Here is a 144179-nt window from a genome sequence, read left to right on the forward strand (position 1 = left end):
ATATACGGGAAATTTTCATTTTATTATTGAATTTCAAGGAAATAATATTTCATTTAACATGGATGACCGAACACGCGTGTAGAAAAACCCCCAAATCGTTCTCGGGATATTCGATAAGAATTTATAGAAAAGAGCGATAATAAATTGAGCCTTTGTGCCTTTTATATGCACGAGGATATAAACTGTATGTCTGTCCAGTAGAAAAAAAAGTTTGGAAATTTTTGGAAATAAAATGTATTGTTTGGAGAAAGTACTTTTCGTCTCTCTCAATCTGATGAATTTACAACACGAATTTCTTAAACTTCTCACCAATTTGGGGATATTTTCGTGAACTTTTTTCCCTAAATGCGGCCGAAATTTTATCAGAACCCGCTTCCGCGTCGAATTTGGCAGCTATACAACTCCTAACCACTAAATAAATTGGCAGCGATGCAAAAAAAAGATGAGCAAGAACCGGGGAGAGGAAGGGGAGGAGGAGGAATAATTAGAGAAAAACGATTGTCGCTTTAACAAGTATTATCAGATGACACAATACCAGGGTCTATCAGCATAATAAACAAAGTTGGAATTCTCCGTTACGTTCTTTAAAATAAATATTTTTTGAAGTAAGCCAAGCTTTCAATCTCTTTCTTGATAGCTGAAGAGTTTTTCCGAGTCTAAGTTGATTTAAACGGATCAAGGAACAGAAATCTGTTCCAACACAGTTCAGCAAGTCAGTGGGAAAACAGGTATTGACAGTCTGTCCAAACATCTCTACATCAGGTCAAAAGATCGATTGTCGTCGTTAACAAACAAACTAACGACAAATGCCCCTTCTACAGGCGGTGTTACCTCGCAATTTCGAACACCCCCTCCCAATTTTTGAGAGGAGGAGTTTAGAGGAATTACGGTCTGAAAACGTATCTTTAGATAAAGTTTGCCAGGAAGAAACTTGAAGGAAATTAATTGAAAAAGTAAGCAATAGTGAATAATGTCAACACAATTTAATTGCCTCTAGGGCCTCTTGACAATAATTAAACTATGATATATAAAAATTCATTTAAGCTTTTAAGCTGTTTCTTGCATACGGCGATATTCGTGGACGCTTCCTTTTTCTACAAAATGGCGAATTGTGGTCAACTTTCGTGTACAGCGATCGACATTTTCTCCCGGTTTACCGTAGCCCCCTCCACCAGGAGTTTCTAAATGGAATATGTCCTGAAACGATGCCAAATAAACAGTAAAAATACACATATATAGTATATTAAAAAATTATTATTTTTTTCTTAAATAAAATTATCCAAAAATAGAAATGTTTATCAAGTGAATAATTTTAATAATATTTTCGATATTTTAATTATTTTAAATTTAAAAAAAATTAATAATTTATCGATTTATAAGTTGATATTTTAGAGCATCAGATGGCGCCACGTACCGCGAAATGATACTTAAGAAAGCTGATAATAAATGATACTTACACCGGCTTTAACGACTACAGACGTCTTGCTTCCAAGGTTGATAACTCGGCCATTTTTTGTTATCAAAAGATTCAAACCTCTTTTGCCATTCTCTCCACCTGATAAAAATTTCATCAATTAAATTATCTTCAATTGTAATTTACTGAATTGCCCGCATTATTCCACCAAAGTTACGTTGTAAGGAAGCGTCACGGACGATCTCGCTTAATAAACCAGAAAAAAAAGAAAGAAAATAATAAAAGAATGGAACGTCGTTAAAGGCTAGCAAAGCAGGAAAAAAAAAAAGAGTAAAGAGAGAGAGAATAACATTAAAACAAACTGTTCGGCTCACACACACACAGCCAGCATAATAATGACTGAAGGAATAAACGGTAGACCATAACAGATCCTACAATTTTCTAGAGAATTGAAGTGAACGGGGGGATAGAAAAAGAGTAAACCGGATAATATTTGTCACGGGGCAATGACGTAGCTGAAATATGTCCGGTTATTAGTGTCATCCAACAGACTACTACACCAGTCGGTAATTAGTGGAGAATGAGTGATGCGGCTGAGAGGGATGGCATATTCAAATTCCTGTAATATTCCATCGTGTCATTCTCTTCTAATAGATGAGATCGGAGGAAAATAACTTTGTTGGATATTCGCCGTTTCCAATGAAGATATTCGATTTTGTGTGCTTGTTAATGTTAGCAACTCACGTTACCTTTTACTTTACAAACTGGAAGGCAAATGCCATTTGCAACTGAAAAGAGGCGGGCCAACAAAAATATAAAACATGATTTTGTTGACCATAAAGGATGTTTTCTTTTTTATTTTATTTCTTCTGCATTAAAGAAATTATTATGTAAGATATTAACAGCAAATGTATTGATGGAAGATAAAGGGATGCATTGATTCCCATCAATGTTATATATATCTTGTGCTACGGAATCAGGCTAATTCCGTGTTATATAAGCCGTCAAAAATCGATTTTCGTGTATAAATGTTAAATAACGTTTTAATCCGAGATGCGAAACTCGTAAATTATGTCACAACAAGTCGATCTGGTTGTAATTTATTGGCCAGTTGTATCTTCACCGTCGTCTTCGTTTATCAAAAGTTGCTGCTATGAGGGCAACTGTGTTTAGAAATTCGAATAAATTTATTCAAATTATTATTTATTTTTAAATGGATAAAATTTCATAAATTATTCATCATCCAGATGCGAGATGGATTAAAATTATAGAAAAATAAAAGACTGCATCTTGATTAATAATGTCTTTCAACATTAAAAGTTCTACTTTAATATTTTTCTTCTTTCAATTCACTCTTTTAGTGAAGTTATCATCAAAAAACTAATCTCTTTCCACTTAAACTATATTATCCCCATTTATCTTCATACATCCAAATAAATCATGATCAAAAAAAGTAATTATTATTTCAAAATAATTAGTTTTAAAATTTTATAATAATATAAGAAACAAAAACATTTATTTAAAAATACCGGTATAATCTTTATGTGTGTTACTGAAAACATTATAAATTAAAATTGAAAACTTGAATACAATTTAAATTAAGATTAAATTATAATTTTAAACATGGCATAAATTGTTTTAGTATTCAATTTAGCTTAAATCTTATGTCATTGGTTTATCTATACATTAATGGAGTTCTCGACATATGAATTTGAGTTTATCCAAGTGTTTTTTAGTATGAAACCTATAATTAGTTAAGACAAGCAATTGAAGATATATTTACAACAAATTTCTGTGTGTATCCTTGTCTATTAGAACCTTGTTTATTAATAGTACTTAATATCCTGGTGTAGTTTCTGATTAGCAAATAGAGAAGATCTTAGTCAAAAGTCAAAACAAAGTATCTTTATTTTCACCCAAAATCATTTTGTTTTGAATTTTGACAAGCTCTTCTCTATTTGCTAATCAGAAACTACACCAGGATATTAAGTACTGTTAATAAACAAGGTCCAAGTAGACAAGGATATACAGAAATTTTAAAAAGTAAGGACATAGAGGTAAAAAGAATAATATATAACATCTCTGGAGAACACTTCTATATTCACTTACTGAAATGATATATATCCCAAAGATTTATTCTATATGCATAAATTGTGATATATTACAATAAAATATATAACAAGCGAACCACATAATTAAAATTTTCGAGTCATATTTTGTATCAATAATATTTACCATATGATTAAAATAAATCATTCATTCATCTAAAAAATTGTTTTATGAATTTAAATATTACAATCGATTTTTATCCCGAGGAAACCGTGTTTTATGTTTTCTTTCTTGCGAAGACACAATGCAGTGACTCTAAAGGTAAAACATTCCAACCGAATAAAGGATGAAAATTTGCCCAGTGTTTTAAATCTACTGTCACTGCATTGTGTCTTCGCAAGAAAGGATTACAATAGATATTACCTTCCATTCCATAAGGTGCAAAAACTCTTCTTTCTGTTAATACCGAAAGAACCAACTCCTTTCGAAATAATAATTCTCGCACGATGCCATCGCCACCACAAAATTCTCCTTTACCTCCAGTGTCTGGATTTAAATGAAAGCAACGAACTATCACAGGATATCTAGAAAAATATCATTTATATTAATTTTATTTTATCAGCAACAATAAATATTAATGTATTTTTAGAATTACAGCACTTCTTATGTTTGAAATTAAATATGTGTTTAATGGAAGATATTATCATCAGCTCTAATAATAAAATTAATAATTACTTGATTCCAAAGTTTATAATAGATTTTTTCCTTGCTTAAATCTGATAATGTAATTTCATACAAAGTCAAATAATAAAGCACGTTCTTTTGATTTATAAATTATTTAAATATGCTCTTATCTTGTTTAATTAAATTATTTAATCATTAAAACTAGAACAATTTAAAATAATAAAACAGATATTGCTTTAAATAAAACTAAAATATCAATGTAACTTTAATCAAATACTTTCATTGTGTATAAAATTGCTTTTCAGAAAAACATTACTATTTTCTTACAAGCAAAATCAATATTCAAATTTGTGGAACGTCCAATATTAAAAGTTTTCTCAGACAGTAATTGCTTCTTGAGGTCAAGCTAAAAATTACAAAAGGTATATAAAACTATCGAATGTTGGACCCTTTTTTTTGAGTACGTTACTATAATAATGGAATAAATGGTAAAATTTTAATCTAAAATATGGACCGAATACAAGTTTAAATTGCCAATGATGGGATAATTCCCAATATAAACTATTTCTTGGCTCCTTGAAGAAAGTTTTGATGTTCTGAAATTCAGTACCGAACCATTATTTCTTACTGCTGAAGATATAAAAATTGATTAAAGTCAAAAAATCATTTTTCTTTTTTAAATTTTAACTATCATTACTAATTAATTAATCAATGTTTTGAATAAAAATTCATCTTAAATATTTACTTTCAAGATTAAAAACACACAAAAAGAAGTAAATAGGGTTAAAGTAGTATAAATGATTTTTCAAGTTATATAAATTGTTGGTGATAATGTATCAAGTTTAAAAATAGTAAGACAAAATAAATTTCTAAATTTTTATATATTTTCTGGGATAAATTAAATATTACTTTTGAAATAAATGACATTTTTATTTATTGTGAATCTTCTTGATCATTTTTATCTAGAAGTAAATAATATATAATCAAAAACATTTTTAAAAATGTAACAGTAAAGATTGGATACGTAAACAATTTAATTTTTTATTAATTCTTAAAATTTCCAATTAGTTTAATATTTTGCCGTAAAATGAGTAATAAATTAAAGGTATATTAACTTTTCGAATTATTATTATTCGTGTAATTAATGGATAAACATATTAATATTATCTAAAATGAAATATTTATAATTTAAAATATTGTATAATTGAAAAATTCAAAAAACTTCATAGAAATATCTCTTTCGACCTTAGAAGAGCTTGAAAGAGAGGAAAAAATAATGACAGATATAGAATCATTAGACTTTCTTACACGAGAAAAAAGTATTTACATGTACAAAAACATTCACCAAAAAGAGAAATATATTTTATTTAAAACTGTAAAAATTTTCAACAAAAGTATCTGGACAGAAGAAATAAGTAATGATAAAGCAAAATATTTTATACTTTTAAGAACAAGTTGGGCCTCCTTTTGTCCTGATAATGACTAGGCATTGATTCATCCAAATTTTTATAACTGCTTTGTCTATTAAATACAAAACTCTGACAATGTTTTTATGATCAGTTTTGTTTGTTATTGAGTCTGTTCTGATTGTTCATTCAATGTGATCTTATAAATGCTCAATTGGATTGAGAGCGGGCAAATGTGGAAGCCAAGGAAGTACTTTTATACAGTGCATATCAAGAAACTGACTGATTTTCGAAGTGTGCTTTGGATCATTGTCGTACTTGGAAAACAAACCTTTGATATCTTAATCTTATCCCAACTTTAATTTTCTTACTGATTTCCGAACATTGTTATTTAAAATCTATTTATATACATATTGATTCATTATTCCATCAAGAAATTACTGAATTCCAGCACTATTTGCAGACATACAATTCAAAATAGCACTAAACCATCTCCACATTTCACTGTAGGGATCAGATTTTTCATTTTTAAAGATTCTACAGCTTTTCTCCATACTTTCAGGCAATCATTCAAACCAAACACAATGAATCTGGATCGTCTGACTTCAAAACTGATTTCCAAAATGTTACTGAACTTGTATAAAAGTCTTTTGCAAACTTTAAACTTTACTATTGGTTTTTCCATAGCCATAAAATCTTTATAGCTACTTGTTTTTAAAATTTTTCTGGATGTTTCTGCAGATGTATGTACTCCGCACTCTACAGAAAGCAAGCTTAGGAGCAATTATTCATGAATTTTTCTTCACTTTACTGACAATGACACATTTCTGTCTCAAAGTAAATGTTTCAGGACATCCAGTTTGAGCCTTATTAACTATACTATTTGTCGTAAGGAATTTCATAATGGTATCTTGAATTGTGGATTCCAGAGTGTAAAACTGTTCTGCAAGGTTTCCCTTTTGCTATTCCTTAATAATGAGTCCTTTAATAACAACGGTTAATTTGTTTGTTTTCATTGTTCACAATGACAAAATAAAACAACTCAAGTACAAAACAAATAATTTAACTCATTTGTTGAGGCAAATTGTTGTAATCATGTTTTTAAACAAATGATCTGATACTTTCTATTGTTTATTTCCTCTGTCTGAATACTTTTGTGAGGTAGTGAATATACTGGAGTGTATTGATAGTTTAGTGTTTTAGTTTTTTTATTCTAACATATAAATTTAAACAAAAATTGATTTTTATACTTTCATTAATTTAAAAAAATTAATTAAGATAATAAATTTTTTAAAATTGATTTTTAAAAAGTATAAAATAATCTGTTGTTCATTATATTTATTAAAAAAAATAATTCTATAAAATTCAGATCTATGTAAATCTAAAATTCAATTCAACATACTTGAAATTGTAGTGCTCTGCCACTATATTTTTTTTATTTTTTTTATTTTTATACTTTTTTTTTTGTAAAATATATTGTCGCGTCATTTTTGTAAAAAAAAAAGTTTCCGTTGTCGCGTACCCCCATTTGTGGCAACATCATGTGACGGACGAAAAAGCCCCGGATGGCGAAGGAGTATAAAAGGGTGGGTATAACGTGTAGCAGGACCTTTTGTTTGCTTCCTGGGACATAGAAGGTAAGCGGGGAAGGACGGACAGTGGCTAGACTGAAGTAGAAAGATAATCCGTGTGCATCCACAAGGCGAACCAGCTGATGACGTAACCAAGGGGACTGTAAGAACGACAATAAGGAGGACAATCTATTAGTGTGTATATTAAGCCGATCTGTTGTAAGGTTTTTCGTTCAATACAAGTGATATTCAACGTATTTAAGCCAGTCCAGCATGTACTCACCAGTGTTACAGATTGTATATATCCGGTTAGAATAAGCGTTTTTTTTTTGTTATTTGTAATTAATATACTAGCGTTTTTGAATTTTGTAAATTTCTTTTGTATATATACTTGTAAACTTTAGTAAATTCCTTCCTAGTACTCACGTGTCAATTCTTGTACGGCCCTTAAAATTCCTCACCCATTGTGAGACCGTTCCTCACCGGTAACTTACTCACTACAAAATTAAACATTACAATATTTTTAATAAAATATTACCGATTCTTCAGAATAATGTATTTAAAATATCCATCATTTCAACAAGCATATTTCAGTAAGTATTATTCCATATAGAAAATAATTTTTATACAAACTATGTTGAATTTCTACAGTTTTATTTAAATTATACACAAAGATGTAATTTTACTGTTTCTATTTTTAAAAATAACATATTTATAATCTTGCCTCTTTTCAATAATCTCAGGATCTGTCATTCTTGTATTAGTCATATGAGTATGTACACCACTACGACCATGCCAGCTTGGACCCTAAAATAAATAATGGTACAATCTTTCTAATAAAATTTAACATTCAAATTATATTTTAAAAACACACAAAAACCATAATTATGATTATTTAAACTTTATTACATACAGCTCCAGCACCACCAGCAACAGTTTCATAGTAACCAACATCTTTGTCTCCAAAAGTTATATTATTCATACAACCCTGAAACAAAAATTTTCAGATTCAAAATTAAATTAATACACTAAAATAATAGTTTTAAATATACATACAAGATTAAAGTAAATATAATAATAAATATGTACGAGGGTTATTTTTTTCAACCTCCACTAATGTATGAAAAAAATTGGAAGCATGTGAGACAGGGACAGAGTGCACACCTACAAGGGCGTCGCCAGGGGGAGGGGCAGAGGGGCAGTTGCCCTCCCCTAGATATTCGAAAAAGTTATTTAAATGCTAAGTTTTAATTAAAATAATCTTCTTAGGCTTCTTGTAAGTTAAAGAAAATGTTTTATTTGAGATATTTCTTTTCCGGTACATAGTGAATGATTAAAACTTTATGAATCGTTTCTATTTTACCTACATACAATTTATATCCTCTATCAATTTACATCATCTTGCCCCCCCCTTACCCATTGGCTGGCATCGTCCTTGCACACCTAGTGAGTAGTACAGTCAAACCTGTTTTTATGCGGGGGATAGGGACCGCATTAAAAAAAACGCATAAAAAAAAAATCTCACGAAACTTCACAAATGGCTGTAAATAATAGTTTTTGCGACACAATTAAAAAATATTTTTTTTTATGCGGTCAACAGGGACCGCATAAAAAAAGTCTCACATAGAAAATAACTCAAAACCGTACGAAATAGAATTTATTGACAACAGATGTCAGCACTTGACTGCATTGTCTGGTCTATCGTCTGTTTTACATATTTTTGTCCAGGTGGTGTTTTGTTGACTTAAAAAGTAAATTATTTCATTTTTCGCATATTCATGCAATAATATTACTATAATAAGTGCATTTATGCTATAATAAGTTTATTTAGCTATAATAAGTCAACGTAAGACATGACGAATCGCACGAGACTAGTCGCCAACTATACCGCACAAATTAAAAATTCGCATTAAAAAAATCGCACAAATAAAAATCGCACATAAAAACAGGTTTGACTGTATATTCCCTCACTACTTAGCATTGTGCTAAGCTATTTTAGACATTTGCTACTCTGCAGTAAACACGTAAACACAATGCCTGCAATCCAGTCTCCCGCCAACTGTGAAGTATGAGCAGTAATTTGATTTCTGCAGGCCAAAGGGCTGAATGGAGGTGAAATTCATTGAAGTAATGTGTATGGTGCAAACCTCATGAGCTACGGATGCATGTGTGAATGGTGCAGGAAATTCAAACAAGGACGTGACAACATTCATGATGAGAGCAGTCAAGGGAGGAAGCGTGTGATGACCGACAATTTGGTGGACAAAGTGGATCAATTGGTGCAAGAAAGGCACCAGTTCATGATTTCTGAGCTCAGTGAGGAGTTTCCTCAAATTTCAAGGTTCACACTGTATACCGCTGACTGACAGTGTTAAAGATTGGCTGAATGGCCTAGCGGCAACGTTCTTCGACATGGGTATACAAAAGCTGGTGTCACAGTATGATGTCTGCCTGAATCGAGAAGGCAATTATGTGGAAAAATAAATGAAGACTGTAACTACATTCTACAAATAATGTGGTTTTGTTCTTCATTCTTGTTTTTTTATTCTGGGTTGGCAGAGGTTGAAAAAAATAACCCTCATACTTAAAAAACTATTTTCTCTTCTTACAAAGAAAGTGATTCTATAATTTCTAGAATAAACAAGTAACAACAAACTTGATTTTATTTGTTTATAAAAGCAAAAACACAAAATAGAGAGTTATTTTCTCTATTTTAAAATGTAACAATAGTTTAATCTTAATGAATTTTTCTACATTTAATCTATTTCTGATGTTTATATACTCCAAATACAATAATTTCACCATTCCACTTCAATATAAGTTTAAAATCTAATCATGTTTTTTATATTTGTTGATATGTTTTATAATAATTTAAATACTCAATTTTATTAAGATAATAATTTGTAATTAATTTTCTAAATTTTATATATATTACAATATTTATAGAAGTATTACAGTCTATTTTTCTATGATTTAAAAGTTTCTTATCTTATTCTAAAAATATCTGTAACAACAAACTATAGTTTTAAAGTATTATAACCAAATATGCTTGTTTTGAATGCTTAGCATTTGTTCTATCATAATTTTAATAATATTAATAACTTCTCTTTATTTTTCTAAATCCAAATATTCAAGCTGATAAAAATTTGAGTTTAAAGTAAACGCAGATGAAAAATCTTTGTAAAAATTTAAACATCCAGTAACTTTATTCCCTGAACATTGTGTTTATTTTGTTATTCAAATTGATAAAATCTATCATAATAAATAATGCTTAACCATTATTTCTTTTTACATATAATAATAAAATATCAGAAGTGAAGGCTTATAGCATAATTGTTTCTACATCCCAGAGACTTTGCCAGATATTACAATTAGGGGAAAATATAGATTTGAACATAAAATATTTTTAATAGATAAATCTAAACTTTTATATTTCTTAGGTTAAAAGAAGACACACCTCCCTCTACTCCTCTAGGAATACGACTATGCTAGACTATACTCATCTTTATATTAATAATTAATAAAATGGTTTTATACAATTTTTCTTTGCAACTTATTTGATCATGCAATTAATATATTTTATTTATCTACTAGCTGACCCGGCCACGTGTTGTTGTGGCTCAAAATGTATCTATTATAAATGTGTAACACTTCCCCCGTAGGGGGAATTTCAAAAAATTCCTTTTTAGTGTATATTCTGTTGACGTCACCTATTAAAACGCAATTAAAAACGCAAAAAACCGCATGTAAAATAGTATAAATAGAAGCCGAGTTCTTCACAGTAAGCCTTAATCCTGTCCCTTTCCCCGCTAAGGAATATCAAAAAATCCCTTTTTAGTGTATATTCTGTTGACGTCACTTATTAAAACGCAATTAAAAACGCAAAAAACCGCATGTAAAATAGTATAAATAGAAGCCGAGTTCTTCACAGTAAGCCTTAATCATGTCCCTTTCCCCGCTGGGGAATATCGAAAAATCCCTTTTTAGTGTATATTCTGTTAACGTCACTTATTAAAACGCAATTAAAAACGCAATTAAAAACGCAAAAAACCGCATGTAAAATACAGTAGAGCGTCGGTAAGTGGAACGTCGGTAAGTGGAATAACCGGAAAGTGGAACGATTTTCAGTCGGACTGTGTCGTGCTGAATCGAATGTTTTTGATACTAAATTTACTTCTAAAGTATAATTTTCATGTTTTTTATATTCTTTAATATATTTATTTTGTTTGTACAAAATGCAGAAATAATTTTTAACGATACGATAGCCTCGATTATTATTATAAAAATTTTCGTTAGGCTTAAAATCGACGAAAATTCAACACGAAGCGACACGCAACGGAGAAAAATTCAACAGGAAGCGATACGCAACGGAGAAAAATTCAACAGGAAGCGATACGCAACGGAGAAAAATTTGAACATCGGACAGGTTAATGTATTTTTTCGTACAAAGTCGGAAACTGGAACAAATCATTAACTGGAAGGACCCCAGTCCCCAATTGGTTCCACTTATCGACGCTCTACTGTAGTATAAATAGAAGCCGAGTTCTTCACGGTAAGCTTTAATCCCGTCCATGTCACCCCCGTAGGGAGAATTTCGACATGTATATTATATAAAAACACGTGCATATTCGAATGCAACGTTGTGTCAAAATTTCAAAGGAATCGGTAGGAACAAACAAACGTTATATTTTATTTATATAGATAGATAGAAAATGATCTTCTTTAGTCCATTCTCACAGAAAAGCAAACTTAAGTCGTTAGAAGTTAGCGCCATCTGTTGGACATGAAAGCCTTAATCCATATATAAATATATTTTTGAAAGGGGGAAATGGTGATCTTCACATATGCCACAAACCTTCGCGGGAATGTATTAAACAACTTCCCAAAGTTTCATGGCAATCGGATAAATGGTGTGGTAATGCATGAAGGACAAACACACACACACACACACACACACACACACACACACACAGACATACATTCGTTTTTATATATATAGATTGTATCACAATATCGTTGTGGTATAAAGGATAAATTTTTAATTATTAATTTAAAAAAATTAACTTTTAAAAATAAAATATACATATATAATAATTTTTAAAAATTTAGCTAAATATTACAATGTAAATACCTGAGATGCTGCACAAGACTTAAAAGCTTTCAAAACCACATCAACTATTCTTTGTGATGTTAATACATTTCCTCCTACAATGGCTGCATCTTGTGATGGTGACAATATTGATCCTTTTGGAATGATGACTTTTACAGGTGCAAGACAACCCTATACATTTATTTGTTATTATTTTAAGAACAAAACGATTTTTTCATTAAAAGTATTTTTTAATTACCTGATTTAGAGGAACATCATAGCCAACCATACAGCGTAAACAGTATATTATTGCAGAGAGTGTGACAGCTTTCGGAGCATTACAGTTTCCATATACTTCATAACCAGTATCATTAAAATCAAATATAGCAGTTCCCTAAGAATATTTAACCTTAGATATAATAAAAAAGAGGATAACAACAAAATGTAAGCATCATATGTGGAAAATTTACTTGATTTTTATCTATTTGAATCTGAAGTTTAATCGTTGTTCCATCATCCATGTAATCTTCAGCACATAAATTTACATAGTTATCTGAGAATGAAACTTTATTACCAATTTCTTTCAGCATATTTCTAACAGCAATTTCTGCATTGTTCTGTGAATATAAAGCCATTAAAACATATAAATCTGCAAAAATTATATTTTAAAATATTATAAAAACTACATTTAAAAATCATAATCAGGTTCATTTACATAATTTAAAAATTTTTATATTACAAAATATCTTGAAGTCTATAATAATCCTTTATCATCATCATATTATTGAAAACTGAAATTAAAATTATTTTGATGTTAAAACTTATTATAATTTTTAAATAAAATTTCTATCATGTTTATTGTGTTATTTAAAAAAAATTATTTTGTACATTCTATTTTATGATAAAAAATTTGTCAATAATTATTATAATTAAAGGAAATTATTAATGCAATATAAAATTGTAATCAAAATATATAATTTATAAAGTCCAAAATAAAAAATGATGATAACATTAGGAGAAGCCTTAATGGCAACTGGATGAATGAAGGTACTGACAGGGTTCCCATAGCCTTGTAGCAATAATTCATACTAGTTCTGCTCATTTTCAATGCTGCTTAATAAAAAGCTTTTATTAAACACAATACAGTGGGACCTCGCTTAACGAGCACCTCACACAATGAGTATTTCGCATAACGAGCAAAACAAATTGTAAAAATTTGTCTCGCTTAACGAGTGATGAGGAGAGGGGAAGTCCTGAATTGTGTGCATGTGGCATGCTCATCAGTCTGTGTTTAGCACTCGTTCCGCTAGCATCTTAGTGTCGCTTGCGATCACATATTTTTCCAAACTTGTGTTACACATATTACTTATAAACATCAACAACCATAGCCCATTATATAATAAATACGTCAAATGATATTCCAAATTCTTGGGTCATTAAATTTAATCACTGATTCCAAATTAAATTTTAGAAATGTCTGAATTAAAAATTAACTATTTATAATTATTAAATTTAATACGAGATGGAAACATAACTGCCTACCTCTAGTCAAATTAATTAATTTCTAATATTTAATTATAGCCTTTACATAACCCAAGAATTTGGCATATCGTTTGGAGTGTTTATCAAACATATTAGCTCCGATTTTATTTTATTTTATTTTTTTTTGTTTCTGTAAATCGAATTCTCATTCCAGGATGGTTCATTCCGTGCTAGAAGAAAAGATGATGATGATGATTCACGCTCCATAACAGTGTATATTGTACAATTTTTTTTTGAATAAACATTATACATAAAACATTTGAGTATTTTTTTGGTGTGGAATGCATTATCGTATTTTACATTAATTTCTATGGGAAAAATTGTTTCACTTAACAAGTATTTCGCATTATGAGTAAGACTCTGGAACGGATTATGCTCGTTAAGTGAGGTTCCACTGTACTTTATTAATGTAAAACACACTGAATATGCTAATTATAATTTTATTATGTCTGGATTAATCAAAAAGCATGTTATCCGAAAAGAATATTTTCAGATAATACTTGAGGTTCAGTTCACAAACTCATAGCAAACTCCACTGTTTACCAAAAGTTGCTTTTCACCAATACTAATTCACATTTCTATCAAAAAAAGCAATAAGAACAGTCAAATGGACCCATGACAATCTACCATTTTAAAAATGCACACTCTCATATTTTTTAAATTTTGCTATATTAGAAGGATGTAAGTAGCAATTATGAGTAAGCAGAGACAGGCTGATATGCCCTAGCCAAGTTACAATCAAAAAAGCATTAAAAAAGAGCAATTTATAATGTAAATATAAAAATATTTTTCAATCTGTTTCACTTCTTATCATCTTATTGACATTTTTAATTAAATTTATATTCATTTGTTTATTTCTAAAAATGTATCTAGAGCAATATTAAATAATTCTTACCTGTATATGATTCATATAGGCTTGTATCACATCCAAACCATATATATCAATCAGTTCAGTAACTAACATAATTCCCTAATATATACAAATATTTTAATATAGAAGTATAATAAAAATAATAAATAAACAAATGTTTACAAAAAAAACATGATATATATACTGTACATATATCTATTAATTTATGAATGTTTCAAATTTTCTTAAAATAATTCAAAAAGTATGATGATTTGGCATATCATTCTCTATTACTAAACCTTCTGCTTATTAATTTCTTACTTTTTGATTTGCAGCAACTTGTGCTCTTAAATCAGAAATATTATCTTTAAGATTTCTTGTTCCACTGCTACCAGGAATTTTTCCAGGTTCCATTAACATTTCTGTTACAGCTGAAAAATTATAACTTCTTTAAAATTTTTACTTATTAATTTTATAAAATCATATATATTATGATTCTGTAACATTATTTACACACATTCTAATAAACTCTCTTAATAAATATGATTTAAACGAATTTGAATAAAAATTTATTATAACAATATTATTGATATTATAGTACGTAAAGGTAATAGTGTACAAAGAAAACCCGATAACTTGACACATCACGGGAAAAGCTATACATATCAAATTTTGTGGGTTGTTGAGTTAGTGAGGTTTTGGGAAATTTTAAATTTTAATTGTTGGCAGTGTCATTAAATACAGTACTGTATATACAATTTGTCACACTTTTTGTGTTGTCTTTCTTACTTCAATATACAAAATAATAATGAAATTGTTCAGCTAATGAAAATTTTCAAATCTGTAACCATTTTTATACATGTTTAAATTTTTGTACTGTATTAGAGTAGAGTAATTTATACATAGGAGAAAAATTTGTATCATTTTCAAAAATTTTATTGACAAAAACAACTTATCAAAAAGGTATCATTTACAATATTCTGTTACTAAAGTTTGTTTCTGTTTTAACAAACCACATAAGAATAATTTTTTTTTTAATAAGACCAAAGTCAGACATCAGCATGTGTTTTCTAGTAGGTTCTGTTAATTCAAAAACCTTTAAAATTTTCTCCTTATTCCTCACGAATGTCTTACCATCATATGTGGGAAGCTATGTTCTAGGACCTTTTATCAATTTATAGTATTTATCAACTTATTACATTACTTTTAGTAATGTAATAAAACTGAAAAGTTGTATAATATATCCAATTATAAGAATTTTTTTCTGACATTTTGCATTAAACATTACAGTAAAAATTTTATTGTAATGTTTGGCATAAAATGTATTGTTAAACATAGAATAAAAATGTATAAAATTTTATTTATGAAATAAATCCTTTTAATATATATCTATAAAATAAAATTAATAATAATAATAATAATAATAAAGTAAGACAGAAATCATAATTACACAAATAATATTCCCTAGAATAAATAAAAATAATCAACTTTTTCAAAACACATTATGAATACTGATCATATTTGTACAATAATTGTATACAGTAGACCCCCTATAACACGGTAGATACATTCTGTGTTATATGAATCCATGTTGTACGAGTCACTTAAACACATGAGCCAATCACAGCCCAGCACTTCTGCAGTTTAGGGGTTATGGCTGTTTGAAAGGTTTTCTTCCATAAAATTAATCGATTCTAGACTAATTTCACTCAACATTTCCAAATCACGTATAAATTTTTGGGAATAATCCATATAAACTATGCTATAAACAAAAAATTGTAGGATTACTTACCAAGTGTGCACTGTTCGATGATGCCATTGCTTAAGCTTATTTTCGTCGCAGAGTGGCTCATCGAACGGCAGATGCATGTTTCTTGATCAGCGAATTTTTCGCAGAAAAATAACTTAACTTTGGAGACATGATTAATAAAAATATAATTTTTATGGCCGTTGAATAATAAATGTTTTTCAGTAGGTCCAGTGCTCGTTTAAACTCAACGGTTTGTACAATATCCGCTATTGGTCCAGATTCGACCAATCCTGTCGCACCACGAGTCGGTGATGACATTTTACCGTGTTATACGAGTCTTTTTTAGCGTATTATATGAACCTGATCGCAATTTTTTTGCCATGTTATACGAATCCCTGTTATAGGGGAGTCTACTGTATAATGATTTTTTTTATTTCGGAATAATTTATTATTAAATAAAAATCCAAAGAAGAAAAAACAGTATACATTATCATTAAATTATTAAGAAAACTAAATTTTCAATAATTTTTATTTATAACTTCACAAAATTACCTTTTTCTTGAAAAATTCCATCTTTTATCAACTTAAAAGAAATAAATGTAGCACCTTCTTGTGAGAGACTAGTAGAATGTGGTGGCATAGAACCAGGCGATATACCACCTATATCTGCATGATGGCCTCTGCTTGCAACAAAAAATATTGGCTTAGGTTGATCACCATAAAATACCTTAAAAATTAATGTAAATATTAAAGCAAATTTTAAAAAAATTTAAATATTTTATTTTAAACAATATTCTATTTTTAATAATTTTAATTATTACAATTTATAATATAATATTTTAAAATTTTAACATTTCTTTTTTAATTGTATAAATATGATAATTGTGTAATTAAAAATTAAAATGTAATTTTATAAAACATTTACAATTATGTTTCTTACAAGCTTTCTTATTCTTCGCTAATTTTTAAAAAAAATTAAATCAATAAAAGTCAGCTTTTACTGGAACTATAGAGGAATCAGTCAATTCTTAGATCGGAAATAATAATTTCTCTTGGAAAGGGAAAATTGTTATTTGTAGTAATAGGTTTTTATTAAGATTTTCATTGGATTGTTATTTCTTTAAAAAGAAATAAGCTTTTATTTAAAATGGTAGTAATTTTTCAAACATAATTTACATAATTAAAAGCATTGTACATTTTCTTGTTAAAGATTCAAACTATGAGAAAATTTAAGATCTCCCATAAGCTAACAAATTCCCCAAATTGCCTTCAGTAGGCTACAGATAACCTCAACCTAACCCATAAGCTGATAATTAGTAGTGTATAAGTCAATTCAATTTTTACTTTTTTTAATTTAATACTGTTTCAATAAATAATTTGTATTCAGTAAAGATTAATAATATCAGAAAGAAACTTTACACTATTTGATAAAAAATACTGAAATAATGGATCCTTCATAATAATATTAAGCAAAACCATTTTTGCATACAACATAAAGAACATTATCAGCTTTACTGAAACCCAGATTAAAAAGACAAGACAACAAAGATTGTAAACAGCCCCAAAAAAGTTAACACTTTATGGCTTATTATTAAAAAAACATTGGACTTTGAGATGTTTATAGATGTATTTTTCTTTATGACTTGATTTGACTCAATAAAATTATTACAGAAGATATGTTCAGTTACATAATTCATTATTAGAATTACTAAAAAATGCCTAGCACTAATAAACAGTAAGATATAATTTTTATCAAGATAATATATGTCTACATATTTCTATAAAATCAATGAATAATTAAAGTTCAACTATGAAGTTTTGAAATGTCCACAATAATATAATCTTCTTGTTCTTTCAAAATTTTTTAATTATAAGCTTTTTGAATGTTATCACATAATAATTTCCAATTAAGAGAATATGAGAATAACTTATATGATTTATATGAGAATAACTGATGAGAGAGGATTACAAGAGACTTGCATAAAGATTTATTAGAAATGAACTATTAAATAAAGCAAATTGCTTAAACAAACCAACTTTCTAGATAATCAAATATTTATGGTAATATGAATTAAATTACTGTATTTTATGGCATGTAAGATGCAACTTTTGTTCAAAGAAAAAAAAATTGTCCTATGTCTTATATCTGAAGTTATGATCTCCCATAGGCTAACAAATTTGCCAAATGGCCTTCAGTAGGCTACAGATAACCTTAACCTAACCCAACTCTTAAAAAAAAACGTTATTGTTTAATTAAATATATTATACTTAATATTTGTTTTTTGTTATAACTAAGCTGCTTTTGCGTGAATTCAGGTAGAATATTTTAATGGTAAATGACTTTTAAATGCCTGTTTTTTCCTGCTGTGCATTCTAATTTTACTTTTTTTTAAACCAGAATACAGTAAAAAAAAAATTGTGCCACATGCCAAAGTTTCATGATGATTTAAATACATTAAATACTTTTCCTAAATATTTTGTACTGAAATAAAGCTGCATCTTAAATGTTCATGTGTCTTATAAGCAGTGGTGATATTTGAAATATTTAACAAGGGGTTCGCTAGCAGAAAATTTTTCCCTAACGTAACAAGCCATGGGTGAAGGCCAAGTAACAATAGTGTTTTAGAGCTGTCGACCTTTTTTTTTTTTAGACAGGGGAATTCTTTACCGCGAAATGGTGCTTCTCAAAATAGAAATAGACACGTGTCATCATCTCTCGAGATACATTATACATTTTCTACCACTGTCCATAGCCTGACACGTGTTCCACAGCCATCTTGTATTATCTCGCGCGCGTGGCATTCTGGGATCTCTCTTATGACCGGATCTACTTTCAAGAATTCTCTTGAATCGATCGCGATTAAACCTCGTTTCGGTCGAGATTGAAACGGTCGAGAGGGATCGCACCAAGACATACTCCCTGACCTTGCTCACAATCTAGATTGAAATGCTCGGTACAAACGGGGTATAAGGCCCTAGTTTAGTAGTATTACAGAGTATAATATGCATATTTTAATATATTTTTTTAAAAAAAACAAACCCACTGAAAAATGTTCCGTGTGTTTAACAAGGTTCGGGAAACTGAAAATTTTAACAACGGGTTCGCCCGAACCTGTTCGGAAAACTGAAAATTTTAACAACGGGTTCGGCCGAACCTGTGCGAACTCGCCGAATATCACCACTGCTTATAAGTCATAAAATATAGTTCTAAAAAACTAGTTCTTAATATTATACTTACAGGTGTAATAACTGTTAAATCAGGTAAATGACTTCCTCCAGCACAGGGATGATTTGTTAAAATTACATCTCCTTGATTAATTTTGCCATCGAGATAACCAATCTTTTAAAAAATAAAAATTATTTAAATTAAAAGTTTATCTGTAAAATTATTATGGAAAAATTCATTTTATTATTAAATAATTTAAAACATTACTTTATTTTATATTATTTTCCCCTCAAATATGAAAATATATGTTCTATTTTTAATATAAAATGTAAAATATAATCTATTTAAAAATAAATTAATACAGAGTACTTAAAAAATTTTGGGATTTTTAAAAAGTCAGAATAAATTTTGGGAGTTAAGAAACAAAGTGCAATCATTTTTTTCCAATTAAAGATGTGTCAACTCTGTCATTGCTGTTTCATTGATTTAACAAGCAATGCACGATCAGACAAAGTGAGCACCTTGACTGTTCATCTGTTGAAGAATTGTGAAGGACATTTTATACCCAAAATTTATTAGAAAACATATGTAATATGCACATTAAGGAAAGAACAGGGACAAATTTTATCCTTGTGGCTGAATTTTGAGATAAAACTTTTCCCAAAATTGAAACTTTATACTCCAGACACTAAATTTGGTTGCGATTTGTTTAATATTTCTACAGCAAGCTCTAAACTCTTTAATTATGTTAACCTTAATAATTTAAGCTAATAATTATTTTATTATCTTGAAATAATTGGTGATTTCTTTAAATAAAATTAAAAATTTCTTACTTGAAATTGCACAGCTTCTTGCATTGCTCCAAGATGAACTGGAATATGTGGTGCATTAGAAACAAGACCGCCATCAGGTCCAAATAAAGCACACGAAAAATCCAAACGTTCCTAAAATTAAATGCTTTTCAGTTTTAAAAATTCAATAAATACATTATGATAATTTTTCATTTTTTTATAAAAAAATTAAAATATCTTTTATATATTATATAGCTTTATTTCTAATTTAAATGAACAGAATTGTCCATATTATAAAAATATTATTGTTTAGTCATATTTTTTAACATTCCTTTCTGTAAATAGTTGTTTATATAAATATCCACTTTAAAGCAAAAAATACTCATGAATAATAATACAGTGCTCACAAAAATTCGAGAATATTTGAAAATGAATATGAAGCAATAAAAAAAAAAGCATTTGATTTTTATTAAACAAGAACATTAGAAAAGCAAACGACAAGTCAAAGAAAGTTGTTCGATTATGCAAACTCAATTACTGTAATTGAGTAGCAAGTGACATATTGGTGGGGTGAATAAAAGCATTCAAACTGGATGAGAGTGCCACACATTGACCATTCAGTATAGCGTTTGGTCACTCAAGACTGCCAAAATACACTCAGAGTGATGAGGCATGGACAGAATCATATTTTCCAGTAGTTCTTGTGGAATCCTCCGCCACTCTTGCTCCAGGGCAACTAACAGCTCAAGAAGTGTTGTGGGAGGCATTGAACAGTTTGCCAGATGGCTTCCCAGTGGATCCTAAGCATGTTCAATGGGATTCAGTTCTGGAGAACATGAAAGCCAGTCCATGCATTCGATTCCTTCTCCCCTGAAACACGTTGATGAGATGTGCATAGAAAGATCTTGCATTATTGTACATGAAAAGAAAGTTGTTTTAACTGCTCCAGCATAAGGTGGTGAGGTCCTGCACCACTATAGGGTGCAGGACCTCACCTCAATATCTGACAGCAGTCAGCAATCCATTTCTGATGACATGGAGGTCAGTATGATCACCAATGTTGATGCCAGCCCATATGATTCCACCACCAACGAAGGAGTCCCTTTCCTGCTTGAAACATGGATTCTTCCACATTCCTTGTTCATGCAAGATCAAGACACGATGATTGTAAGGCTGCAGACTGAACTGTTGAATTATCAGAGAAGAGGACAGTTGACCACTCACCAAGGGTCCAACAACAATGCTCATCAGCCTATCTTCTACAGGTTCTATGGTGTTCAGCACATAATGAAATGCATACCATCGGTCACTGGGCATGCAGTCCAACAAAATGGAGCCAATTTCATATGGTCTGGGTGCATATCCTTCATCTAGTGGCAGAAAAACTGTCCGTACAGTCTGTTGCATTGCTGCACCTGTTCCTTCTTGCCAATAAGGTCGAGTAGCGGTCATCACTTGCTGTTGTAGCAGATGAGCAACCCTGCCTTCATCTTCTTTGTACTGTGTCATCTGTTGAAAGCGATTCCATAGTCTGCTAATCACACTTTGGAATGTTCCAAGTGCTGTTGCCGATGTTGTCTGCATTTGACCAGCTTCAAGACGTCCTATGGCATATTCAGGCAAATTGTGTTCAGGGGAATTGCAAGGGCCGGGAAATCATAGGATGTGTACTTTCAGCCTTTTGTATAGTGCATTTTCACCAATGAAATAAAAGTTGGTTTTGCATCTCATTTGCATAATTGAACAACTTTCTTTCACTTGTCTCATTTGCTTTTCTGATACTTTCGTTTAATAAAAAATATCAAATGTTTCTTTTTTTTTCCACTTCATATTCATATTCAAATATCCCCTAATTTTTGTGAGCAGTGTATACACACAAGTCTGTTTCTATAATAAAATATAAAATAAATATAAAAATCTCAATGACTTGATAAAACTAGTAAAGGATAAGATGAGCAATTTGTACAATGATAATGCAATTTGTATGTGAAAAAGAAAAACAAGAGTACAGTGAAACCTCACTTAACGAGCACCTTGCACGAGTATTTCGCATAATGAGCGAAACAAATTGTAAAAATTTTGTGTTTAGCACTCATTCCGCTAGCATCTTAGTGTCGCTTGTGATCACATATTTTTCCAAACACTTGTGTTCACACATATTACTTATAAACATCAACAACCATAGTCCGTTATATAATAAACATGCCAAATGATATGCCAAATTCTTGGGTCATTAAATTTAATGACCAATTCCAAATTAAATTTTAGAAATGTCTGAATAAAAAATTAACTATTTATAATTATTAAATTTAATACAAGATGGAAACATAACTGCCTACCTCTAGTCAAATTAATTAATTTGTAATATTGATTCTGGTGAAACTGTGTTATAGTTTATGTTGTTCTATACCAACACAATGAAGTGACTTCTTTCAAACACTTGGCAGGTTTTTCATCTTTTTATTCAGTTAGTTTTTTTTTTTTTTTGACCACTCACCAAGGGGTTTATTTTTTTAAAACTAACTGAATAAAAAGATGAAAAACCTGCCAAGTGTTTGAAAGAAGTCACTTCATTGTGTCAATAATTTGTAATATTTAATTATAGCCTTTACATAACCCAAGAATTTGGCATATCGTTTGGAGTGTTTATCAAACATATTAGCTGTGATTTTTTTTTTGTTTCTGCAAATTGAATTCTCATTCCAGGATGGTTCATTTCGCACTAGAAGAAACGATGATGATGATTCATGCTCTTTAACAGTGTATATTGTACAATTTTTGTATTGTAAGTGTATTTTTTTAATAAACGTTATACAAAACATTTGAGTATTTTTTTGGCGTGGAACGCATTATCATATTTTACATTAATTTCTACGGGAAAAATTGTTTTGCTTAACGAGTATTTCGCATTACAAGTAAAACTCTGGAACAAATTATGCTCGTTAAGCGAGGTTCTACTGTATCATCATAAGTATCTTACTGCCTAAAATTGTAATGTCTAATAAAAAATTATATACACAGTTCCTCAATATACTATTCTTCATTGTGGATAATCTACCGTTGAATCTTATGTTAGTCAATTGCAATTGTGCAAACATTTTCAGATGAATTAATACAATATGCAAGTCACTATGTAAATTGCCATAGTATATCCTCATTTACATACCTCCAAAACAGACTAGAAAATTGTGTAATAAGATCAAAAAGTCAATAAATATATAGATATAGCAATGAATATTGAATCAATTATGATAAATGTTGAAAATACCAATTAGGACTATCATTTATTGTGCAATCTAATATTTTTTTGCCTATTACAATTCCATTTACTTTATTGTTCTTGATATTATTGTATACGAGTTTCATCATTCTTTCATTAAATTTGTGAGGTTTACAATTATTCTACATTTAATCAAAGAACAGCCAACAAAAATAATCCCATCATCAAAATATATGATTGGAAAACTACTATTAATATATATTTTATTTTTTGATGATAAAAGACTAATGGCAATGCTAAAAAGACTACAAAATTTACCTAAAATTGTAAAATTATTTAATTAAGTTTCTGAAACATAAAAAGTGGCTATATTTATTAATATTGTTTAATTTATTTTATTGGAAAAAAATGTTTGATTTGAAATTTTAAAAACTTTAATGAAAAGCACTAGGTTTTAGAAATAAAACTATCTTTTTTTAAATAAAATGAATATATCTTTAGTGAATTAATCATTTTTAAAAACCATCTAAATTTTATTACCTTAATATTTGTTGATATTGAAGTCCTTTGAAGAATTCTAAAATTATATATATATATTATATTAATTTCTTCATAAAAATAATCTCTAAATTATAATTAGCAATGCATTAACATATTGCTATTAAGAAAAAATTTATGGTATAATATCATTTATATTAAGAAGTAAAGTTACATTGCATAAATTATTAGAATGCAAGAAACTAAAATTAAAATTATTCAATGTATATATTTGTGAAAAAATATGTTCTTAGTACTTTAATTAAATGCTATTTTATAAATCATTATATTTGTGTTTATTACTTTACTTGATATTAAATAAATATATTTTTTTACATTTTGATAATTATTGAATTATTTATGGAATTGTTTTTAAAACTACAGTAGAATCTTGTTTTAACGGATTGCTCAGGCACTGAAAATCATCTGCTGTTCCAAAAATCTGTTATATCACAAACAATGGATCTCTCTCATTCCCAGAGAAAATATCTGTTATTTGAAAAATTTTTTGTTTTTTAAATCCCTATGTAAAAATCACCTACTCAAAATTATTCAGTCTCTTCAGATTTCTTTTCTTTATTTTATATAAACAAGTATATTACAAAATTGTGCCATAGCAAAGCTGACAGAAACTGTATACATTAGAGCCAAAAAGTGACAAAGTATGTATGATCATTAGCACTTCATGATATGTTAAAAAATTTGTCTATCTTCATTTGCTTTGATGACGCTGTGATGATGTGACGTTTCTGGGCTTCTTTTGGTGGCATTGTCAGTTGAAATGTTACTGTTACGCAAGCATGATTTCAAGGTGTGATATTCTTGAACACGTGTCTGCAACAAAGCTGTGGCACACCTTTGTTGCACATATGTGCATATCTGGAAGTGTTAAGCCAGAAGTAGTTTCTCTCCACAAATAAATGTGCTAAAGGAGGGCACTAATGAGCAATTGCAATGTTATCAGTGAGAAGCATGACAATTATGCACCTAGTTTTCACAATGTACTTTTAAATTCAGTATCCAGAAACATCCAATCATTAATTAAAGGATGAAAAATTACAATATTTACCGATAATGGAGCTAGAAAAAAATCCATTAGTCAGAATTACGAATCTGCTAAAATGCGGTAAAATTACATTGATTTGGCAGCTGAAGAAAAAATCCATTATTTCAAAAAAATCTGTTGTCCTGTGATCCGTTAAAATGAGATTCTACTGTATATTACATTTCTCTCATCAACATATACTCAGGAAAATAAGATAAATATTTTAAAACACAAACACTTTACTACCATATTCTTCACCTTATAAGGTGCATCAGTATGTAAGAACTGATGTGTCTGTAATTTAGCAAAAATTATTTAAGAGAAAAAAAGATGTTTTTAGGAACCGAGACATGAAATTCTAATGCAGGAATCCAGAAGAAACAACTATCACTGAAATGGGCATTTTAACCATTGACATTATATCAGAAAATCTAATAAATTATTAACAAACCTGATTATGATGCTATTCTTTGAGTTCATACCACAAAACAACAATAGTCACCTCATATTATTATTGTCATGTCTATTCCAACAAATTTTAAGATAAATTCGTCTAAAATTATTAACTAAATTATTCACAACAACAAATAAAAAATTAACCATTTTATATTAGGAAATAGCCTAAACAAGATGAATACATTGAATGGTTTGCTTCAGTCTAATGACCATTGACTGATTTTGCACATATAAATTATTTCCATTCATTTTCTTTTTGTAGTCATTTCATGTTATGTATACTTCAGTCTAATTAGACTAAGTACCAATATTTCAAAACTCCAGCGTTTGGGTTTTTTCATATGCCAGTACAGTGGAACCTCTATATTCGTCATTAATCTGTTCCTAAGGACCCACTGAATACAGAATATGATGAATATAGAAACAATTTTTCTCATAATAAATAACTGAGAAATTCATAAGATCTTATATTTTCTATTGCATTTAACCTTCACAATTAGCATGGAGCAGCCTGAGAGATCATTAAGGAATTTAATTTGTCTATAATTTTCTCTTCTATCAGCAGTGTGTCCTTCCCTATATCTTTAAATGAACTTACCAGTTTAAAAGCAATGCACATGATAATCTGTAGCAGTTTTTGTTTTATTCTAGTTTGTTTAACATTACTAATTTTTTACACATGTATGCCTTAGCTGTGCCAAAAAAATGTGCAAAGACTGTATAAACATGTTTAAAGCATAAAAATAATTTATTTTGTATAATTATACATATTCCTAAATAAAGTCATGCCAGTCATTTATCTAGTAATTAGCCATATCTAGCCCGATAGATTTTTGGCATTTGGTTGGTATTCCTAAATAAAGCAAAAGAAGAATTAATAATTCTGACATTATTAAAACAAATTCAGTTTAATGTTGTATAATCAATAATAAAAGAAAGAAAGCTAATTCTTAGTTTAGTAATGTATATTCTTATCATTCAAATTGAATAAGCCCTTTTAATTACAAATGTTGCAATCATAAACACAAATTAAACTAAGCAATTTGTAAGACCACATCAAGTTACTTAAATAAAAAAAACAGTTTGTTCTTCCTTAAGGGTTAAGGAAAAACAAACTGTTCAGAATATTGATGCACTAATGTTTACTTAATAATTTTCTTACATAATGAAGAAACATGTCTCTCTTCATTATGTAAGAAAATTGTTAAGTAAACATTAGTGCACTTGACATTGAGTAATAAATATTTTGTCATTAGGACAGAGCTATTTATAATGCTATATTATTACTAGATATAAAAATGATTACATCAGAATCATAAATTATTTTCAAATATTAGAAATATATATAAAAAAATGTGAAAATAATATAAAAATTTTAGGGGATATTTAAACATTTTCAGCTTGCAAGAGCATATAATAAAAGGTCAACATAGTGAAGTTTTAATTGTGTCTTCAAAAAGAATGTAAGTCTACCACCCAAGGCAAACGACACTATCTCCAAAAAAATTGAAAATCAAATTGCACACTTTAATTAGTATCCTTTATTGATACCATTCAAATGTTCTGTAAGAATTATAGAACATTTTTTCATGCTAGATATAGAGATAGAGCATTTTGCCTTGGGACAGTAGAAGTATAATTTATAAACAAGCAATTATTTATTGTGACATCATCACAATACCAGACTGCAATTTTTCATTACATTTAAGTTTAGTAGTGTCTTACCCCTATACATCAGGAAAAGTATCTAACAGGAAAAGTATCTGTTAACAACGAAGTCATGCCAGTCATCTATCTAACACCATTCAAGAGAAAAATTTTGATTTGATATAGGGTAGATGTACCAGTTTTGGCCAGTGTAGTATCAGTTCTGGCCAGAAAACAAATTTAACTTAAAAATATAATCACAAATGAAACAAACTTTTATTGTTAACTGTCTGAACAGTTAACAATAAAAGTTTGTTTCATTGGACAGATTTGAATATGTGGTGATTATATTTTTTAAGTTAAATTTGTTTTCTGGCCAGAACTGGTACACTGGCCAAAACTGGTACATCTACCCTAACGTGACTTTTGGCCCAAAGCAGAAGTTTGTGTACAGTTAAACGAGGTCTCCTGCCTCTATATCTGGTCTTGACTTTCATCTATCTAACACTGTTCTTGAGATTAAGGAAGGACAGACAAACAACAGTGGGAATTTATAGGTCTACAATTTTTTCAAATTGTAGCCCAACAAAATATTCTTTTTCATTCTACCAAATACAGTTTATTTAAAATTTGAATAATTAAAATGAATTTGAAAATATATTAATATATGAAATTATATAATTCAGTTATCTGTAATATCATTTATTTCTCAAAGAATCATGAAAAATATTTATATAATTAAATAATAAAAACCAACTCCAAGATCTTTAAAATATAATAAAAAACCTGCTTTATTGGAGTTCACTCTAATAACTTTCTCAAGCATTTTCATACAACCAATTCCATGAGCTCCAATTGTTTTTGTTATATTTATCAAATTAATTTTACATCATAAATTTCAAAAACATTTTTATTATAAAATTGTTAAAAATTTAAATTCCGAATTTAAAAATATTTTCATGTAAAATTAATGTAATTTTAATTGTAAATCAATAATACAATCAATATTACCTTCCCATTTGTTCTGCAATGCTCATAAATCGATGAGAAAAGATAGAGAGTTGAATTGTGTCAAGTTCAGTTCCAATTTTTCTTCTTACACTAGACATAATCTTAAAAAAACAAAAAAAATTATGTAATTAAATTATTTCTATATAATATATTACGTAAGATAAAAATTATTAAATAATAATCATTCATAATAAAAATTAGCCCACATTTCTTTATTGAAAACACATAATTTTGATTCAGTTTCTTATTATTTAGTCAGTTACACAGCACATTAAGTATTATAAACACATTTTTTGTTTGCTTAATATCTACAGAAACCTGTTTACAATATTTTAAATTCTAATTATTAATGCATTCATCCATTAATATCTGAACAATTAATACTATTTAAATGTGCCTGTTTAAATACTAAAAAATATTAATGTGTTATTGTAATCTTATTGAAATCACATAAAACAACTTAATTAATGTCTTGATATGATACAATATATAAATTATCAATATTTTATCTTGTCAGATATTTATTAAATTCTATATTTAAACAGATATTTAAGTAGTTGTGTTTGTACTTTTTCTTACTTTCTAATGTTTTCTTGTGTTAAATGTTATTTACTTCTTAAATTTAGAAACTTTTTAACAAAAATAAAATAAAATACACTTGATCTACACCAGGGATGGGCAACCTTTTTCTATGTAAGGGCTGCGTTTCAAAACTTTTGAACTGATGCATGCTGCACACAAGAGAAAAGAGGGGAAAAATGTCGGTAAATCACAATTCTTTATTCATATATAATTATAAATTAGCATAGATATACTTAATATAGCTTCTGGCACTGATCTAAACGTAATATATCAAAAATATTTAGTTAAATATTAGTCACTGCTAGTTTTAAATTAGTTTTGATGTGTCTGTTAGCTGGTTTCTTCTTTTAATTTTTACTAAATTTATTGCAAAAAACTATTCACAAACATAAGTTGTAGAAAATAACGTTTGAATTTTTATTGAATACGTCCTTAAGCTGGGAAATTGATATATTTATTCATATTTTATGCCACGTGGCTGCATGCAGCCCAAAGGCCGCAGGTTGCCCATCCCTGATCTAGACAATGCATTAAAGGACCTATAACAACTATTAAAAAAATATTTTGATCTCTCTTCAAAGATATTAATAAATTATTTTAAAAATTCAAAGATAATATATAAATAGAAGACCAGAAAAGTGTTATTAGAAGTCAAGAAAATGAGCACTAGAGCAGTAATTTTGACACAAAAAACTTTCAAGACAGAGGAAACTGTAACTGTGAATGGCAACACTGTTGATAAGCAAGAACGTGAGACAACATACTAATGAAATGGTAGCACCTGTTCAGTAGTGCATGAAGCAAGAGCAATGTAGTTTTTCCAATTTTTGACAAAAACCAAGTCAACACTTGTTAACATGTGCATGGACAGCAAGGAGACAACTACACGAGTTGCACACAGATGTACTTGTACTGTTTTTAGAACATTAGAACTCTGTTGCAACTCGTGCAACAGAGTTCTAAAGTTCTAAAAACAGTCATAATTCTGTGGAAGATTCTCCATGGCATTCACTGCAGTCCCAGCCTTAGAGAATCTTCTACAGAACTATGGCTATTTTTTGGAATGTTAGAACTCTACTTGGACACCTATGTGCAACTCATATAGTCATCTCCTTACTGTATCTGCATGTACCGACAGATGTTGATTGGTTTTTATCAAAAATTAGACATTACACTGCTCTTAACTGCATGCACTACTGGAGAATCACCACAGTTTTATTGTGTCCATTGCCTTATTTTCTGATGCAGTAATAGTGTTGTCAGTCATTGTTGCTTCTGACTTGAAAGTTTTGTGTGTCAAAATTACTATACTATTGCTCATCCTCCCAACTTTTAATAGTAGTTTTCTGATTTTATATTGAATGTGTTTTGTATATAATATACCTATGTCATTTTCATAATTTATATTTTATTTGCTTAATTTCTAATTAAAATATTGTATTCTTTTTGCAAGAACTTTCAGGAAAAGTTATTAGTTACTAAACTACAAGGTAAAAATTTTTTACTATAGCTGATTGGTTTAGGAAGTAAAAATATCAGAATGTCATGCAAAATAATACAGATTTACATCTCAAAAGAATTTTTTTTAATCCCTATTTTTATTTAGTCCTAGAAATCTCATTCTCTTTCCAATGAGTATGTGAAGGTAATTATTGTATGGTACTAATCATATCATTCCTTCTCTCTTGCAGAAGGCTGAAATTCAGTGAGATCTATATATGTTTGATTCCAAACACACTCATAAGAAACAAAAGAGAATATAAGGATATTTTTATTTCATATTTTTTCAAATATTTTATTAAATAGAATATTTAATCATTGAATAGTAATTTCTGGAAATTATAGAAAACATGCAAAAAATATAAATTATAATATACTCAATACAAATGGTGCACAATAAATACTAACCTTAATTTTTACATCTCCCTTTTCAGTAATATATGCTTCACAGTCTGGTTCTACTAAAATAGTGCTAATATAAACAAAAGAAAAACAGGGACATGCATAGGGTTAAATACTACTACAAACTTTACTAGTCAATTAAAAAACATCTACAGAAATAAACAATAAAAATAAATAATTTTTACTATTCATGCTGTTTTTATAATTAATGATACTTATATTTACCAATTTGCTTCTATGATAATACATGGACCTTTAAGGCAATGACCATAAAAAAGATTCTGGAGGAGATAAACTGGAGTATCATGATATCCATCTTCAAAATAGCATTTTGTTATCTGCATTTTAAATATATAAAAATATCTAGTAAGTATAACATTAAACAAATATTAAATTTTTAATTTTTAATCATCATTTACCATTTCTATCTTAGCTTGTTCTGTACTCTGTGAGATACTTTTAGCTATATCAATGTGTGTTTGACCTATGCCACGAACTCTTATATCATCGACAATAATTGGACGATCAGGAATAATAAAACCAAATTCTCTCTTGTAACTATAGGAAAAAATATAGAAATATGAAAAGTTATTATTTCAATCAAATTTTTAATAACTATACTCATTGACAAAAAGTTACACTTCCAAACAGAAAATTGTCTAATACTACAAAACTCAGCAGACAGGTATGTAAATAATTACAATTGTGATCTAATTGCATGCCAGGTAATGCCATCAGAGTGCTTTAAAATCAGTACCCAAGTATCCTGTAAAAAGGCTGTGTTCAGAAATTTCAGTGTATTTGTTGTTTAGCAGTCTTCAAACACCAAGCCCCCTGTAAGACATAGTCAAATGTATTTCACACAGCTGACAGAATTTGAGAAAGGTATATAATCTAGCCGGGGAAAAGTCAACCATTTCCCAAATTGCCAACCATGTAGATTGTTGTGGCCTGACTGTGAGAATGCATTAGGAGCAGTGGATATGTCAGGACACATGTATACATCAAGCAGTTTTTGAACACCCCAGACAAACCACTAGAAAAGATGATTGTCTATAATATAGAGACAAGTGGTAGACTCACTACAGAACCCTGTCTTTTCCTATACCTAAGGCATGTCTTTGAAATGTATAAAAGGGAACTATGCAACAGCATTAGCAGAGAAAACTCTTGATAAAAACATACATGTTAACTGGAACCAATTGATTATTATTATTTAGGCTGTTTTTTTTTCAAGCTCCAATGGTCCATAAACAAAGACAAGTATAAATAACAAAATGAATTTATTACCAAAAGTTAGGTACAAACATGGTTACTTTTCAACATAATCACCATGAAGATTGAGGCATTTATCTATCTGTGGAGATCTTTGAAATTCCCTCTTCATAGAATGTTGCTGCCAGTAACTTGAGATGAGCCTTGACATTGTTCTGAAGATTGTCATTAGTGTCAAACCTCTGCCCTCCTAGCCATGTTTTCAGTTCAGGAAAGAAGTGGAAATCACTCAGTGCAAAATTGGGGCTATATACTGAGTGTTTAAAGGTGGTGAAGACTTCTACCCTTCAGACTTCCACCCAGCTTGGAACTTTTTAATGTGTGAAGACTTCCACCTCTTTCCTGAACAGAAAATGTGGCTAGCAGGGCAGAGTTTTGATACTAATGACAATCTTCAAAACAACGTTGTTAAGGCCATCTCAATTCACTGGCGGCAACATTCTATGACAAGAAGATGGGAAAGCTTGTGCAGATATGACAAATGCCTCAATCTTCATGGTGATTATGTTGAAAAGTAAGCATGTTTTTACCTAACTTTTGATAATAAATTCATTTTGTTATTTACACTTGTCTTTGTTTTATAGATCATCAGAGCTTGAAAAAAAAAACCGTCCTTGTATATCACACTAAGATAACTTCCTGATAAGAACAACAGAACAGCTAACTTCATCATATAAGAACCTTATAATTAAACAAAAGAAAAATGTAAGCCTAGATCCTTGGATTTGGATACTATCACAAACAAAGAGAATTAAAAGTAAGGATAAAAAACCCTTTGCTTATAACAGGGAAACAACCATACAAGCACAAAAAATGAAATTTAAAAAAGCTCTTTGTTCTACATTAAATCCAAAATTTTTGTTTTATGTTAGATCTGAAGTATATAGTAAATATCTGAAAATGATTGTAATACTACTTAAACTTATCTCTATAAAAAGACAATTTAACATAGTTTCTTAAGTTTTTTGATATTTCAGTTTAATTACCTCAAGATTTTCAACTGAAACTGAATGGTTTGACTAGATAGTTAATTTGTTATTAAAGAGAAAATTAATTATAGAAATTAAAGTTAATTTATTTGTTAAAAACTTTTATCATATAAACTGGTATTAGATAACTCATATTCTCTTTGATAATAAATTATATTCATGTCAAAATAAAAGTGAAATTAAATATTTTAACTATTTGTTGCAATTATTTGTATATTAAACTTTAAACTTTCAAGAAATCAAAATACATAAATGAAAATATAACACATCTTAACATAAAGAACTGGTTTAGAAAAATATTCTTATTCATTTACATATATAGTAGACCCCCCTATAACATAGGTTCATATAACATGGAGAAAAAATTGCAATCGTGTTCATATAACACGCTAAAAGAGACTCGTATAACACGGTAAAACGTCGCCGACTCGTGTTGCGACAGGATTGGTCGAATCTGGACCAATAGCGGATATTGTACAAACCGTTGAGTTTAAACGAGCACTGGACCTACTGAAAAACATTTATTATTCAACGGCCATAAAAACTATATTTTTATTAATCATGTCTCCAAAGTTAAGTTATTTTTCTGCGAAAAATTCGCTGATCAGGAAACATGCACCCGATGCTCGATGAACTGCTCTGCGACGAAAATAAGCTTAAGCAATGGCGTCGTCAAACGGTGCGCACTCGGTAAGTAATCCTACAATTTTTTGTTATAGCATAGTTTATATGGATTATTCCCAAAAAATTATATGTGATTTGGAAATGTTGAGTCAAATTAGTCTAGAATCAATTAATTTTATGGGAGAAAACCTTTCAAACAGCCGTACCCCCTAAACTGCAGAAGTGCTGGGCTGTGATTGGTTCATGTATTTAAGTGACTCGTACAACATGGATTCATATAACACAGAACGTATCTACCGTGTTATAGGGGAGGTCTACTGTATTCAAATATTATTTAAACAACAATAATGGTATTTAAAATTATTAAAAACAAAGATTAAAAAATTTAATTACTTTTTTATTCTATATTAGAAAATGTTATGTTAAAATTATAAGTAATGGCATACTTTCCAATAAAAGCAGCTTTAAAATCTCCATATTTATATATATCACGATCACTTTGATAATCAATAGATGTACACATCAAAGCACAGTCTGTTCTTTCATATCTCATATGTAAAAATGGTTCTGTTATTATGGATGATCTAAAAATAAACAAAAGATTTTTAGTTTAATTATACAACATATCAGCAATATTTTTCAGATTGCATCTCAAAGAAGTGATCTGAAATTCTACACTATATTTTATTTACATAACTTACATGTATTGCATATACTTTTATATTATTAAATTATATTACTTTTATAATATATGCTTATATGTTTATATAATACTTTATATTGAGTTATTTTTATTATATAAAAATTAAAATTAGTTGCTATCTATACTACAATAAAAATAAATGAAATAATTTTTATATATATTTGTGTAGTTTTAAATATTTCTAAATAATCAATATAATGTCATATTTATGGATGATATTACCGATGATATCCAAGTATTATCAGTGTAATGTTCTATCAAAACAGTTAATAAAGTTAATGAGTCTATATACATTAAATGATCTCTTATATATAACAATAAATATACATAAAAAAGAATCTCTCTTATACATAATGCAAATTATAAAGTCTCATTTCATACATCTAAAATATATTTTATAAGTAATAATTCAAATTTCTTTAGTTCCAGAACTTTTATATATGCATTTTTATGTTATTAATGCTTATCAAGGTTCTTTTTTATATTTTTTGATTTTCCAATGAAAATTTGTATGATGAACTGAATTTTGTATTCAGTTATACTAGTTTTATTATTAATATTTACAAGAATAAAAATGACATAAAATTTATAATTATATTAAACATCATCACTAAACCCGATATACTAAAGCTAAACACCAACCAAATGCCGAAATTCTATAGGGCTAGTATAAGGCTAATTACTAAATAAATTAGCCTTATACTAGCCCGATAGAATTTCGGCATTTGGTTGGTATTTATAATTATAAATAAAATTCTTACTCATCGAATCCTTGTTTTTTCAATTCATTTTTACATTGATTAACCAGACTGTCAATTCTTTGGCAAATAATTTGGTATGAATCTAAAAAATATAAATTTATAATTACAATACATAGAATAAATAAAGTAATCTAAAATATTATTTATTTAAAACCAACCAGAATTATAAACGAGGGCACAAGGTTCTTGAGCTTCATGAACAACATCTGCTAAAGCCATACCATAAGCTGAAAGTATTCCTGCATATCTAATAAAAAAAAAAATACTTATAATTACTATAAATAATTAACAAACAGATTTACAGAATTATGATTTAATAATAAATGTGTTATGAATAAGAGAGAGTATAAAATAGGATGAAACAATGAAAGTAATAGTAGGTGATATACAGTAAATATGAATAGGATGCTTAGAGGTATAAGGAAATTTGAAGAGGAAATGGTTTTAATAAATAAAAACTGCAAATCTGGGGAAAAAAATCAAAATCTTTGCACATTATTTTGTGAACTCATGCCTTAACAGTGACAAGAAACCCTTTTCCCCTGCACAAAAGTTTTTATCAAACTTTAATATCAATTATCAGAATAACCGTTTTCCATTATTTTATTTTTGATTTTCATTCATTTTTACTATTTAATACTGTTGTATTTTAATATTTATAAGATTTATATTTTCAAATTTTATTATTTTGAAAGTGTGTTTAATTGTTAACTAATTTCTATTTTACCAAACTCATCATATAATATTGTTTTGTTCTAATTCTGTAAACCTGAAAATGACCCCTTAAGTGGGATGAAAATATTTACAAATAAATATTTATTTCACTGCAAATAGTGTTTTTACCCCATCCTTTTTTTTAAACTATAATGATTTGTTGTGTTACAAAAAATGTTAATAATAATAAAGAAATACCTCCCACTTTTAATAACTTTCAAGAGTATTTTTTTAATAAATGTCCTTATGAATTATCAATATATTTTAATATTAACATTAAGATAAAATCAAAGTTTATAGATTGCAATTTTAAAGTTTTATATGTTAATATAAAGTGTAAAGAGTTTGTTATTTAAGGCTACTCTGATTCATTTATAAAAAGCACTACTATGATCAAGCACTATTATTCTAGCTTATTGGTAGATTAGATTAGATGCATTACTATAATCTTCACATAAAAAATGTATAAATCTAAGACGTTGAAAAAAAGAGAAATGTAAAATTGTATTTAATTTACCTGTGAATAAATACTGTTGACATACCCAAAGAGCGAGCAATTGCACAGGCATGTTGACCTCCTGCACCTCCAAAACATGCTAAAATATGTTGGGAAGTATCATAACCTTTTCCCTGAGTAAGAGCTCTTATTGGGCGACACATAGCTTCATTTGCAACATTAATAAATCCCATGGCTACTTCTTCTACACTCATACTTTTTGCTTTAGATTCATCAGATTGGTTTTTCAGAAATAAATTTATCTGAAAAATATCACATTCTTGAATGCATAATATATTCAAGATTGTAATGTATTAAATTTTTATTAATAAAATCCATTTCATTAATTTTTAGTGTAATGTATAATTTTAATAAATAATTTTCCTTTAAATAAAGATATTTCTTTATAATTAAAAACCTAAACTATAACTTTTTAAATAAAAAAACTGAAAAAATCTTATAATTGGTAAAAAATTATTCACAATTTATATAATAAATATAATTTGTTGAAACAACTATTATGTTTATTTAAAGACCTGTTTTAAATATTTGAACATAAAAAATGTAAAAATTAAAATGTTATAAAAATATGAGAGTTTCCACAGAATTGGCAAACATTATTCTTTTAAAAATAATTGTAAGAGGAGAAGAAATGCAACTAAAACCTAAAAAACTAAAACCCTTTATTGCTATAAAACTTGAATATCTGAACTTTTATTTATCTTTATTAGACCTTTTTTCTGGGTTTTAACCAATCAATGCAAACTTTATTATGCTGATTGACAAATATTCATTTCAGATCTCTGCCCTGAATATTCAAATAACTAAAATCAAACAAATGAAGAGACAGACATCCAGAGTAAGAGAGTTTTTGTCAGTTTTTAGTGCTGAGCATTGTCAGTTGCCCTTAATTTGCTTCATCTTTAGTCTTCACTAGTATTCTTTGTCTCTCTGTCTTCAGATATGTAAAATTTATTGACTGTGAAACTAAATTATTATATGTGCTCTTTCTCCTTATGTTATAAAAATGTTGCTATCTCCATCATCTTACCCATGTAAACTTCATAGTTCCACATATGTGGCCATAGATTATTGTTGGAAATACAACCAACTGGTATCAAATTCTGACAAATTTTTGTATTGTAAATAATTGCTCAGCTGTATAAACACCAATATATATTGATGGTTACACAGCTGAGTAATTGAGTAATTGCTCCATAGCAGGTCTCTCAGACCAAAGTTCTGCATTCAAAAATCAGCCAGAAAAGTAATGGGTTTTACATTCTGGGACAAAGCTAGTGTTAATTTGATAAAGGTTTTGCTGTAAGGCTGAAAGACAAAGAGATCAACACAAAGAAAGATAAAAAACGAGGTACACTTTCTGCAAAACAATGCCTGTCCTGCAACACAGCTCAGCAATTATAAAGAAAATCAAGGATTTGTGGTTCAAATTGTTGGACCATCCAGTCGATTTACTGGACCTTAAACCTTGGATTATTGCTTCTTCCCAACATTGAAAAAATAAAAAAGGAATACCAAATTGAACAATGTGATAAAAAAAACCAAAAATCCCTTTTCAATCTATCATTTAATTTTAAAAAACAAATGTTTTCAGTTAATTTAAATAGCCATCTTCACATTTGAACTACAGTTACACCACAACAAGTGTAGTTTAATTAACTACACTTGTCACGGTGTTAAGTAATTTAACTAGCAAACCTGGAGATTGCTAGTTAAAAAACAAATGTTTTCAGCTAATTTAAAATTAAATATATCTTCCATTCAAAACCTAATAACCGGTGCAAAACAATTATATTTCTGGCTAACGTTTTCGGTCACTCCACTGAGACCTTCCTCAAGCCTATATTTCTTCTTAACCGATCTTTTTCAAAACGATTTTCGAACAATCGAACTTTTAAATTTCCGTTATGCACGTGCCTCCCGATTAAATCGAAAAAATTGAACATTTCTGCTTCCAAGCGTTGAAAAACTTCCGTAAAACTTCCAAATCCTAACGCTTTAATCTAATAACTAATCCTATGCTAATTACGACCGCTCCATCATTCCTCTAAAATGATCTTGCCAACCCCTTTTATTACGATGCCATATACATTCTTTTTCAAAATTTATTCAATTTCACCAAACTGCCCCTCCGATACTTCGTTAAACTTCCCATTCATTCATTTATTCCGTCTCGTCTTTTTGCAGTAGGACCTGCCAAGCCATCGATAACCTCGTTTCATCCTTTGCGTTTATTGGCAGTGACGACTGGAACGCTTTACAAATTTCTATCTGTTCTAACCATCTAATATGCTCCGTATGAGTGGTGGTGGCCAGCAATTTTGCCGCTTTAAAGTCCGGGATGATTTCCGGATCCGATGCATAAACCGTCAAGGAGGTGGTATTTCTCCCATTCTCAATGTCCTTCTGGTGTTCCCTCATTCGAACTTCCATAGCCCTTTTGGTGGATCCGATGTACACCAATTCTCTATCACATCGATTATCGGCTAATGGAATAGCGTATACGCCCGGAAGTTTTGTCCTTATCCGGTCTATCTTTATCATTCCTTAACAGTTGCATCATGGACGGGCATCTCCTGTAAGCTATGCCTACCCCTTGCTTTTTCGCAATCCTTCTATATTACTGTGCCAAGTACGGGTTGTACGTAATCGGTACGATATTCTTTTCCTTATTCCTACTCTCCGGTGGATTCTGATTGCTGGCATTTACGTATTCCTTTTCTAGTTGTGGTACCAACCTGCCGTAGCCGTGCCATTTTGCCACTTCACTCAAATATTCGATTTCTTTCCGTACAGCTTCCTGGGTGGTGCTATGGGTGTGCGCCCTTTTAACCATGGACCTGAATGCCGCTCTTTTATACATAAACGGGTCACATGAATCCGCCGTTATATAATTCGCACTGCCTGTGGCCTTCCTGTATACTATCGTGTGCAACCCGTTACTCGTTATCTGAATGTCTATGTCCAGAAAATGCACTGCTTTATTGCTGTGTTGTTCCAACTCTATAGTCAGGCCGTACCTATTGTCATTCATCTGTTGCAGGAATGAACTGACGTCCGCATCTTTCCTCCATAATATTATGACGTCATCCACATATCTTCTATAAATCAGGATGCTTTTGCTGAACCTTGGAATCACTGTCTCTTCCAACTTTCTCACGACCAATTCACAAATGTCACCCGATACGGCCCTGCCCATGGGTACTCCCTTCCCTTGTGCGTACGTGGTTCCTCCGAATTGAAACAGCGATCCATAGCAGATTAAATGCGCTAGCTCTAACACTTGATCGTGCAATTCTCCATCATTCACGTGCTGGAGTAAAAAGTCCCTAATAGCACAAAAACACGGTGGTAATTCGATGGAAGGGTAAAGCGCACGGAAATCCAATACTGAGATGTATTCTGGACTGTTTACTCCCTTGATTTCCTCCACTAATTCTGCCGCGCTTGTTACTGCATACTGGTATCCTTTTAAATGGGGTGTAAGAAGGTTATGCATAGCCGTCTCTATCTTAAATCGCATTACAAAGACAAGATGGATTGGATTTTAAGACACCAGACACCAGAGAATCAGGTTTTGCATAAGTGCAAATACACAGTCTGGGATGATTTGGTCCTCCTGGTATATGTTCAAAAGGTACTGAGTTATGGGCCGAAGTATGCACCCATACCACGTAGGGAAGATACGCTAAGGGAATGCATTCCCTTAGCGTATCTTCCCTACAACACATTTCGTGTCTTTAATGTACTCCCCAAGCGCCTTATCATAAGTTTCTCTCTTCATCACCACAAATTCCTTACTCTTGTCCGCTCTAAGCATTGTAATGTCGTTCACCCTTAACCATTTCACAGCCTTTTTCAGATCTTCCCTTAACCCGTACAGTTGCTTGGAATCCTTGCTATTCCTAATCCTGCATGCGGCCATCCATCTATAATATTCCTTTTGTACTTCTGTCATTCCTACTAAAAGCCTCTCTAAGTCAGGAATGCATTCCCTTAGCGTATCTTCCCTACGTGGTATGGGTGCATACTTCGGCCCATAACTCAGTACCTTTTGAACATATACCAGGAGGACCAAATCATCCCAGACTGTGTATTTGCACTTATGCAAAACCTGATTCTCTGGTGTCTGGTGTCTTAAAATCCAATCCATCTTGTCTTTGTAATGCGATTTAAGATAGAGACGGCTATGCATAACCTTCTTACACCCCATTTAAAAGGATACCAGTATGCAGTAACAAGCGCGGCAGAATTAGTGGAGGAAATCAAGGGAGTAAACAGTCCAGAATACATCTCAGTATTGGATTTCCGTGCGCTTTACCCTTCCATCGAATTACCACCGTGTTTTTGTGCTATTAGGGACTTTTTACTCCAGCACGTGAATGATGGAGAATTGCACGATCAAGTGTTAGAGCTAGCGCATTTAATCTGCTATGGATCGCTGTTTCAATTCGGAGGAACCACGTACGCACAAGGGAAGGGAGTACCCATGGGCAGGGCCGTATCGGGTGACATTTGTGAATTGGTCGTGAGAAAGTTGGAAGAGACAGTGATTCCAAGGTTCAGCAAAAGCATCCTGATTTATAGAAGATATGTGGATGACGTCATAATATTATGGAGGAAAGATGCGGACGTCAGTTCATTCCTGCAACAGATGAATGACAATAGGTACGGCCTGACTATAGAGTTGGAACAACACAGCAATAAAGCAGTGCATTTTCTGGACATAGACATTCAGATAACGAGTAACGGGTTGCACACGATAGTATACAGGAAGGCCACAGGCAGTGCGAATTATATAACGGCGGATTCATGTGACCCGTTTATGTATAAAAGAGCGGCATTCAGGTCCATGGTTAAAAGGGCGCACACCCATAGCACCACCCAGGAAGCTGTACGGAAAGAAATCGAATATTTGAGTGAAGTGGCAAAATGGCACGGCTACGGCAGGTTGGTACCACAACTAGAAAAGGAATACGTAAATGCCAGCAATCAGAATCCACCGGAGAGTAGGAATAAGGAAAAGAATATCGTACCGATTACGTACAACCCGTACTTGGCACAGTAATATAGAAGGATTGCGAAAAAGCAAGGGGTAGGCATAGCTTACAGGAGATGCCCGTCCATGATGCAACTGTTAAGGAATGATAAAGATAGACCGGATAAGGACAAAACTTCCGGGCGTATACGCTATTCCATTAGCCGATAATCGATGTGATAGAGAATTGGTGTACATCGGATCCACCAAAAGGGCTATGGAAGTTCGAATGAGGGAACACCAGAAGGACATTGAGAATGGGAGAAATACCACCTCCTTGACGGTTTATGCATCGGATCCGGAAATCATCCCGGACTTTAAAGCGGCAAAATTGCTGGCCACCACCACTCATACGGAGCATATTAGATGGTTAGAACAGATAGAAATTTGTAAAGCGTTCCAGTCGTCACTGCCAATAAACGCAAAGGATGAAACGAGGTTATCGATGGCTTGGCAGGTCCTACTGCAAAAAGACGAGACGGAATAAATGAATGAATGGGAAGTTTAACAAAGTATCGGAGGGGCAGTTTGGTGAAATTGAATAAATTTTGAAAAAGAATGTATATGGCATCGTAATAAAAGGGGTTGGCAAGATCATTTTAGAGGAATGATGGAGCGGTCGTAATTAGCATAGGATTAGTTATTAGATTAAAGCGTTAGGATTTGGAAGTTTTACGGAAGTTTTTCAACGCTTGGAAGCAGAAATGTTCAATTTTTTCGATTTAATCGGGAGGCACGTGCATAACGGAAATTTAAAAGTTCGATTGTTCGAAAATCGTTTTGAAAAAGATCGGTTAAGAAGAAATATAGGCTTGAGGAAGGTCTCAGTGGAGTGACCGAAAACGTTAGCCAGAAATATAATTGTTTTGCACCGGTTATTAGGTTTTGAATGGAAGATATGCTTATAGTCCGGTGTTTTTAGAGGAGTTGTATTAAAATTAAATGCTGACTGGAAAGGTTTTTTCTTGGTTTTTTTCTGATTGAAGCAATACCTGAAGGGAACAAGATTTATATCTAATCAGCAATTCATTGGTACCTCAAAGGTATAGTTTGAGGACCAGGCTAAGCTCTTTTTGAAAAAAAAATTGAAAGAATGTCATAACAAGTGTGAGTTGAGGGTTATCAAAGCGAGAGTTGAGAACTAATTATATAAATAAAATTGATTCACTTTACCAAATTTGTCTCTTATCCTAGGAAAAGTCACAAATTTTTCAGCTTCTTTTCATGTATTCACTGTTTCAAATTATTGATATAGTACATTTATACAATAGATTTTCAAATTACATATGGGCTGCATTCTAAATTACATGTATTTAAAATTTTGCCATTTGAACTAATAGTAAATGCCATTGTTACATTCTACACTTTTAAATTTGATCCTACAAACATTATAAATGCAAATCATAGTATATGCCATAAATGGTTTCAATACATAATGTAATATGGATAGAATAAAACAATTTATACATATAAATTAATTATGTGTATAAAAATCCATAAAATATTAGTAAGCACCATTTATGTTTACTATAAATGGAAATAAAAAAGATTTTATATTATTGTGTTGGAATAAATTTTATTAATATTTTTACATTTTTGAAAGAGACTTATACAAGTTATGCAATTTGGTGAGTGGTGGCCTAGGATGGCTAAGTGGGGAGAAATTAGCAATTAAAAGAAAGAAGAGTAGGAGAATTGTCCACATCCAAATCATTTTGCAGACAAGATGATTTAGAGCAGTGTTTCTCAATGAGGGCAATATTGCCCCATGTGGGCGTTTTTCCATGTTGGGGGGCAATTAGTAACAATTTATATTTTGGGAGCAAAAAACCAATTTTCTGGGCAATATAGTAAAACATTATATTAGGAATAATTAGATATTTTATTCATTATATCGTACAATAATTAAACAAATAACATTGTACTAGTCACTAGTATATTCAATGTAGTACAAATTTGGAATTAGCCTTGGCCCTCAGCATCGGAATTTTGAAGTGAAGGGGGCAATACTACGTAACGATTTTATCAAAGGGGTGATACTACGTAATGGTTTTATTGAAGGAGAAAGACTGATTTAGAGAAAAGTTTTAAATCATCAATAGTTTCATGGATTTTTCTCTGAAGTACATTAAGACAATGAAAAATTTAGCTGTTCTTTAAGATTTAAAGTCGCAATGTATTTTCAAACTGTCAGTATTATCCAAACAACATGATATGTTTAAACATTGTCATTAATGGTGTGGCTATACACCATATTTTTGTAAATATAAATTTAAGTTTAGTTTAGTTCTACTCTTTGTCTTATTGTTCTACTCCTTCTAGAACTTTCTTATCTAATCCCTGTCCCTTGGGGGTGGGATGACCAGTTCCAAGAAATGTGTGAAACAAGGAAGTGGACAGGACCCTGAGGACAAAGAAGATAACGGACGGGTCATTCTCTTGCCGGACTGCGAAGTTATGAACGTGGTGAGAACACTCCGAGTCGCGTTAGCAACGACTGGAGATCTCGGAAGTATGACAGTAAAAGGAAAAATCCTAAGTATAAAAGAAGAAGACGACGACGACTCAATTTTTTGAGAATATTGTGTGGTATCCCACCTTACAGTACATACAGTGCAAATACGCCGAACAAAATCCTGGGTATCCCTATTTCTATCGTATATATTATTTCTTAGTCCTCTTGTTTCTATTCTTTCCTTTCATTATTATTAAGTTAGTGTATAAGATTAGTTTTAAGGTCGGGCTTCATATTGTCGTGAGCGGGATCGATACCGCATATTTGGATATAACAAACTATTGTCCTAGCAGTAACCTCGCATACTATTGTAACATACCGTGACATTGGAATCCCCAATTAAGAGTCTGTATAAATACGCAAAATTGTTTACTTGTGAAAATATATAAAATTATTATTTTTACCGTATCCTATCTGCCTTTGTGGTAAATTTTAATTTCGCACTAACTTTCACAATGGTAAACAAGAGTAAGTATGTCATATATGTACTTTTAAATCACAAACACATTTTGAACAATGTAAAATGATTTTTGTATCATGTTATTCTAATAAACTTTTTATAATAATATAAAATTTATAATAAACAATACGAGTAGTCATTTGAATTTACAAAATTCATAAGTAAAAATTCAAAATATTCAATTTTATTACGATTTCATAAAAACACATTTATTTGAGATGATTGATTTCAACACTGACTGCATTATATAATTTGAGATTCAGTTTTAATCCTATTTATTTCAAACAGGATTAAAACATTTTTATTTGTTGATAGGAAAATTAATTATATGATTATTGGGCTGCAATTTAAAAAAATTGTATATTTTAATATTTCTTTTTTAGATATTATACTTTTGTTTTATGAACCATTTCATATTTTATTGCCATTCTAATGTTAAAAGAATAATAATAATTATATCAATGAAATTCTTGTTTCTAATTAAAAAATATGCAAACTTTGACATGCTGCTATTTCTTTTGTAAGAAATTTGTGAAGTTTAATGCTATATCACATTAGTTAAAATTCAGAAATACGTTGAAATTACCCATATACTGGTATAATCATTCAAAAATAACAAACATATCTGATCAGTTTGATCAAAGTATGAAAAACATGACTTAACATTAAAAATTAATGCATAATTATATCATTATTCTTAAAAGATACAAAAAGGATCGTTTACTACCAATCATAAATTATGATTAGTAGCAAACAATCTGTATGTTTTTACTCACAGATTACAAACCATGAGGGTAAAAAAAAACATGTTGTTTATTAATTTCCAATCATCCATAACAATTTTATAAATGCATAAAATTCATTACTTAATATATTTTGTAATATCATCAAAATATTTCATGAAGCCAATTACAAACAAAAACAAAATTTAATGTTGTATATCAAAACATATATATTCATATACCTCATCAGTCAATTCCTTAAAAGCTTTTATGGTTCTTTCTTTGTCTAATGGTTGATCTTCTGTTTTACCAAAAATTTTGGGAAAATATTCTGGTAATAGTCTTCCCAGACATAAATTTCCATCAGTTACAGTAAGAGGACCACCTATTAAAACCATTAAATAGCATTTAAAAGTTAAGACATAAAATAAAAAAGTTTTTAAAGCAGAGCATAAAGAAATACCTTTTCTATAACATACAGGTCCAGGATGAGCACCTGCAGATTCTGGTCCGACAACAAACATTCCTGATCTAAAAAACAACATTGAACCACCTCCTGCTGCAACTGTATTTATATCCAACTGTTAAATTATTCAAATATTTTTTAGATATTTATATATCATTTTTCAAAATTAAAAAGAATTCTATTGAGTTATACATTAACTATATCAATAGTTCAAACTGTATCTATTGTAAAAAATATTATAGAAAATTCATATAAAAAAAAGAAAGGGTTGTGTTCTAAGTCAATCTTTTCTTCCAGAAATTTTGTTAAATTAAATGCTTTATTAATTTTAATGATTGAATATTTTATTAATATAAATAAAGAATATTTTAATATTACTTTCTGATAAAATAAATTGCAATATCAATTAACAACTTTATATATTTATTTATAATTATTTCAAATATAAATTTATTTAATATATTTAATAATGCAAATAAATAATAATTTATGTTAGATTAGATTAAATTATTGTCTAATTAATTTCAATCTGGTGAGTTTAATAAATATACAAACTTAATGAATTTAGGATTCAGAAAATTCTGACATTCAAACATAACTTCAATTTAACATGTGGTATATTAAAGACAGACAATTGCTGGACTATATCAGGCTATATATGTAATATAACCCAATATAATCCAGCAATTGTTTGGCTTTAATACAAAACTATCAGGTTTAAGATGTTTATATTATCATGTGGTATTATACAAATAGATAATGGCTTACTTGTGGTGCTTGTATAGTCACACCAGCAATAGTGGATTCAAATACATGTTCATAATGTCCATCATATCGACTGACATCTGTTGAAGTTCCTGTAATCAAATAAACTTATTAATTTATAAAGTCACTCAACATATATAAAACTTAATAATCTGCAAAATTTTAAATGATAGAAACTAATGAATCGTAAACATAAAAATTTATTGAAGAAAATGCTTGTTCAATTGCTAACTTCTGAATCTACAAAGGCTTAGAAGAAGAAGAAATTTCTTTAATATAAAAATTTTATTATTATATACATTTTTATTTCTAAAGAATTACATTAACATTAAATAATATTTTAGAATTTGAAGTTTGATATGAATTTAAATTATAAAATGCAGACAAAACTTGGAATTTGTAGCTGTTTAAGAAGATATTATATAAATTACTTATTTGAAGCTGACAATAGACTACAGCCAAATGATTGCCAAATTACATCAAGCTCCATTAATGCTACTAATTACTAATTAAATGTCAAATAATTTGGCATAGAGGTAAACATTAATTACTATCTCTTAATAAATGTAATAATTATAATTAAATTAATATTTAATAATTAATTTAGAATGTTCCAAAAGAAAAGAATCAGTCCAAAATTGAACTCAAGCTTGCAACTCCTGCTTGTTGTGTGAATGCATCACCAGTTATACTACCAGACCTCCATCCATCCAACTTTCTCTTCCAAAATTATTACAATAGCCACTTGAGAACCATTGTGTAACTCCAATATATCGTGTTCTTAGTAACTGACTAACGTTTTTGATCTTTCCCTTTTCTAATCTTTTTCAGGTCTAGTTTTTCTTGGAAGATTATGAATCCAAAATGAACATATTAACAAGTTTTAAACGTATATTATTTTTATGGACTATTTAAGAAATTTAACAAATAAATAATGTTCAGTTCAATAATTTTGAATTTAAAAATTTGTTAAATATTTCATAAAAAAGATATTAAAAAAAATATTTCATTTGGAACTTGTTAATATGTTTGTTTTGGATTCATAATCTTCCAAGAAAAACTAGACCTGAAAAAGATCAGAAAAGGGAAGGATAAAAAATTTTAGTCGGTTTCTATGCAGATGATATATTGGAGTCACACATGGGTTCTCAAGTAAATATTGTACAGCAACTCCAATCTATCAGAGTTCAGAATTATTGATTTAGATATAACCATACTGGTTACTCATGGCACTAACTGAGGACAATTCAGCACTCACAGTCTGTAACTCCCACTATGGCACTTAGCTGGCTATAGCTTTACCCAAGCATGGTGTAAAGCAATTTCCAGATTACAATGGGATATATTAACTATGCCAGGATAAAGTGACAGCCAGCTGAGTACCACAGTGCCATGAGTAAGCAGTATGGTTATATCTAAATCAATAGTTCTGAAGGCAAAGATTGCACTGAGGTCCAGATAGTGTGACTGGCAATGCATCCACAAAGCAAACTGGAGTTGCAGGATCAAGTTCCATTTCAAGCCAATTCTTTTCTTCTTTTCTTCAACCCTCTAAATTAATTAGTAAATAATATTAATTTAGTAAAAATTACTAAATTTATCAAGAGATAATGCCTAATGCCTACTTCTAGGTCAAATTACTTGACATTTAATTATAATTAGTAGCATTAATATAACACAATGTAATCTGGCAATCATTTGGCTTTAATATAAAAATCAGATTTATAAAGATGTTTGTATTTAGCAATAGACTGACTATCTGTAACTATAAAATGTTCAAAATCTTAAATGATTATCAATAAAGCAAATAATTTTAAAAGTAATCTTATTTAAATAAATCTAAATTTATAAATAATACATATAAATTAATTCAAGAGAATATTGTATATTGAAATATCTCCCATACCTCCCATATCAAAACCAATCACTGGTTTTTTTTCTTCATCATAAGTCGTCCTTGCATAGCCTACAACTCCACCTGCCGGGCCTGATAAAATGGCTCGAGATCCACAAAATCTTATTAAATAATAATCAATTTTAATCAGTTGTAATTTTTTATGCAAATACCATGGATAATAAATCTACTGCTTACTTATTCATTGGTGTAAGGCCACCATCAGATTGCATAAATAAAACATTAACACCCTTCAAAAATATAATAAAAGTATTTATATTAAACAATAATGCATATTTAATTTTATATTAAAATTACTTACATTTAAATTATTTTTAAATCCACTAGAGAAGCTTTCTACATATTTCTTAATACAAGGTGTAAGATAAGCATCTGCACAAGCTAAAAAAAGTTACATATAATTTAATAAACCAGCCTGTTTTTGTAGTATTGAATATAAAGAATCAAGTATTTATTGGTCTGAGAAAATTATAGGCTCTATAGCAAATGAAAGTTTTATCTAGAACATGTATATATGAGCCATACTGGAGTTGGAGAATGATACTGCAACCCAAAATCCTCATACAGTCTCTAATATTATCAGGATTTTTGTCTTAAATGGTTTTAAGTCTAATAATGGTTTATTATTACATGCTTGTAAACTAAAGAGAGAATAAAAAGACTAAATCAAGACAATGGAGCATTGCTCTCGACAACTTTTGAAAGATGATGATTCTTAATTTTTTCAATTGCATTAAATAAACGTTATATTAACAGGTAGCACATGATCAAAAGAATATGTTAAATACAGTAGATGAATGTCTCTAGTTATAGATTTCAACCCATATCTTTTTTCCTTAGTTTTTTTAGTTAAAAATCTTAATTTTCTCTAGACAACTTTAATTAGTCAGAAGACAAAGATTTTAATAATATCCTTTCATTGGTCAAATTGATACATTCTTGAGTTTATTGGTTATAATCATGGGGAAAAGTATATAAATGTTATTTAGCTGGAGTTTAGATTTTTAATGCATAATTATAATTAACTATATAAACAGTATATTTGTTTTAATAGAGTATAAACTAATAAAATCAGAAAAGTTTAGAAGTTTTAAGCTTTCTTGAAAAATCCAAAACCTTTTTCATTTAAAGGAAAATAGGTTTTGAATTTCTACTTTTACTTTTTTTTACTTTCATAGAATGATTTAAAGGATAATTTAAAAAATAAAAACTCTTTAAAATTATCCTTTTTTAAAAGAATTAAAGATATATATAGCAAAATTTATATAAAAAGTAAATTTTGTTCTAAATTTTTAAATACTATCTATCTTTTGTATTTTTTTAAAATAATAAAATAAAAAATAGAAATACAGTTAACAAACATAATCTGTTCCAAGACCATGTTTGGCCCACCAGTGGCCAAGTGGTCTTTGTACCCTGAACACAGAGGTTGGTTGTGGATTCGTGCGTCAATTGAACAAGCTGGTCATGTGGCGTTTTCTGGGTTTTCTCCATGTCTGTAACACCCAAATAGGGGCCAGTTTCCCTTAAAAGACCTTCTAAAAGGAATTTTCACTAGGCAGATCGCCAAAGTGTTGTGTTGTCATAATTTAACTAACAAACAAACAAACCAAGACCATGTTTGCTATCTGAATTGTTCATTAACTGACTATAGATTTACTATAGATTTTGTGGGAATTTGATTAATTCATTCTGGAGAACCCAAAAAATAAATAAAAAATTATATACTTTCTTACTAGGCTATGCTAGGCTATAATAAACTAAAAGCAATTTCTCCACATTTTCATGGATAGTACGGTACATCTTTGTTTCTCAGATGCAATTTTCATTACTCCTTTATTTGCTTGAGTCTTTTTGATTATATCTTTCTTAGCTAAGATTGTATCTACCATAGACCTGTTGAAGTCATCTGCCTACAGTATCAGGCATCTGTCCACTCCTTGGCTATTATTTCTTGCTTAGTTTCTATAGTGAACACAGTTCTTGACACTTCACTCTTTTTAGGCCCATAATATTATCAGTTTTTTAAATAAAAAGTTCAGAAAAGCACTTATAAAAATTCAGAGAACAGAAATTAACTAGTGCAAAAAGGATTATGTATACAACTGTGAAAGTCTCATTCTATAAACCATTCATAGATGCCATTAAAGTATAGTTTTACAAATCTTAAATGCAGCATCGCTTATTCTTGTGTTTGTTCGGTCAGGTGTTTGCTATCTGAACATGTGTTTGTTCGAACATAAAAATCTTTTGTGAAAGTGTTTGTTGTCTGATTTGTTCACAGTCCAAACTGTTCGTTAACTGATCACCCACTGTACAAAAGTCATACTTTTAAAAATTATTTTTTTGTGTGTGACAAATAAAACTTCTAATTAGATATTATCGATATATTTGCATAAAATAAAATTAAAGTAAAATCTATTTGTAATCTCTTTGGGATTTGCATCTAGTGATGATGATAACTAAATGATAACATTAAGGAAATAAAACTACAATTAATTGGAAATTCTGGTTTTATTGACTCCAACATTAAAAGAACATGCTAAAACAACAAAAATATACATAATTTGAAGATTTATTAAATATGAGTATAAAAAATAATATGCATTATTAATTAATAGTAATTCATCCATTGTTTTTTAACACTGTCTTTAATAGCTAGTTTATAACTGAAGTAACAAATGTCAACAATTAATATACAGCAAGAACATAATAATTAAACATTAATAATTTCAAATTGCAATGATTAAGACATAATAATAACTAATAATAATTATGCATTATCAGCCGTTGAGATTGATAATATAAAAAGACAACTTAAAAATGCTTACTAACTTGAATATAATAATACAGTAGAGCGTTGTTTATCCGAAAGCCGGTTAACTGAAACGTCGGTTAACCGAAAGCTTTCCAGTAAGACTGTGTCATGCTGAATTAAATGTTTTTGATACTAGATTAACTTCTAAAGTATAATTTTTTTGTTTTTATATTTTTCAATATATTTATTTTGTTTGTACAAAATAAAGAAATAATTTTTAACGATACAATAGCCTTGATTATTATTATAAAAATTTTCATTAGGCTTAAAATCGACGAAAATTCAACATGAAGCGACACACAATGAAGAAAAATTTCAATATTGGATAGGTTAATATATTTTTTGTACATAATCAGTTATCCGAACAACCCCAGTCCCCAATTGATTCGAATAAATGGCACTCTACTGTAGTTATAACTCTGATTATGATACACAAAGTTTTATAGTGTATTTTAACTAATAATTAAAATTCTTATTCAATATCTTTTCAGATATGCTAATTCTGATAACATTAAGCAACTGATAACAATCTTCATAATTACAATAAGCAGATATTGCTGTATATAAGATATATTTTTCAACATTTCCGAACTAAAACTTTTTATAAATTAATTAAAATATATTTCTTACCTGTATATCCACGAGGAATCATTCTAACCATAGGCATAACTTGACATGAAAGAGATACGTGTTCAAATCCTATAGCTTTAGCCAACTCACCAACAGCAATTTCATGCCCTTGATAACTAGAAATAAAACAAAATTTTTTAATGAAATCACTATAAATTTATATTATATAATAATTAAAGCAAAATTATAACTCTTACATGTAGGAATGTGCAAGAACAACTGCTAAACTTTTAATACCACGATTAAGAACTTGTTGTAAATCATGTTTTAATTTTTCAATATCTGAATTAACAGGAGACCAAATTTCAATCTAAAAAAGAAATTTTCAATGTTTGATGATGATAAAATATAATAATTATTAATAAAATTATAGAAAAAATAGTATGATTAATATTGCATGGCAATATTAATCATACTATTTTTTTTTATAAAATGATTAATCACAATGCAATATGGATTTCTTTTTGTTAAAAAAAAAGGGATATTCCTTATAGATAAAACACAAAAGTACTTTTATCAAATCTTTTTCTTATAGTTATAATTTCACACTTTCATAAAGGACCAAAAATTATCAACACAGTTTTATCGGAAATGTAATTTTCAGCAAAACTGTGTAGGGAAAGCAGTTGTTACTTTTATCTTTCATTTGCAAGAAATCAATACATACACTATATTTCCATACAGATAAGAGCATGCATTTTATAAGTTAAAATAGCTTGTTTTCAAGTTTGAAACACACATCCTGCTTAGCTTATAAGAGCTTACCTCACATATAAGAGCATACTCTTATGTGCGCCAGCTTGTTTTGGCTTATAAGAGCACTGTACTGCTGTGTCAATCAATGTAAATTAAATCTACATGTACTGTACTGATGTAGTAACTATTCATTGACATCTCTGTGATAATCATTATTAAAAATAAAAAAGCTTCCGATATTATAAAAGTTTTTTAGAAACAGTGAAATTTTTTAGGTACTTTGCAGAATATTCTGCCAATTTTGCCATCTTTAAGAGCATGCTTTTTTTCACTCATATGTAAGATCATGCTGTTATAATCACAAAATTATAACAAATATGGCATTGTTATTAAAGATTATTATCGTTATTTTAAAGCTCATAATTAACTGTTAATGCTTATAATATTTATCATAAATTAAATTAGTAGATTTTTGACATTAAATAAAATTTTTTATTTTTGAATTATTATATTTACACCATATTTTAATTGAAAGTCTTAATATATCGTATCATGCATTTCGTCATTTAAGCATGTAAAGATAAATTTAAACTTGTGGCTATGAAGATTCTGTTTAAATATCTAATATTTTCTGAATATTCTATAGTTTGTTACCATTATATATTACATTTTTTTGAAGAGTTAATTAAAATTTAGATGATTTATTGTTTTAAGGTAATCCATAAATGCATTACACCTTCCAATTCAAATTTTCAATGATACTATATTGATGATTTGTTTTATTATATTTCCATTATATGCTATGCATGTAATAAAACTATTGTGCTTATTGAATATAATTATATATCTATTAACTATTGCATACATTTGGTTTAATTTATTATGTATGAAAAGATATTGACATTACTTCTTCACCAGTTACTCCTACAGTTGTGGGAGATTTAGTATTAAGTTCACATTTTTCTTGTTTAAAGACAACTCTTTCTTCCACTTCAACAACTTCTTCATATAACACTTCAGGACAAATGATTTCCTAATAAAATAATAAATTGTACATTATTAGAAAAATTTATTACAGAAAAAATAATAAACTTTTAATAATTCATTTAATAATATATTTTAAATATAAGTACAGCCTTAATTATCAAAAAATGAATAAATAACACTTATGATAATGCTTTTATCAATTTGATATTATTCTTTATTATAACATTAACCTTTTAACTATTTAAGTTCATTTAATATAAACAACTGGTGATCACTTTCACAAACTACAACAGAAAACATTAAAATGCCAACATCTATAATTGTTTGTTAATTTAAAGACAAACAAGTAATTATTTGATATTTCTATAAATCTTTAGTTGCCATCACAATGTCCAAACTGGATAATCTGAGTATACACATTTCTTTGTATTTATGAAAAACACTGAAGTCACAGTAATAAAAGTGAGAAATAAAGTGACTCTATTTCCAGTATGCTTTTATTAGTTTCAGTAATATCATATCTGTGTTCTACTACAGCTTGGCAGTTTAGTGTTTTTAATCACAAAATTTGGTTTAATCTTACAAGTTTATTGTGTCACTACTTAACTTATTTGCATTATTTTATACAGTAATATTTTAATATAAAATGTATACAGATCATTACAATATCTTCATTGTTGTCTACTGCATATTAAAGAAAATACAGCTCTAATCCAATTTGTAATAGAGATATTACACAAAGTTACTCATTGCATTACTACTCACAAACATGTCCTTTAACAACCTCATTATTTGTTAGTAAGATAACTAAAATTTGCAATATCATGTTAAAATGTGGATTGATAGATAAGTAGATTTTCAGTGTTTTACTATCATTTAGTGAAATTGATTAGGGTTATTCAAATTCATCTGAAATTAATTAAAACTTTTTACATATGAAATAATGGAAAATACTTTCTAATGTTTCAATTGTTTTCAGGAACACATTAGATTCAAATAATGGGGTATGACTGCGTATTTATAAATTATTTGAATATATTTGTCTTTGAATTTCTGTTAATTTAAGTAAAATTCTGAAAATTTTGTTTTGATTTAACATTTATATAACATAGCTTTAGTTCTAATCTTAGTTCTTAGAAATAATTTTGTACTTATTCAAATTCATCTCTTACTATCTTAACTGTAGGACAACCAAGTAAAAGTAAAACTACATGTATAATATTGTACATTGATCGCAAAAAAATAAGAGATTTGTCATCTAGTCAAGGTTTGTAAAGTGCTCCAAAGAATAGTATGTGAATTAATTAATTAAACAAAGACAAAAAAAGAGACAAGCTTTTCTCTGTCTATTTATAACTTCTCAAATTAAAATTACATAAAGATGTTATTTTTAATTTGAGAATATATTATACAGATATTAATTCATAAAGTTAAACAGTTCTGCCTTAGAAGAATTAGTATTTAGCTCTACTCTTCTTTTGTGTCTAGGGTTGATTAAAAATTGATTTCCAGTTTCTCATTTCTACATAAAGATAAGTGTCTTCAAACTTGTATATTTGTATAAGCATAAATTACACTTTAAACAGAAGTTTTAAGTTCCCCGAAGTAGCTTAGTAGAAAGATTCAAACAAGACCAAACTGTTTGTTGTCGAACTTATATTAAAACAATATAAGTACATTCCATTTGAGCTTGGCAGATCTTTCCTTCACAATATTCATTTTCATATGAGTTAAATTCAGTTGATCAGCTTGATAAAATATATGCTTTTTTTTCTTTTTAAAAGAATTAGTAATGTTTAAAATATCATGAGCTGACTGTCCCTTTAACTCTTAGTCAGGACCAAAGTAAAAAAGTAAAATGTAATAAAACAATGCAAAACAATATAATTAATTTAGAAAATGTATTTAGCATATGTTAAAAATTGAAGTTTATTACAAATTGTTATTGTACTATTAAAATCTTTTACATATAAATACATCTGCTGAAGATGTATGCAATGTAATTGTCATCATCTAATGCAACTTGTTAATTTGATAATGAAACTTGTATATTATAACCTACATTTGACTATTACATTAAATATGGCCAAAAATGTTAAAAGATTAAAATGTTTAATGCAATTTTTAAGGTTTCTTTAAATTGTTTGATTATTAAATTTAATTTCACTTCAATACATATTCAGACTGTAACATTTCTCTGGAACATTTGCAATTGTTTTATGTTTGAACAAATATTTGATAACAAATTCAAATTCAAACAAGTTTGAATATTTTGTCAAATACCAAATATACAAAAATATATAAAATATAACCAACAATAAATACAAGAATCTGAATGAATTAACATAAATAGAATAAAATGAAATAAATACAAATATATTAACACAATATATAGCATTATATTGACAGCATGTTATAGATTAGATTTCAATGAGCTATTTTTGGTTAATGTGAGCCTACGTATACAAAATGGCGTGGCATCCTTGTAATTTAAACATCTGCCAGTTTCATGTGGTTAGATTTATATATCTCAAATTTCTCTAAACTCAATGCTAGAGTTGGTGAGCACACTGGTTTAACAATCTTGGCTTCATTCTATTATACATCAAACGAAACCCGATAACATAAGCAAATACACAAACAACTGCCGTAAATGATCGGGCTAAATTTAGCCCGATCATTTATGGCAGTTGTTGGTATATTTGTTCATTCTATTCAACTACTGAACCATCTGATTGTGCTACTCTGGACAGTGCTGTAGAATAGTGCACTTTGTTCACATCATAAATATGCTCCTTACGTCTTTTGCTGAGGTTTCTAGTGGTGACACTTATGTACCCCTTGTTCAGATGCAATTGATTTGTTCTTATAATGGTATCTTTTACAGTCCAAATTGTTCCTCCTTCTTGATCCTATCTTTATGATTCCTAAGCAAGTTATAAACTGTGGGAGCCCTTTTGTACAGTAACCTTGTGTGTCTGTAATTCGCAATTTCTTTCATAATAGTGGACATGCCTCTGTTGTAAGTGAACTTAGTAACATTGTTGTTCACAGTTATCTTCATTGTCTTTTTGCTAGAATCTGAGTAAGAACTTATTAATCTCTCAATGACTTTGGCTCCAAATCCCAATGTCCTCACAATCACTATAATCCTATCCAACTCTTGTAACCTGTTGTAAATGTTAGAGCAATAATGAGCCCTTCTAATCAGAAATCTAAACACTGAAAGCTTGTAAGTAAGCAGATCATTGGAGGAGGAAGGAATGTATATTGGATTGTGACTGGGCTTGATGCTTAAGGATGAAATGTCAATGTCTAAAAAAATGCACACTTGTTGTATCAAGTTGTTCCAATTACGTTTTAAAACCTTTATTGGAATGTATCTCATTCAAAACACCTCGTATTCTTCTATCATTCCTCCATAAAATGACTACATCATCCACACATTGTTTGTATATCCCTAAAATTCCTAATAGTACTCTGTTCTAATCTGCACAAAACTAACTTGCACAGTAAGCCAAACATAGGGCTGCTCATCGAAAAGATATGATTAAGAATAGCTCATTGAAATCTAATCTATAACATGCTGTCAATATAATGCTATTATATTGTGTTAATATATTTGTACTAGCAGATAGGCCCGGCGTTGCTCGGGCAAAAGTAACGATAGCGAAGATTAAGATTATTACATTATAGTCAATCTTACCCGTTTTCACAGAATGCAAGAATTAGGTCCCCCTGTTTCCAGACTAATTAGAGAATTTTTAGATGGGTCTAAAAATATGTTCGATTTCCCGCAAAAACGAAAAAACTGCATCTGTCTTGCAAGTTGCTTTCTCTTAACACTTCCATTGTTGACTTAACCCATTGTTACTTAACACTTCCATTGTTGATGGAAGTGTTAAGCCTTAATCCTGTCCCTCTCCCCCGTGGGGTGGAATTTCAAAAATCCCTTCTTAGTGTGCGTTCTCGTGACGTAACCTAACTGTGTACCAAATTTCAACTTTCAACTCCTAACCGTTTGGACTCTGCGCTGATTATTATTATTATGTTGGGTTAAGTGAGATATACTCGGTTAACACCGGTGGCTGTGTACTATGCCGGACCAAAGTCAAGGCATAGTAACCAAAACAGAAATTAAAGAAGTGTATCAGTGTGTGTGTCTGTATTCAGGAATTTTCTCACAATATGACATGTATTCAATATAGTGGCCTTCTGTAGTGTGATGTATGTGTTTCTATTCAATTGTAATGTGCCCAGGCTTTTGTGTAGTGTGTGTGGTATGACACCTGTAGAAGAGAGAACAACAGGTACAATAAGCACCCTATCCATCCTCCACAGATGCCTTATTTCCTGGCGAGTTCTGTGTACTTGCTAATTTTTTCAGTGCATGCGTTTTGTATATTGTGAGTGTTTGGAATGGATATGTCTATAATGTATGTGATTTTATTGTGTTTGTCGATGAGTGTGATGTCTGGTCTGTTGTGGTAAACTGTTTTATCTGTGATTATGGCTCTGTCGTAGTACATTTTGTGCGTGTTGTTTTCCAATACTGTCTGTGGAATGTATTTGTAATATGGTTCGTGGATGTCTACTAATTTGTGTTTCTTTGCAAGCTCTTGGTGTATTATATTTGCTACTTGATTATGTCTGTATAAATAATCTGTCTGTGCCAAGAGCTTGCAACCAGAGGTGATGTGTTGTATAGTTTCTGGCATGATGTGACATTTTCTGCATGTGTCATTTGTGAGTGTTGCATCTTTGAGTATGTGTTTTCTGTAGTTTTTAGTATTTATGACCTGATCCTGTATGGCAATCATGAATCCTTCCGTCTCCCCAAAGAGGCATCCCCGAGCTAACACTGTTTGACGCAGTTTTGTCAACAAATCTTGCCAGATCGTAGGATGCCTGCCATGGAGTGCCTTTCGAGCCCGATTGCTTAATGGTGTCTATGCTTTTATATGTTGTTGTGTCCATATGATGTGAGTGTAAGTTTAATGGTGTGTTATTCGAGTCTGCTAGAGTTACTGCTTTATGTAATTGTGATGTTTCTTGTTTTTTGTAGAAAAACTCTCGCAGTGACTGTATTTGTTTGTAGTGAAGGTTAACTATGTCAATCAGGCCACGTCCGCCATCTTTACGTGGAAGGGTTAATCTTTCTGTGGCGGATTTAGGATGATGTTGTTTATGCTTAGTAAGTGTTGTTCTTGTTTTCCTTTGGAGTTGCTCAAGATCTGTGTGAGTCCAATGTATAACTCCAAAAGAATATGTGAGTACTGGGATGACATATGTGTTTATTGCTTTAACTGTGTGTTTTGCATTTAACTGTGTTCTGAGAATAGCATTTAACCTACTTTGGTATTCTTTAATTAATCTTTGCTTTATTTGTGTATGTTCTGTTAGTTTGGCCTGTTGGAATCCTAAATACTTGTAGAACTCGCCCTCTTCCATGGATTCAATAATGTCTCCATTTCCAAGTGCAAAATCTTCTTTCTTCAGGATTCCTTTTTCTATGTGAAGTGTTTTGCATTTATCTAGGCCAAATTCCATTTGTATGTCCTTGGTGTATGAATGTGTGATTTGTAGGAGTTGATGAAGTTGTTTTTGTGTGGATGCATAAAGTTTTATGTCATCCATGTACATGAGATGTGACAGTGTATACTGTGTTGTTTTTTCATGTCTGATATTGTAACCATATTGCGTGTTGTTTAACATGTTGGATAATGGGTTCAGGGCTAAGCAGAACCAGAGAGGACTCAAGGAATCTCCTTGAAAAATTCCTCGCCTAATAAAAATTTGGTTTGTTTGTATGGAAGTGTTACTAACCCTGAGATGTAGTGTTGTTCTCCAGTGCTGCATAGTGTTTTGAAAGAATGCAATGAGTGATGGATGTATTTTGTACATGTGTAGAATATGTAGCAGCCAACTGTGTGGAACACTGTCGAATGCTTTTCTGTAGTCTATATATGCCATGTGTATGTTTCTGTGTTGTTTGTGTGCTTGCCGTAGAATGACTGAATCTATGAGTAACTGTTCTTTGCATCCCCTGTGATTTCTACGACAACCTTTTTGTTGTTCTGTAAGAATGTCGTGTTCTTCAACATGTTTGTATATTTTGTTTGCGATACAGGATGTCAATAATTTGTAGAGTGTTGGAAGACATGTAATTGGTCTGTATTGTGTGGGGTCTGTGGTATTGTTGTTTTTAGGTTTCATGTAGGTGATGCCCTGAGTAAGAAAATTTGGCATGTCTTGTGGATTGATGATGATGTGTGTTAGGTGTTTAGCTAGTTCCTGGTGCAGTGATGTAAACTTTTTGTACCAGAAATTGTGAATGTTGTCTACACCAGGTGTCTTCCAGTTGTGTGTTCTGTTAACAGTGTATTGGAAATCATGTATGTTTATTTCAGCACAGGGCATAGTTGGTATGTTGTGCAAGTTTCTGTTCTCCTCCTCGATCCAGCCTGCATCAGCATTGATGCGTGACAGCACTGGACCAAAGAGAAGACCAATATGTTGTGAGTTCTTCTTCTGTTGGTGTGCCACTGTGCTGTGTATCAGTGTTTGCTTTGTTATTAATTTGTCTGTAAAAGAGTTTTTCATTGTTTGTAAATAATTTATTTTGTTGTTTTCGTAGTGTACATGTTTTGTATCGTTTGAGTCTACGTGCTTTGGCAGCAAGTTTTTGTTTTAGTGTATCAATGTATTCTGTAATGCGTGTGTTGTGATGTTCATGTTTTGTGTGTGTTTTTATTTTCTTGAAAATGTTTTTGAGCTGTTTCCTTAATTTGGGTGTTATGTTGTTTTTAGTGTATTGTGTCAGCCTGCCTAATTGCTGTCTAATGTCATTTATTTGTGTTTCTATTCTTCTCTGCCAGGCAGGCTTGTGATAGAATTGTGTTTTCTGTGTATTTGTCTGTGATTGTACTTTCAGTCCATGGTGTGTCACTACTGTGACTGCCCCAGCATAAACTAATGTATGAATGTCTGCGAGTGTAGAAATTGAATGAATGTAGTGTGGTAGTAAGTGAGTGTTTACATAATTTAGTGTTTTTCCTACTTCTTTGACGTGTTGATTTTTGGTATTCGTGGTCGTTGTGTGGGATCTGTGCCTGTATATTTAGTGAGTGTTTCCTGAAATATAAGTGAGAGCGTATTAACTAAATCCATGTCTATGTTATCAGTGATGGATGAGGAAGTGTCTGTAGTATCATTAGTGGTAATTGTTGTATGTGTGTTATTATCAATGCTTGTTGCTGGATTATCCTGACAGGTTACATGATCTTCATTAATGTTAGATGTTTCTGTCTGTTGATGTATTTATCAGCAACCTGTTGTTTGATAAGTTCAAGTGTTGTTTGTGGAATAAGGTTGTTGTGTATAATTGTTCTTTTTTGATCAACAACCCTTTGTTCGGTGACAGTGAGATGAGGATACTGTTGTGTGAATCTATGGTGTAGTTGTTGTCTGTATGCTGTCATGTTTGTTTCGAGTTTTGTGATGGTGTAGTAAGTACGGATGATAAACTCGTTCATTTCTACTGTCCATTTCATCTGTTGGCGTGGTTTTCCAGCCTTTGTGGTCTGTGGATGCATTGCCACAGAAACACCAAGGCTGGGTTTGTTCCTCACATCTGTTGAGGGCATTGCAGTAGCCATGCTTGGGCCGGTGCTGCTTTCACCACCGGTAACCAAGGGAGACTGTGACCTATTTTTCGAACGTGAGCCTCTGCCTAACCCACGAACGCGGACCTTGTTAACCCGGGCGACGTCCGAGCCGGTATCACACTTTGATCTAGTTATTACCATAATAAATATCTCCACAGAATGTGGGTGTGGTCACTCTTAGCTTCATTTCTCCCCATAGACCTTACTGGCATGGGTGTCCCTACCAGGAGCTTATGCTCCAGCCTGCATTACCCTATGGATCAGTAAAATTACTGGGCTCTCCCACCACAACCAGGTGGTGACCACGGGAGAGTTATTATTATTATTATTATTATTAACTCGTCTCGATTATATATATAGACTAGCATGTAGGCCCAGCGTTGCTTGGGCAAAAGTAATGATAGTGAACATTAAGATTATTACATTATAGTCAAGCTTACCCGTTTTCATAGAATGCAAGAATTGGGTCCCCCTGTTTCCAGACTAATTAGAAAATGTTTAGATGGGTCTAAATATATGTTCGATTTTTCGCAAAAAGAAAAAAACTGCATCTGCGTCTTGTAAGTCGCTTTCTCTTAACAATTCCATTGCTACGTAACACTTCCATTGTTGACACTTCCATTGTTACTTAACACTTCCATTGTTGATGGAAGTGTTAAGTCTTAATTCTGTTCCCCTCCCCCGTGGGGAGGAATTTCGAAAAATCCCTTCTTAGTGTGTGTTCTCATGACCTACCCTAACTGTGTACCAAATTTCAACTTTCAACTCCTAACCATTTGGGCTCTGCGCTGATTATTATATTATTATTATCAACTTGTCTCGATTATATATATAAATTTATTTTATTTTATTTTATTCTATTTATGTTAATTCATTCAGTTTCATGTGGTTATATTTTATTAATTTTTGTAAAATATTCAAATCTCTTTGAATTTGTTATCAAATATTCATTTGAGCATAGAACAATTGCAAATGTTCCAGAGAGTTTAAAACCTGACAATGGCCTGTTGATCAGGTTGAAAATGTTTGTTTAAAGCAATAAAGTTGTTCTCAGAATATAAGGTGTATTAATAATTATTAACTTTAATGTTCAACTTAAATTCTTAGAATTATGGATTATTATTATTATATATGAATTTCTAAACTTGACCACGTAAACTTCACAAAAAACTTATAAAATCTAAATGAGGAATAAGGAATTTCATGTTCAAATTTTAATAAATGCATTAAAACAAGAAAAATTGAATAATATGACATAAAAGTTATATTTGTTTTGAACAAAATAAGATAATTTTGCCAATGATTTGAAACAACATATAACAAAATATGTATCTGGAATAAAGCAATTGAATTCTGATTAAGTTTTCTGTAATAATATCTGGATTACTTTGTTTTTATTAATTAATTATTATTTTCTTAATTTTTATTAATTACTAATTAAATCAATTATTTTAATGCAATTTTATTTCAGAATAAATAATAAATATAGAGTAAATTATACTTGTTAAACAGAACATTTATATAATATGAATGTAGTATTAATTAATAACATTCATAATCAAATCAGACCAACCATAGAAAAAATGAGCTTACTAAAGAAATAAATAATAATATATTTTTCATACCAAGTCAAATATTTTAGGTCTAGCTTGATTTCCAATAAAAAGTAAATCTCTAAATCCTGCTGTTATAGCTAATGCCATTCTTTCTCCCTTTCTTTCTAATAACGCATTTGTTGCAACTGTTGTTCCCATTCGAATCCATTCTAGTTTAGATATATCAATATCAAGAGAAGAAGATATTTTTTCATTTGTTTCCTAAAAATAAAACGATAATCATTGAATTATCAAATTGAAGGATTACATTATTTCTCTATCAAAGAAAAAAAATTAATTTACTTTAAAAATAATTCAAATATTACATATTTAATAAAAACTAAAGTATGTTTATTACATTTTAATGAGAATTGTTGTTTGAGGCCACTATAAAGCAAGTAAAATTTAGTTTTACAGGAAATTCCACTTTAACTAACTAGATATTTGTTTTAAATTTATGACATAACAATTATATGCAAATGTTTTCCACATATTAATATCATGTAATTTTCATAAATACATTTTTTAGGCTCCGTCATAGTTACATAATTTGATAGACCTAACAATAAGTATTTTGAAACATCATCGAAAATATTTCACAGACTATAAGACGCACTTTTTTCTTCGAAAACTTGCCTCCAAAATTCGGGTGCGTCTTATAGTCCGTAGCATCTTATAGGTATTTTTTTAAAAAATTGCTTAAAAATTAAGGTGCGTCTTATAGTCCATAAAATACAGTATATAAATGTTTCTTATAATAAATCTCCATTATTATTGATAATATTTTAAAATTTGCTTATTAAAAACTAATAAAAATTTATTATTTATTTAAAATAAAATAATGAGTGTAAATAAATGGATTATAATTAAATGATGTTAAGCACATACAGTATAATCTGCATAACATCTATATTGCAGATTAAAATCAAGTGAAAGACATAACAAAATCACTTTATATTTCAAGACTACACTATTGTTTTTATCTTATTGTGAAATCATTTTGAAATATTGAAATTATACGACATATTTCTATTTATCATAATGTTGAAAACCAAAGTAAAGGCATAAAATAGCTTCTAACTTTCAAAAATACATGGTAGGATAAAAATAAATAAAATTTTTAATATAAACTTTTTTTGTTAAAATTACAAATATTCGAATAAGACTTCATTCAAAGTAAGCATCTTCAGCAAGTTCAATACCATTTGTTAAAAAGTACTAATAGCTATTTTTTGTGATATATTTAAGGGTTCCAGTAGATAATATAGCACTTCAATCTTGACTTGTGTTGATTGTTCTTGGTCACTTAATATCTGACCAAGAAGGGCATATGCATAATTTCCCATTCTCCTTATTCCCTTAATTTTGCCCCTACAAACTTTTATCCACTCTCAAAAATGAAAGAGTTGAAGGATGCAGATAACAAGCAGCAGATTGGAAGCTGCAATGACATAAGTCATTAAAGATATCACAAAAAATGATGTTAGCAGAAATATGTAGATACAGAAGGAGGTTTACTTTGAAAGTAGTATGGTGTAAGAATTTCTGTATATTGTATAATAAATAAGTGACAAATATTTGATTTATTTTTTGCTCTACTATGAATATATATATCTCATCCTTAATTGATAATATATATGAATAGGAATTTTAAAAAATATATGAATTAATAACAAACAAATTTTGACTTTAAACAATTTCCATATGCAAAAATAATATTTGCTCTATCTCCAAACTATTTATTTGCAGTTCAAAATAAGAAATAACACTACATCAACTGCCATATAACATCAGGCTATATATTGGTGATAATAATTATAAATTACTAGTAAATTTGATCCTAGAGGGAGGCATTAGATGCCATCTCATATTAAATTTAATAATTATAATTTTATTAAACAATTTTTAGATTAAACTGGAAAAAAAGAATTGGTTCAGAGCAGGACTCGAACTCAAAACTCTCACTTGCCATGCAGACATGTTGCCAAGAAGAAATAAAGATCTTTAAGTAGCATTTAAGTAAAAATGTAACAAAAAGATTCAGAATATTCTTCAAGAATATAATTTTAGTTTCAGTCAAAGATTGGTAATCTTTCTTTACAAGAAAAGCCAATTTTTCAAAATTTCAAAAGAAATGAAATTACAATGATATTCCGTTAATCCAGCATTGTCAAGACTGACACAGTGCCAAGTTATCAAATATGCTGCCTTATTGGACAGTGGAAGTTTTTCTGATTTTTTCTATCCTATGAACACAGTTTTACACATGATGTATTAAACTGTAAAAGAACAACCTTTTATGATTGTTCAATATGCCATTTCAATTTTTCCAGGCTATTCTGATTCTTGACTGGCTTAAAATAAGAACATACTATTTTTGTGTACTCTGTGCTTTGTATTTATATGCAATAAAAGTGTACAAACATACTCTATTTATCAGAGTACATAGCATGTACTGCAGCTGTTTCTGAGATAACTATCAATTCCAAGTGTGCTAAATATTTCTGCTTCTCATTTTAAACTTGTGAACTAATGTCTGGAATAATCTTTAGAAAAATCGTGCACGAGCTAACTGGTTTTATCTAGCACAGCATCATATCATCTTAGTATTTGTCATTTCTAAAAGGAAAATCTACACTCCTTTCCAAGAACTGAATGTTTTGAGTGCTTTTATAAGAAAATCATAATCCTGCATATACCCAGTGCACTGATGACCCTCCAACAATAAGCTCAACACACTGGCTTATCTCATTTGCCAACATACCAGACACTGAGTTAACAGAATTTCACAGTATTTTGGTACTGTGAAAATGGAGGATATGTAAATAAAAACTAAATTTTAAATATAATACAATTGTAATTAATGATATATACTTTTAAGGTGTAGCTGTAATAAATTATGTGTTATGGTAATCACTTCTAAAGAAACAAAATTGAGAAAAAAAAATTTAGAATGAGATGTCATTCAATAAGAATATAAACAACATTTTAAATAAAATAAGTATAATAATCCTTTCTAAGATTATGGCAGATCTGATAGACTTTTCATTACAAACTATGCTCTTGTGCAGAATTTTTATCTTTTCATTCCTATTGCTTTATATATGTGAGTGCTCACAGGTATATACCAAAGCTAAACAAGAAGCATATTATAGCACTATTGTTTTATTTATTTAATATTATTTTTTCAATTTATTTTCTTCTTCATTCTATTTACTTTTAACTTTTTTTACTAGAAATTTATTTTATATATTTAGTTATTTTATAATAAATAACAAAAAGAACTGTAGAAACAAACAAATAAATAAAATGAACACCTTATAACACTCCAGCTATTATTTAAAGTAACCAGTAACATTTTTAATCCAGTTTAATAGATCTTTTTCAGTTAGGTTTTGTTTATTAGCCATTCTAATAGACTTCTCTGATAACAGCCTCACTTTAAATTAATTCCATTAAAGAGGGCCACATTTCAAGTTCTCATATTCACTTCATATTTTCCTATTCTACAACCACATTTAAGTCACAGGTGCACATCTACTGGCCACAACTACACTTGTACAGGTTCACACTTAATAATTGTGTACAATGGAAAAAAGCTTTTTTGCCACAAAAATTTTTAAGCTCCAAAAAGTTGATCCTGTCAATTAAACAACCATAGTTGAAAAAATTTTGTGCTATGTTTCTATGTATGAGCTGTGGAATAGTTCACAGTAAACTTTTCACTAAACCACATTACTTCACCAGCCTATGTTATCAGTCAAGATGTTCTGTATAGTAAGTGAGCAAAGCCAGAAATATGAGTGAGCAAGTAGAGCTGAAAGCCAGAAATATTCTCAAAGTATCATGTATGGATTCAGAGCCATGGGTTATAAATCCCTATATAAATACTAAATGCATTTGTATACAGTGAGACCAAGTTCATAGCATGTATTGATATGTAAATTACAGTGACATTAGCAACATCATCTATAAGATGATGCATCATTTTGTTGTCATTGAGCTGCCATTTCATTCAACATGATAAAATGAACTATAGAACAACACACCTTTGCAATAAAGGCTTATTTCAAAATAGTAGTTGCCGTACAGTGCGTATTAAGTTAACACTTCAACTTAGGTTGTCACGAAAGTATGCCAGATGCTCACAGCATTCATTACTGTGCCTATAATCATAAACCAAGATGGAGTGAAAAGACAGTGTAGACATTGATAATGATTGAAACTATTGGAATCAATCAAATAGCAACCACACAAAGCCCAAGAAAATTTTGGTAACACATCATGGCTTTGCAAATTTCAGACATTCAGGAAAATCTTGAATCAGATCTTTACTTTCATTCTTATAAACTACAAGTCATACAAGAACTTAAAAGTCCAAGATTTGAACGCAAGCAGTTTTGAACAATAATATGCAATCTACTTCTTCGAAATTCATAGTTTACAGTCATTGATAACATCGTAGTAAAACGGAGTATAAAAACTTTCTTTTTCGTAATATCTCAAAGCAAATTATCACGTTCTCAAGCCCGGACTTTTGAAGAAGTTACAATATTTCTGCCATACCGAAACCCTACTAAAATAAAACAAAAATAAATATACGACACAATCTCACGCATAAGAATACTGCGGTCACTGCCTATACTATTTCTGACGAAAGTTTCTGATAATAACATCTTATAGCAAATACTCAAAATTAATTTCACAGAAAAATTTATTTTCTCATATTAAATTGGATTAAAAGTAATATTCATGCAATAGAAGTTTTTCATATTACAAACTATAGCATGGGGTTGATGTCTTATGTACTTTTTCTTCATCTCACCTGCTCTATGATTCTTCTAATGCCTTCAGTTGGAGCATCCTCGTAATTATTTGGATCTACAGATAAAAGTTTCATCACGCGAATATTTCCATTGGGACAACGTGCATATATGTCTGTAAAAGTCCCTCCTCGGTCGATGGCAAATTGAAATCCCTTCATTTTGGCACTCATATTTACTCAATTAACGCGTTATTAATGTATTTATCCTGGCGATCGTTATCACTATCATTTACCTACTTACGTAATACACGTGTGTGTTCTGTAATGAAATATACATAGATAAACACGTGCATCGATAACAGTGCCCTCGAGTAATTTCAACGAGTTATTAATGAGTTTCATTAATCCGATCGGACATTTTTCGTCGGCTTTATACCAAATATCAATATATACAATTTTTAATATTGTAATTCCAGCATTTCTCGCTCGTGTACGGAAGCGCTGGTGTAGCTGAACGAACAGCTGTTTTGTCACGTGATTGATCACATTTACAAGATTAATTTCGTCATAATGTAAAGAAAATATATAATTTTGGGAAAAAAATATAAATAAAAGTCAAAATTTTTTTTATAATTATGCTTTTATAATTATATTAAAGTATGAATTTATAATATAATATATTACATATGTTAGCTTGTCTTTAATTAAATTACATTTTTCGAATCGAGAGTAAACATGTATAAAAATACAATAAAACCCGTGTAAACCGGAATTTTACAGTACCGGGGTTTGGCAGGTTTCCGTTTTAAACAGGTTTTTTTTTTAACGTAGAAAATCGCTCCGTTCCAAAGAAGTTTTTCTCTTTAGAAAAGTTTCCGTTTTATTCAGGTTCCGTTTTAGACAGGTTTTATTGTAAGCATTTTTTTTTTTTTTTTTTTTTTTGTATATTTTCAGGTGTATTCATTGAAAAAATATGTCTATTAAATCCGGATAAACCGAAATTAGAGAGGTATTGAAATAAAAGTTAAATTCCATACTAAAACACTTTTTAATTATTGAAAATAAACGGGCTTAAGAACAATAGGAACATGATAAATAAGAACATTAAAATTAGCCTACTCAGTAGGCCGTATGTAGACCTACTGAATAGGTCTTTTTATTTTATCCTCATAAACGTGAGATTACTTTCTACGTACACATTAAGGCCGTAAGCAATCTTTCAATGGCCTTACAAGGATTGCAAAAATTAAAAATTTTTCTGCAATTGTGTAAAAATTTAAAAAGAAACGACTATTCAAAACAATCCGGATATTCCAGAAATCCCGATAAGGAGCTTGGCTGTATAAGTTATTATTCCATTTCGTTTAAGTCTTTACTGTTATAAAATAACTGAAAATTGAAATTTAATTATATAGATTATTCAATATGTATATATTTTAAAAGATTTTCAGCAGAAAAAAATAATATCAATTGTTAGAAATATGTTAATGATCACTCACATCCTGCTGTTCCCCATTATGAGCTATGCCAAACCTACGGGAAAACTCTCTTAGTTACCATAAAATGAAGAAAATATAGATGGTATAGGTCTATATTTATACTTGGTGTTAAACAATAGGCATTAACAATAAGATAGAGAAAATCTTTTTTGAAAGTTTTAAAAAAGATTGTAGCGAAGATACTCTCATAGAGTATCTTCTTATAGTCGTTACCCACTTGTCCTCATTGTGGTCACGGTCCAACTTACAATGGGTATGGAAAAAAGACCCTCTTAATGCCCACAGGGCAGTAAGAGTCAGAAATGACAAAAGATCTGGATATGGTTCTCATATTTGCAAGAAAGCCATCGAACAAAATAAATCTAATATACCGTAATTTATTTTTATAAGGAGACTAATTTTTTATTTGAAATGTTTTCGGGATATTATCAGCAACTTACATTGGCCTACAAAAATTTCTGAATTTAGAATTTATTCACGATTGATTAGTTACAGAGTGAGGCCATTTTCCTCTTTAATATGCTACATTTTAATCTTTTGTTATGTATAGAATAATTATAAGAATACAATACATTAGTTTATGATAAAATATATATTATTTTCTATTATTTATTTATAGGAGGATCATTTATTAGATTCTGTGGAAGAAAAGGAAATAAATATTGATGTATCACGTTATTCTACTGATATGAATTTTATTTTGAGTATTCGTGTTAATAAAGTTAAATATGATTACAATAAGAAGAATAAATGTTCTCGTAATAAAAAGTGTACTTGTAAAAGTCCCTATAAAAAACAAATATTTTAAAATGCCATTCAAAATTGATGAGTTCTATATGATGATTTTGCAGATTTATCTTAAACATTTTCTTAAATAGAAATTTAAGAATTATTTTTCATTTTAATTATATTATTTATGTGAATTTTTGTGCTATTTTTTCGAAATTATATTGTATTTTAATAAAGTTTCGTAATGTATTGTTTATCTATTTTTGTTCTCTTGTGTTTGGTTGTGTACGTTTTGTATAAACAAGATCCCATCGTTTTAAAATGAAAGATTTTACAGTAATTTGTTGATTGAACGTTAAATTAGTAAATTGCCCATTTCTCATTCATGTTGGCCCATTGCGAATCAGGCTTTTCTGTAACGAGCAAAATTGAAACAAGTCCCTAGGCACTGATCAATTAATCAATGGCATTAATTTGAATTAGCTTAAAGCGCAGAATTGTAAATGCTTGTGCATATTAATTGAGCTTACAAGGTGTCTGTAACTTATTACATTTATACAATTACCTAAATAAACGGGCATTATCTTTTGCTCGTAATTGGTATAATTGTCTGAATATGTATCAGAGAATATAGTTATGAATACATCACCAAATTATCTTTTATCTTTAGTTGTACGTTGCAGAAAATATTCTCTTATGACCCACTTCACACGACGTTAATTGTTATACATTTAAGTGAATTAATTGTCCTGTTAAATCCTCAGTAAGTGCGATTTTATACGAAATTTATTGCATAAAGCAATAGATTTTACTTTTCCGGGGTCATGCTTCATATCTCAAGTGGGGTCGGACTTAATAAACATTTTAATTGTTATTGACATTTGTAATACAGTAGAGCGTCGATAAGTGGAACCAATTAGGGACTGGGGTCCTTCCAGTTAATGATTTGTTCCAGTTTCCGACTTTGTACGAAAAAATACATTAACCTGTCCGATGTTCAAATTTTTCTCCGTTGCGTATCGCTTCCTGTTGAATTTTTCTCCGTTGCGTGTCGCTTCGTGTTGAATTTTCGTCGATTTTAAGCCTAACGAAAATTTTTATAATAATCATCGAGGCTATCGTATCGTTAAAAAATTATTTCTGCATTTTGTACAAACAAAATAAATATATTAAAGAATATAAAAAACATGAAAATTATACTTTAGAAGTAAATTTAGTATCAAAAACATTCGATTCAGCACGACACAGTCCGACTGAAAATCGTTCCACTTTCCGGCCGTTCCACTTATCGACGCTCTGCTGTATTTTGAGATATGTAGCCTTACACCCTCGACCCTAGAACGTTTTGTTTATCTTTTTGTGTTGATACAATGCTGTGTTATAATCTAATTGCGAAAAAACCCTAAAATTAAATAATTAAATAAAAGTTTATTGATTGTAATTATTTGTCTGCAAGCTTTTTCCCCTGGAAAATTTTCTGTGTATGCCCATACGGGGTTAAGAAAAAAGCCTGAAAGAAAATGCCTAAATTAATATTGAAGAACAGCAAATTGAATATCAAATTTCGTAAGTGAATGACCAATTTAAAAAGTGTAAACTAGTTGTTATCATAGATAATAAGACTTACTTCATCGTGGATGATGATAAATGACAATTCTACTAAAGATAATAGAAAAACCCAATTGGCTAGTTGGTGAGAAGGTTCTACTTAGCATGGATAAGACCAGACTTAGCCACGGTTTACAGTCACTTAACTAGGAAAAATTTAGGAAAATCTTTCTTCATTAAGAGAAAAAATCCGCCAGAGTCCCACAGCTGAGTCCGATAGACAATTTCGGGATAAATATTGAAATGCAAAGTTTATGATGTAGTTACAATGCTAAAGATCTCATTAAACTCGACAGGATGATTAAAAGGCCTGAATAGCATTAAAAAAAATCCGTCTCGGAAACTCGTGGAATACACCTTATTCATCCTGGGCACTCCTGGAATATACCTCATGAATATACCTTAGTTTAGTAAGCATCTAAAGAGAAATTTCTTTCATACCTTCTGCGTACTTTTTCCTCATACTTAATTATACAGATAGACTATCTATTTTTAATATTTCACAATAAATAAACTGATATGACGGTAAATAAATTGAAATATTGAGAAATTCCTATTGTACATCATTCAAAAAATTTACTGCACTCATCTTTTCCTCTTCTTCCACTTCCTCTTTCTCTACTGAAAAAGGAGAAAAAAATTATTAAATTATTGATATAAGAAAAAATACTTAAAAACTATCATAAAATTAATATCAAGGAAATTTTTTTAAATAAAATACGGTAAAACCTATTTAAACGGAAAAATATTCGGTACTATACGATTCTTGTTTACACAGGTTTTACAGTATTAAACTTGTCACAATTATTTAACATTGAATCACAATTCTTTTAAATCAAAATTATACAGTGTTTATTACATGTTTCTTAAATTAATTAATAAAAATACGTGCCGTTAAAAGTGATAAAATTTAATTTTGTCGAGCTTTTTTGACTCTTCGATTCGATTTTCATAATTCTCTCCCTTCTTCTATCAATAATGCAAATTTGGAATTGAAAGATCATAAATTAAATGCTATAATAATTATGCTGGTGGCACAGTTAAAACATTGCTTTATTTAAAATGCACCTTTAGATGTTAACGCAAATCTCAGACGTTGCATTAAATTGGCTTCAACAATTTAATTTCGCAGGAATCTATCGTCGAAGAGTTACGAATTACCTCGAAAAATTCTTGAATTTGGACAAAGATTTAGGGGTTTAATCAAATATTTATATATCTACTCCAGAAATAAACATTTCCTCCTCTCAAAAAAAGTGCATTAGTGAAAATTAATTAGAATAAATTATCTAAATTTTATTATGTCACCGAATATTACACGATAAATGAAAACTGAACATGACTTGTATGAAACATGTCAAAATGAATGTTCCGTTTTCATTTATTTCTTTGTAATATAGGAATATATAGGATGCTTCAAAGAAATATTAATACTAATATGGAAGTAACTTGTTATTCCGGATTGGTAGTGGAAGGTTGTCGTTCCCCCATCGTGTACAAGAATACACCACTCTATTACGGAGTTCTCAAAAAAAAGCACGCCCTACCATCCCTGCCGAGTGACTGAGCACCTTCATACAGATGTTAACATTTTGAAGTACTCTGTATATATTAATAGATATAAGCAAAACTTATTTAGAAGATATTAGAATGAACATAAGATTATAATTTAATATAAATTTTTTATTCTATTTCTGAAAATCTTGATTCTATTGTATTGTATTATAGTTTCGTAAAAAATAGCATGAGAAAGTTTTAGTTGAGAATATCTCGAATAAAGAACATCCTACCGAAGTTAATTTTCAATTGAATTATCCCATTTTGGGTCAATTCCAAAATTTTATAGAATAAATTTCCATTAAATTCCGCATAAATCTTACGTGCTGTACAGAACCTACCACCCGTTCCGTTGGAACAGTTAATTGCAGAAGTTAATTCCGATTTAAGTTGAGACATTTCGATGAAATATTCACATTTTCTCTACCGAAGCAATTTGATTATAGTGAAAATTTTCTGTTTTACTTCGCATTAAATTCAATAATTCCGTTTCGAATGTTTCTTACTACCACCCTACAGAAGTAATCCACGCATTGACACGCTTGCAATCGGTTACGATTTCGAATTAGAGTAGCAAATTTTTTAAAAAAAATCGGTGTTTGGATCGGAAATAGACGAGATTACCGGATATAGCGGACTGAGAAGGATCAACTGATGCAATCAGACATCCACTTCCAGGAAGTATCGAGCCCCGGCCACAGGAAATCGAAAACACAACGACAGTCGCCATGTTTCAGAGATCTTCGGAAGTGCTTTCGGCCAAATTAACCGCCGAAGATATCTCCAGTTATTCACCAAATATGAATAGCGTCCATGTTAAACTGGAAGAGAAAAGTTTAAACGAAGATTGGACCACCTGCGAATACTCCTACAACCCTCACACCGTGTTGCAACTCTCGACAATTAATAATTCGGAGCAAGACGTCAGAAGATACGAGCAAAACAAGTTAAGAGGTTCGATTGTCACAAAACTATCGGATCCATACTTATCTTCCACTTCCTATCAAGCTTCCACCGGCTTCTTGTCTTCTCATTACGATTTGGATTCTTCCTCCGAGCATCCTACAGCCACAACGTTAGAAAATAATGCCAGTGGAGATCTTCATCAAGCTCATAACAAACATGTTTTTGAGCCACAGGGTGAGTTCGATTATTTATTTCCCGCCTAAATTTATGTCAATTATTAAAAACAATCTTTTAAACGACATTTTCATTTTAAAAAAACTTGGCAAGTTCCGCTGTTTCAATGGACATTTTAAAGGAAATTTTTGATGTCTTACCGCAATAGCCGTTTTTTTTTATTATTATTATTAGCAATTTTCACTTTTAAATCGGATTTTACTCCGTACAATAGGAAATATAAATTTATATTCTACATTATTAATTACTAAAGGAAGGCTTTTATATAAATGTAATTAATAAATAAAACCTAAGATAATGATGAAGTTTAGGCTACTTTACTAATATACATGAGATCAAACTGTATGGAATTGAACTGATGCTATCCATCAGTTCAATTCTTTCAGGAGAACTTCATAATTTATCATTTTTTATAATATTTAACTATTATTTGATCGGTTATTTTGTTTATAAATGAATTTCTTCTGTAGTTACAATGAAAAGTACGTTATTGATTGCATATGATCCATGAGTTTATCCATGAAATTTTACAAAAGGAGGGTTATGGAATGAATTCTTCCTATTTGCATATATTATAGAATAGAATAAAAGTTAATTTTAGAATTTCTCACCCTTTTCGTATTTGACTACTCTCTTTGCATTCTGACGTGGCAATTTATATCTATTTTATGTGGCATAATAGTTTATTTCATTAGACTTAAATTACTTAAATTGATTTACAGTTTAATAAATTACATTGATATAGAACACAAAGTATTTACTTGTATATACAAAAATTTCCATAGAAAGAAATAATCTAACATTGTTCGTTTTATTACATAAAAAATATTATTTTTGTAAAATAATTTAAATAATTTCATATAATAGTCTTTAGAATTAACATTTACAGCTGTATATTTATGAAATATATATAACTGTTAATTTGTGCAATTAGTCTATTAATTTTCATCTTTTATTAATTATTGAAAAGTCCATTTAACAGAAGCTTAAGAGACCAGAAACATAGGCTTAATTTATACATTTTTCTATACTATGTGCCAAAATATACTGATTAGAAATTAAAATATAATAAAATTATCAAGAAACGTTGCATTTTTAAGAAGTAAAAAATAAATATATATATACAGTAAAACCTGTACAAGACGGAACCTGAATAAAACGGAAACCTGCCTAAACGGGAAATATTCTTCAGAACGGAATAATTTTCTATGTAAAGAAAACTTGTTCAAAACGAAATCTTGCTAAACAGGAAAAAATATTCCATACGGTTTCGGTTTACGCAGGTTTTATCGTTTTATGGAACTTTGGAAGCGGGTTCGGGTGCAACAAAACCTACTTTCACGTAGTTTCTGAATTTCAGAAAATTAAATAAAATTTCTAAGATATATTTAATGGATTAAATTGATAGATTGTACAAATATTTATCCCATTCGTTACAAAGTTCGTACAGTAAAACCTGCATAAACCGGAATCGCAAGCTACCGAATACTTTTAACGGTTTGCCAGGTTTCCGTTTACAACAGGTTTTTCTTAACATAGAAAATCGTTTATTCTCGTTTAGATAGGTTATTTTATTCAGGTTCCGTCTTGGACAGGTTTTGCTGTATTTATTTGGAGGTCTCAAAAAAAAAAAAAAAAAAAAAATTTAATAAACTAAAGGCCTGGAATGATCTTGGCATCTCTTAGTCTGTGTGAAGCCCTAAATATTCTAAAAATGATAATTACATAAAATCGAGTAATATTCAAATAATAATAATAATAATAAGATTTTATAAAGTTCTATTTTAAGAATGATATTACACAATTTGAGGAAATTCTGAGGAAATATAATTTAATCAGGAATTCCGTATAGAGTGATAAACCGGGAATTGTATAATCCAATACGAGGATAAACTAATGAAAATTTACCTGAGGAATTCTTAATTTTCGTATAGAATTAACGAAAATGAAGATTTCAGAACTTTTTCTTATGAAATTCTCAATATTTTTCTTTAAAAATCCATTAAAAAACGTAATTTTTATTAGTCAAACAAGCAAAACTTCAGAGAAGTAACTACGAGATAAGAGATTAGTAAGAGTATTAAAGCTTGGAATTTCTTCTTTCTAACGATATAAAGCTCGTTAATTATACCGTAAACTCAATTTTTTTCTATTATTTTACAGTATAAAAACTGATTATAACAAGGTAAGTAATTGTTAGATTTCATTTCCCGCAAACATCCGTCTATCTAATCGTTGCTAACCGTCAGGATGTTAGAGAATGTAGTTAACCTTCCTGCGTTAGATAACACTAACTATCCACTCTTCTATCGCTTCTATACACGAAAAAAATTAATAATAATTAATTTTAAAACGATTCCGACGACAGAATTTACTAAAAATAACCCATTTTCCGTCATTAATTCCTAATTAAAAGTCAGAACGGAGGCTTAGAATTTAACCGCTTCTCGGAGTGGAAGAAGAAGCTGTTGGCAAGTGTCGAATGCAAAATATGGTGAGGAATCTAACAGCGGCCAGTTGGCGGATATCCCGTGAAAGTAAGCGTGTGGACACAGAATCAAAAGATAAAACGTGACACGTGACAGGGGAAGGAGCAAGGGCTAGACTTCTCCTGTCACGTGATGCGATAAAGGGGGCCTGATAAAACAAGCGAATGCATAAATACTTTGCTTTCAACAAGCAATATTTCAGAATTTATTTTTCATTTTTATCTTATTATTTTTATAAATTGTAACTTTAAATATATTTTAATACGTTTAATAATAAAATAAATTGAAGAGATAACTTGATAAAATCAATTTTATTTGCCATACTTTCCATTAAAATATTGTTTAATTATCAAGAAAATGTTATTAAATTTTTCTCTTCTTTTATTTATTTTTATAATTTATAAACGTTTTAATTAACAATTAGAAGAAAGTAATTAATTTATGATAATTTTATAGCAATTTAAAAAAAGTTATAAAAGATTAAACGAAGGGGAGTAATTTTTCTCTCATTTATCACTTTCATCCAAAAGTTTAACTAATTTATTTCATTTTGTAATAAAAAATTGCCATAAAAATTTTTGATTTTTCTGCGGTTTATTCATTTCCTCTTTTGTGTTTTATGTTGAGGAAGCCTACAAAATAACTATAATTTAATCCCTGTACAGAACAATTTTAGTTCGTCAACAATAAAATTAATTTAACTGGTTCCTTATTATAAAATTAAGAGTAAAAACTATCAAAAATTCGAATGTTTCATAGTTTTTCTCTTGATTTACTTATATAAATATACATTAACAAACACACAGAACCGATCTTTAGTGTCGAGAGGGGGTTGAAAACTGTATTTTTTAGACAATTTCGCGTGTTCAGCACGCTAGTAAGTGAATTCCGAAGAATGAAAGTTGAATTAACACTTTAAATATTCAAATAAACCGAATCAAATAGCTCGTCGCATCCTGCTCCATCCGTTAGATACGATACTGATTTAAGTAATTTCTTCTCGTTTTACTCCTTAAAACTCTTTAAAATCCTTAAAAAAAATCCTTTAAAAGGTCCTTAAATTTAAGATTATTTCATAAAAATACGGGTTTTAATCTATGAAAACGTAATTAAAGACGTCAAAGTTACAAAAATTAACTGGTAATTAGCATTATGATAAATAACATTGTTATCGATTGAAATTCCTCATCCATTAACGCTGTTTAAAACACAGCAAAGTATATATATTTTAGTGTAAAAATTTTTTTCTTAGAGTATTATAATTTAAAAATAAACATTTAAAAAATCATTTCAGTATTAACATTTATAAACGTTTTTATTCGATGTTTAAACAGGAAAAGCATAAGTGATGACTTTTACCGGATTTCCGGTTTGAAGCGAATTTCCGATGTAAAGTTTACATATAAATTAAATCAGGCGATCTCTAAATAACATTAAAATAAACTTAATTTCTGGTTCCAAACCGCAATTATTTATAATTTTGGTTTCCATTAGAAATTTGGTGATTTCCTCTTCGATTTTTATGGAGAAAACCTGATGAATCATTCGAATTTAAACCCGGAGAGGATGGAAATGAATAAAAAAAAAAAAAACAATATTGTTATTGCAACCGCAGAAGAGTAAGAGCCGTATTCATGAATTGCCATTCAATGTCCTTCCCAAATCGTGACAGGTATTGCCCAGTCACGTGAACAAGTTTGATGCATCAGTGAATCGGACTCCGGCCACGTGATCCGGATCACATCTCGTTTCGGATATAAATAGAGGAAATAATCAATGGTTGATAATGGTAGAAAAGGTCGTTGTATATGCTTCTACAAGTCCAAAATTTTGGTGACGTAGGAACCACGTTTTAAAGGTTATAAAACGTCACTTTCTCACACACTCCGAGTGTAGGCGTCGTAACACTGCTTGAGTCATAATTTGGTTTGTCATTGATGTCATGTTTCCTGTAAAGAATAATTAAATCAGATTTATTTCAATTCTACAGAATTAAATTGACTACTTAGTTATAAAATTCTACTAATTAAAATTCTCGTGCATTACTTTATTTTTTTTTATTATTATTAAAGAATATAATGTAGAACCATTTCATGCTCTCTCTCTCTGTCTCTCTCTCTTTCCTCCTCCTCTTCTCTCTCTTTATAGAATTAATTTATCAATTTATACACACTATTTTTTAGCATTTAATACAGTAAAACCTAACCTTCCAAACCCGAAAAATATTTGACATTGTGTCATTCCGGCTTAAACAGGTTTTCGTTCGATTAAAAATTAAAAATAAAATTGTTACACAAGTTTTCTACATCCTTAAACTTAATTTAGCCGCCGAATTACATTGATTTTTATCATTTAATTCCAAGAAGCATTAACCTGTTAAGAACGTAAATTTATACCGTAAAACCTGTGTAAACCGGAATCGCATCTTGCCGAATATTTTTCCGGTTTAACAGGTTTTTTTTTTAATATAAAAAATCGCTCCTTTTCAAAGATTTTTCCCGTTTAGGCAGGTTTCCGTTTTACTAGAGTTCCAGGTTTTACCTTAAATGCTTTGTTTGTTAAGGAAATCAGTAAAATAAATCAAAATATTTCGATTTTATTAGAGTAATCTCACGATATCAAGCGATGAAGATTCAGTTAAGGGATGAGTTTACAACGGAATCATTGGTTAATAAACGGAAATGTAGAATTTCCCGCTTGAATTTCCCTTTTTTAAAACCCCGGCCCGTTACAAATAAAGATAAAATTCTGATTCAGAACGAAAAATTCGATTGAAATTTATAGATTTTTTTTTAAAAAAAAGAATTGATCTTTTCCATATTTTTTGCTTCGTCTCTTTGTAATTCCATCAACCCGATATGAAGATGTCACCTCGCATTAGACAACTAATCACCCGAAAATCACATTTAATGACAGTTTCGCTATCTTCTGATTCTTTACCGTTAAATAGATATCACAGTCATTATCTGCTATACCTTAGCCATCAATCTCTTTGTTCCCATAGCAACCTTTCAGCTTGAGTTACATCAGGATCTAATTACGAACTTATGATGATTCTAGAATTATTTAGTCTCCTCTTCCTAAAATAATCCTAAATTACCCGAGTTATTATATAAATAGGATATATATATATAAGGTGAAACCTGTGTAAAATGGAATCGCACCCTACCCAATACATTTCCGGTTTGCCAGGTTTCCGTGTTAAACGGGTTTTTTTTTTTAAACATAAAATCGCTTCTTTCCGAAGACTTTTCCCGTTTACACAGATTTCCGTTTTACTCAGGTTCCGTTTTGGACAGGTTTTACTGTATACAATGACTTAGAAGAATTTGACATGCTTCGGAGTATATGGGATTTGCAATTTACAAGACGATTTTTCTCCTTTTATTTGTAGTATAATTAATATATTATGCTATATTTTTAAGTAAATTACATTATATTCGAATATTTTCTTGTAAAATTATATATTTTCGATGTAAAACACACGTACAAAGTCTATGTTTATTGCAAAAACGAACGCAACCACTTCATAGAAAATCATGGAGTACCGGGTTTTTAATCAATTCCTAGAAAATTTCTTTAATGTATTTCTTAGAAATTTAAGTAGGTTTTTTAAAAAAAAAATTCGTATCACGTGTTCTACTTTAAACTTAAACTTTACTTGTTGTATAATTTAATATGTGGCCGCTAACCCGGATTAATTCGAGTGGTTCTTTGGCCCGTCGTATCATATTTGATGCCAACGTAATCCCGTTACTCACTCCATTCTTTCTGTTTTTAACATAAACAAGGAAAGAAAATAAAACAAGCTACACCCGTCCAACAAGCTGCTAGTCACGTGACTCGCACTCCACAAAATTTGCAAGCCAAGGGGTCCACGTGTTAAGCCATGAATGATGGGAACGAATTAATATAGAGAGCTACACCAAAGCTTCGATTTTGTTTTTGTTTGCGCTACAGTCAGGCAAAAAGGGGGGGAGTTAGGCGTGAAATAAGAATCCCTTACATGACGTCACGTCAGATATGATGGAACGGTTGCAGTAAACAGCTATTATGCAGCAAGCGGCATTCGCAATGTGGTCCTACTTGATTGAAAAGTTTACCTATCTCACAACAGTGCAGGTTGGGTTACATAGAGTCGCCATAATCCTGGAGTAACACATCTGCCGTTCTATATACCAATCTTGTTTGTATCCCTCATCAAAGAAGAATTTCCGCTGATGTTAAATCATTAAAAAATTCGATCATCAATGGCAATTAACCCACGCATTTAAGCAATTCAACTAACCTAATTAAGGAGCATCTGAAGAGCCAGCAAACCTTCAAAGTAAGCTTTTAACCTCTTTCTGCCAGTGGCGCATTATCCTATGGGCAAAAAGGGCAATTGCCTGAAGTCCCAAACTAATCTTTTATTCCCAAAAAATTCCTCCAAAGAAAAATGTTCGAAGTCAACACTGTACGTAGGACCCCGTAATTCAAATTTGCCAGGGATCCATGAATCTATAATAGGCCAACGTCTTCTGCTTATTACCATTAAAGAAAATAAGTTTAACGGTGAATATTAATGGAAATTAAATTAATTTTTCGAGCAAATATGCATGCAATTGCAATGGATCTTTAAAACTTTTTAAAGATTGTAGAGGCAACAACAGAAGCAAAACTGCTGACCTGTTAAAGAATACAGTAATAACAACGACCGGTCCCACTTAGCATGTGGCAACTGCATTTTAATTATGCAAAAGGTGGCTTCAATAGTAAAACCATCTGCAGACAGCCCAAAGGATCGAATTACAACATCGCGCACTCCGAACCAAGAAAGGTTGGAACATTTTCAATACACAAAATGTCATATTTTATGGTATGACAAGGAACCATTAATTCTGGAAGCGAGGGTGGCCGGTCCCGACTTCCGGAACTTTGGTTTGGGGAAAGAAGAGGGAACAAAGTTGAAGGCGTTGGCGGCGTTTAACAAATCAACCGTCTTTTCAGCGATTGAAAAATGTACAATTCCTCTTTTGTGGGAGGAAGGAAGGAGGAAAAAAAAACCGCTCGCGTGCGTGCTGTCAGGTGTGGAATGTGGCACGGTTTAAAGCCAGGTGGTGAAGTTCGATGACGTTGTCGAACGCATGCGTATATACTCGATATTTGCGTCACTAGAAAGCGAATTTTTAGAATAAGTGGCTATAAATTTCGTCCGTCCGTTTGTCTGTCCGTATACATTCGATGAATATCTAAAGACAGAAACAAATTTTTGAGACGAAATATATCCATGATTTCCCCGTAAAATTTTTTAAAATAAATCCAAGAAGAGTTACTAAATTGGAGAAATTAAGGATATAATTTTACATTCAAAGCAATTAAATTGATTAAACTCATGTAAAAATATTAAAGTAGGGTGCGCATTTTTTCGATATAACGGTACAATTCTATATTTAAAAAATAATAAAAAAAAAGGGAATTACAATTTTTTGGGGTAAACAAATTTGTTTATCAGATATCCCTGACCGGGTTAGATCATTGCAAAGATAATCAAAACGAACAATGAAAGTCGAAAATCCCAGCCCCATATCGTGTCCGTGAACAGACTGACCTCATTGAATCGTTTATTTACCACAGGAGGAGGTCTTCGGCTTTCATTACTTCAGCAGGAACAGGGGGGAGTGAAGAAAAAGGAAGAAAAACTTCATCTACTAATTAAAATCTAACCAAACAGAAAATGCGTTACATAAAACTGGCAACAGAATATACTTTAAAACACGGGTTTTAATTCGTCATCCCTCATCAGTTACACCCCTTTTATTAAATAGTTAATTGAGGTATTCCCCCCTTGTGTTAAGAAGCGGGGGAGTTATTTAAAATAGGGATTAGAGTCCTTTAATAAGCCGAAAATTTGGGATTAATACGGAGAGAGATGAGGATTTGATATCCTCCCACGCATTCGACTAGTTAGTCTGTGGGAAGAGGAAGTAGCCAATAAGACCAAATGTTGTAAGTCGTCCATTGGTCGACGGTCGGAAGTGGGCGGATGATTGTCGTTCGGCAACACACGTTCGAGGGTGTGCACTATTTAGTGATGTTACTTTCATCTAGATATCGTGGCTGCTATTAATCTACACTCCTGGAGGCACGATGTGTGCCACTTTTGGATAAAATCCAACATCCCACTTATTAAAGGTGGCAATAAGTCCAATTTCGCATGTCTTTTGCCTTCTTTTTTTGTATAATTTTTTTTCTTTGAGGGATATTACCGTAGTTTTCTTTTATTAAAACGCATTTTTCTCTATAGATTCGTTGTATAAAGGAGCTTGGAGGCCGTCCTCACCTCATCAGAATCCAGGTAAAAATTTGTTTAATTTCTTAATCTGTATGCTGATTCGAGAGAATTTTTGCTTGAATTAATTGAGAAGAACGAATATTTCTGGACTAATTTCAAGTTTATTGTCTGTAGAAAACGCCATTTTTTTTTAAAAAAAAAAGTAAAATATTGTCCTTTTTACGTTAAAAATTCGTTTTTAAAAAGAGTTTTTATGCGTAAAACATAAATAATTTTAGAATTAAAAAAAAGTCCTGTTTAATAAATCAAACCCTGAAAGTTATATCCACAATTTTTATATAAAACTATGAATTTTACTTGAAATAAAATAGGAGAAAAAACTTTGATCTTCTCCACTTAACAAGTAAAAATTCCAATTTTTAATTCTCCAAATTAAGAAAAATTTGATAAATTTAAGTCTTTGTAGTTTCTTACGCCGATTTTTATACGAAATATTCATTTATTTCATTTAATTTTTGTCTTAGATTAAAGTTCTTTCACTCGACTCTCCTTACAAACGACGAGAAAACGTCAAATTGACACCAAATATCATAATTTATATAATTTTTAACACCTAAAAATTGCATCCGAGTAAGAAAATATTAAATTTCTATAAACTCTTTCCCTATTTCGTTCAGTTATAACGCTTCTACATCGAGTTAGAGTTTTATAATAGGTGTGTAATTTAGAAGATAATTTGGACTTAAAAATAAATAAATAGATAAATATAATTTCCCCGTGTTTAAAAATAAATTATATTAAATTTGTTCTATTTTTTGAGTTAATTTAAACTTAGAAAAAATGATTAAACAGGTTGAAGGGATGACGTTGTACTACTTAAATTAGAAGTGAGTAATTTTTTTTCCCTCCCCTCTTAAACACAATTACCTTAAGAATCAAACAAAACAGGGTTAAAGAATAAAAGATTAACGTATAAAATTAATTTTAATAAAGTTAATTTTAAACGTGGACAATTTATAATTAGTTTAAATGTTAAATAAACGTATCAGGTAACGATATAGAATAACGTTGTAACAAAACGTAATTAAAATATAACGTTATTCGATAATGGTCAAGAATTAATTGTAGTACAAAGAACAAATAAATTTTACATTTTAAATTAAATAATTTAATTAAAAATATCGATTTTAAATTATTTAATAATTAGACAATTATTACAGAAAATTTCAGCATTTCTCTTCTTTCGTTTCCATATTTTACACCCAGCGAATCTACGGAATATATGAAAATTATATTAAATTTAACTAGAATTATATCATATATTTAATTATTAAGAGTGTTTAATAGTTAATATATTACAATTATTCACATAAATACGAAAAAATAATTACTCAACTTCATTAAAACGTCATAGAAAGATGAGCATCATCATCTTACTCCTCCTCATCTCTATCATAATTAAGCGCGTATTTTACTATTACTACGACCAGGATTTCGGTTATTTGAATATAATTAACGAGTTTTAACCGAGTTTTTGGTTAGTTAATAGATTTCTCTGGATCCAAACGTGAAATACGAAGCGTGTTTTGTGTGTCCGCTTGACAAATATAAGAGCCCACATTATTTTCGGGTTGGGAATAAGTTAACAATGAAGCCAGAGGAAGTCACTAGTAATGGATCATGTCCGTGATGCTTTTTGACAAATGGATATGTTTACCGTCCCGCCTCATAAACACGCTCTGGCCTACTTGGGAACAGGTAAACACTTTACCTGTTCCATCCAAATGACGATGCTCGACGTAATTTAGTTTTAAATCGCTCATTTTCTCACTTTCTTTCTCTTCTTTCCTAGGTTATCATGGGAATAATGTTACTAGAATGACAAAGCCTAATTTAGAGACTCATCCCCACATTAGGAGCATTCAAGGTAAACATTTTTTAATGTTAATTAATAGATAAACTAAAGTTAATTTTAAAATATAACTGTTATTTCGATTGGTGGAATTTTTTCTTTTGTTTTAAAAAAAAAGAAAGTTTCTGGTAAAACTTCAACGATTGGCCAATGGGGATGGTGTTTTATTGCCATGGAAACGGTAGGGACGACAGTTTTACAAGAGTAAAAGTGTCAAAAAATACTGCTCGAGTGCCGGTTGAAAAATGTTAAACTTTTGTCGAGACTTCAAATAAAATGGAGGATGTCAAATGCAGTCTTCTTCCAACAAGCAATTTAGAATAGCTTTTGCCGAGATACGTCCCTTTCTATAATGAAACACAATGTACATTAAATTTATACTTCCGACTCTTGATAAAAATTTATTTATTTTAAACGCATCGTATCTCTCTCTGGCCCATTAATTTCCATTTATTTTTTAATTTTAAAGCGTCGGATTTTATGTTAATAAATCGATAATTAAACAGTATTCTTCCATCCTCCAGATTCTTATCAGATGTTTGGTTCCTCCAGCGGTAGGATTACATCTTCTAGTAAGTACTTTACAATGGATTATCGTGAAAACTGTAAAGATATCCGAGATAAAAAGATGCTTATCTTCATCTTCTTCCTCTTTTATAGCAGGTAGCGGACAGATACAATTGTGGCAATTCCTCTTGGAGCTACTATCCGACGCTAGTAACTCCAACTGCATCACTTGGGAGGGTTCGAACGGAGAATTTAAGCTAACCGATCCGGATGAAGTAGCGAGAAGATGGGGAGAGAGGAAAAGCAAGCCAAATATGAATTACGATAAGCTGAGCCGAGCTCTCAGGTATTATTACGAGAAGAACATCATGACCAAGGTACACGGCAAGAGATACGCCTACAAGTTCGACTTCCAGGGATTAGCGCAGGTCACTCAGCCAACCATTACCGATGCGGCCTACAAGTACAGCCCGGATTTATTCGGATACCACTCGAACGCCGGCCCCAAATTGAATTTTGGTATGGCTCAGCATTCCAGCATGCCAACCAGCGCGGGTACCATATTCCCATCGGCAGCAGCTACTTACTGGTCGGCTACGTCACCCAATCTCTACGGGAATATCACGGTGTCGTCCTCCATATCTCATCACCACAGTCACGTGACATCGCACATCGCGCCGTATCCTCATTACGCCTGACTTCCGGCGCGATTATTAAAGAAATGTGCCAAAAAAATTTGTTTTTATTTTTAAATTCCGGTCCTTCCATTGCTCAACGTTATTTTTCTATGTTTCACATTCCAATTTTATAATTTGTTTCTTATTAATTTATATATATATATATATATATATATATATATATATATTTAACGCTGTTCTTTCGAATATAATCGTTCTTAATGCCAAAAATATCAGGGAATTTTTAAAAAATAAGCAATATTAATACCAGATCTCAAATTTACTGTACAATATATACATAAACATATATATTTTTTCTGTTTTGTGTTATATTCTAGTCATAATCTCCATCTTAAGATGGCCCTTATTAAGAAAAATAAAAAGGAAAATATTGTTTTTCTGTACATAGAAAGTCACATGTAACTTCTCTTGAGAAATAAATTTGATATTCATTAAATAAATATTATAAAAAGTTATCACGAGTTCTTCTTTCTCTTATTTATGATAAACTGGAGCTTCAGTTATACAACGATAAACGAATTTACGTGTTAAAATCTATAGATTCTAGCCTATAAAATTACTCGAATCTTAGTTATATTAAGTTAAACTATGGAAAGAAGACGGGATAAACTTACAAAAATGATAGATTAGACGTAGATTTAGACAATGTACGAAGCAAATTATAGGTTGTAAATAGTCAGAATTTATTACTTGACATAAAATGTGATCTTAAATCTAGTAATATGAGGATGCAGAGTCGTTTTATAGGTAATTTAATATGTAAAGAAGTAAACTTATAGGATTGCTTTCTATATTCTTATATTACTGGATGGATTCTGTATCCAGTAATGTAAAAATGTTAAAGCTGATTGTGTTTTAATTATTTTAATTTATAAGATCGTTTCGGATATTGCAGGACCACAGGTATGAACGTTTTATCTACGTTCACTCCTCTATCGCTGTAAAATTTAGATATTTTGTACGTGTATGTGTTTGTGACATCTTCAAGTCCAAAAGTAAGGGACCGGATTCCCTGAGTCCCTCCCTGGTTACGCTACAGCATTGTTTATAAGTGTTCTTTATTAAATATTTGCCTGTATATTTAATATATAGATCAATTGAAAATCTTGAAAAATTTAGATTCCAGACCAATTTTTCTATTAAAAATTTAAGAAGTGCGCGCAATTATTGTTTTACACAGAAGTAAAACGGTGTGAATGAATATTATCTCAGTATTTATAGAATAATGTGAAGAAACTTGATACAGTTTCCTTCGCGACGTTATCGATTTAGTTTAAAACGTCACTTTATCTAATAAATTATTAAGAATATGAAGAATTAAACAGAATTAGCCAATTGTCTCTTAAATAAAAACGTTGGAAAATAAGGCGAACAAAGAAATATAACTTAGTAAAACTGATTTACTGTCAGCAAGTTACTGACACATGACGTATGAGTAAGTTTGCACAGCTCTCTCTAACTGTTTGCATTTGCCATGTTCACGTGACACATCTTTGATTCTTTAAAAGGACGAATTCAAAGCTTTAATCCTATCCAAAGATCGATGTTGCATGATATGCAAACACAAGCCGAACGCGCGATACTATCCTGAATATTCTTCTTTAGTTTGTTTCTAGAATTTTTAATTGTTCTCTCACACTTTCTAGTAAATATATCCCAATGTAACTTTATAAAATGTTTTAATCCCAGATTACCGACCGTTTCTAATCTGACACTTCTGAATTGAATATCATTCCCACACTCATTAACAATTAACTAGGCATGTATACATCGTATGGCTACTAACCTTCGACCCACTGACCCACAGACTTAAAAATAATCCTTTAATCCCAAGATTGTGTGCCACGTGACCTAGCTAATTTGCCTACGGGAAGGGCTGTGAATGCGAGGGACGTTTGCCTCTTCAACTGTCAACACTCTTTTTCAACCCCTTGCAATGAGGCCTATAACCCCTTAGTTAGATAGGGGTTAAATCCGAAGTTCATTCTGTGAAGTTTGATCTGGTTTAGTCGAAGGGAAATCCTGACAAAAGACATAACATCTGTAAGCCCTTCTCACCCCCTTAACATCTGCATTAGCACTCTATAATTCCGGTTAGATGAGAAATGTATTGAAAGGATGAAAACTGAAAATTCTGAATTATAAATGCACTCGTCTACGCAGATTTTAATCAATTGAAGCTGGAAGATCGCATCATTTCTTTATTTATTCGCATAAAAGAGCGCTCGACACGATTTTACATGGCTACCAACAGCGTGAAAAGTCTCTATACAATGAATAAACGTTATATTTACACAGAAGTAACATTATCTCGATGGTCCTGATCAGTTTAAATTCGGTACGTGACCAGCTCTTTAGTTCAGTGTTGAGTTAGCGTAATTGGAAACGGTGTCCTCTATCAAGGCAACAAGACCGAATTATATTATTAATTAAAGTTAAGTACTTGTGACAATATTATTACAGTAATCTAATATTTTTTACGCCTTAGGGTCAGCTTATCTTCTTAACTATCCACGTTTATCCAACTTATCACTTGCATCATCTGAAGAGCATCCTCATCTTTATCCTCCTCTCTATACACCTGTAAGTTATTAAAGCCGATTTAAATCTTCGCTTTCGTACTTAAAATATTTTTATCAACTTTATAACTTTAAAATCGATGATACATTAATAAAATTTAAAATTCAGAACACAAAGTCTCCTTTCAATAAATGATCATTCATACATGAACGGTGCAGCTGAGTCAGGATTTCCTGTATTTTCTGCGCTACATCAGGGAAAATGTTAATTATCTCTTCGAATTGATGTAGATTTTTTTTACTGTTATAAAAGTTATTTTATCCTATTTTTTTTAATTGTAAATATAGTTATAGTAGGCATCTCTAGAAGATGGAAGGTTTACTGATCAACAGACCACATTGACACTTCTTAATGGCGACAAAACAGTTAAAGGAAGTGGTGAGTGTACGTGACGTGGTGAGTTGACGAATGGGGATCGAACGGATGTTTATTTTGATCTCAGTTTGGAACCAAGTAATTAAAGACGTGATCCTTACACTAAATTCGTCTAAATTCCATTCAAAAATTATGATTTTTCAAACGTATTTTTCACTAACTTCCTTCATTTTGTATCCGATTTTAAAACACGTGACACATAATTACTATTAAAATAATTTAATATAACGATACTTTAAAGTTAAAATATAATTAATTTTTAATTTAGAATTAACAGAAAATACATCAATAATTATCATTTGTTTTAATTAATTTATGCAACATAACAGGTTTAACGCCAGTAGGAAAAGGCATAGAAAGGGCCCTAAAATTTATATTTTTATGTAAAAAATGTTATTAAAATTAAAATTTAATCCGATAAATGTTGGAAAAACTGTCGTATTTATATATTTTCTTTGTGGCTTTCGGAGAGGTGAGGCCAAAACTTGTAACTGGCACGTGCATCATCTTATCTCCTTCATCCTCTGATGCTTTATCATATCTACAAACTAATTACAGTAGTGGTTTTAATATAAATAAAATAAATTATTACTTTCTGTATAAAATACGTGAATATATCCTAATGCTTAGATCTACTTGAAGTATAACCAAACAGTAATTTTAACTTTATTCAGCTGGACTCCCGTTAAATAGATGTATACATTATATAGAAAAATAAATACAGAGCAGCAATTATATGCAGCTGTATCCATTTTATCTTGTTAAATATAAATTTATTGGGCCCCCTGTTAGATAACACCAGTCAATATAGACCAACCATTTAATATTAAAGAAATGTTTCTTAAATTATCGAGTTATATCTGAATGCAAAACATTATAGAACGAATGTAAGGCTACGATAAATATAATTTAATTTTTAACCTCCCATCAACGGCCACCTCTAAACGGCGGCCATTTTCTTATGTTTTTGTCCGTTGTTCGAAGGTTTGACTGTATATGAAAAAAAAATTGCTTAATGTAATTTTAATATATAAAATCAAGAAAATAATATTTAAATAATTTAAAATAATAATAAAGTTTAAGATGTCTTTTTTTCGAGTTGTTTATCTCATAAATAGTCGAATTTTTGAGTTTTCGTCCTGTTTAATGCCTCCCAGAGTGTATTGGGGCCTAAGACAAAATATATTTTTGGGCCTTTTAGCAAATCATTGTATTATGGTAAAGAAAGTTAACGGAAAAAATTGTATAGGACCCGTAATTCCTCGGGGCCCGAGGCAATTTGCTCGTTTTCCCTTCTCTGAGACACCCTGGCTACGTTTACTAAGGCTGTTTTACCCAGCCTAGTGTGTGCTGCCTACCATATAAATGCTAATAATCGTTTAAACACCCCTATATATACATATAAAACCCATTTTTACACCATACTATAATATAAAAAAAGATTTATATTCGTATATTTATTATATTACTAATTTTTTTTAACTTTAAAAATAAACAGCATTAAACAATTCAAAAAAAAAAAAAAAAATATTGTAAAGAAGAAATTTTAAAGACAAACAATCGAAATACATAAATATATAATTATTTTGAACATTTATTTATTTATTAATACAAATTATATGCCTTTTAATGGGTGAATGTAGGCACCAGAGAAGTAAGCATAAGCTTGGTTGCTGCACATTTTTATTTTCTCGATTGTTATATATTATACATATAACAGGGAGTGTGGCGATAGGTCAAGAAAAAATGGCCCCAATATTAGCACATTTTTGGACTTGGGACACCTTGAAACGTCGAGAAATGCAAACAAATTCGGGGGTAATTTCTGTATGTATAAATGTTAGCGTATGTGGGAAACACGATTTTTTCACCCCGTTTGAAGCTTAATAACTCCCGTGTTTTTTATCGAAAATTTCTGAAATTTTGCAAGGCGATTTGTGTATTAGGAGCATTGATGCTATTTAATTTTAGTGATTAAAACTCGAGGGGATGGGGAGATAAAGGAAGTCGTGTGTATTTCCAGTAGAGTCGGACTTAATGACGATTTTATTCGTTACTAGCATTTACAATTTTTTTATAAAGCTCATTTCTACCCTCAAAATTAAGGTTTTTGCCATTTTATAATAGTTAAAAATATAAAAAAAGATTTTTAAAATAAAATATGATAACAGATGGCGCCACCAAAATTTAAATGTCGCCGGGAAAGTTGAGTAACTCGTTGCTGGTTTACTAAAGAAAGCGATTCGAAAAACAAAAATTCTATTAAAAAAATTAAAAATATTGTTTTATTTATTATAATAAATAAATAAATCGCATTTTTCTGAGCTAATTGTAAAAAATGCAGGAAAGACAAATATGGAAGACAAAAACTTCTCAGCAAAAATCAAAACATATAAAGCGTTTCTGCACCATATTTTTTAACGTAATACAGAACAAATAAATAAGATAAATTGCTTAAAGTTACAAAGTTACAAAAACAGTATCATAATATTAAATAAGCCAGCAAATATACACAAGTTTAGTAGTTAATTACACTAGTTTGGAATCATTAGGACCGATGGAGTAAAGCCAAAGGGTATGACCTGCCAACAAGGGGGTATGTCTCCCGAGAAGATTCTATGAGAAAGTGATTCCTATTTAGCTGTTAGACACGCGAAAAAACCCGGAAAACTCCACTTGGCTTGTTGGTGAGGTGCAAACTCTCCACCAGCTACTAGTGTTCAGACGTTGTATTCACTCGGCGACCATATGTGATAAATTGAAATTTATAATAAAACTTAGTGAATGAAATCAGTAAACATTCCTATGAACTATCCAAATATCCGGTAAAAACAAACCGAAGGAATTATAATGAATTTAGAACTATCATAAGAGAAAGGAATGAGACACATTACAAAAGAAACTAACTTACTAAAGAAGTCTTAATATATTTAGCTGGATAAAGAACATATAAATTTACAAATAAATGTAATAATTTAACTAAAAGAATTTAATAAATGTAAAAACACGCAGAAGTAAACTAAAATGTCCTCACTTTTCTCATGTCTAATCACTAGGAACAACACTCTTCTATTGCAGAGGAGACCTTTTATTAGAAGTTTATTTATTATCTTCTCGTGAAATTCTACAGAAAGCCGGTGAAATAAAGAATTTCAATTATAACCTGGAAACTCTTTTTATAATAACTAAATAAATTTTAATAAATTTATAGACAGAACCATGCGGTCATGTACAGTACAAATTAGACAATTCTATCCCGAAGAAAGTACAATAAGTAATACATATCAATGAATGGTTCCAACAATAGTTGGCACTATAAGCCTCTATTTTCCATAAAATCTCTTTTGTTATGAATTATTAGCGATGAGATGTATGAGATAACAAGTTTTTGTTTTTTTTTTTTTTATTGTGGTACTGTAAAAATAGCCAGTGAAGATACTGAATCAAAAACACGAGGAAATGGAACGTGCCTTTTATTCGATGGTCATACCAGTGGCTCGTAATAGCTTCCTGGGGTCAGTCAAATTTGAATTTTTTGAGGAAATTCCTTCATTCGTTTTTAACTCGACTTCTAGAGGGTTGTATATCACGAAGGTATGGTTCCTTTGACTTTTTTGCTCCTACAAGTATGGTCAACAGCTCGGATAAGGACCCAACCGCCTCATTCACAGGTGTAACTGTACTTGTTGGGTGCCTTTCATTTATAATCATTATCACTTCACTACAAAGTATCGAATTTTGAAGTAAAAGAAAAACTATACTAAAAAGTATATTAAATATTTATAACTTTACTTGTGTATTAGAGGTTACCATTTTGGATATAACATTTGAAAAATAAATAAATTTTTATACTATTCTAATTATAGATTATTATATTTGGGTTGACTATGTTAATTCCCTATTGTATAAAAGTCACAACGAAAGTCTTCAACTTTACCAAGCGATTATTAACTGCAGTGTATTTAATAATAACGATTAAATAATGTAAAATATTATATAATATTGTAATGTTAAGTTATAAAAGAAATCTAGCTCTGAATCTTCTAAAGTGCGTGATCATAGCTAAGCGGTAACTTTATATACTTGTATAAAAGCCTTTACTAAAAAGTAAATAAAAGCGCTCATAGATATTTAGTGATAAAAAGCACGCTACATGTATTCCACATAATCAAAAATTCCAGATTTTATTTAAACTACGAAAATGTTGATACTTTATAAATAACGTTTTATTTTCATAATTTCTTTTCTTCTTTCGAGTTATTTCTTCTAATTTTAGTATTACGTGATTTCTTTCGGCGTTCGGAATCGCATTGCTTTTTCAATATAACCGTCGTCTCTTTATCGTAACATTCACTTTTCGGAATCTAAAATTCAATACAAATTCTTTATTCCAGTTGATTTTAAACAATTATTAGAGTATTTGTAAACGTCTAAATACCGTAATTGTGTATTCCTCGCTGGTCGAGGTTTTCTTGAGAGGAAGAATTGTTAGGCAATCGCCAGTTTCTCTCTCTTCCTCCAATTCTTCGCATTCTTTCGTTTCTTTCGAAGCTGTTTTCCTTTTTGTTGGTGTTCTTCGCAATTTTTTTCTTTCCGTTCCCTCCTTAAAATTAACGAATTAATTAATAATTTCGATATAAACTATTTTTAGTTATTCGATACATTATCATTTAAGTAAATAAAATATATTATATACGATCAAACTTCGAATTAGTGCTAAGGATACCATTTGTTTACCTCTGAAATTGGCACTAAATCGAGTGTCTGTAAACTGAAATACCTCAAACAATACGTAATGAAGTCTACACGTGTTTTCATTACGTAGTCACTCAGTTTCACGATTAGAATCTCGTCGACAACGTAGCCTACGCTTATTAATTGACGAGTAAAGGGGTTATTTGAGGACAATCCGTTCTCGGTGATCGCGGGATTTTTTACAATTTTCTAATACGGCATTAAATTTATTGCCGTTATGTAATGTAAATGATTCGGATTTTAAGATTTTTCGCCGTGATAAAAATTGTAATATAGAGTGGAACAAGAGTCAGCTAATCGCAGACACTAAAACGTCTATAAGTTAGTTAATTGACTTTTGTTGTGTCACTTTGGATTGCCTATTTTATTTGCATGTTTTTAAAGAAGTAATTGCTCGATGTATGAAGACTTTTCCAGGCAATTAATATTTATCTTTTCTAAATTATTTCTCGCGGATTTACAATAGAATTTCTACCTTTTTGTTTGTTCTTTTACAAGTTTTGGGTTTATTTTTTGTCCCGCTTTCCTGTTTATTAGACTTCACCGTCTTTCGTTTCTTCTTTGGACAACCGCAATCCTCAATTTCCAAAGTAATCTTCCTCTTACTATTTAACTAAAACAAATACAAGAATAAATCCAAATTTGCGTAGAAACGAAATCAAATTATTTCTAAATTTACTTGTTTATCGTCTTTGATTTCGTTTTCGTCGGATTTTTCTTCTTGTTTTACTTCCATGCACTGAAAGAACCAAATGTTTAAGTTATAATTTGTATTCCTTTCGTGAAGAAATCCTTGAACAAAAGCTTTAGACATTTATAACCGAAGTTTGAGTGCCGATTGTCTCGAATTTCTTTTTGCTTTTGTCAGGCTGATCGCGATTTTTACTAGAATCTTCTTCCTGTAAAATGAAGAGGGGTTTATTAATTTGTTTCAACGTTGAGCGTTACAATAGACTGCCTTTAAACATCAATCTTACAGCATTTTCAGTAAAGAGATTCCAAAAATAATCCATAGCTGACAGATCAACAAAAAGAATTGTTATACTACACAATAAATAAGTTAAGGGTATTGTTTAAATGAACATTAATTGTTCTTAAAAGTATATTTGATGTAAATTTTATTCGATTGAAGGATAAGGTTGTAACTTCAGTTAACTTTGTTAATTGAAATGTTTCATTTAAAACTTCTATAAAACTCTTTCCTTATTGGAATTATTCACTAATTAAAATTAATAAAATAAGACAATATGTGAAGAATAGGGCCTATATGTTTATAATATTCATTAAAGCGTGGTCCAAAAGTTTCAGAGCTGATTCGTTGTCGAGTCATTATACATTACAACTAAAACTGAACGTGTTGAAAAATATACGTCATATAATGTACGCGTGCAACATACCATAGAAGATTTAGTTTCGTTTACGCTTGCAAGTGCTGTGCCACGCTTGTTTAGTCACGTATGATAAATAGCAGCGCATAAGCATAAAATTTTATATTAAACTCGAAAGCATTTTCGTAGAAACATATATGAAATGATACGAAAAGCTTTACTAGAAACAAGTCCTCGACTGGATAACGTTTTTGAGTGTCATCAAGAAGGTCGAATCCCATGAACGATGTCTGTCAGCTTTGATTCATCCAGATAATGTTCAAGAAATAAGCATCAAAGTTCAAGAAATCCATTACATAAATAGTATGTTTTCAGGTCTGAAAGTATTGACATGTCATGGTGTCCTGTCAAAGCATGATGAGAAGCAAACGGCGCAGTTATGGAATAAATAGTCTTGCTCGCTATACCATGACAATGCGTGTTTTAGTGCACGTGGTGTGGAAAATGCCGTATGACGACACGCGTTATTTGGCGTTCCACTCAATAGTTTCTGAGCAAAAACTGAATGATAATGATTATTCAGCATTCTTGCCCTCCTGATTGGTTTCATTTGATTTTTCCACCTGAACTAAAAACAGTCAAAATGTAGGATATAATGGGATAAGGCAAGACAAGACATGGACGATCTACCTAGAGCGAGGACTTTCAATGAATCTGGTCTGTATTTAGGTATTTGACTCGCGAAGAAAATCCGGGAAACTTAACGTGGACAACCCGTTGACAGGCGCAAACCCTTCACCAACTACTAGTGTCTGGAGATTTTATTGACCGGCCAATGACGACCTCGACCCTTCTGCACAAACTGGAATTTATCTAGCAACAAATTGCGCAACTTTCCTGGTTGTTATGAGATTTTATTTTAAAAATAACTTATTATTATTCGTAATAAATAAATAAAATTGTGTATGACGCCATCTGTTATGAGATTTCGTTATAAAAACTTTATATATTTTTAATTATAAAATGGCAAAAGACTTAATTTTGAGAATAGAGAGAGATTTGTTATTAGAATCTACAGTTTTTACTTTTCCCAGATTTTATGTATGCGTAACAAGGGATAGTATTGGAATCGTGTCAAATTTGACCCTCCGAGTTTTTTGCAAATGTAATACGTATTGCGTTTTGAGACCTTTTGAAGCCAAAAATGTAAAAAAACGACAAAAAATTCCGTGGATGTATATGTAAGCGTCTAGGGGTGTTGGTGTCTATTTCGTGTAATATCTCATAATGGGGTAAAGATTTAAAAAAGAAATTTGGCACGGCAGCTTGTATAAAAAGGGCATCGATGTTATTAAATTTTGGTAGTGAAAAGTCGAGGGGATGAAGAGATAGTTGGGCTCATGTGTCATATCTGGAGTGGGGTTGGATTTAATGAAGATGTTATGTCTTTAGCATTTACAATTTTTTTAATATATATATATATATATATATGTAAAACTGATCACTACCCTCAAAATTAAGCTCTCTGCCATTCGATAATAATTAAAATTACAGAAAGTTTTTATAGCGAAATCTCATAACAGATGGCGCCACACAAAATTTTATTTACAGTAGAGAGTCGTAAATCGGCACCCTGGTAATCGGCACGATTTTCAGTCGGACTGTGTCGTGCTGAATCGAACGTTTTTGATACTAAATTTACTTCTAAAGTATAATTTTCATGTTTTTATATTCTTCAATATATTTATTTTGTTTGTACAAAATGCAGAAATAATTTTTAACGATACGATAGCCTCGATTATTACTATAAAAATTTTCGTTAGGCTTAAAATCGACGAAAATTCAACACGAAGCGACACGCAACGGAGAAAAATTCAACACAAAGCGACACGCAACGGAGAAAAATTTGAACATCGGACAGGTTAATATATTTTTTCGTACATAGACCGTAATCGGAACAAATCCCTAATCTGAACAACCCCAGTCCCCAATTGATTCCGATTTTCGGTTCTCTACTGTATTATATTGTAATTTAAAAATATAAAAGTTATATTCTGAATAAAATCTCACAACAGTCGAAAAAATTATTCAACTCGTTGCTGGATTTTTTATTAAAAAAATGCTAATAACGAATAACTTTATTAAGTCCGGTCCCTCTCGAGATATGACCCGACACCTTTTTATCTCCTCATCCTTTCGACCTTTAACCACCAAAATTTACTAGCATCAACGCCCTTTATATAAGTTTACAAATTACCATGCCAAATTTCATAATCTTCACCCCGTCCTGAGATATTAAACGAAATAGACACCAACATACACACACACATACACCTTCTACCACGCGTATACTTGTCAGGACAATTTTGGAAGATATTGTTTGGCAAAATCGCCATAATATGCCACAACGAATTGCGAGGGATTTAGCTATTACTATCAAAAAACTGTAGTAATGTGATATTTCACTATAAGTGAATAGCATATTACAGTTTTTTAAATGCTAACTGGCGTCGATTCTCTTGTATGGGGTAGTGAAAGTAAATGCTCGAATCTTAATGTTAGGTTGTCGACTCACCAGTTAGTAATTTTATAACACTAACCATATACGTCCATTTTTGATCCTACAAGATATTTATTAGAATCTATATTAAATTGAAGTGTATTGTTCTAGTATTATGGAGGACAGTTTGCTGACAATGACATGTACAGGGAGAGGAGGCCTTGTGATCTTCCTACATAAAAGATATTCGTTTAGAAAGAATAAAATAAATTTAAGTAGATTAATTGCCTTTCCTGACCTTTATCTATATATCTATATATATAGATAAAGGATTTTCCGGGTTTTCTTTACGTTAGTAACACTTAAATAGAGTCCAGCTTCCCATAAAAGTCTTCCCGGGATGCATCCCCTCGACATATCGCTCACGTGTCGCGTTGTCCTAACCAAATAAACCAAACGAATTCTAACGAGCGATTATATATTGTGACATCGTTACAATGCCGGGCTGCAACTTTTCGTCACAATGTTCTCAATTTCTTTAGCGGTGTCTTTTTCCTGTACTTCATAGTTTTCTGCTATCAATAGAGTCGTGCCGATTATCTATCCAACTCCGTTCAGGGAAAAATTTTGAATTGATGTAACGTGACTTCCGGTCAAAAAACAAGAAGTTTTTGTATAGTTAATCTGGGCTGCTCTTAAGCATATTTGGTTTCGACTTTCGTCTATCTAACACCTTTCTCGAGATTAAGGAAGGACAGGCAGATACACAAGGGACATCCGTCGGAACGTATAGGTCTACAATTTTTCAAATTGCAGCCCGATAGTTTTTCTATAAACGCGATATTTACGAGAACATACTTCCCGCATAGTTTATACAAGCTGTTGCAAAAATTTTTAAAAATTTATTATCACATAAAAGCAATTATTCTAGCCATTTTTACTTAAATCATATGAAGTCTTTCGGTTTGTTTGTTTAGTTATGGCAACGCAACACTTGGGCGATGCCTTCCGGGAGGTTCTTTTTAAAGGAAACTGGCCCCTATTTAGGCGTTACAGACGTGGAGAAAACCCAGAAAATTCCACGTGGCCAGCCCGTCCGAGAGAGGCGCGAACCCACGACCGAACTCCCAGTGTTTAGGAACGAAGACCGCTTGGCCACTGGTGGACCGAACGTTAAGGTTAACAACTTCGATCACGTGCGCGGCCATCACAACGTATCCAACACGAATCACTTTTCAAATATTAATAGTAGACCAGTATTAATTAATAGTCGTTGATCGTTCTCCCTTCCGGGAGGTGGTCAACGACTACCGTTCGTCGAATTTACTTCGACTCCCTTCCGCAACAGTCTCCTTTCTATCGGACCAGCGGTATGGTGACATAAGAAAATTGTATAATACAAGGTTATCGGCGAGCATAAAATATGTTTTAAGTGGTTTTCGAGGGTGCCGAGTTAAAGATATGATCCGTTTTTCGCAAAATTTGATTGGTTAGCAGATTATCATTTGATATTTGGCTGCGAATGATAGTTTCTTAGAGTTAACATTAGGAAAAAATACGATATCTTAGATTTTTTAAGATATATTTACAATGAGATGTGCCATTTTGTACTGTACCTCCGAGTATTGCGATAAACGTGACAATGGTAGGCTTAAATAATTAAACTCTTTATATAGTTTTCGTTTTAATGTTTGATTTATATAACTACAAAGATTATCTTATGTAAGGGCTCTTTATTCGTCTACTGTACACAATTTATAAAATTTTTTAAAATGTGTTAGTTTGCTCACTCGGTGCGATAAACCTTTGGAAATATAAATGAAATACTATAACATAGGCAAATATAATAGAAGGGTTAGAAGTACGAAAGAATCAAATAATCTCAACGTTTGTTGTTATTCTTTGCCCGGGCAATCTGTTAGTATAGCCTATATATATAAAGTAATTGTTATTAAAAACAAAAAAAGTTTAGTCCCTCTGAGATAAAACCTTGTAGACATCCTTGGGCAATTGCCGCGACTATGGTTTAAAACCGTTTATACGGTAAAACCTGTCCAAAACAGAATTTTAATAAAACGGAACCTTCCAAACCGAGAAAAATATTCATCCAGTAGCATCTCTCGGGAGTAATGGGAAATAAGACTAGGGACTGAAAAGTTATATGGTAAAATATAGTACCGCGGAGTGGGAAGAGACTGCTTGGTATATTGTAATGAATGTAATAATGAAAAAAGTTATTTGAGAGATTATCGCAGAAAGAAAGATGGAAAATGTAATAGGTGCGAGCAAGATGAGACGATTTACCATATTTTCTTTGAATGTAAGATTGCTACTGCCGTGTGAAATTGGGTTGTGAATATAACGTTATCATGGGATAATATTAAATGCAAGTATAATTATAATCGTAAGGAAAATGCCTATATGTTAAACTGGATAACTGTTCTAGCTAAAAGAGCTAGGTGCTAAAAGAAGTTTATGAAAGGAAATGATGGGTTAATCGGCAAGGCTTTGGCTGAAAGAAATGGGAAGCTGATTATCTTATGACTTTTTAGTGAGTGTGTTAACTAAGGTCGTATTGAGTTTTAGATTTTATTTTATTTATTCTACATTTTAGATGTTCTAAGATTGCTTTCACCTTTTGGGTTTTTAAACATTTTATGGCTTCCTATTTTTTATTTTTGTACTGCTTTTCTAGGGATCTGCCGCTCCTGGAGGGTATTATGGTTTTGGCTTCTGGAAATGTGCAAATTATTTCGTTGGCACAAATTTACATGTAAAATTGAAACTATGTTTTACTATGACGGTATTGGGATCATCCGTTGGTAGGCCGGCGGCTACTGAAGGGAAAGTTTCATAAAATATATCATGATTTAAGAAATGAGAATGTACAGAAATTAATCAGTAATCGAATCTTTATTGCTTTTCAGACAATCAGTAAGAGGGTCTCGACAATGGCAAGTAAAGGACAATGAAGCTTAAGCTTCCTTAGATTCGTGGTATTATAAATTCGTCATTGATTCTTTTAATTCGACCAAGGCCGCAATGGGACATCTAGTTAGTGAATCACAGAATTTGGTCATCTTGAAAAATTCCTCAGTGTCCTATCAGAGCTCAAACCTGGGTTCCTAAAACGAAACCGACTTCAGATATTTCAGAGAGTCAATTGCCCATACTGGATGTGTTAGGTGTTATTGAGTAAGCTACAAATACTCTGGATGAGGAATTATCTCTATATAAACGATTAAAATTGGCAGTAGAAAGAGTAAAATAATTTAAAATTAAATCAGACAATGGCAAATATAGGAAGAATTTAACATATTCAAAACATTTCTTTGTAAATTATTTTTAATTGTGTTGGGATTATCACCTGTGGACATTTTAGACCGTTTTACATATTTGTGCAGAGTAGTAGCCTACAAAGAAAGGTCATCTCTGCAGTGGAGAATAGTTGTTCCTGGTGATTGGACATGGCGAGCAATGAAGATATGTCTAGTGTCTGTAATGTAATTTTTACTTTATTAAATATTCAAAACAACTAATAAAAGAGCAGAAAATTTACACTTTGTGCGTGAATTGTACAATCAAATCAAATTTTCAAGACATGAAAGCAATTTTTCTACTGATAATTCATTTATAACCAAAAAAATCCCAATGGCGAATGCTTTATATTTTTAAATAACTATTCTAAACAATACTCCCAACTTCATTATTCTGTAGTATAACAATTTGTATTGTTGATTTCGATTGAGAGTCTGTCAGCTATGGATTTTTTTTGGAATCTCTTTACTGAAAATGCTGTAAGATTGATGTTTAAAGGCAGTCTATTGTAACGCTCAACGTTGAAACAAAGTAATAAACCCCTCTTCATTTTACAGGAAGAAGATTCTAGTAAAAATCGCGATCAGCCTGACAAAAGCAAAAAGAAATTCGAGACAATCGGCACTCAAACTTCGGTTATAAATGTCTAAAGTTTTTGTTCAAGAATTTCTTTACGAAAGGAATACAAATTATAACTTAAATATTTGGTTCTTTCAGTGCACGGAAGTAAAAGAAAAAGAGAAGTCCAACAAAAACGAAAGCAAAAATGATCGTAGAGTAAATAATTTAAAAAATAATTGAAATTTAGGTCAAAGTATACCTAGGTAACCCCAATGGCGGCGCTATGGCTGCGCTTCCGACTGTTCGTGCTCCCGACTGACCTCTCGGAGGGGAGCCGCCAGCAGGCCGCCGTATGCTAAACGTCACTAGTTATTGATTCACGGTAGTTATTGAACAAAAGAAAAAAAGGAAGCGTCTACTAAAAATATAGTTAATCTAATCTAATCTAATCTAACAGAAGTGCCTCCATTGGGGTTACCTAGGTATACTTTAACCAAAATTTATATTTGAAATCGTCTGATTTTATTTCTAAGAAATTTCTACTTATTTTCGTATTTGTTTTAGTTAAACAATAAGCGGAAGATTACATTGACAATTGAGGATTGTGGTTGTCCAAAGAAAAAAAGAAAGACTGTGAATAGCGATAAAAAGAAGAGCGAGACAAAAAATAAACCCAAAACTTCCAAAAAGTCAAACAAAAAGGTAGAAATTCCGTCGTAAATCCATACACAAAAATTCTGAAAATTCAAACACTGATTCGAATTCGAATTATTTATATCACAGAGGCCATTGTCTTTAATAACAGATTAATTAGAAAATTATCAAAATTCTCGCGACCATTTAATATTTCGGCATAATTCTAATCTCTGAGAAACCAATTAACAACGTAAACTGATGAATTAAATCCATTATAAAATTAAAACAAAGAAAAGAAATATAAAAACATCCAATTTTATAATGATTTGAATGTTAAAATTAAACAAAAGTATACAGTAATATTTTTTATTAGTAAATATAATTCAAGTATAGAAAATAATATGTTATATGTAACGAATAATTAAAAATGTTTTCAACTAAATTATTATTTCATTACTTTTAATTAGGAAGCAAAGACAAACATTTGCAAAAAAAAATATCAGAAAGAATGAATAAAAGCAGTTAAAACAGATAAAAGATTGGAGGAAGAGACAGAAACGTGCGATTTCCCAACAAACTCTTCCTCTCGGGAAAACATCGACCAGCCAATTACGGCATTTAGACGTTTACAAATACTGTAATAATTGTTTAAAATCAAATCCTATCAAGAATTTCTATCGAATTTTACATTCCTAGAAGTAAATACTCTAAAATCAAGGCGATTCCCACCCAAAAATAAACAAGAAAATAAATTATAAAATACTTTAAATACTTGAAATTTTTGATTGTATGGAATACATTTATGAAATTTTATTACTTTAATCAGAGAATTTCGTTCCGTCTGGTCAGAATGATGTCAGATAAACTCGATAGATGTCTATCATAAGCTTTATTTTTATTTTTTAGTAAAAGCTCTTACACAAGTGTGTAAAACTGCCACTTAGCTACGATCATGCTCTTTAGAAGACTCAAACTTGATCAACATAGGCGTACAACGATTCAGAAACTAACTCACTATGGCAGACTATATATCATACACTGTAAATTCAGGAGGCCTACAAGTGTTCTAATTAAGACTATCAAACGGTAAACTCGAGCTTGTCTTATAACCAAGCCTGTTTTAATCAGGAAACAAGGTTCAGTTGACGAAATTTTATTTGCTATCCCACTGTCATCTGTCCGTTCCTTAAACTCGTGAAATGAGTTAGATAGATTAAAATCGAGATTAAATATAGAACCCTTGGGGAAAGGAAGCCCCCAATTAACTATATATGAACTTCAGATGCAAACCGGAAGTTACGTTATTTCAATTCAAAACTTTTCCCCTGAAAGCAGTTAATAGATAACCGGCACGACTCTATTTTTTTTTTTTTTTAACTCTTTCCGCCCTGTGGACACTAAGAGGGCCTCTTTTAGTAGGCCCATTATGGGTTCGGCCAGGCCCACAATGGGGCGACCGGGTGGTGAGGGACGGGGCCCGACATATCCGAGCGGACCACCCTCCGAAAAATTCCTGGGGATTATTCGACCCGTTCGGATTCGATCCCGGGTCCCCCAGAGAGGTAGGCTGCCACCTTTACCGCTCGGCCATCCGGCCGTCTGGCACGACTCTATTGTTAAAGGAAAAGTATGATATACAGGAGCAAGCCACTACTAATTTGAGATGGAGGGCATATATTTTAAATTATATAATTTTAAATATGATTAAAAATTGCAGCCAGGCATTGTGACGTAACAATAAATGATGGCTCGTTACTTATCCAAACTGCTTAAGATAATCCTAACCAGACATGGAATTTCTCGATTTCTCTCTAATCTGCAGTATATCCCAAGGTTCTACTTTAAGTGCATTATTCTTTTCAGCATATATTTCTAAGTTATTTACTAATATAAAATAGAAAGTGATTGCCTATGCGAATAATATTAAATTATTAAATCAAGACCCTTCAGTTTTACAATCCAACCTTAATATATTATCTCCAGTATTCTCCAAAGCTAATTTAAAAATTAATTTTCCAAAGCTCAAGTATCTTCAGCCGATATTTCGCAAGAATAAAGATTCATTCCTTCTGGACTTGAAAATTGCTTGTATCCAAATTGTTACGTCTAAAAATAAACAGTTTTACAGAGTCTACCAAATTCAGGGCGTTCAGAGCTTGTACGATTGCGAGGAGTACAGCGGGCCTATTCCATGTATTTTTTAATATTTTTGAACAAATAAAATACATAGAACGTGTTTATTAATAATAAAAAACAGGATTAAAGATTTCATTTTCTGTTAGTAAAAGCAATATTAATTTTATAGGTGAGGAACCACTAAGTTTTCTCCGTATCCAGGGAAAATCCCAGCTCCCCTCGACAGCCCTGATCAAGTTTGTCGATTCTCAGTAGAAAAATCGCCTTACGTAAACAGGTTGACATAGAACGAAATTCACTGATTAATATAACAACATACTATTCGTTTGCAAACAATCTAAAATTCCAGATTTTATTTCAGGTACGAAAATATTTTATACGTTTTATTTTCATAATTTCTTTTCTTCTTTCGAGTTATTTCTTCTAATTTTAGTACTACGTGATTTCTTTTGGCGTTCGGAATCGCATTGCTTTTTCAATATAACCGTCGTCTCTTTATCGTAACATTCACTTTTCGGAATCTAAAATTCAATACAAATTCTTTATTCCAGTTGATTTTAAACAATTATTAGAGTATTTGTAAACGTCTAAATACCGTAATTGTGTATTCCTCGCTGGTCGAGGTTTTCTTGAGAGGAAGAATTGTTAGGCAATCGCCAGTTTCTCTCTCTTCCTCCAATTCTTCGCATTCTTTCGTTTCTTTCGAAGCTGTTTTCCTTTTTGTTGGTGTTCTTCGCAATTTTTTTCTTTCCGTTCCCTCCTTAAAATTAACGAATTAATTAATAATTTCGATATAAACTATTTTTAGTTATTCGATACATTATCATTTAAGTAAATAAAATATATTATATACGATCAAACTTCGAATTAGTGCTAAGGATACCATTTGTTTACCTCTGAAATTGGCACTAAATCGAGTGTCTGTAAACTGAAATACCTCAAACAATACGTAATGAAGTCTACACGTGTTTTCATTACGTAGTCACTCAGTTTCACGATTAGAATCTCGTCGACAACGTAGCCTACGCTTATTAATTGACGAGTAAAGGGGTTATTTGAGGACAATCCGTTCTCGGTGATCGCGGGATTTTTTACAATTTTCTAATACGACATTAAATTTATTGCCGTTATGTAATGTAAATGATTCGGATTTTAAGATTTTTCGCCGTGATAAAAATTGTAATATAGAGTGGAACAAGAGTCAGCTAATCCAGACACTAAAACGTCTATAAGTTAGTTAATTGACTTTTGTTGTGTCACTTTGGATTGCCTATTTTATTTGCATGTTTTTAAAGAAGTAATTGCTCGATGTATGAAGACTTTTCCAGGCAATTAATATTTATCTTTTCTAAATTATTTCTCGCGGATTTACAATAGAATTTCTACCTTTTTGTTTGTTCTTTTACAAGTTTTGGGTTTATTTTTTGTCCCGCTTTCCTGTTTATTAGACTTCACCGTCTTTCGTTTCTTCTTTGGACAACCGCAATCCTCAATTTCCAAAGTAATCTTCCTCTAACTATTTAACTAAAACAAATACAAGAATAAATCCAAATTTGCGTAGAAACGAAATCAAATTATTTCTAAATTTACTTGTTTATCGTCTTTGATTTCGTTTTCGTCGGATTTTTCTTCTTGTTTTACTTCCATGCACTGAAAGAACCAAATATTTAAGTTATAATTTGTATTCCTTTCGTGAAGAAATCCTTGAACAAAAGCTTTAGACATTTATAACCGAAGTTTGAGTGCCGATTGTCTCGAATTTCTTTTTGCTTTTGTCAGGCTGATCGCGATTTTTACTAGAATCTTCTTCCTGTAAAATGAAGAGGGGTTTATTAATTTGTTTCAACGTTGAGCGTTACAATAGACTGCCTTTAAACATCAATCTTACAGCATTTTCAGTAAAGAGATTCCAAAAATAATCCATAGCTGACAGATCAACAAAAAGAATTGTTATACTACACAATAAATAAGTTAAGGGTATTGTTTAAATGAACATTAATTGTTCTTAAAAGTATATTTGATGTAAATTTTATTCGATTGAAGGATAAGGTTGTAACTTCAGTTAACTTTGTTAATTGAAATGTTTCATTTAAAACTTCTATAAAACTCTTTCCTTATTGGAATTATTCACTAATTAAAATTAATAAAATAAGACAATATGTGAAGAATATATCTTTATAATATTCATTAAAGTGTGATCGAAAAGGCTCATAGTGCATAGTTAAAATCCTTTCCCCTTATTTTCAATTTGACTAGAAGAAGCTAGAAATCAAATTCTACCTCCCTCTAGCACAGATTGTAAATATAAATAAGTTAACCTAACAATTACATGAATAGCTAGGTTGAAGCCGAAGTTTTAAACACGGAAACGTGTACGTCGGACGTTCAGCCGCGCTTTCCTGTAAGCCTAGAAGTTTGACAATGGCGTTTGGAAAGTCAGTGGAATCATTCTCGACATTCCAAACGGCATTGTCAAACTTCCAGGTTTACAGGAAAGCGCGGCTGAACGTCCGGCGTACACGTTTCCGTGTTTAAAACTTCGGCCTCAACCTCGCTAATATATAATTTAAAAACATTCTAATTTTACAATTGACTTTTTCTTTCCCGACTGTTCTGTATACATAAGAAGGGAAAGTATTTGACCCTCCGAGAATTTTTGCAAATCTCCACGTTTTGAGATCTCCTAAATCCAAAAAAGTAAGAAAAACGGTAAAAAAGTTCTTGGTTGTGTGTGTTTGGGCGTCTATTTTGTTTAATATCTTAGAATGGGGTGAAGATTAAAAAACGAAATTTGACACGGCAGCTTCCGTATAAGGGAGATTGATGTTAAATTTTGAGGAGATAGAAGAGGGGGTTATGTATCATATCTCGAGAGGAGTGAACTTAATGATTTTATTTGTAATTATTATTTATATCTCTTTTAATAAAACTCATCCCTAATCTCAAAGTTAAGCTTTTAGCCATTTTATAGTAATGAAAAATACAAAAAGTTTTTTTATAACAAAATATCATAAAAGATGGCGCCACACACAATTTTATTTATTTTGCTTAATAATATAGAAGTTATTTTTTCAGTTCCTACTATTACTCCCTATGTATATACATACATATATATAATATATATATATATATCTTGTTCAAATTTTCAATCGTTAATAAAATACTTTTTATTTATCCACTCAAGTTTAAATACATTTTTTAAACTTGTAGTGGATGACACTTGATGTTAATATAGTTTTTCAAATATTAATTAATTAATTAAATTTAATTAATTAATTTTATTTTTATATGGGAGAAAAATTTTCTCTTATATAAGATATTTAGCAGAGTGTGAACTAAAATAAAATTTTTCTTTGTTGACCTAAGTAGGAATTGACTTTAAAATTTTTTTTTTTTTATATTACTTGTTTAAATAAAACTCATAACAGCCGGGAAAGTTACGCAACTGGTTGCTGGATTTTTTCTTTTTGTGTATTTTCGTAGTTAAAGATTAATTATGTATGTTTAATGTGAATTCACACTTATAATGATGCCCTTATTAACAGCTTAAATCAATTAAATAATTTCTATAGGCTATATAAAAAAGAATAAGCTGTCAGTTACCCTTTAACATGTCACGTCACGTTATGTTCAAAAAAGGGCGCAATCCTAACGGATTTACCCTCAACAGGATCCGTTACGCTTTTGTATTTCATTAAACCGTTTCTTTGGTTTTCTTAGTGACGTAACGAATATTCGGTTACTACCGGTATTCGGCCTATTTTTCGATATTCGGCCGAATACCGAATATTTAAATCACTATTCGGCCGAATACCGAATATTTAAATCACAGGAGTAAGAAATAACAAAAACACAGTAAATTAATCATTTTGGTAACTTTTGTTAATGCTGAACATTAAATTATTAAAGTTAATAAGAAATAGCATCTAATTTTAGTGTTAAATTATTTCGTAATTAAATAATATTATAGCCTTTATCTAGCCCGATATCTTATGGCATTGATGGCGTGTAGGTTTTTTTTTTTAACTCTTTCCGCCCTGTGGGCACTAAGAGGGCCTCTTTTTTTAGAAGGCCCATTATGGGTTCGGCCAGGCCCACAATGGGGCGACCGGGTGGTGAGGGACGGGGCCCGACATATCCGAACGGACCACCCCCCGAAAAATTCCTGGGGATTATTCGACCCGTTCGGATTCGATCCCGGGTCCCCCGGAGCGGTAGGCTGCCGCCTTGACCGCTCGGCCATCCGGCCGTCGATGGCGTGTAGGTTAGAATGTATCGGGCATTAATGTTATTGTTTAGTTAATTATGTTATATTCGTATTCGCGTATATTTTAATATTTTTTACGATATTTTAAAATGATTTACGAAACGTTTAATTGAAACTTATCGTATTTAATGAAAGAGTTATTTATCTATTTCTAGAAGACGAGTAACTAATATATAATTTATTTTATATATAAAGCAAAGAATGAGCATTTCTCATTATATGCAAAAGATAACATTTGAAATCACGTTAATTTTTAAAATATTGACAAAAACAACAGCAACAAATTATCACAAAACTTCACAAATAGAAACCTCCCAATAATATATTTGAACTGTTCCACAACTGGGGAGAAACTAGACCATATGTCCCCACTAAAGTATATCCTTAGGGTACTATTCAGTCTACAAATACGTAGTAAAAACAAAATTTTAGTGCTTAATTAAAGAGTTAAAAAGATCGATTGCAAATAAAATAACTTATAAGTTATAACTTACATCTAAATACCAACAACTGCCGAATCATATCGGGCTATTTACGGCTATTACATAAATTATAAACCAATTTGGCACTAAAGGTAGACGTTAGGCGCCATCTCATATTAACTTTAATAATTATAACTTAATTAATTTATTTAAATAATTTAGACCTACTGAAAGAAAAAATCGTAGTGACAGCGGGCCAATGGAGAGCAAGGTGCGCGATCCTTGCCATAATGCGGTTTGCGTGCCAATTTTCGTACGTGCGTTAATCAAGCCGAATATTCGGCCATTCGGCCACGCTCCTGGCCGTGTATTCGGCCTGAGACCGAACAAGGACGACGCCAGCCAATTGGTAAGGGGGGAGCAAGATGATGTAAATTGATAGAGGATATGAATTGTATGTAGGTAAAATAAAAACGATTCATAAAGTTTTAATCATTCACTATGTACCGGAAAAGAAATATCTCAAATAAAACATTTTCTTTAACTTACAAGAAGCCTAAGAAGATTATTTTAATTAAAACTTAGCATTTAAATAACTTTTTCGAATATCTAGGGGAGGGCAGCTGCCCCTCTGCCCCTCCCCTGGCGACGCCCTTGAGGCCGAATACACTATTCGTTACATCACTAGTTTTTTTTTTTTATTTGTAGAACTATATTGCTTTTCGTAATAATTATTGAAGTATATATTTAATTATTTTCTTGGGGTTTATCTACGCTACATGTGCAAATAAGATTGGTGGAATGTGTTTTACATATTGGGTATAGATTGGATGTACAGAAATGGCAGTGTCCTTCTCCTGAAGGAAAACAAATTGTTGCGGCTACAAAGAAATTCATGATAGACAGATTTAAGTCAGAACCAGGACACTCCGAAGCAAGGAGGAAGAAATATTAACGATGGCAACGGTGCTAGATATTTTTTAATTCTGATGTGGCTTCTAATATGACGGGTTGATCAATTGAGCGATTTCGTATAATATTGCGCACTTTGACCTGTGGGTACGAGATAAATATATCTGCCTTTAAAGAGTATTGTGACGAGACTGCAAATTTGTATGTTTGTATAATTGGTATCCAATGCCAGTTACTCTTCACAAAAACTTACTTATACATGGTCCAGCAGTAATACAAAACTTTTTGCTTCCAATTGGACAGATGTCTAAAGAAGCACAGGAGTATTGCCATAACGAATTCCGGAAACTGCTTCTACAACACCCAAGAAAAGAGTCAGGAATCCAAGCAAACAAAGATTTACTAAATAATATTCTGATAACATCAGACATCTCCAAAAAGAAAACAAGAAAAGCATACAAAAGTAGTTATTAATTCTGAGGTAATAAAGTTGATACAGGCTCCAAATATCTAAACAGCAGCAACACACCAGAAAATGATAGGATTCTCTTGGTAATGAGGCTACCGATTCTGACGATAGAAATAGTTGTGATAGTATGTAATGTATAAAATTACGTTTCTTTTATGCTTTAAGATTTATTCTAATTGTTTTAAATATATTTTGATTACAATTAAACTGTATCATTCGTAATATAATTTTGTCCCGCTAGATTCGCAAAATCTTACACTGTGCGCCGGTCCGCAGAAAAATATTTGACCGAATGGCGCTAACAGCAGTTGACACAGGTAATCTGGAGTTCCTGTACAGTACGTAGTTTGTGACGTACAATAACTCTAAATAAGTGTATATAAGCGTAATGAATAAGCATAATTTGTATAATATAGTTTGCGCACGACGTATTTTGTTATAAAAACGTCCGTTATAACATATCAGCATAAGTTTCACGTTATTTTATAAATTTGCGAAACCAATCATATTTGATCCTTTTTTGACATCAATGCATCATCGTTACACACACAAATAAGAACGCGCTTGGGTTGTCGGCCATATTGTTTTTTCTTCGGTACGTGTATTTGCAGTCTCGCATTTAGTTATCGTCTGTTATTTAATTGTTAATACGATGAAATAATCTTCGATATCTACACGAGAAAACAAAGCGCGAGTTTCAATGGCGTCCGTGTTTAATTTTTACAACATAACGGGCTTAGATGCGCAAACGCCGTATAACGTGGTTTATAATTATAATGTCAAGTAAATACAACGTAAAATACGTCGTGCGTAAACTCTGTAATTACTCGGTCCGCGATAAAAGATGGAGAAATCTGTAAATAATTTAAATGTACGTTTAAGAAAAATAAACCCTATAATCAAACTTTATTGCGTTAACCTGATCACAGTTCTGCAATTATTACATTTAATATTTAAATACTAGCGTGGTTGAGGCCGAAGTTTTAAAAGCGAAAACGTTTATGTCGGACGTTCAGTGCCGCTTTCCTGTAAGCCTAGAAGAATGGTGTTTGGAAAGTCAGTGGAATCATGCTCGACGTTCCAAACACCATTGTCAAACTTCTAGGCTTACAGGAAAGCGGCGCTGAACGTCCGACGTACACGTTTCGCGTTTAAAACTTCGGCCTGAACCTCGCCACTTCCCCATCTGATTCTACCTGCGCCCGTTTCGAATTTTCCCATTAAAAAAACCATTAATTTGTAACGCCATCTACTGGAGATCGCATGCATAACCAGAGGTTACAATCATGCACAATGTTTTGTATTTGACGTAACCTACATGCTTAAAAATTATTTTCAATGTATGTTCTTTTGTACCCTTATCTAAAGGAGATAAGTGGGTCTAATCGTAATTTCTTTAATTATTAGCCTGGAATCTTTTATCTGAAATAAAAAAAACTGGTAAATCTGTAAATTATTAAAGAAATGATATAGTAAAACTTCACAAATACACTTTAATCAAGAAGTAACAGACTACAAAACCTTAGAAAATTCTTACATTGCTGAAACTTAGTAAATGATTACAGCATTATTGCATATATAATTATAACATGAAATTGTATACATAATAACTGTAAAGTTATTCAATTAACAATTAAAAATTTTCAGAACTGAATTTTAATAGTAAATAATAAATAGGTTAATTTACAGTTTAAATTGAATCAAGAAAATCATTTATATTTTTTTAATGGAATTGTTTACCAAAAAACAGCATTATAAAATTCCAAACAAACAAAATTTCACAGGTTACCTTTTAAATTTTTAATTTACAATATATTCTTTCTATAGTTATTATTTTATTTGAATTTATATATAAAAACAAGCTACAGGAAGGCACAGTTGAAATGGCTATTATGTAAATGACACGACTCACAGAGTTTTTAATTGCGGGATAGGAATAGGTGCATTACTTTCCATATTATAAACTACTAAACAAATTATTATTATTAAAATAAAAGCAACGACAAATACAACTTTGGTTGTTTTCGATTTTTGAGCAGGTTCTTGTTTATTCAAAATGGAAGTTTTGGCTTCACCATAGATATTTGATTTGTTTTTTGCATTTTTCAAATCTGCTCTGTAACTACTTCTGGCAAGATTTGTTGGATCGAAATACATGCCTTCTCTCTTAAAAGGAGTATCTGAAGATGTGCGATATCTAAATTCGGTGGAAGTGATGGTGCTGCTGCTGCTGCTGCTGCTACTGGTGATGTTGCTGTGACTGCTGCTATTTCGATACTGAAATTTTGGCGGTGATATTACTTTTGTTTCTGGATAATATTTGGGAGGCGGAGTATCTATTTCTGTTTCGTCTTGTTCAGAATGTTCAGAAGTATCACTTCCGACAAGACTGTTAAGTTTTTGCAATAACTTTCGTTCATAAACAGAACGAGTGCTTTGAACAATTGGTCCTACAGGACCACCTAAATCTTTTAATTTCTGGTAGAGCTCCTCATCTGAAAGTTGTTTGATGGTAACTTCATTTAATTCGGTTTCAGCCATTATCAATGAATTTGTTGAGACGAATATTAAACAGTTTTTTTTAAATACATAGAGTACTTTGGTTTATTTCTGATATTCTATCTGTAATAAATAAAACAAAGTTGTAAGCCATACACAGAATTTAAATAACATCAATAAATGAAAATTATTAGTACTTAAATACGGATATTTAAATATAATTTCATTTATGTTCAATATTTATGCAAATCAAAGTATCAATTAACAAATTTCAAAACATAAGGAAAATGTTTAAACATACTACATGATTGTACAAATAGTAGAACCCAATTATCTGAAATAATGTGGACTTGATAACTGAAAACTTGGATAAAACAGTTAGCCAGGATCATTTCACATTAAAAATTACAATGGAAGGAATATCTAATATATACAGTGCACTGTATATATTAGATATTCCTTTGTATTGGTTAACTATTAGTGTTATAATTATTATGTTGGTGCCATGTTTGTAAGCTGATGAGTGAACCTTGTACCCGAAATGCATCCTTACCTAAATTTGAAATGTGATTATTAAAGACTAACTTTTTGTAAAAGATTTGGTCCTTCTTTCTGTTGGCCTTGGTCTGATAAGCCCTCCAAATTGTTAAATCCTATTTATTAGGTTATCTAACTCTATCTAATTCAATTACTTTTAATATCAAATTTTAATATTAGCAGTAACTGATTTATTAATTAAGAAGGCTGTTTCTTTTTCAACCTCCAATGGTCCATAAAACAAAGATAAATGTAAATTGGTAATAAATTCATTTTGTTAAAGTTAGGTACAAACATGGTTACTTTTCGACATAATCACCATGAAGATTGAGTAATTTGTCTATTTGTGGAGAGCTTTGAAATCTTCTCTTCAATGTTGCCACCAGTGAATTGAGATGGCCTTAATGACATTATTTTGAAGATTGTCCTTAGTGTCAAACCTCTACCCTCTTAGCCATGTTTTCAGTTCAGGAAAGAGATGGAAGTCTTCACATGTTAAAAAGTTCCAAGCAGGGTGGAAGTCTGAAAGGTAGAAGTCTTCACCATTTTTAAACACCCAGCATGTAGCCTCAATTTAGTGCCGAGCGATTTCCACTCTTTCTTGAACTGAAAACGTGGCTAGGAGGGTAGAGGTTCGACTTTAATGATGATCTTCAGAACAACGTTAGGGCCAATCTCAAGTCACTGGCGGCAACATTCTATGAAGAGGGGATTTCAAAGCTCTCCACAGATAGACAAATGCCTCAATCTTCACGGTGATAAGTAACCATGTTTATACCCAACTTTTCGTAATAAATTCATTTTGATATTTACATTTGTCTTTGTTTAATGGACCATAGGAGATTGAAAAAGAAACAACCCTCATATTAAATTTATTAATTGTTAGAATGATTTAGCATACTACTCATATTATTAATGTAGTGATCTATTCATCATGTCAATAATTGATTAATTTAGAACAATTTAACTGTCTGGTAAAGTATATCTTAATCTTACTTTAATTATACAGACAGACAATAACACAGACAAATATTTAAAAGTGTTTCCTTTTATTTTACAATAGACATTGAAAGTTAATCCTAAATTTCTAATATAAAAATATAAACCATGAAAAAATATATATATTTTTAAATAGAAACAATGAAAAGCAGATCAATAATTTTGAAGATACTATAGTAATAATAATAACTCTCCTGTATCATCACTCGGTCGTAGTAGGCGAGCCCACTAATTTTACTGATCCATAGAGCAATGCAGGCTGGAGCACAAGTTTGTGATAGGGACACCCATGCCAGTAAGATCTATGGGGAGAAATGAAGCTAAGAGTGACCACACCCACATTCTGTGGAGCTATTTATTATGGTAATAATCCGATCAAACTCTGATACCTTCTTGGACGTCGCCCGGGTTAACAAGGTCTGTATTCATGGTTAGACAGAGACTCACGTTCGAAAAAGAGGCCACAGTCTCCCTTGGTTACCAGTGGCGAAAGCAGCACCAGCCCAAGCATGGCCACTGCAATACCCACACCAGATATGAGAAACTGGCCAAATCTTGATGTTACTAGAGCAATCCAGCCACAGATTACTAAGGCAGGTAAACCACACCAACAGATGAAATGGACATCAGAAATGAATGAGTTTATCATCCGTACTTACATCACAAAACTCTAAACAAACACGACAGCATATAGACACCATAAATTCACACAACAATTCTGTCACCAAACAAAAGGTTGTTGATCAAAAAAGAACAATTATATAAAATTACCTTATCTGACAAACAACACTTGAACTTATCAAACAACAGGTTGCTGATCAAATACATCAACAGACAGAAACATTTAACATTAATGAAGATCACGTAACCTGTCAGGATAATCCAGCAACAAGTGATGATAACAGCACATGCACAACTACCACTAATGATATTACAGACACTTCCTTATCCACCACTGATAACAGACATAGATTTAGTTAATACTCTCTCACTTTTATTTTAGGACACACTCACTAAATAGACAGGTACAGATCCCACACAAAGACCACAAATACCAAAAATCAACATGTTGAAGGTAGTAGAAAAAACAGCAAATTATGTAAACACTCACTCACTACCACACTATATCCCATTTAATTTCTACACTCTCATAAATTAGTTTATGCTGGGGCAGTCACAGTAGTGACACACCATGGACTGAAAATATAATCACAGACAGATACACACAAAACACAATTCTATCACAAGCCTGCCTGGCAGAAGAATAGAAACACAAATAAATGACATTAGACAGTAATTAAGCAGGCTGACACAATAGACTAAAAACAACATAACACCCAAATTAAAGAAACAACTCAAAAAACATTTTTCAAGAAAATCAAAACACACACATTACAGAATACATTGATACACTAAAACAAAAACTCGCAGCCAAAGCACATAGACTCAAATGTTACAAAACATGTTCACTATGAAAACAACAAAATAAATTATTTACAAAAACTCTTTCACAAACAAAGTACCAAAACAACCACTGATACAACCTCACAGTGGTACACCAACAGAAGAACAACTTACAACTTGTTGGTCTAGTGCTGTTATACACAATGCTAATGCAGGCTGGGATCAAGGAGGAGAACAAAAACTTGATCATCATACCAACTATGCCCTGTGATGAAATAAATGTACAGTACATGACATCCAATACTCTGTTAACAGAACACATAACTGGAAAACAACTGGTGCAGAAACATTCACAATTTCTGGTACAAAAAGTTTACATCATTGCACCAGGAACTAGCTAAACACCTAACACACATCATCATCAATCCACAAGACAAGACCACATCACTATTTATCTATCAATCCACAATTTTAGCATAATATTAAATATTACAATATCCAATTATCATACTAATAAACACTCAAGGTTCTTATAGGTTACATTTATAAGCAATAAGTTTTCCTAATAGTGGATATTATACATTGTATAGGAACTGTATTTTCTTTAATATATAATATACAGCAATAAAAATGTTGTAGTAGCACTGTCCAACTTATATAACAAGAATGAAAATAAACAAATGAAATAGTAAACCCACTCTAGCAATTTGTTAAGAATACGTTCATAAAATTGCACTGAAACTTTTTTTTTTAAACTCACTAAACTGCACAACCACAATATAGTGTATACAATGGCACTGAAACAAAAACAGGTACCATAAATAAAATACTCTCTACTTCTCAGTTTTGTGAAAAATTCAAAAGTCACATGTGTGCTTCAAAGAATTCACAATACCAGGATTATTTGCTTCAGATACATAAATAGGTACTAAAGAACAGCATTCATTATTACAAAAGCTCAGATATAGGGTATTCACTTAACATTTATCCAAATGAAAAAAAGATCTTTCCAGCATTGTATGAGTATATGTATGTAGTGAATTCATTTTACTGTAACATTATAGTGAATGTTTTGCTTTGGAACAATTGTGCAATTTGTGTAAATCACAAAATCGTTCCAAAGCAAACTATGAATTTTCCCATCTCTCCAGAGTGCAATAACAACAGATGGGAATCATTTAAGATTTAGCACAAAATACTGAGAATTTCTAACTGTAAAGAATAAACACTAATATTGCATATCACAAATAAAAACAAAAATAGTTAGCATATGCAGTCAAACCTGTTTTTATGCGGTCTTTTTTTGTGCGATTTTTTATTTGTGTGGTATAGTTGGCGACTAGTCTCGTGCGATTCATCATGTCTCACGTTGACTTATTATAGCATAAATTAAAGTGACCAACTATTTTTTGTTCAAAAAGAGTACACTTTGCCGTACATACTACGCATGCGTCAAGACCCAAGCATGCCGTACATACTGCACATCAAAGATCAGCCTGGGGATTACGTACACAAATATTGGAGAGATAGATATATCCATCTCTTTTCACAAATGTAATTTTGACGTTGTTAGAAAAAGAGGTCTGTAGTATCTATCTATCTCTCCAGGTACATAATACGGCCTCTCAATTGTGCCGGAAACGGCATAGCCATATGTGCGCACGAAATTCAAATCACTGTCAAAATAATTTTAAATATTTAATTAATAAAATTGAAATAAAATAATCTAAAAAAATGTTTTAGAAATACAAATGAGTATAAAATTATACAAATGAGTACTTTCAGAGTACAGGATTTGAAAAGAGTACGGTTTGCAAAAAAAGAGTACAAAACTCAGTAAATGAGTACAGTTGGTCACCTTACATAAATGAACTTATTATAGTAATATTATTGCATGAATATGCAAAAAATGAAATAATTTATTTTTTAAGTCAAAAAAACAGCACCTGGACAAAAATATGTAAAACAGACAATAGACGAGACGATGCAGTCAAGTGCTGACATCTGTTGTCAATAAATTCTATTTCGTACAGTTTTGAGTTATTTTCTATGTGAGACTTTTTTTAATTCTGTTGCGAAAACTATTTTTTATAGCCACTCGTGAAGTTTCGTGCAATTTTTTTTATGCGTTTTTTTTATGCGGTCCCTATCCACCGCATAAAAACAGGTTTGACTGTAGTTGCTATAGTACAGTACACGTTCAAAAACAATAGTATACAAAATGCAATATTATTACAAATTGCCTTGCTGCTTCACATATGCTTGTGTGTGGATATGCATGACAACAAAACTTTCATGTCATTAAGACAATGGTGATCCAGGATGGTCCCCCTGTGCTACTGGATATCATCAAGAAGTGTATTATGTTTAAAATCATTGTATGCATAAGTCCCGATGCATCTGGAAAATGCTTAAGGAATCTACACACTTCTTGTTCATTTCATCTCATTCCTTAACCACTCAGCAGTGAGTGATGAATATATTCATCAAGGGTGATCGTGTGGCAGTGGCGAGAAACAAATATATTCGCTTAATTCTTTTGGGGTATTGCCAAAAACTATCGTAAAAAAAAAATTCACATAAAAAATGAATTATGTAACAATAAAAAAAGACTTTTCTTTACTAAACATAACTGTTTACAAAATCTTTTTCCGAAATGGTAATGAGAAAAAACACGTGAAAAATACTTTAAAAATTTCCCACATTTCTTCTCCACAACTAAGTGGTAGTGCCACATCTGACTGTTCCACTGTTGAAAGGTTAATAAAGTATAATTAATTTGCAGCAGTATTCATGGGTATGAGACATTGACACAATGCTCTACTAATTAGTAGACTGTATGATGCTGGCTCTTTTATAAAGCAATTGTAAAATTGCATTTTTCATTTTCATATTTTTTTATATTTGGAAACTTTACTTATTACTTTGTAATTTATACATCTCTTTTTGAATGAATTAATTTATTTTACTGTAAACATAGTAGAACTAATGCACCATATGAATATACTTGTGTGCAATGCCAGAAAGATCTCTCGTCCCTGGATAAATGCTAAAGTGAACAGTTCTGTATATGTATACATGCATACATTCATAAAAATTTTAAAAATATAATATAATTTTATTAATGCTTGTATTATTATGTATTTATTGATGTTTTGTTTTATAGTTTAACATTTCTATTTTTATTGACTGGACCTTTGCGTAATTAGAGACCTTTAAAAACTTGTTTAAAGAAAAGAAACACTTGTGGAACCATTCTATTCCAAAATTTTTTAGGAGCAAATTTCATTTTTATTCTTTTTTAACATTTGCCATTATTATTTAGCTATTATTTATCTTTGTTACAAAAGCACAAAAATTAATTTATTATTTGCCATTTACTCCATCTGTAATAATATTAATTCATATTAATATATTCTTTTGTTGGATGTTAATTTTATGTATATAGTTTGTTATTTTACTTTGCATATTTCCAAAACACTAAAAATTTAAGTCATTAACAACTTAGTCCATGTTATTATTATTATTATTATGTTGAGTTAAGTGAGATATACTCAGTTAACACTGGTGGCTGTGCACTATGCCGGACCAAAGTCAAGGCATAATGACCAAAACAGAAATTAAAGAAGTGTATCAGTGTGTGTGTCTGTATTCAGGAATTTTCTCACAATATGACATGTATTCAATATAGTGGCCTTCTGTAGTGTGATGTATGTGCTTCTATTCAATTGTAATGTGCCCAGGCTTTTGTGTAGTGTGTGTGGTATGACACCTGTAGAGGAGAAAACAACAGGTACAATAAGCACCCTATCCATCCTCCACAGATGCCTTATTTCCTGGGCGAGTTCTGTGTACTTGCTAATTTTTTCAGTGCATGCGTTTTGTATATTGTGAGTGTTTGGAATGGATATGTCTATAATGTATGTGATGTCTGGTCTGTTGTGGTAAATTGTTTTATCTGTGATTATGGCTCTGTCGTAGTACATTTTGTGCGTGTTGTTTTCCAATACTGTCTGTGGAATGTATTTGTAGTATGGTTCGTGGATATCTACTAATTTGTGTTTCTTTACAAGCTCTTGGTGTATTATATTTGCTACTTGATTATGTCTGTAAATAATCTGTCTGTGCCAAGAGCTTGCAACCAGAGGTGATGTGTTGTATAGTTTCTGGCATGATGTGACATTTTCTGCACGTGTCATTCGTGAGTGTTGCATCTTTGAGTATGTGTTTTCTGTAGTTTTTAGTATTTATGACCTGATTTTGTATGGCAATCATGAATCCATCTGTCTCCCCAAAGAAGCATCCCTGAGTTAACCAGCTGTTTGATGCAGTTTTGTCAACAAAATCCTGGGCCAGATCATAAGGATGCCTGCCATGGAGTGCCTTTCGAGCACACGATTGCTTAATGGTGTCTATGCTTTTTATATGTTGTGTTGTGTCCATATGATGTGAGTGTAAGTTTAATGGTGTGTTATTTGAGTCTGCTAGAGTTACTGCTTTATGTAATTGTGATGTTTCTTGTTTATTGTAGAAAAACTCTCGCAGTGACTGTATTTGTTTGTAGTGAAGGTTAACTATGTCAATCAGGCCACGTCCGCCATCTTTACGTGGAAGGGTTAATCTTTCTGTGGTGGATTTAGGATGATGTTGTTTATGCTTAGTAAGTGTTGTTCTTGTTTTCCTTTGGAGTTGCTCGAGATCTGTGTGAGTCCAATGTATAACTCCAAAAGAATAAGTGAGTACTGGAATGACATACGTGTTTATTGCTTTAACTGTGTGTTTTGCATTTAACTGTGTTCTGAGAATAGCATTTAACCTACTTTGGTATTCTTTAATTAATCTTTGCTTTATTTGTGTATGTTCTGTTAGTTTGGCCTGTTGGAATCCTAAATACTTGTAGAACTCGCCCTCTTTCATGGATTCAATAACATTCCATTTCCAAGTGCAAAATCTTCTTTCTTCAGGATTCCTTTTTCTATGTGAAGTGTTTTGCATTTATCTAGGCCAAATTCCATTTGTATGTCCTTGGTGTATGAATGTGTGATTTGTAGGAGTTGATAAAGTTGTTTTTGTGTGGATGCATAAAGTTTTATGTCATCCATGTACATGAGATGCGACAGTGTATACTGTGTTGTTTTTTCATGTCTGATATTGTAACCATATTGCGTGTTGTTTAACATGTTGGATAATGGGTTCAGAGCTAAGCAGAACCAGAGAGGACTCAAGGAATCTCCTTGAAAAATTCCTCACCTAATAAAAATTTGGTTTGTTTGTATGGAAGTGTTACTAACCCTGAGATGTAGTGTTGTTCTCCAGTGCTGCATAGTGTTTTGGAAGAATGTAATGAGTGATGGATGTATTTTGTACATGTGTAGAATATGTAGCAGCCAACTGTGTGGAACACTGTCAAATGCTTTTCTGTAGTCTATATATGCCATGTGTATGTTTCTGTGTTGTTTGTGTGCTTGCCGTAGAATGACTGAATCTATGAGTAACTGTTCTTTGCATCCCTTGTGATTTTTATGGCAACCTTTTTGTTGTTCCGTTAGAATGTCATATTCTTCAATATGTTTGTATATTTTGTTTGCGATACAGGATGTCAATAATTTGTACAGTGTTGGAAGACATGTAATTGGTCTGTATTGTGTGGGGTCTGTGGTATTGTTGTTTTTAGGTTTCATGTAGGTGATGCCCTGAGTAAGAAAATTTGGCATGTCTTGTGGATTGATGATGATGTGTGTTAGGTGTTTAGCTAGTTCCTGGTGCAGTGATGTAAACTTTTTGTACCAGAAATTGTGAATGTTGTCTACACCAGGTGTCTTCCAGTTGTGTGTTCTGTTAACAGTGTATTGGAAATCATGTATGTTTATTTCAGCACAGGGCATAGTTGGTATGTTGTGCAAGTTTCTGTTCTCCTCCTCGATCCAGCCTGCTTCAGCATTGTGCTTGACAGCACTGGACCAAAGAGAAGACCAATATGTTGTGAGTTCTTCTGTTGGTGTGCCACTGTGCTGTGTATCAGTGTTTGCTTTGTTATTAATTTGTCTGTAAGAAGAGTTTTTCATTGTTTGTAAATAATTTATTTTGTTGTTTTCATAGTGTACATGTTTTGTATCGTTTGAGTCTATATGCTGTAACCTATGGAGAGCTACAACTCACAGAATCTGTAATTGCCAAACTGCAATAAAATCATTGCACTTTATGTATAAACTTCTCTGTATTGCCCGAATTTCTTTGACAACCTGTTCAATATAGTAACAATGTCAAATTTCCCATCAGAAAATTTTAGAACTAAATTTATTTGTGAAATCAAAATTAACTACTAATAATTATTAAATACTGAGTAAGCAGTAGAAGTAGAGTGTCTACCCCTGGTGTCAAATTATTCAGTATTTAATAATTATTAGTTGGGGGAATATAGCCTGATTTAATCTGGTTATCATTTGGCTTTGAAGTATGCCCACCAAATTTGGTTGCACTTAGTCATTTAGTTCTTTCTACAGAGCTTTAAACTCTAAATGCCTCATGTTATAATTAAACATGAGGCATTTAGAGCTCTGAATGTTTGATAATTTTTTTAATCGTTCTTAATGCCTGTATTTAGAATTACATCTGAATACCTGTGAATTATTCAATGTTTTTTACTAATGTGTCATTTAGTAAATCAAAAGTCAAAGAATATTACTGTTATTACCAAAATCATTATTTGACTTTGTGCATAGAAAATGTCATTCTTAATATAAATATACAGAAAAAATAGATTATGTAAATTATAACATAAAATCTACATATATAAATCAAGGAGTTCAGCTAAAAAATATATATATTTTTTAGCTAAATTCATTTAAATCCACTGAGAAATCAAGGAGTTCAGCTAAAAAATATATATATTTTTTAGCTGAACTCCTTGATTTCTCAGTGGATTTAAATGAATTATATACAATAAGCTTTTTGTTTTTGGATCTGATTATCCATTTTGGAGTTATCAGGTTACAAACTCCTGAAATTTTCTTATCATTTTGTAAAGTAATGTAAAAACATAGCTTTGATGTCATGCTGACAAATGTACATAAACAGAGAGAATAACTCAATACAAAACGGCATTACAGAACTTTTTATTTCTTTGCAAGTGCTTTCGACATTCATATAAACATCGTCTTCAGGCACTAACACAAATTGAATGCTTTTTCACACAAATTTCAAGTACAGAAAGGAATGGCCTTAACCAAACAGAACATAAAAATTTTTAAAAATCATGCAGTGTCTACATGCATGCGCTTACAGATGTGGAGACAAACACACAAAAAGATGTGGGGAAGGTGGAGAAAAGCGGTTAGTTGGTATTATTTATTAGCTTGTACAAGTTGATCCAAATATCAGGTAATTCAAGGGTGGGGGAATTGCACAGGGATAACAATGTGATGAAGAGTGCCTTCCCAAATGGGCACCAGACCCCTTTCACCACAGCTCCTAAGCAATACAGAGTGGTCCAAAAGCAGGGTGTGGAGATGCTGTAAGACCATTTTGGATAATTCAATATCACACCTTCCCACTGCCACAGAATGTTGGTACTCAGCTAATCGACAAGACAGCATTCTAGTGGTAGCCCCTATGTAGTAGGTGTGTGTCCCAGTTGTATTTTCTAATGGAACAGAATACACACCTGACTTTTCTAAGATCGAAAGCACATCCCTTATCGTTGCAAGAGAGTCTCTGTAAACTTGGGCATGGAGAGATGGGTAAATACAAGGCATTTTGCCTAAAAATACAACAAATACAGGCTGACAAATGACCACAAAACAATCAAGAACAATGGACTATAGTCCACTCCCTTGGGTTCTGCAAAGTAGTGTTGGGGAAGAACAACCTCTTGACCCTGTTTAGGCCACGCTTGTACTTGGCAGTATCGTAGCCCGCTGCACACACTGCCAAATGGATGGCATCAAGCTCAATGTTGGTAATAACTTGGATAGAAAGTATTAGGAAAGCCCTTCTGATAAGGGGAGCTATGGCCGCATTGACATATTGCTGTGGTTGGAACGCTGTAGCAGGGATTATTGGGAGAATACTGTAGAATGTGGAAAACTGAGAAAACCAAGCACCCCTGGACCTGGAGATGTCCAGATCTATAAACAAAATTTTCCCCGATCTCTTTTTCCCAGGTAAAATTGATAGAGAAGTATATACTCGTGAGGCATTGTTCTAACACTAGAAAGACATCCTTTATGTCCTGCCACACCAAAAGCAAAACCATTTGAGCACCAACTACTTTTCTCCACCTTCTTCACATCTCAGTGTGTTTGTCTCCACATCTCTAAGTGCATGCATGTAGACACTGCGTGATTTTTAAAAAGTTATTTGTTCTAAAACTTTTATGTTCTGTTTGGTTAATGCCATTCCTTTCTGTACTTTAAAATTTGTTTGAAAAAGCATTCAATTTATGTTAGTGCCTGAAGACGATGTTTATACAAATGTCAAAAGCACTTGCAAAGTTTATTTCTTTGCAAGTGCAAGTTAGATAGAGTTAAATAACCTAAATGAATAGGACTTAACAATTTGGAGGGCTTATCACACCAAGGCCGACAGAAAGAAGGACTAGATCTTTTACAAAAAGTTAGTCTTTAATAATCACATTCAAATTTAGGTAAGGATGCATTTCAGGTACAAGGACCCCTCATCAGCTTACAAACGCAATTCCGAAGAATAATGAAAATCGAAAGAGGAAGAAAGAAGAAATGTGTATTAAAAGTACAGGAAAAGTGTCAAGTGAGATAAAACAACACATAATCACAGATTCATGTTCCAATTCAAAGAAATTGAAGAAAAATAAATAAAATGTTAACCTTTCTGCAGTGGGTTAGTCAGATATGGTGCTGTCCCTATGTAGTGGAGAATAAACGTGGGAAATTTTTAAAGTATTTTTCCATGTGTGATTTCCAAAGGGAAATCTAATACAGTGCACTGTATATATTAGATTTCCCTTTGGAAATCACACATGGAAAAATACTTTAAAAATTTCCCACGTTTATTCTCCACTACATAGGGACAGCACCATATCTGACTAACCCACTGCAGAAAGGTTAACATTTTATTTATTTTTCTTCAATTTCTTTGAATTGGAACATGAATCTGTGATTATGTGTTGTTTTATCTCACTTGACACTTTTCCTGTACTTTTAATACACATTTCTTCTTTCTTCCTCTTTCGATTTTCATTATTCTTCGGAATTGCTTTTGGGGCAGAAGGAACATTTTCTGGCTCTTTCCATATTGGTGCATGGCCCACTCCCCAATAAACCTTACCCAAATGCTGAAGAAACAACTCCAAACATTCTACTGGTTTTAGTTTTTCCCATCTCAGAATCTTCTTATACATAAAGGCATATAAATACGAATTGGACAAATCTTCAGTGTAGAGTTGATAAATTCTTTGTTTTTCAAATAACGCCACAAGCTTTTAATTTTTTGTGTATGGATTCCCATAACCAGATCAATGAAATTTTCTGCACATTTCACCATTTCATGTTTAATATTGACTCCTTCTAAATCATTGACATGATTCTATCCTTTCCATTTGTCCGTATATACAATGCTTCCCAAATTTACAAATTTACTAATAACCCAGTTAAGACTAACTCCTGACCTGTCATTTACTTTACATACAAAAAACAAATTATCATCTCGACAAATTCCACCCACAACACACCTGGTTCCTTTCGAAATCCTCCCCTTTTCGTTTTTCCTTTTACTCAAAGCAGCTTCGTCTATCTCGACAATCTTTTTGGTCCACCAATTTTCATCCGTGACAAATTATAAAAAGAAATCATCAGAACATGTCTTATAAAGTTTGCCCAGTCGACAACCATACGACAACTCACACCCAAGGCCAAACAGGTGGCGCTCAACATACACTCAATGCATATTAGATGCCATACGAAAGAAAATATAGTTCCCCACGAAATTTTCCCGAATTTACCCTTAAAGGTTCCTTCAAACGGCAAACAGCTCGTCTTTCGGAATAAAATAAAATCATCATCCTTTCTGTAAATTAATTTATAATGACCTTTGCATTTCGTACAATCTGCATCTAAGGGCTGTAAACCTAACTTTATGGCAAACTTAACATCCGACAAAATTCTTTTATCAACATCTTTCAGGAAAATTGGTAAATAACGAAAAAAAATCCACCGAGGTCCACTTTTGCCATAAAAACTCTTGCCCTTTAAGTAATTCCGACATTACAACAATACAAACAAAAGTATTAATTATTAACTTGGATAAATTTTTACAAAAACACAAAGAAATTAATTTTTTGAAACAATACAGCCATTAGGTGTACCTAACTGCATATTTACCATAAAACTTCTACTCAATAGGTAAATCGTAATGTATTTAAAACCCGTAAAATACGAGCTAAATTGACGTCACAGTGAGTTTTAGTAGTAACACTTGATTACGCTATACTCACATGTATTATAAATGTAATATAAATAATTATTTAATTTAAAAAAAAAAATAAATAATTTATTAATAATTAATGTATAATAAGAAATAAATTACTTTTTCATAAAGCAATTTAATGGTATGACGTTTCATGGCGTTGTTTTCTTTTGTTATTTATTTTTTTAATGGCGGATTAGACCTAAATTTAAACGCTTTAACCGAATTTTATAAGATAATCGGAAATTTTTGTAATATTTATGTAATTCGTATAAATTTTCTCTTTTCTATATTACCTGTTTTTAACTACCTTACCTGAAATAATTAGAAATTTTCAGTTATAATTATGAAGTAAAGCCAAACCACGCCATTACATTCAGATAGGACAATGCGCCATCTAGCGAGTTTTAAGGTGTGGTTGAGTTTCGTTTATTTCATTCAATTTTAAATAGTTTATGCGTTTTATTACATTTATTTCCAGAAAAATGCGGACGTAATTTATGATAGCTCCAAAGTGCAAGAAGCTGTAATGGAAGAATATAATTTGGATTTACAGTTTTCGGAAGCGAGCTCCAGTAACTGAGTATTGTGGCAAAGGCAGGATTCACTTATAAGACGTATGAAAAGTATTTTGTGGAGATGCTAATATGCTGAAGAAAAATATTTTATATTGAGTTTCAGGATGCCCACAATACAAATCTGTGGTAGATGAGTTGCCGTTATAAAGAATTCACTTTTGAATTTTATCCTGCAGTGTTGTGTGATGCTTCGATGGTTACAAACATCGATTTCGAGATGGCGTCGAATGTGCTATTTGTTGAATTCTTTCTATTCTGTGGGCGCTACAGGTTTTTTCCGTTGTGTATTTGATCTCTACAATAAGATAGTTGGATGGTAAAGGAGGATACTAACATATAATCCTCCGTTGAAAAATTTTTGGGGTTTTCTACCCCAGAACTGAAACCCCTACTGCTTCGGCTGTCCGGTAGTAAACTACGTGCTACTAGTCGAAACATTGGCTGGGTATATAGCCGAAGCGTTAAAGGCGTTATCCTACCATTCTGGGAACCCGGAATCAAATTTAGGCTAGCAACCCCAGACATTTTTACGGTATTTTGTTCTACATATATCGAGTACTGTCTCTTACCACTCAGTTGCTCAAGTTGATTACTCTAGGACACCATTGTGATCCTGATTAAACTCACCATGGACGTGGAAAAATGCTCTCTTAACCTACCACTCTGGGGAATGCCGAAACGAATCCGGACGGTCGAAAATCCCCTGGAATTTTTCGTGGGTGGTCTGAACCGAATATATCAGGCCTCTTTGTTCTCCATCCGAACGCTCCATTGTGGACATGACCGAATCCACAACGAACTTGATAAGAAGACCTTCTTAATTCCCACAAGTCAGAAAGAGTCCCAGAAAGCTCAGATAGAATCTAGTTTTACATTAAAAAAATCCTCCCGGTAAGAAATTCCTTGGCAGATGGCTTTGTGTTGCACTGTCTTGTTTCTCAAAACAAGCAAACAATAACATGTCTTTTGTGAAAAATGCAGAAACAATATCGTATGAACAATAATTACTGAAATTTATTAAACAGACCGTGGCCAGATGGCCAGACATAATCATCGATCTATCGTCTTGATGTTACGAAACATTTATCTATCGACCATCGCTTTGTTCCAGATCTTAAAGATTTAATGTAGATAGTACGGGCGTAAAGAGTCGTTTCTTATATCTATGTGCTTAGCCAGCCGGATGGTCAAGGCGATTAAGGCTTTTAACTCTTACTGCTTTAGGCACAGGCTAGAAATTTCTAGAATACCGACTTTTCTGGAGTAGCCTAAATGCAAATGTTTCTAATATTAACTTGGATTTTAATTGCACAATGTTATGTGAAAGTGTATTAAATTTAGAACACTTTTTTCAAGTATGAAAATGATACGGTACGGTTAATATACATGGTTTCAATTAAAAATTCTATCATACATATTGGCATGTGTTCAAAACTATCCATCTAATGTATTAATAATTAGATTATTTAAATCATTTCATCGTGGAAGAAAAAAGAAAAAAGCTGTGGTTTCACACATCAAGAAGTCGATATACGCGTGAAAGTAGTAGCCAAATCTTTCCTGAATCTGCACTTCGTTTGGCAAGATCAAGTCCTGTGAATTTTTTAAAATACAGTACATATTTTAGGGCATAGAAAGTAGCTACGACGTGAGGTAAAGTTTTGTAATCATCTAAATTATTACAGATATCCCCGGATAACCTCATTTTCAAATATGAGAAGTATGCTTGCTTGAATAAAAATATATATATATATATACATCTAATGATGGTGTTTTTACTTAAAAATTGTGACGTTATGTACGGGGATGTCTTCAATTCCAATCCGTGTTAGAGCGAAACCGTGTTGTAGGAATGCCGTGTTGTGCGAGAGATACCTGGTTTTTTTTTTTTTTAATGTAAAATTGGTTGCCGAATCTAAAAATAATAAAAATGAGACTACTTGGAGCGAATATAGTGATTGAAACTCTCATTTTAAGATGAAAAACTGGAATTTTAAAATCTTTAAACGTGTATAAAAAATGCGCAGATTCCGGCTAGATTTGGCCTCTACTTTCACGAGTATTAGACGACCGGATGGCCGAGAGGTTAAGATGCAGCACACCGCTCTGGGATACCCAGGATCAAATCTGAACAGGTCGAAAAATCTCCAGGAATTTTTCGGGGGTGGTCTGATCGGATATGTCGACCCCCGTCCCTCACTGCCCGGCCGCGCATTTAGGCCTAGCCGAACCCATAATGGGCTTACTTAAAGAGGACCTCTTAGTGCCCACAGAGCGAAAAGAGTTTTTTAAAAAAGCCGACACGGAGAGGTGATTCAAGAACAAACCAATTGGCATCGATCGCTTTGTTATTGTTCGTTCGTTTTTCATTAGGTGCGCGCTAAATCCTATCAGAAAGAACATTGCCTCTTTGACTCCATTGAATCTCAAAAACAAAGACATAGTTCCGTATTTTATTACATATTTGGATTCTTCATCGCAATTAATGGAAAATGGCAAAGTTTAATCAAAATCGAGTCATCAAATTTTGAGATCTAACGCAATTGTGTAAGTCATATAGAAGAGGCTTCGCCTCAATTGTATAAGGGTTGTCAAGTTGTGGGCCATTTTTACAGCAGAAAATTCGGCTAGATTTCTAGAAAGTTTTTTTCATATGTTACTGAATTATATCATGTTATCCATTATATTAAATGACTTGTCAACGCTTCACATTTTCAAAAAACGCTGAATAGGGGAAAAATATTGCTATTACAACAGGAAGGCAGCAAGTACTATTAACTCATTAAGTCAATAATAATTTATATCGTTCATTTCTGTGAAAAAAAATTGATTTTTCCTTTACAAATTTCCATTTTTTCCAATTTTTGGGTGATATCATTTTAAAATACTGATACCTGCAAGTCTCCGTTGATTTACAAGGAATATTTATTTTATTTGAAAAAATATTTCATAATTTTATAATTTTGCTAAATTGTATAAAATTTATTATTATTATTATTATTATTTTTATTATGATTATAAAAATAGTATATATTTTTAAAATAATTTATTATTATTAAATTAGTTACTGAGGATTTTGGGCTATTAAACTAATTTTTGTTTAGCCACAAGGTGGCACAGCAGTGGCGGTTAATAGAAGAAAATGGCGTCGCTATCGATTCATTGTTTATGCTGAAGATATTGAAGAGGTGAAGTGTTTCACCTTTATTTTGTTTTGTTTAGTATTAGATAGACACTGCCGACATGGAGGAGATAGTAGCCGACGTTTGTGGTCTGAAATTCGACATCGAAATCGCTCTGGAACAACAATTAGGAGCGCTGCCATTGCCATTTCCTGGCATGGATAAGTCTGGAGCAGCCATTTGTGAATTTTTTATGCATGGCATGTGCAACAAAGGGTCAGCTTGCCCATTTCGGCACGTGAAAGGTGACAGGACGGTTGTCTGTAAACATTGGTTACGTGGCCTCTGTAAGAAGGGAGATCAGTGTGAATTTTTGCACGAATACGATATGACTAAGATGCCCGAGTGTTATTTCTATTCCAGGTTTCACGCCTGTTCCAATAAGGAATGTCCTTTCCTTCACATTGATCCAGAAGCAAAGATCAAAGATTGTCCCTGGTACGATCGCGGTTTCTGTCGTCACGGACCCAACTGTAGACACCGGCACACTAGGCGAGTCATGTGCATCAATTACATGTGTGGTTTCTGTTTCGATGGACCTAATTGTAAGTTTATGCATCCTAAATTCGAACTTCCCATTCAGGATCCGGCGCAACAAGCTAAGAAAGCCACTATGTTATGTCATTACTGCGGCGAACCTGGTCACAAGGCTGCCGCTTGTAATAAAATGCCTCAGGAAATGAAGGAAGAGCAGCAGATGAATCGCTTGCAGACCATTCACACCATACAAAGTATCCAGACTCAGGTGACGCAGTTGTACGGTCAAGATTTCGGTTCCAAAGCCTATAGGCCCTTAGAACAAGTCACCTGTTTTAAATGTGGCGAAAAAGGACATTACGCTAATAAATGTCCTAAAGGACATTTAGCATTCTTAAGTACTGCTCTTCAGGGACAGGGTAATAACAATTCTCAAACTGCAATTGAACAATGATGTTTAATGGTTTAATTTCATAACATAAAAAAATGTTTTGTTTATCACATCACATTAGTTTTTAGGAAATATATTAATGAAAAGAATTCATAAAATTTTTCCAATTTCCATCTCACCACTTCGAATGATTTTTCTTTAATGTTAGTTAAATAATTTTATATGAAATTTTTTAAACTAGTTAATTTAACTGAGAGAACAATTGTTTTAAAAGAGATTTGATAAAATACCTTTCTCACATAACATAATTTGTGTATTATTTTTGCAACATAAATCTTTATGCAAAAAAAATATATGGTCATTTAAGATTTAATTTTTTCTGTTGTACTTTTAAGAAGATTGTTTTTATATGTTAATGAGGATTTCTATACAAAATTCTAAAACAAAATGAATATTGCACAATCATTTGCATATATGAAATTGTTCATTTATATATGTTACATGGTTTATTGAATTAAAATTCCATAAATGGAACAGATATTCATTCAATCATACTTAAATCACTCAAAATTTTTACATCTTTCAAAAAAAGAAATCATTGTGTATGTTGGCAAAGTATATTTTTTTACATGTGCAATTGAAATAAAAGTCATACATCTGTTTATCAAAACTTATTGTCATCTAAATGATGATTTTAAGTGTAACATTTTAAAGTTAATACAGTTTAAAATTACATAAATCTAGTATATTATTAGATCATAATTGTTAAGACATTTTTTATATATTGGAATGACTAAATGTAGTTAAGTGGAAGAAAAATCAAAAGTTTTGCTGCTCTTAAGTTCAATTTTCTGCCGACAGATGGCTACAGCTGTACATCGGTTGAACAAGAAGAGTCATTTTGTTCTCTGGTATGAAAATCTTTCAATCAATGTTACTAGATTTAAGAATGATTTGCTAAATATTATTTATTGCCGTGGTCTTTTAAAGGTAAAATTATTTAAATATGCAAGATTTGTAGCTCTAGATAACGATTTTTATAGTTTAGATATTGGTTCTCAATGAATTCGTTTAGTCTGATGAAACAAAAGATAAGAGTTAGAGGAAAAATTCAGACTTTTTAAATTATTTTTTTTAAAGCGTAGATTATTTATAAGCCAAATTCTTTTTATTTAAAGTACCATTATAGAAACGAATCTTTTCATAATTAAAAAAAAATTAAGATTAAACAATAGAGCGCCATCTGATGTACAATTTTAAAATAGTTTCAAATCTTAACACAATGTGTGTTACTTTTAACACTAGATTAATTGTTTATATCGTGATTTTAAGTAAAATTACCAAACTTTGTCATAAATAAGTACAGTAATTAGTAATTTGAATTAAATTTGCATTGTCAAATACAGTTTTAATGCATATTAATGCTGATAAGAGTTAAATTATCTCAATTTAATATGCATATTCTATGCAATCTCTGTGGATGAAGCGGTCAAAAATTACACAGAACCACCTTATTAACTGTAGTATTTTCGACTGGAGTAAGCTGGAAAATCCTCGCATAGAATAAGAGCGTGGCTTTAAAACAGCGAATGTGACCATGTCTATAAAAGATTCCGATTTTGATCATCGACATCTGTTTGGTAAAAAGCAAAACATCGTCATCTTGAAGTAGCACATGGGGCTAATTGCATCAAACCAGCTGACCGTCTGTTGATACTTATTACCAACATGGACGATAAGTAAAAGCTGGCGACTACAGAATTCCATCAATCAGATTTTTTACAGCTGTAGCCGACAGTTGACATCAGAAATGGCTAAGTTTTATTTCAGAGCAGCATTGATTTCAATTCATTCCTTCTTCCCCAATCTCTTCTTCTCTGACTTACGACGAGAAATAAACTAGTTGAGAAATTGTAAAAATATACCATTTTTTTCTTCTTCCTTCTTCGCATCTTCCTTTTTTTTTTTTTTTTTTTTTTTTTTTTTGGTCTGTCCTCCGGAAAAGAATCGTTTAACTTTAGCATCGTGTTTCCACCAAGAAGTCGTGTTTTTTCTTTAGTAATCTTTCGTGTAAATCTTCACAAATCTCTAAATATAAGCCCATATTTTAATTTTAAAAACGGGTCTTCTTCAAGGATTTATTCATGAATCACAGGAGGAAGGATAATTCGTCTTTTATATTAACGTTCCGGTCTGAAAAAACGCTAGGAATTAAGTAAACAAATGCAAAATTTATTGTCTAGACAATAAAATTATGAAAGATTGGAGTTCATTGGGAAGGAAAGGAAGAAAAAGTCAGTTTTTATCGAGTCGAACGGATGAAACATTTGCTATAAAACTACAAACTATCCTCCATTCATCCGAATTAGTCAAGTTGGAAAAATATTGTCTGACTGGAGTTCAAATATGGACTAAGGTTTATGATGTTTTCTACTTTCTGTTATCAGTGCAACAGACTGATATCTTAATAAATAATGGCGGTCAATCCAAGTATCCACTACTAATCCACCATCACGTTTTCCTTACGGATAACACGTGAGACGAACCTCAAGGGAGAAAGCGTGACTTTGGATGTTAAGAAAACTGTTGCTGTTGTCCCGGGCCCCATCTTATTGCCAAAGACATTTGTGGTATATTTACGTCACGCCTTTGAAGAATTTAGTGCCCTCCGTTAAGTGGCGCCACATAGCCAGCGACTTACTCCACTCCTCTCAATAATTAATTGCCTATATAATTTCCAAAATCTGTTAAAGGTTTTACTGATGTTTCCCGTTGGATTTTGGTAATTTAATTTCGTGAAGATGGTCTAAACAACGCCTTATTTGTCGCGTTATTTAGCCGCGTTAATGGTGATTAATAGACCAATTTTGGCTACTCTTTTTAAACATCCGAACATTGTAACACTTAAAATATAAAAGTTCTATATAAGTGCGAGGCTTTAAACACACAAAAAAAGTCCGATTTAATGCCGTAAAAACACGTTTATATTCGCCATGATCCCGCGTATACATGACTAGAAAGCGAAAATAAAAGCGACAATAATTATGCTAAGCTTTAAAACCGATTACGATAATTGTGAAAATTGTTATTTTAATATTAACAGTATTTAAACTAGAATATATCGGGGATGTACGTCAATTTCGATTCGATAGAACACGCCCTTTAGCGAGAACGTGTGAAATTAGACAATGCTAATGACCAGAATAATGTTGAACGTCGGTAATGAGATAGACAACGAACAGATGTCACCTGTAAGCATTTGGGATTCTATCCTTGTCATCTCAAGTGTCACGACAATCAAGCGAATCAGACTCGTTTTGAATAACAAATTGCTACGAGTCACAATAAAATAGCTTCGACTGCTTCTCTACTACTTCTAATCAATAGGAGAGAGACAGAGAGAGAGAGAGATAAAAAAATAACTTTCAACTCTACTAAACTAAGGAGCTAATTGGATGCGGTAATTAAATGTTATCATTTCTTTTACATTTCTTACATTTTTGTGCATTTATTATAGAAGAAATGCCAATAAAATTTCTATGCGGGATGCACTTTTGCAAATTTGACTGCAGTAAATTGCATTGATCTAATTATTAAGTTAATTATTCTCTTCCTAAGCTAAATCTGACAATTCACTATAGAGACGAGTAAGTAGCATTTTTTTTCTTTTTTTTAAATAAAATGACTTTTTATTCGTTAATTAAAATGCTAAATATAAAATATATACGGCGATTTATATTTTTAATTAAAGGAAAATAAATTCTTGCGGATAAATCGCGCAAAATGTTCGGTTTTTTTACCATTAAAATCCGATATCTTTATAGAATAATTAAGAGTTTTCCGCGTATGTATGACTAATCATAGAAGAACCGAGTCATTTTTTAACTTATTTTTTTATTATTTTATTAATGTGAGACTCACTTAAGAATCATATAAGTGCCCCGTGTACCTACTCGACAAATATTCATCGCTGTTTCACAAGATATCGCTGTTTTTGTCAGCCGATGATGAGTAATTGCTGCAGAAGCATTTCCTTCAACTGCAGAGCCGACATGTCAATGTTTAGATGCTATATATTCAAAAAGAAAACATCACAGTAATCTTCCCTTCCCTGCTCCAGGCAGTCGATCCAAGTTTTAAAATAATGGTATTTCATAAAATTATATTTCTATATATATTCAACGGGCAATAATCCACGTTTTACGCACCCAAGAGATGAAAATATGTAAAATCGTCCATGTTTTTTACTCCTGATTACGTTCTCGTAAGATCTTGAATCATCATCTGGTGAAGATAATAAGACCCTTTGCTCTTCGACCAATTTCAAATGCCACTGTGAAATTTCTCCATTCAGATTATTGCTTTGTTCCATTTATTGAATTGAATTTTCATCGAGTAAACCATTTCATCCCAAAACTAATGCATGCAGAGAAAGTTTAAAGGAAGCGATCTTTCTATACAAGGTCAATACTTTTCGTTGTAACAATTTGCATTTTATAAAACAAGAGACTATTTTTATCCTATAATTTCCTAAATATGTTAAACTCGAATTCGCTGTAACATAAAATATAAGCGTCAGATGCTCGTTTTCACTTCACATAAACTATCTTCCGATATATCTTACCCTCCCTCAATCAAAAAAAATAAAATAAGCTCCAACAACTTCGATCAAAAGGTGTGTCTTCAAACAAACGTACTTTCGGCTGCATTTTTTTCTAAAATAATCTATTTTTTTTAACGAATTTAACAGCTGAATTTTGAAAATTCGAGAGTTTTTTAAGTAAAAAAAAGTGTGATTTAGTTTACTGGGCATAGTTTCGTATGATGGGTGGCGTTTAATTAGTTTGTCACACGTCAGTCTGCACGGTCAAAGGTGAGAAATGTCACATCTGTTCTATGGACTCAATCACAACTTCTAGCGCTGCTAGCAACATCATTCTGGTAACAGTCGACAGGTGTCGGCATTGTCACAACTTCCACTAGAGACTACCTGAGCATCAATGGAAGGCACGATTGCAGTCAGCAATAAATTAAGCTAACTATACAGCGCGAGGGTGATTAGTTAGAGAGGGATTTAACTGATTGGTAAACAATTGATAAACTCCCCTTAATTATACCTCCACTAGAGACTAACTGCATAATGGAGGAGGTCGGACAGCTTAGTTAGGAGAAGATTATTAAATTAAACTAGCGCGATTGACATTTTGCAGCTCGGAATTCGAATTCGGATCCTGGAAACGGAGGGAGCGGGTCGAGACGGCGAAAAATTGAAATTTATAATTATACAGCGGCTTAAATATTTAAATGAAAAGTTGGTTATGCTCGTATCCTGTTGATATGACGGCATAATTAGAGTTGGATGGATCAAGCTACAGGTCTGTCAATGTCCAACCTCAATGTCACGCTTGTGTTGTCGGACAAAGGGAGCGTAAAGCAATACATATATTTTTGTGTGTATGTCGTCATGGAAACGGTGGAGATTTAAGCTGTTGATGCATGTATAATAGGACGATGTGACAATGTCATAACTTACGTCAGCCATTACTCTGCTGTCTGTAATGTATTGAACGGTAGATATATTTTGTCATCAGTGACTGCTCTCTCTCAACCGTTACAACGTTGTTCCTATTATCCTAACCTGGCATTTTAAGTACTCTCGTACGATTGGTCGACCTTAACCAATTACAAAGTAGATGTTATACAAATTAAAATTTAGTTTCGGATCAATTTAGCACTAGATTAATCTTGTGCACGGTTATGGAAGTATTCGCAGGATTAATATATCCGCAGTCGGAGGCTCGCGCGGTGAGAGAGAACACACATCCTGCTCCTTTTACGTCCTCCACGTTTAACGACCGATGCAAATTGTATCGTGTCCTTTTAATATATATATTATATTAGCATGAAGCGAGCCGGATGAAAGGGTTTCGTTTGTCGATACGCAGAACTCTTTATCACCCTCCGAGAACGGAAGGTTTTACTCGCTTCCTTCGATGCTCCTGGCAATAATAAGAGAGTGAACTGAATGAAATGCCAGGGGGGGGTTGAATCTTAAATAATATTTAAAGCGTATACTTAATTTAAAATTCCTTCTTCATAATCTGAAACTCCGAGTAACAAAACAAAATAAGAAAAGAGCAGCAACACCTGCTTGTAATTAGATGAAACACGGTATTAGAAATTCTAGTTTTCTGTCTTGCATAATTACGGTCTCAACTTTCATATTTTCCAATGGTAATCCCAGCCGGAGTGGGTAGAAGCAACTACATGATGATCGAAGCTAATCTAGCGCACCGACTGCAGCGCCTCTGGTGCTAGTCTCGGGAATTAGGGACAGATCTCCTTAATCGTGTCTAACTTCCACTCACTAATTGTGTGCAGTCGACAGGGATTTTCTCTCTTAAGTCTCCCTGTCAACAAGTTGTTGCCTCACTCCCGCTTAAATTATTCCACTTCTTACAGTAACAACCTTCATTTTTTACCCTATACTTTTCATTAATCTTAATCAACTTAACAAGTATTTAAATGCGGCTTTATTGTACTTCAATTTGCATGAAATAAATTCGCGTTACATCCGACTTTATCTTCCGAGCGTTACGCCGTTATTCCGTCTTGAATTTTAAAAGAATTCTTTCGAAAATTCCTCAATTCCGCGCCGCTTCTGCCCAATTTTTCCCACTCCGAAAATATAATAAATTATGGTGTAATTGTTGATTTTTGAATCAGTTTTAAGGTAATTTTCTAAAAATAAGGAGGATCGCTTTTATCTTATAAGATGCTGCAACTCCTCCTCCTCCTCCTTCTCATCCAAAACTGATTCTCCTTCCTAGAATAAAAACCTCGAATAAAACTTTTATTATAATATATATATGTACAATAATAATATAGAACATTTTAAAACGATTAATAGATTTTTATGAAAAATATTAAAGTTCATAGAATAAAGATATATGAGAGAAGGTAGACGGAATTAGTGAAACGTGACTTCGATCCAGGTCATTAAAAGTCGTCTCATGTGTTTGTTCGAATATTAAGTAGCGTATTTTGTATTGATGATGTGTTTTCGAGAATATTGATGATTTTCGTCCAAAGTATGGACTCGCTTTAAGATTACGACATCATTAATTTAATTGGCGAATAAAAACCTCGATGTGTGAAACACAAGCTCATTAAATGCGCTCGGACATTCGTGAGTGATAACCTTATAAACCATGGCGGTTCGGGACCAGATTAACAAGTGGACTCCTCTCCAACACCTCCATGAATTATTGTTATGCAAAAAACATTTCCCTTGTATTTATGAGCTATTTAATGATGTAGCGCTCACTGATAAGAAGCGCTATGTGCAGACTTAACAGCGATGAGAACTCTGTTTTCTCTTAAAACACTCCTGTTTTCGATCTAATTTTTTAAATGTTTTTAAATAAAAATATGTAAATTTTTTATATATATATATATTATTTTTAATTTAGAACGATGTAGAGTTCACCGATAAGAAGCTCCGTGTGCAGAGTTAACAGCAATTAGAGGTCTCTTTCCTCTTAAAAAATGCACATTTTGAGCCTAATTTTTTTAATTTTTTGAAATAAAAATATGTAAATTGTTTATGTCTACGATTATAATAATTGCTTAGAATATGATTATTTTAATTCAGAGTAGTTTCGATATAAAATATGCAACGTATAAGTACTGCACAATAACATATCGGTTGTACTTCTGACTTCAATAATAATTTCATGATAATGAGGAATATTTTTATGGTAATCGTGCGAGATAATTAGGGAATATTTATAAAAATCACCTAGAAATAATACTCGACTCATACATTATACAAAATGACCAATGCGACTAAATTAATTCCTATCTTTACGTAGGATTTGCAGGGGGTTTCCGCATGACCATGTCTTAAAAACAACGTTGGCCAGCGCTTTACTAGGATGATATTATGTGTTTGGAACGGTATCGAAGGTCTTCTAACGTAGCATTAGAGTATTATGTTAGAAATTTAATATTTAGCGGCTCTGTTGGGAAGTGGAGACATTGCCTGCGGTAGAACAGATCAACCATCGGATCAACATAGACTTTCATAGATTGAGCCAGTTGCTGACCACTCCTCACCTGGTTAAAACTATTATATTACGCTTGTGGAATTTCCAGCTTTGTATGTGACACAGTAATGGCTATTAATGAATTTAATTTACGACCTACGCTAATTACACCATGTTTCCTAGGTTGCTTAGCAACAGATGCGCATTAATAGTCACCTGCCCAGTGGACGGGAACCCCCTATCCATTCTATTGAAGGCAAACTTTGTATATAATTTGTTGCAGTTTCTATATTAAGAATTCCGAAAGTTGATAAATTTTAATTAAGTGCACGGGTTTTTACAGTAATATCGTACGGGGTTATAATCGCTCATCCTTCCCATCCGGATAAATAATTTAAAAAATGATTTATTTTTTTTGTGGGGGTGTCGAGCAAATTAAGTGTATGAGGGTATCGGTTTTCCTTAAATGATTCGCATGGGTAGTGCCAGAGATCAGCATTCTGCAGCTCTACGGATCAACTGTGTGTACATATATTTGGAGGGAGGAGAAATTAATGAGAACGGGTCCTAATCAGCACGAGACGATCAAGGTCAGATGTCGCGCGCGCGAGCTACACGTCCCGAAATGACACGGCAACAGTCTCCACTGTTATTCCCGCAGGGGACGACGTGATCAGAAAGATACTGACATAGCTAACTCTAAATAAATATTTATTTGTGTTGAAGTGTCTAAGATAAACAACGTGTCTTTCCTACTAATGCTTCTTGTCAATAACGAGTGGGTAAAGATCGACTGGAAGTAACGCAAATTGTAACAGATCGAAAAGCAGATCGAAAACGAGAGACATGTAAATGGTCGAGTTGTCAACCACCATTTTTTATCTTTTGAACGTTCTACGGCCAAATTCAAGTGCTGCAGGTTGACAAAGTCCATAACTTACTCGACGCCTTTGGGACGAGAAAATAACGGTTAGAGAAAGAGACAAATTGTTGGAATTGTGTCAGGTTTGATATCAAAATAACGCCATTTTTTATTCTTTGGTTTCGGTTGTTTTCCCTTTTCCTCTTCGGTTTTTTTCTTCCCTCGCATTATAAAAGTTAATCGCCGTTTTTCCGGGCGTCGACATTTGTCCAAACTTCTCCCTCCTTTTTGCCTGGCAGACAATGCTAATTCTGTCGCTCCTTTCTGCTAGCCACTTAATGCTGTTGTTGTTGTTGAACGTAATTACTAGATCCTCATTTAAGAAAAACTTCATTAAGTTGGCGTATAAATTAATTAAAATTCATAAATTTTATCGAGAAATAAGCATCTTAGAAAAGTCTCGTCATACTGTTTCCTTATATTCGTCTCTTCCTATTCTTCCTCGATAGTGCGAAAACAGGAAAGAGATGGGAAAATATAAGGAATGATAATTAAATTAATGTATTCCTTAACTTAATCCTTCAGCTATGAAAAAAAAACTATGACTTATCTCTTAAATTATTTCACAGCATCTTCCTTAATTCTTGCATTCTTCCATTAAAAAATCATTACTTAACTATTAATTTTTAAGAAAAATAAATCCAGGATAATTAATAAATTTTCGAAAAAATGTACGTCAAATGACTATTAATTAACGATTCTAACATAATTTTTCTCTCATAGAAAAAGTGTAAAGTAATGTATCACAGTTACACCAATTCAAGGAGCGACGTAAACAGAAGTGTAATAAGTCACTACAGGAAATTCTAGGATAAACAAAATTCAAGGGGGAAAAACCATTAAAAAAAGAAGAGGGAGGAATATATATATATATTTAAATATTGAATGGTACAATTCAATATATTTTTCATAGTTATTAGTTTAAATTTAACTTCGTTTTGTATTATAAAAATGGACAAAAATTGCATTGTTAAATTTAAAATTTTATTCGAAAGATATTGAAATAAGTAATATCGGGTAAGAATTTTATTCGTTTATAAAATAAATAATGATTTCGATTCGTATTTACATTGACTATAAATGTTAAAAAGAGATTTCGATAAAATTGTATCTCTTAAAAGTGACCAATAAACATAAATGTTTCAATTATTTATGATTGCAGAACTTCAAATATCGTAATTTTAAATTTAAAAAAATACTTTAATAAGAAATTTATTTCATAAAATGTTTAATAATTAAAATTTCTGGAAGATTTCTTAGGAAGTAAACCTGTGATTCCAACAAGAATGTTTAATAAATAGAGCTAAATCCTGTAGAAATTTGATTATATTTTAAGCAATTTTTGTTGTAAAAAAGAATATTTAATTTACAACGAATAAATAGAGCAACTTATAAACTAATTTGTGCAAAAATTAGAGTAGATTTTAAGCAATTTGGAGTTAAAGTTGATGGAGCAAAAAGTGAAAAACTTAGTTTGAGTCGTGTACAGAATTTGAGTTTCGATCGGACGGACATCTCTTAGGAACTTTATCGATTCGTCAACGGACAGCCAACGGATTGCCCTATACAATCATCATCTTTAATACTGCCTTTACGGACGACATTGTTGATTTCTATCTAAAGGTCGAATTCCAATTGATATTTTTCAACAGATGGTATTGTTCCCTCGCATCTTTATGCCATTTGATTGCTTAAATAAGAGGAAAAAATTAAACTAATTCTTTATTTAAATGCTTTAAAAAAACTTTCTTAATAACATTATTTTATTAGAATGAATACTTTTGAATAGTAATAATTAATTAAATTGGTAATTTATGTAATCTTCCTGATCTCGGTTTTTAAGCGAGGGATCTTCTTTCCATTGTCGATGAATCTCTTGAATTATAAATCAAGTTATTAATCCTAAGAATTAAAATAGGTTTAATGGCGTTTTAACTATTGCAATGAATTAAATTTTAAGCAAAGTAATCATTTATCAAAATTTATGGTATAATAAAATAATAAATGATAAATAACGTTGATGTAATTCAAAGTTCTGTTAAGAGTTTCATGATGATCCACGTTAAGTGTTCGATTTATTTAAGAATTATAATTATAAATTATGTATTTTCTATCGAAATTTTAAGAATTAACGTAAAAATTTTTTTAAATAAAAATGCCATTCATTTCTTTTATGAATCTCGTAATTTATTAAGACTACGAGTGTAATAATCATTCAAATTTGAGCTTCAATATTAACCCTTTCCTTTCGAATTAAAAAAAAATGTTTTATGCAGGACAATCTTAACTTTTTAAAAATATTTAATCACTTTATGACCAATTTATAAAATAATTCTTCTTAAAAACATAAAAATTAGACAGATAATGTCTGCTTTTCCTACATAAATGCATCCTACGTTGTGATTTCATCCGCATCTTCCTTTGATCCACGATGTCTTCCGGAATCCGTTATCTTTAAAAAAGAAAAAAAAGGAAATCCATAAGATTTTCTTACGAGATTATCATCTCTTTTATTGATTAATTAAGAATCCACAGGAGCTCGAATCCACTCTTAAAATAGGCAAGGATTAGTTATCAAAGAAGAAAACTGCATATGAATCCCATAGATTAATATAAGAAGTGAGTTTATTTTCTGAAATGGATGATAAGGGATGATAAAAGAAAGATTTATAATTAATTTTATTAATTTCTAATTATAAATATTGATTTATTGAAGAATATTCTGACTTATTATCAGTAAAACTGCATTTAAATATGAACTTTTATGAAAAATATATTTTTTTTTACAAAAAAAAAAAAAAAAAATATTACATTTATGCACTCAATTATAAATTTTAATAATAGGTTCGCGAACAGGTTAATAACTTCATTATTAAAACCGTAAAAATAAAATTCAGTAACGAGTTGCATAACTTTCCCGGCAAAAAAAGTTAAAACTGTGTGTGGCGCCATCTGTTATGAGATTTTATTAAAACTTTTTATATTATTATTATTATAAAATGGCAAAAAAAGCTTAATTTTTAACGTAGAGACGAATTTTATAAAAAATAGTAAATGCTAATAACGAATAAAATCTTCGTTAAGTCCGATCCCAATGGAGATTCGACACACGATCTCCTCTAACTCCCCACCCCCTCGACCTTTAACTACCAAAATTTAACATCATGAATGTCCTTAAAGTTGTAAAAATAGCATTTAACTTTGTGACATTATGAAGTTTTCGATTTACGACCGCTTTTAGGTCGTAGAAGCGGGGATTTACTACCAGTGTATAGGTATATATTACATAACAGATTACATTTATTCGCGAAACTTTTTACTCTTTATCCACATTAAGTGGAAAGCAGCGCCAAACTTCTCCCTGGCGGTTAGATTTTAAAGTAAGAATTTTTTTACGAAAGTAAAGACGGTATAGTCAGGACAACGTGTGTACTAAATTTACTTGAGGAGTTCTATTATACCTCCTTTTACGACTAAAAGTCTACTGTATACGGGCTACACTAGATATAAGTTAATTAAAGTTCAGTATAGTTTTATACGGTCAAACAGAAGAGATTCCCATTAAGTTTAGGCTCTATATCCAAGTGAAAAGAATTGGAATGATAGAATAAGACAGCGAAATACATGGGCGATCTGCCAAGGGGGGATGCCGCCAGGGAGGACTTTCTATGAAAAACTGGCTCCTATTTAGATGTTAGACACGTGAAAGAAAATGCGGGAAACTTCAAGTAGGACCAGCTTCTTGGTCTAAGATGGTTCCAGGTGAAGTTTCTTTGACCAAAAAGCTTGGAACTATCTTGTTGCTCTAAGAGAAAAGGAAATGAAAGCCATTAGGTCTTCTTCCAAACGTTATAAAATTGTAAACAATTGAAAAAAATGCACATAAAATAAACTCAGAAACACGATAAAATAATTTCTTTTCTTGCTTTAAATTAAATTATAAATATATATGACATTTTAAATCGAATCCTCGAGATATTTTATCCAAGTGTTTCCTGAAAACGAAGATAAATTATGAGAAATAATAGATTTAAGCTTTGTAAATTGAGTTCGAATTCAAGATCTGGTATCATATTTTCCATTTGTTTATGATTATGAGGGATATACTCGAATATAAAGACTAGAAAATGTCACTAAACAATGATTTTCTGGTGTAAATAATCGAGATCTTCCATGCGAGTGTCACGCGATTTTAACATTAAAACTTATTGGATGTTAGATTTGATTATTTATTGTCAAAAATCTGTAATCTTAAGATGTATACACGTTAAATTTTACTATTTTCTCCCTTTTTAACTAGTTACAAAGTCACTTGTTTATCTCGAATATATTTAATTTTTTATCATTATCATCATCAATTAATTTATACGCTAAAGACTGTTTAATGGCGCAGAATTTTACATTATTTAAGCAAATTAAATTATTTTATTAATGTTTAATTAATTTCCGTAGCTTCAGATATATTTAGTTATAAAATTTAATTAATTATTTCTTAAAATAAATTATTATTTTATTATTTAAAAGCCTAGTAAAGTGGTAATGGCGGGGGGTTTACTGTATGTATATATATGCCTTTATGTAGGAATAATGAAGGAGTTAGTATAGAAAAACTGATGTTTTTCTTTTATATTAATAGTTTCTTTAGCTTCTGAAACGTTTTTTATTTCAATTATCATCGTGTCGACGTAGTTATTCG

At 31.3% G+C, this 144179-nt stretch overlaps 5 protein-coding genes and 1 long non-coding RNA gene across 8 annotated transcripts; 2 read left to right on the forward strand and 4 right to left on the reverse strand.

The window, feature by feature from the left end:
* Window positions 1–964: 964 nt before the first annotated feature.
* LOC136982914 (5-oxoprolinase) lies at window positions 965–67809 on the reverse strand. The gene is made up of 33 exons (XM_067279478.1): window positions 67395–67809; window positions 62600–62791; window positions 53228–53353; window positions 51822–51934; window positions 51625–51740; window positions 48478–48557; window positions 48354–48406; window positions 48168–48277; window positions 46265–46353; window positions 45494–45611; window positions 45273–45415; window positions 36296–36537; window positions 35223–35311; window positions 35065–35146; window positions 34047–34184; window positions 31132–31270; window positions 30938–31050; window positions 30719–30782; window positions 28229–28329; window positions 24073–24109; window positions 20355–20465; window positions 19594–19695; window positions 16908–17082; window positions 14927–15036; window positions 14651–14725; window positions 12684–12830; window positions 12473–12607; window positions 12256–12405; window positions 8038–8112; window positions 7849–7931; window positions 3887–4047; window positions 1458–1555; window positions 965–1197 (listed from the first exon to the last, which is right to left on the reverse strand). Exons 1-33 carry the CDS (start codon window positions 67563–67565, stop codon window positions 1048–1050), a joined length of 3888 nt encoding a protein of 1295 aa, XP_067135579.1. The 5' UTR covers window positions 67566–67809; the 3' UTR covers window positions 965–1047.
* A 5599-nt stretch (window positions 67810–73408) lies between these two features.
* On the forward strand, window positions 73409–86202 carry LOC136982905 (DNA-binding protein D-ETS-3-like). Of its 2 annotated transcripts, none has more exons than XM_067279469.1 (5): window positions 73409–73867; window positions 82643–82693; window positions 84483–84557; window positions 85067–85114; window positions 85206–86202. In XM_067279469.1, the coding sequence occupies exons 1-5, from the start codon at window positions 73456–73458 to the stop codon at window positions 85745–85747; spliced, it is 1128 nt and encodes a 375-aa protein (XP_067135570.1). In that variant the 5' UTR covers window positions 73409–73455; the 3' UTR covers window positions 85748–86202. The 2 variants fall into 2 exon arrangements, with proteins under 2 accessions (XP_067135570.1, XP_067135569.1); XM_067279468.1 differs by having other exon boundaries at window positions 73411–73867; window positions 85203–86202.
* Window positions 86203–92871: 6669 nt separating this feature from the next.
* Window positions 92872–94470, reverse strand: LOC136982933 (uncharacterized). The gene is made up of 6 exons (XM_067279510.1): window positions 94435–94470; window positions 94279–94356; window positions 94137–94196; window positions 93933–94070; window positions 93141–93305; window positions 92872–93066 (listed from the first exon to the last, which is right to left on the reverse strand). The coding sequence occupies exons 1-6, from the start codon at window positions 94468–94470 to the stop codon at window positions 92935–92937; spliced, it is 609 nt and encodes a 202-aa protein (XP_067135611.1). The 3' UTR covers window positions 92872–92934.
* Window positions 94471–104369: 9899 nt separating this feature from the next.
* LOC136982950 (uncharacterized) lies at window positions 104370–105454 on the reverse strand. The gene is made up of 3 exons (XR_010881952.1): window positions 105323–105454; window positions 104532–104696; window positions 104370–104457 (listed from the first exon to the last, which is right to left on the reverse strand). It is a non-coding gene; the product is annotated as an uncharacterized lncRNA (long non-coding RNA).
* A 6025-nt stretch (window positions 105455–111479) lies between these two features.
* LOC136982926 (LEM protein 2-like) lies at window positions 111480–126288 on the reverse strand. 2 transcript variants are annotated; one of them, XM_067279502.1, is made up of 2 exons: window positions 126201–126288; window positions 111480–112628 (listed from the first exon to the last, which is right to left on the reverse strand). In XM_067279502.1, the coding sequence occupies exon 2, from the start codon at window positions 112545–112547 to the stop codon at window positions 111915–111917; it is 633 nt and encodes a 210-aa protein (XP_067135603.1). In that variant the 5' UTR covers window positions 112548–112628; window positions 126201–126288; the 3' UTR covers window positions 111480–111914. The 2 variants fall into 2 exon arrangements, with proteins under 2 accessions (XP_067135603.1, XP_067135604.1); XM_067279503.1 differs by lacking the exon at window positions 126201–126288 and adding an exon at window positions 126006–126068.
* Window positions 126289–129581: 3293 nt separating this feature from the next.
* On the forward strand, window positions 129582–131183 carry Clp (Cleavage and polyadenylation specificity factor subunit 4). The gene has a single exon (XM_067279471.1). It carries the CDS (start codon window positions 129707–129709, stop codon window positions 130574–130576), a length of 870 nt encoding a protein of 289 aa, XP_067135572.1. The 5' UTR covers window positions 129582–129706; the 3' UTR covers window positions 130577–131183.
* The last annotated feature ends 12996 nt before the right edge of the window (window positions 131184–144179 follow it).

This window comes from Centruroides vittatus, unplaced genomic scaffold (assembly GCF_030686945.1).
Source record: "Centruroides vittatus isolate TY-2023 unplaced genomic scaffold, ASM3068694v2 contig_874, whole genome shotgun sequence".
NCBI lineage: Eukaryota > Metazoa > Arthropoda > Arachnida > Scorpiones > Buthidae > Centruroides > Centruroides vittatus.

Excerpts from the sequence above, each read along its gene's own strand:
- LOC136982914 (XM_067279478.1), bottom strand. The coding sequence starts at position 67,565 with ATGAGTGCCAAAATGAAGGGATTTCAATTTGCCATCGACCGAGGAGGG. Across the intron at positions 45,416-45,493 it reads ACCTGTATGTTATAGAAAAG|GTGGTCCTCTTACTGTAACT; the intron begins GTATTTCTTTAT and ends TGGTTTTAATAG. Across the intron at positions 8,113-12,255 it reads AGTCTTGTGCAGCATCTCAG|GGTTGTATGAATAATATAAC; the intron begins GTATTTACATTG and ends TTTTTGTTTCAG.
- LOC136982926 (XM_067279502.1), bottom strand. The coding sequence starts at position 112,547 with ATGGCTGAAACCGAATTAAATGAAGTTACCATCAAACAACTTTCAGAT.
- Clp (XM_067279471.1), top strand. The coding sequence starts at position 129,707 with ATGGAGGAGATAGTAGCCGACGTTTGTGGTCTGAAATTCGACATCGAA.
- LOC136982933 (XM_067279510.1), bottom strand. The coding sequence starts at position 94,470 with ATGGATTATTTTTGGAATCTCTTTACTGAAAATGCT. Across the intron at positions 94,357-94,434 it reads ATCTCTTTACTGAAAATGCT|GAAGAAGATTCTAGTAAAAA; the intron begins GTAAGATTGATG and ends TTCATTTTACAG. Across the intron at positions 94,071-94,136 it reads AAATCAAAGACGATAAACAA|TTAAATAGTAAGAGGAAGAT; the intron begins GTAAATTTAGAA and ends TATTTGTTTTAG.
- LOC136982905 (XM_067279468.1), top strand. The coding sequence starts at position 73,456 with ATGTTTCAGAGATCTTCGGAAGTGCTTTCGGCCAAATTAACCGCCGAA. Across the intron at positions 82,694-84,482 it reads CTCACCTCATCAGAATCCAG|GTTATCATGGGAATAATGTT; the intron begins GTAAAAATTTGT and ends CTTCTTTCCTAG. Across the intron at positions 85,115-85,202 it reads CGGTAGGATTACATCTTCTA|CAGGTAGCGGACAGATACAA; the intron begins GTAAGTACTTTA and ends CCTCTTTTATAG.